At 51.5% G+C, this 140,801-nt stretch overlaps 3 protein-coding genes and 1 long non-coding RNA gene across 7 annotated transcripts in view; 3 read left to right on the forward strand and 1 right to left on the reverse strand.

Moving 5' to 3' along the window:
• Window positions 1-14,316: 14,316 nt before the first annotated feature.
• Window positions 14,317-73,388, forward strand: OLFM2 (olfactomedin 2). Of its 2 annotated transcripts, none has more exons than XM_046638537.1 (6): window positions 14,317-14,474; window positions 68,257-68,406; window positions 70,025-70,171; window positions 70,419-70,638; window positions 70,977-71,083; window positions 72,274-73,388. In XM_046638537.1, the coding sequence occupies exons 1-6, from the start codon at window positions 14,400-14,402 to the stop codon at window positions 72,949-72,951; spliced, it is 1,377 nt and encodes a 458-aa protein (XP_046494493.1). In that variant the 5' UTR covers window positions 14,317-14,399; the 3' UTR covers window positions 72,952-73,388. The 2 variants fall into 2 exon arrangements, with proteins under 2 accessions (XP_046494493.1, XP_046494491.1); XM_046638535.1 differs by lacking the exon at window positions 14,317-14,474 and adding an exon at window positions 30,075-30,209.
• A 3,774-nt stretch (window positions 73,389-77,162) lies between these two features.
• Window positions 77,163-89,819, reverse strand: PIN1 (peptidylprolyl cis/trans isomerase, NIMA-interacting 1). The gene is made up of 4 exons (XM_046638406.1): window positions 89,705-89,819; window positions 86,947-87,162; window positions 78,647-78,757; window positions 77,163-77,754 (listed from the first exon to the last, which is right to left on the reverse strand). Exons 1-4 carry the CDS (start codon window positions 89,760-89,762, stop codon window positions 77,645-77,647), a joined length of 495 nt encoding a protein of 164 aa, XP_046494362.1. The 5' UTR covers window positions 89,763-89,819; the 3' UTR covers window positions 77,163-77,644.
• Window positions 89,820-103,235: 13,416 nt separating this feature from the next.
• FBXL12 (F-box and leucine rich repeat protein 12) lies at window positions 103,236-110,169 on the forward strand. Of its 2 annotated transcripts, XM_046684663.1 has the most exons (3): window positions 103,236-103,534; window positions 103,626-103,698; window positions 108,759-110,169. In XM_046684663.1, the coding sequence occupies exons 1-3, from the start codon at window positions 103,431-103,433 to the stop codon at window positions 109,578-109,580; spliced, it is 999 nt and encodes a 332-aa protein (XP_046540619.1). In that variant the 5' UTR covers window positions 103,236-103,430; the 3' UTR covers window positions 109,581-110,169. The 2 variants fall into 2 exon arrangements, with proteins under 2 accessions (XP_046540619.1, XP_046540620.1); XM_046684664.1 differs by lacking the exon at window positions 103,626-103,698.
• A 14,750-nt stretch (window positions 110,170-124,919) lies between these two features.
• The window catches only part of LOC124252500 (uncharacterized), a 17,779-nt gene continuing 1,897 nt past the window's right edge, over window positions 124,920-140,801 (forward strand). Inside the window, exons 1-4 of one of the 2 annotated variants that reach the window (XR_006891970.1) lie at window positions 124,920-125,123; window positions 137,272-137,353; window positions 140,207-140,298; window positions 140,760-140,801. The exon at window positions 140,760-140,801 is cut by the window's right edge and continues 1,897 nt beyond it. This is a non-coding gene — a long non-coding RNA (uncharacterized LOC124252500). Of the gene's footprint in view, window positions 125,124-125,912; window positions 125,981-137,271; window positions 137,354-140,206; window positions 140,299-140,759 lie in introns of those variants that run through there. The other variant, XR_006891971.1, reaches the window with a different exon arrangement.

Here is a 140,801-nt window from a genome sequence, read left to right on the forward strand (position 1 = left end):
ATTGGCAGTTTGTTAAGTAAGGACACGATCAGTTAAGATGAGAGCTGGGTTTGGACTGACTTGAATTGGGGGTGAGATGTTGGGTTGAGGGTTTTTAAAAACAGATTTATTGAGATAGAACTCACATAGTGTATAATTCACCCACTTAAAGCCTATAATTAAATGGTTTTTAGTATGTTCACAGACTTGTGCAACCATCACCACAATCAATTTTAAAACATTTTCATCACCTCAAAAAGACATCTCATATCCATTAAGAGTCATTCTCCGTTTCCCCCAGACCTCTCCGCGGTAGGCAACTACTAATCTTTCTGTCTCTATGGATTTGCCTATTCTGGACATTTCATGTAAATAGAGTCATACAATAGGTAGCCCTTTGTGTCTGGCTTCTTTCATTTAGCGTAATGGTTTCAAGGATCACGTTGTGGCATGAGTCAGTACTTCCTTCCTTTCTACTGTTGAATTACACCCATTGTATGGATATACCACATTTTGTGTGTCCATTCATCAGTTGATGGACATTACTGAGTTGAGGTAGGAGCGATGGAGAGCTGGTGTGAGTAGAGTTGGGTCAGGTGGGACTGGGTGGGTAGCGGCAACAGGGTGGGGTGAATTGCTTCCCCCAAACCCAGGGCTGACTCCACTACTTCTGCCACCTGAATACTTGCCCTGGATTCCTTCATTCATTCAATAAACATTAGTAAGATTCCTAACTCTGTGAAGGATGTCAGTCCCCAGAGGTCAATTGGTGAGTTCATTCATTCATTCACTTACTCATTTGTTTAGTTCAGTTAAGTGTTTATTCAGTGCCAGGCACTGTTCCAGATACGAAGGACAGAGAAAAGATGTGAATCTTACTCCTAAGGGAAACAAATAATACAAATACAAATCAAAAGCCACATAATGTGATTTCAGGTAGGTGCTATTGTGGTGAAGGAAAACCAGCAAGTTACTTGGATAGAGAGCGATGGCATGGGGAGTTATTTGAAATAGGGTGGTCAGAAGAGGCTTCACCGAGGAGGTGACATTTGAGCAGAGACCTGAAGGATGAGAGGGAAGAGCCATGTGGACTCTTGAGGGAATATCCCACCCACAGTGAAGAACCCAGAAATGCTCAAATACCAATGAGGGCGTTTGAGGGTGTTTCTCTTGGTCTTGTTGCTTTTGCTGATGTCTTCATCCTGTGCTCTCTTTTATCAATCGGAATGTAGACCTGGGGCGGGTCTCCTTTTAGTTCCTCTCCCAAACATGTTTAACTCAAGAATGCATACAGTAACACCAGTGCTATGTGTTATTTTCCTCTTCCTGGGCACTCATAATTGACAACGCATTTCCCAGCTTCCCTTGCAGTTAGGTTGGGCCATGTGACTGGGTCTTGGCCAATGGCGCATGTGTAGCCATGAAACCTCCTTCGTAGTCCTCTGTGCTCTTCCTCCCCATTCCATAGTGACCCTGGAGATCTCGGGTGTAAGATGAAGCCATCTTGTATGGAACTAGAAAGGGTCCTCATTCCCCGAGTTGGAGGCATGCCACCAAGGAGACCTTCATCAAATGTGACCAAGAAATAACTTGATTGTTGTAAGCCCTGGAGACTTTTAAGAATTGCTTGTTATAGCAGCTAATGTTAATTATCCTGACTAACACAGCAATGAATCCAACTTTTACTGAAGGTCAGCACGTAAGCATGCGTGTGAACCAGGATTTCTCATTGAAGGAAAATCAACAAGTTAAAATTTAATGTTGAATGTCTTTGTCCTCAAAAGTCCCCACCACTGTGAATTTGTCACTGGAGGTGTGTGCTCCCCAGGTCCAAATTTCCTACCATTCTGCTCCACCTTCCCCTCCCTGACTTCTCTCCTCGCCTATCCTCTTTACTCCCTTCCTCTAAGGATGTGTCGAGGGAAATAATCCATAATCTATAAATCAAAATTGGGGTGAGTTTATTATGAGCCAGATTTAAGGACAATAGCCTGGGACTTTCCTCCCCCAAGGAAGGAAGGGCACCAAAGAAGTGGGGCGTACAGAGTGGTTATATACCGTCTTGGAACAAAGAGCATACATCACATATGACAGGAATGTCCCTTTTATAATTGTCACGAGATTGCTTTGCTGGCACAGCAGGTGAGCGGTCACAAGGTGAGCACAGAAGATTGGTAATTAATCCTTAGTTTTTAGGAAGAGATGCTTATCCTTAAAGAAATGCCAGGGGCCGGCTCCATGGCTGAGTGGTTAAGTTCGCGTGCTCCGCTGCGGCAGCCCAGGGTTCAGATCCTGGGCATGGACATGGCACTGCTCGTCAGGCCACGTTGAGGTGACGTCCCACATCCCACAACTAGAAGGACCTGCAACTAAGTTATACAACTATGTACCGGGGTTGGGGGGGCGCGTTGGGAAATAAAGCAGAAAAAAAAAATGCCAACATGGGGGAAGATACATCCTCACCTTTAAAGGCATCATTCTTTGGAGCATTGTAACAGTTTAAAGCAGATGTACAATGCATGCTCAACAGGCCATGTCAGCCCTTTTGGAAAAACAAGGTCAGGCCAAATTAGTTTTAAACCAAATGGCTTCCTCAGATACCCCAGTATATCCTATTGTTTGTCATTTATTCAGCAGCTGTTACACGAAATTTATCTCACTTTCTTACCAAGAACCATTTGCTCAACTCTTCTCACAGACCATATCTTTATGCCCATACGAGCCGTGATTAGTTCAACTAGCACCACTACTCATGATAATAATGACCATTGATTGAGCGTCGACGTGCTGGACACTGTTCCTCCAATGTTTTCCCTGGATCGGTTTATTTATTTCTCTTCACAACCTTTGAGGAAGGTTCCGTTACTATCCCCATTTTGCAGATGAGGCTACTGAGGAACACAGGGGCGGAGCAACTTGCCCAGAGGGTAGGGCTAAACAAAGAGCCATCTTCCCCCTTAGGGGAATTTTCTCCCTCGTTTTTAAAAATTACATCCAATACACAGCCCAGAGTTTGAATGCAGATCAGCTGGCATCAGCTTTTGCCACCTCCGATCCCACCCTGGTACAGGTATTTTGGGGAGGAACAATTAATAGCATCCTGAGGGCTCTTTAACGAGCTAAAAGCTCATTAAAGAATTAGAAGCTCAGCCTTACTAAATTAAAGGGTAATTGACAGAGGTACAAGGAGGGAATTCTGGGCCCTGTGCGCTCAGCTCTGTGTATTTACTCAGCATCATTGCCAGCACCCAGGCGGCTGCTGGGAAAGCCCCCAGCTGATTTGCATATTCAACAGCCATAATTAATCACACCGCTTGTGCTTCCTGAGCAATTACACCCACTGTTCTGAGCTGGGGGCAGGGCGGGAGGCCAGTGTGGGGGCTGCCTGTGGCTTTATACGTGGTTGTAGGGGGTGAGTAGAACAGAAGATTGTCCACATACTCACAACACCATTGGAGATACACACAATGACATACACGGACTAAGGGCCCAGGAAATCAGACCCTCATCTTGTCACCTCCTTCCTCCCCGCCACAGCTGCGCATCCCCTCCCAGACCCACAGGCAGACTCAGAGAGGCGGACACACATTATACACGTGCCTACACCCTCAGCCAGATCCGGACACCCAGTTGTGCCTGCACACACACTCAGAGCCCCTCACACGCACACACAATGGTGTTCATTAACCTACACTCAGAGATGCAGTCACACCTGGAGAGAGGCCCCCATTGCCACACACAGGTCTACCACAGGGTGGGAACCTGACACCTGCTAGGCACGTGGAGGGACACATGGCCCCACACAGAGAGCCACCAACACATAAGCTCCATACCCAGGCCCAGGTAAACTGCATCATGGATGTTTCAGAGATCCCTCCCTCTACACCACATGTTCGTTCCTTTGTTCATTCAAGCAGCAAATATTAAATGCCTACTGTGTGCCAGGCACTGTTCTAGCTCTGGGGATCCAGCAGTGAAGACCTCTGCGCTCGTGGAGTGGGGCTGACAGGCAGTAAGCAGATACATCTATGACACGGCAGGTGGTACTATGGAGAAAAAGGCAGGAAGGAGGACAAGAAGGGTGTTCTTTGAGACATGGCGGTTAGAGAAGGCTTCCTGGAGGAGGCATCCTGGAAGCAGAGGCTCATAAAGAGAGAAGAGGGAACCATGTGACATCCCACACAACCAGGCCCAGAGGCACTGACGAAGAGGTACAGATTCACAAGCAGGCACGTGCCATGCAGACCCACACTGCCCCACACCTGGCCACACAAAGAGGCCCCATCCCCACAAGGATAGGTGTGTGGCCTCATGTCCCGAGTGCCCCAGACACCAGAGCTTCCTTTTGAGAGGGTGGCCCTGGACTCTGAAGGTGACAGTGGAGGTACTGGGCAGACAGGGGAAGCTGAGCAGAGGGAAGACCAGAGGGAGACTGAGAGGCTGTCCTGTCCTTCCTTGATGCTGATCTTATCTTTTTTTTTGGTGAGGAAGACTGTCACTGAGCTAACATCTGTTGCCAATCTTCCTCTATTTTGTATGTGAGACACCTCCACAGCATGGCTTGATGAGCGGTGCGTAGGTCTGTGCCTGGGATCCCAACCCTTGAACCCTGGGCCACTGAAGCAGAGCACGCAAACTTAACCACTATGCCACCGGGCCGGCCCCTGCTGATCTCATCTTTATACATGCTCCGCCCCTTGACATATTTCTTATTTTATTTTATTCCTTCATTTTGGGGGTAAAAAAAACACAACATAAAACACCATCTTAACCGTTTTTTAGTGTACAGGTCAGCAGTGTTAAGTGTATTCACATTGTTGTGCAACCGATCTCTAGAACTTTTTCATCTCATAAAACTGAAACTCTGTCCTCATTAGGCAACTCCCCATGCCCCGCCGCCAGCCCCCGGCCCCCTCCGTTCTCCTTTCTGTCTCTATGGATTTGACTTCTCCAAGACCTTCACATCAGCAGAATCGTCAGCATTTGTCATTTAGTGACTGGCTTCTGTCACTCAGCATAACGTCCTCCAGATTCATCCATGCTGTAGCCTGTGTCAGAATTCCCTTCCTTTTCAAGGCTGAATAATATTCCATTGTGAGGACGGACCACTTCTTGTTTATCCAATCGTCCATCAATGGACGCTTGAGTTGCTTCCGACTCTTGGCCATTGTGGATAATGCTGCTGTGAACACGGGCGAGCAGACAGCTCTTCGAGACCCTGCTTTCAATTCTTTTGGATCTATACCCAGAAGGGGGTGGCTGGATTGGGTATATTTCTTTTAAAAAATTCATTTTCATCGAGGCATACATTATATACAATAAAATGCACTGATCTTTTTTTTTTTTTTTTTGAGGAAGATTAGCCCTGAGTTAATATCTGCTGCCAATCCTCCTCATTTTGTTGCTGAGGAAGACTGGCGCTGAGCTGACATCCGTGCCCATCTTCCTCTACTTTATATGTGGGATGCCTGCCACAGCATGGCTTGCCAAGCGGTGCCATGTCCACACCCGGGATCCAAACCAGCAAACCCTGGGCCACCGAAGCTGAACGAAAATGGACTGATCTTAAGTGCTCCGTTTGATGAGTTTTGACAATTGTCTACACACCCCAAACAAGATGTTGACTGTTTCCAGGACCCTAGGAACTTCCTCATGCCCCTCCCGTACCTCCTCCAAGACACGCCCTCTCCTTGGATGCAATCCTAGTGTTACAAGACCGAAGAATGAAATACAGAAGGTGGACGGAGACAGTGAACTGCCGGATCCGGGTTTCAGCTCCTCTGCTCTGACGGGTGGGGATTTCACCCATCTGAGCCTCAGTGTCCACAGAGGTAAAGTGGGGTGAACAATAGCGCCTGTATTGGGTGCAATTCTTTTTTGAGGAAGATTAGCCCTGAGCTAACATCTGCTGCCAATCCTCCTCTTTTTGCTGACGAAGACTGGCCCTGAGCTAACATCTGTGCCCATCTTCCTCTACTTTATATGTGGGAGCGGAATGTGCGCACTTAACCACTGCGCCACCGGGCCGGCCCCACCTAGCCATTTCTAAGAGTCCAGAACGGTGGCATTAAGTACATCCACACTGGGGTGCGGCCATCCCCACCATCCATCGCCAGAACTTCCTCATCTTCCCCAACGGAAATCCGTACCCATTAAACACCAACTCTCTATTTCTTCCCTTCCCTCAAATGAGGGCATTTTTGTCCTCAGCATCCTTCTCCGTGTTTATGGCCTTGGGGCCGTCTCCAGGGACGAGCCACGGCACGACTTGGAAATGACTAACCTCTGCCTGACTGGTACACTCTCGAACATGTTCTTTTGCAACTTGCTTTTTGGCTCCGCCAGAGGCTTCTGCAGCTTCTCCATGTGGACACGAGTCTTTCTAGGCCAGTCTTTTTCATCACTTTTCAAACATTGGCCTCAGCACAGTTCTGTTCTCTTACTCACGAACTTTTAGGTGTTTGCCATTTTGCTCTGTTTCAAACATCCTGGCATGTGTGTCCATGGAGAAGTGTCTCCGGGGTGTACTGGTATGTAAGAGTGGAAATTCTGGCTTATAGGGAACAGGCATCTTCAGCTGTCCTGCATATGATCTTTGACCAAACCTCATTATGTCCCTTTCCTCTCACCATTCTCCTGAGGCACCCTGGTGGCCCTGAGATAAAGTCCCCTACCTGGCAGCTGTGGTTTCACTTGTCTCTAGACTGCACCAGGAGACCTAATCTCCGGCACCTTGTGGCCCCAGGGCCTTTGTGTCTGCTCCGCGCACCACGCCTCGTCAGCTCTTTCTCATCCCTCAGGTGTCAGCTCCAGCGTCACTCCCTGGCCCTGACTGTCCCCCAGGCTAGATCAGAGCTCCCCAAACAGGCTCAGAAAACCCTGCCCATCTGCGCAGACACCACCCTCTTAATTCTCAATTACTTGAGGATGGAGGCTGAATTGTTCATAACCACACCTCCAGTGCAGGCTGGGCCTGGAGCGAGCACCTGGTCTCTACCTGTGAATGAATGGAGGAGTGCCTGCATCTGGGGCTGGGGTGGGGGCTGCACAGAGACCTGGGCTCCCACACCAGCTCTGCCACTTCCTAGCTGTGTGACTTCAGGCAAGCGGCTTCACCTCTCTGAGCCCCTCACTCACCTCTCCTGTGAAACCCTCCCCAGGGCTGTTGCAGGGGTTGAAATGAGCTCCAGCCGGGCCTGGCTCAGGCTGGATCACTCTTGGTAGGAGCTGCTGTGGTTCTGAGCCAAGTTCTGGCCCCGTAACCTTGGATTATGGTCTTGTTCCTTCCTGGCTTGGCAGGGCTGGGAAGCAGTGCTGGGTCTCCTTGTCCCGCCAGCTCTTCCCTCAATTCCCAGGCCGGTAATGGGAACCACATGCGCTGGCCGGCTGCCCGCCCGCCCCGCTTCCCTCCTCCTCCGCGAGAGAGGCTCCCTGAGTCACCCTGTCCACCTCCCCGCTTCTCACAGCTTCATTCCCACGCTGCCCTGCCTGGGGTTCGCATGTCAGAGGGCGTCTGTGTCGTGTCCTGGGTCCCTGCGGCTCTCTGCGTGTGTGAGAACTGTGCGCCTGTGCTGTGTGTCTGTGTGCGTGACCGTGTCTGAACTGTGCGTCTGCGGATGTGTTTTGTACAGACGGTGTGCTTCTGTTGTGCGTCTGCGTATGAGCTGCCTGACTGTTTTGTGGGTCTGTCTTGTGGGTCCGTGCACATGTTAAGCTGTTAAGGACGTGTCTGTTTTATGAATCTCTGTGTACAGGAATTGCACGCTTGTGTTGTGTGTCTTTGTGTGACTATATTGTGGTTTTATGGGTGTGTTGATGTATGAACTCCATGTCTATATGGGGGATCTGCCTGTATAGTGAGTGAATGGTGGGGTTTGTGTATTGTTGTGTTGCGGGTCTGCATGTGTGTTGGGTTGACTGTATTCCCGAGGGCCGGGTCGTGGGTACCTGTGGCTGGTTCTCCTCCGATGTTCCCACATCTGATGGTGGGTGCGTATTTCTGTGGCCCTTGTACCTGGGTTGTGCATCTGGTTGTGTATTGCGTGTGGTTGTGGGTGCTGGTTCTGGGTGACACTGTTCTGTCTGGCGTGACGTCGTACTTGGACCACTTATCCGGGGATGGCGTCCTTGGATGATTGTGTGTTCATGTTGTGCGTTTGTGTGTCCCTTCGCTCAAAGCCAGGGCTGGGCAGCTCAGAGACACACTCGGCGTGTGTGTATGTGTGATGCCTGGAGGGGAAGGAGTCCCTGTGGTGGCAGCAGTTCCACAGTTAGAAATACTCAAGAGAAGGAAAGAACGGGGCTGAAGGGTGGGGACAGTCTGTGGGGAGCCCCAAGGGCCGAGGGCTAGACTCAGGAGCCTCTTGCGGGACCTGGAAGGGGCTGTGCTCCACTCTGTGTGAGCATCGGGAGGGGCGGCACTGGGACCCTCGGTCTGAGGGGCACTGGGATGCTCAGCGTGGAGATGCGGGGCTGCAGAGGGTGATGCTTGGCCCACCTGGGTGGGGCCCGGCCTTCTCGATGCCATGGGAACACCAGAGGACCTGGCCCAGGTGTCCCCTGCACCCACAGCACCAAGAACCTCGTGTCTGCTCTAAACCCTCTCTGTGGCCTTGGTCAAGTGTCTTGAGCTCTCTGAGCTTCAACGCCTCCATGTAAAAAAGGGGACGAAGGTGATGATGTCGGAGCAGCTCTCCCCCCGTGACATATAGGACCTGGAGCATGAACACCCACCTCCCTCACCCTCAGGTGGGAAAACTGGGAGGGGCAGCTTCTAGGCTCTCTCCCAGGGGTCCCCAGCAGGACTGACACTTAGTTGCCTACATGAATTTGATGGGAAAGGAAAGACGAACAACAAATAAGCCAATATAATGCTCCAGAGGTCGACAGGTTGGCTTTGAATCAGATAGAACCGGGTTTGAATACCGGGTCTGACGTTTATAGCTGGGTGGCCTTGGTCAAGTTACTTAACCTCTCTGAGCCTCAGACTTTTTGTTCTTAAATTGAGGATGATATTTCCTACATCACAAGGTTGTTGTATAAGGGGTATAAGGGCTTCGTGAACAGATGAGGCTCTCTCCAGATGGGCAAAGGGAATGAATATGCCAAGCACACGGCAATCAGGGTTTAGCTATTGGGAATAAGGACCCAAACCAGGAAGCTTGGCACTTACAAAACTGTTAGGAGGCAGGAGGATGGCACTCTAGGCAACGCCTACAGGATGGCTTTCTATAGAACCTCACTTCTGAATTGGCCCACCCAGAAGCTTCTGCTTCTATTATTCACAGGAAGGTGGGGAATAACCCACTGGGAACCACTGACTTCAAGAACACATCACCATAATGGATATGCAAAATGTGGTCCATCCATACAATGGAATATTATTCAGCCATAAAAAGGAATGAAGTTCTGATACATGCTACACCATGAGTGAACCTCAAAAACTAAGTGAATTGGGGGCCAGCCCCATGGCCAAGTGGTTAAGTTTGTGTGCTCTGCTTCAGCAGCCCGGGGTTTCACCAGTTCAGATCCTGGGCGCGGACCTACTACCGCTCAGCAAGCCATGCTGAGGTGGCGTCCTACATAGAAGAACTAGAATGACCTACAACTAGAATATACAACTATGTGCTGGGGCTTTGGGGAGGAAAAAAAAAAGAGGAAGATTGGCAACAGATGTTAGCTCAGGGCCAATCTTCCTCACCAAAAAGCACTAAAAACCAAACCAAAACAAAACAAAACTAAGTGAAAGAAGCCAGATACAAAAGGACAAATGTTGTAACATTCCACGCATATAAACTCTCTAGAATAGGCAAATTTACAGAGACAGAAAGCAGATTAGAGGTTCCAGGGGCTGGGGGTGGGCAGAATGGGGAATTATTGCTTAACAGTTACAGAGTTTCTGTTTGGGGAGATGAAAAAGCTCTGGAACAGACCGTGTTGAAGGTTGCACAACACTGCAGAAGTAATCAATGCCACTGAATTGTACACTTGAAACGGTTAAAACTGCAAATGTTATGTTATATATATTTTACTACAACTTAAAAAGTTAATAATGTAATATACCAAAAACCATTGAATTGTACACTTTAAAGGGTGAATTGTATGGTATGTGAATTATACCTCAATAAAACCTTTTTCTTTTTTTTTTTTAAGATTTTATTTTTTCCTTTTTCTCCCCAAAGCCCCCCCCAGTACATAGTTGTATATTTCTCGTTGTGGGTTCTTCTAGTTGTGGTATGTGGGACGCTGCCTCAGCGTGGTCTGACGAGCAGTGCCATGTCCGCGCCTAGGACTCGAACCAATGAAACACTGGGCCGCCTGCAGCGGAGCGCACGAACTTAACCACTCGGCCACGGGGCTAGCCCCTCAATAAAACCTTTTTCTTTTTTAAAGAATATGTCACCATCATTGCAACTTAGAGATTTGGAAGACACCCTCATTGTCACTTGCAACTACATCTCAAAAAAGCCTGATGACACTGGTGACATTGCTGACTGAGACGGTAACATCACTGGAGGAAAGTCCAACGCCTCCACAACTGTGTTTGCCGGAAAGATGACCTCCTCCCACTTCTCCCACCCACGTCTCTTGCTTCCAATTGATAGAGCCTAACTGGATACACAAGTCTAGCTGCAAGGGAGTCTGGAAACCATAGTTTTTGGCTTTGCCGCCTCTGCACTGTAGGAATGCACAGGAGGAGGCTGGGAGGGTGCTGAGACTCAACCCACCATCTTTTGGTTTTGCTTGCACAGCATTCTTTCCCTCTTTAAATGGTGAGATTTCCATATCTGCCGCCTCTGCTTTGTTTTTTATCCAATGTAGGTTAGATGGGGCTAACTCCACTCTGACTCCAGGGGAGTGATCTATGAGTGAGTTCCAGCCATGCCACATAATCACTTCCTCTGAACCCATGGTTGGCTCAGGGATGGGCACATGACTTGGGATGGACCAATGAGAGTCATTATTTTTCAAGCTCTTTCTGCTGAAGTTGCTGAGCTTGGAAGGCAGAGCTTCAGGGAACTATTTTTGTCACCTCTTGGCTAAATGGGAATCCTTTGCAGAGAATAGTGAAGATGAGAAATGGAGAGAGACAGAATCCTCATGATGTAACAAAATCCCCTGGATCCAACCATGCCTGAATTCCATTACGCCTGGATTTTTTTTCTGTTATGTGAACTAATAGATATATTATTTTTTGCTTAAAACACTTCAAGTTGCCTTTCTGCCGCCTGCTACCAAAGGAGCCCTGAATAATATAGAGAGGAATCAGCAAGAGCAAAGGCATGTGTAGACATGCATGGTGTAGATTTGTTCACTCATTACATTCTTCTTGATCATCGTTTTGGTGTTGGGCCCTGTGGAGAGTATGAGTATGGGAAAACAAAGGCCTGGACTGTTTCTTCCTCTCACTGGACACAAGCAGGGGTCACAAAAGAGTAAAGCCAATGGCTGCCCAAGCACCAGTTAGGAAAAGCCAATGGGAGTTGGGAGTGGGTGGGGATCCAGTGCCCCTCCTCCCTGCCTCTGCACATTGTGGAGAGCAGACTTCACTCAGTGGTAGACCCTGAGCCACCCGGCCCATCAGTTTGGCTGCACAAGGTCCTTGAGAAGCTAACTTTCTTCAATGATGGTCCACAATTCTGACCAGTACACTAGCCACAGAGGACAGCAGACGCTGTGCTCATCACTGACCATGCAGCTGTCAACAATATAACTAGGACACTGAGAATGACCCTACCTACGGTATGACCAGCTCATAATTTTGACCATAGTGTGGCCAGGTCACTGTCCAAAGCAAGGGCAGAACAATGGCCACAGCATGACCAGGACAGCAATTGTGACTCTGACCACCACACAACCAGGAATGACCAGTGGAGACCACAATACTGACCACAATGCTGACCCCAGTTCAACCAGGATGCTGATGACAGCACAGATCACAGTTCAGGAGGACACTGACCACAGCACGATCAGGACTGAGATTGCCACTGACCGTGGCTGTGGTCATGACCACAGCAGTGAATGTATTGGCCAGGGTCCAGCACAACAGTTTGCCAGAATTTAATATGGGGATTTAGTCACTCTTAAGCTTTAAGAGTAAATGGAGGGCCAGCCCAGTGGCAAAGTGGTAAAGTTTGCACACTCTGCTTCAGTGGCCCCGGGTTCTCTGGTTTGGATCCTGGGTGCAGACCTCCACACCGCTCATCAAGCCACGCTGTGGCAGCATCCCACAAGGACTTACAACTAGGATATACAACTAAGTACTGGGTTTTTGGGAGGAAAAAAAAAAAGAGTAAGATTGGCAACAGATGTTAGCTCAGGGCCAATCTTCCTCACCAAAAAAAAAAAAAAAAAAAGAGTAAATGGGAGAAGGCGAATTCACTCTAAAGTGGCAAGCCACCATCTCCCCAAAGGCTGAAGCAGCAAAAGAAGGAGGTGGTCACCAGAGTCCAAGGGCCGCAGCCACCTGGCTGGAGCTGAACCATGGCGGAGATTCCCAGTGGGTCTGAGACCACAGAGGAGACACAACAGCCACCCCCAGAGACACCCAAACTGGAGAGAGAGGGAGAAGTACTCTGGCTTCTTCTTTTCTGTCCCCCTCCAATCTCCCTCTAGGCCTCCCATTGGCCAAGCCTAGCCAGATGCAAGGGAGGCTGGGAAATGTAGTTTGTAGAGGGTCAAAGGAGGCTGGGAAATGTAGTTTTCAGGGGCCATCTCCCCTGACACAGAGCAGAGAAGGGGAGGGTGGGGAATGGACCTAAGAGCATGTTGGCCAATGCCAAGCACACATCACAGGCCATAGCTTGACCATGACAATGACCATCACACTGGACAGAGTGCAACGAGAACATTGTTCATAGTCCTGAACACTAGCACTAACAAGGGCACCACTCTGTAGGAAAGGGACAAGCAGTGGCCCCCCGCCCCCACTCCAGTGTTGACCACTCTTGATCAAGAGCTTGCAGGTTCCACCAGCCCACATCCCTCTCATCCCCCGTGCCTGCTGCAGGCTTGGCCTGAGGAGTCTACAAAGGACTGTCTCCTATGTGGGATGAGGAGGCAGAGGGATAGATGAGAGGGGCTTTCTCTGGCTCAGACTGTTTTGTGTCCCAAGTCCCATGGCCAGTGTCCTTGACCCCACGCTTCCTGGTGGTAATGCCCTCTGGGGACTGAGCGCTGGCTGGGTGCTCTATTTACTGGAGAGTCACAGAAGTCTCCCAACAGTTCTGTGAGGAAACAGGTCTCCTAAGAGAAGGAAACTTCTTTGCCCAAAGTCACATGGCCTAGAAGTGACAGAACCAGGGTTGACCCCAGGTGTATTGGACACCAAGCTCTTCTTCATTGCTTTGACAAAAGCATCATGGGGTGTTCTCTGCCTGGCACACAGTAGGGTCAGAAAAATGCCAGGTCTCCCCACCTCCATATCTTATGGCCAATTCCTTTGTAATCTAACTTGCTTGCTGGGGGGGCGGGGGAGGGCGGGTAGACCACTGAGGTGGGGATATGGGGAGAGGACGAGGAGAGACAGAGAAAGGCTGGAGGCCAGACAAGGACGCCCTTCACATGCAAATGCATGCACGTGGAGGTGGCGTTAATATTTTGATTCTCTGGGATCTGGTCTCACCTTGGGCCCTTGCTAGCCTGTTCCAGGTGTGGCCGGGAGGGGAGACTTTGAGCTGGAGGGCCCCTGGGGAACCGGGGGGGGGGGGGGGGGGGGGGGGGGGGACGTGAAAACAGGATGCTCCTTTGGGGGCCAGGCCCACCCAGTTGGCCATTCCCATCGGCCTCCTGTCTATGGGTCCCCTGCCCCCTGTTTTGGTCTCTCATCCCCCCCTCTCCATCTCTGCCCCACCCTCCTTGTCCCGGCAATGACCCCCTTCCCCCAACATCCAATTTCACAGGCTCTGCCTCAGTTTCCCTGTTGATTCTTGAGTTCTTTAAGGAGGGGGCCTCTTAATTTCTCTTCTTTGCTTCCAGGCCTTCCTTCCTCCTGCTCCCCCCGCCCCTTGAGCTTCCTCCTGCTCCCATCTTCAACGAGGGTGCAATTCACAAACACGCGACGGAACCCCCTCCCCCATATCGGTGACCCGCCCCCATCGCCGCCGTGGGGGGGTGGGGCTGCCAAGTCTTGTCCTCAGCTGCCCTCCTCCCCGGTGCCAGCTCCCCCATCCCCGCCCCCAGACCCCCGCTCCGGCGGCGCCCGAAGACGAGCTGGGGGCGGGGCGGGGGCGGAGCCCGCGACAAAGGCTGGGAGCGAGCGCGGGGGGCGGGGTGGGCGGAATCCCGGCCCCGGCGCGGCGGGGAGGCGGCGGCCGAGGGTCGCCCGGGCCGGGCGGGCGGGGTGGCGCATGGTGGCGGGCCCCGCGCCGAGGCGCCGCTAGGGCGGGCGGGGGGACGGGACGCCGGGCCGGGGGCGCGTCATGTGGCCGCTCACGGTCCCGCCGCCGCCGCCGCCGCTGCTGCTGCTGCTGCTGTGCTCAGGCCTCGCCGGACAGGTAGGGGCCTGGCGGGCAGGTGCGGGCGCACAGGGCTCCCGGAGACACGGGGCTTGGGGCTCCACGAGCCATCCCCCCCGGGTTGCAAGGGGCGGGGGTCGCAGCGGGGGAGGGGCTGGGACGTCCACCCGGGCTTGTGGGAGAAGAGGAGGGGGCTTCAAATCCAGCCTCAAGCTGGGATGGTTTGGGGGCCCACCTGACCCCACCTTCGGGGTTCCCAGCCCCTCGATGACCCGGAGCCCACACCCGCCATCTCGCTGGAGCTGAGTGGGGTTGCGGGGGGGGGGGGGCTCGACTTCACGGGGCCTTGGGGTGTCGCTTACCTTTCACTCCCCCATTGTGGCAGGAGGTGCCCGGTTTCTGCAGCCCCCCACTCCTCGCCTGCACCCCCAGTGTGGGGAAGGGGGCGGGACTCACGTGTGAGTGACTGATGGGGACGGGTACGGGGTGCTGGGTAAACGTGTGTGTCTTTGTGTCATGGCTGGGTGTGACTGAGAGTTTGTGAGTGTGTGTGTGGCTGTGCGGGTGTGTCCAACTGTGCATGAGTTGGGGTGTGATCGGCAGAGGGTGTCTCTATGTGAGGGAGAATCTGTGTGACAGTGGGAGGCTGTGCCTGAGGGTTGGTGTGACAGTGTGAGGCTTGTGAGCCCGTGGCCGAGAGTCGTGTGTCTGTGTGTGACTAGCGATGTGACAGCGAGTGAGGACTGTGTTAATCCTGGCAGTCTTTGGGCAGCCCTAGCTGTGTGTAAAGAACTGTGGATGACAGTGTCCCTAGGACTCTGTCCATCTGCCTGGGTGTTGTACAAAATGTGTGTGACCAGGTGTGTGGCTGTGTGAGCGCTTTGGGGCGACCATGTGCCGTTGTGTGCCTTTGAGTAAATCACTCTCAAAAGGGGGTGTGAAGGGCGAGGGCTGGGTGTGCAAACGTGTACACCCATGCATCTGTGTGTGTGTGTGTTGGTGCCACACACACTCCATTCATGCTTTCACAGAAGCAGATCTCTTTCTCCGTGGTACCCTATCTCTTGGGCAGGCTTCGGGGGGCCTTGCAAAATGTGGGGGTCCAAGCTTTCTTCAGCGATTGGCAAACCTCTTTCCTCCTCCATCTTGGGGATGGGAGCGCCCACAAGTTCTCCGACCGCTACAAGCTCAGAGGGAAGCTGAAAGGGGAAAAAATAAAATATGAATGATAATAACAGCTAACGGTTAAGTGCTTCTTCTGCACTGAGCCCTGTTTCAAGCACACAGAATGAATGAAGCATTAGCATTTAGCCCTCGCGGCACCCTTCTAGTGGGTTCCATCGCTACTCTCATTCTACAGATGGAGAAACTGAGGCACAGAAAAGTCACGTCACTCGCTCAAGCTCTGACAGCTCGGGGGTGGCAGAGCTAGGACTGAATCGAGGCAGTCCAGCTCCTGAGCCCACACGTTTACCCGCCTGTTAAATAATCCACTCCATGGGTGTGGACAGTGCCTGTGTAGACACTGGGAGGGGTTTTCAGGTAGAAGCTCAGAGGAAAAACAGTTCTGGCACCTTTTCTTTCCTGGTCAAGAGACGAAAGAATCAGGCCCTTGTACCCAGCCGAGGGGGGTGTTGGGAGAGACGGAGGTCGGCTCTAGATGGAAGTATTTCCAGGTCACAAGGAGAGAGTGGGGGGTCCCTTCCTTTGCTCATGCGTCTCCCCATCCCAGAACCTGCGTCCTGGCTGGTTCATCAGGCTAGCATTAGGCTGCACACAGCAGGTGCTCCATGGATCTGTGAGCCGGAGAGAAGTAGAGAGACACTGAGAGAGACAGAGACCAAAAGAGGCACACACTTGAGAGAGCGGAGTTGAATTTGGCTCCGAGAAGGATCCTTGGAACCCCGACCTGGGGATTTTCCCCGACCCCTGCCAGTCCCTGGGAACTCTAGATTTCCTGTCCTGTCGCCAAGACTGGCTGAGGGCGTGGGAGGGGGATGTGACAGGTGCTGCTGAGGCGCGGGTCCTACAGACTCCAGCGCGGGGAGGGAGTGGCCTGGGGGCGGGGCTAACAGAGGTCTCAGGGGGCGGGGCTAAAAAGCGGGGGCGGAGCTAAGTCATTTGGGGCGGGGCTGGTGGGGTCCTGCCTCGGGCTGCAGCGCCTCCAGGCGGCCACCACGGGCACGACAGCGTCGTAAACCGGTCTCAGCCCCCGGGGTCTTGGGAAGGGAGAGGTCTGGAGAATGGATGCTCTGCCCCTTCTCCGCCCCCGCCATTGCCTCCCAGAGCTGCCTCCTCCGTCCCTGCTGAGTCCGGGGCTCCATCCGGGGTCCTTTCTAGAAATCATTCATTCGTGCAGTCAATCAACAGATACGGTTAAGCACTAGGGATCCAGCCAGGAACTGTCATCAAATCCCTCCTCTCCTGAAGCTGACGTTCTGGGAAGAGAAACAGGCAAGGACCGAATAAATATTTAGTACAGTATCAACAACGAAATAAATGTATACTACAGTGCAAGTGGCATGAAGAATAATAAATAGGATAAAGGGGATTAAAGAGTGATGGTGGTGGGGTGGGGCCTCTTTTAGCAAAGGTGGTCAGGGATGATGTCTCTGGGAGGTGGTGTTTGAGGTGACACGTGAAGGAGGTGAGAGACGGAGCCTTCTGGGTATCCAGGGGAAGAGCATTCAAATCGGGAATAGCAAGTGCAAAGGCCCTGAGGTAGGAGCGAGCTGGGTGTGTTTGAGGAGCAGCAGGGAGACTGGTGTGCTGGAGAGGAGTGAGCCAAGGGGAGGTTGGGGGGAGATGAGACCAGGGAAGCTAGGAGGGGCCAGACCACGTGGGAAATTGTGGGCTGTGGGTAGGAGTTTAGATGTGACCCTGAGAACAGGGGGGAGTAGCACCGGTCAGAGGAGTCATCCATCCATCCAGGGTCTGTCCCAGATGTTCCGAGTCTGGCCCCTGAATCTCCTGGAGCTACTGGAGAGCTTGCCTGGTCCAAGCCCCAGCATCTTCCCTGTGGGAAAGATGCCCCCTTCCTGACTACTGGGAAGTTCTTTCTAAGATCTAGCTTTGTCTTTGGCACTATCTGAGTTTGGAGTCACCTCTTTCTTGGGGTCCGCTCAGGATGGGAGGGGACATGTAGTCCAGTGTGTATTGCCTGCCTCAGGGCCTTTGCACTTGCCATTCCCGCTGCCTGGGACACTGTTCCCCCAGGTAAATACTTGACTCCATCTCTTTCCTTCTTCTTAAATGTCACCTCCTCCATGAGGCCCACCCTAACCAGCCAAGTAAAATAACCTCCCCACTGCCACTCTCTGAGCTCTTATTTTTCTTCATAACCTGTTAACCCATAACAGCTAACCCTAACCCCAACCCTTTTTTTAGCTGTTATTTTTCTTCATAACCATCATCAGTGCATTTCCACGGTTTGTTTATTCATTTGTTGCTGTTCAATAAATCTCTGTTGAATGAATGAACGAATCCCCCTCCTCTTCCCACAGAGTCTTTCTTTCTCAAACTGTGGGACTCTTACGCCAAAGGAGGCTCGAGGGAACAACCTCCCCTTGGTCCCCTCGGACCATCCCACACCCGCTTCAAGTCAACCATGGCTCCCGGGTCTGAGACATCAGCAAAACGTTCTTCTTCGTCTGTGGCTAAAATTCCACCATTATGGGGCACCGATGTTTGGGGTTAAGACGCTGTTCTCCCGGGCTCCTCTAGAAAATGTAAATGTCCCAGGAGGAGGGAAATAAGAGGAAATCTTGAGGCCTCCCAGATGGTAGCGAATTGGACATTTTCTTCCCGAGAAGAGCGGGGCTGGGCCGGGCCCGAGAGGGAGGAGCTGGAGCGACACCTAGTGGTGGGATGGGGTTTGTGCAGAGACTGTGTGCGCGTCAGGGCCCCGCCCCGGGAGAGGCCACGAGGTGCTTGCTTGGGGTGCAAAATTGCAGGGCACGCCAGAAAACCTCAGCAACCAAGATCAATATTATTTTAATGCAACATTTTAAGAAAATCAAAATTAATGCTAAAAATGGATGATAAACAAAATATCAACATTTTAAATAAAGACTGGATCCAAATTTGCTCTTTTGCAACTCACATCCATGAGGTCGCATCCCTCACATTAGGGACCGTGTACCTGGCCTTGGCCAAGCTGGGCACAGGGACATGTGTGTGCCATAGGCACATCTGTGCGTGTGTCCGCACAGTGTCTCTGCCCCTATGGGTCCCACATGTGGGCATGAGCGGGTTTCCTGAGAGCCCAGCAGCTGGTGTGGGCAATGGCTTTGTGTCTCCAGAATTCAGTGTCGGTGCCTGGGAGGCAGTAACCCGCTGTTTTCTGTTACTCACGCGTTCGTGTACAGTCACGCGCCGCATAACAGCGTTTTAGTCAACGACGGACCGCATATATGATGGTTGTCCCAGGAGATTCGCACCATATAACCTCGGTGTGTAGTAGGCTGTACCATCTAAATTCGTGTCAGTACGCACTATGATGTTAGCACAATGATGATGTCGCCTAACGACGCATTTCTCAGATCGCGTCTCCGTCGTTAAGCGATGCGCAACTGTGCTGATTTAGAGAGCAGTCATTGTGGATCTTCGGTGCTTCGAGCCTTATACAGACACCGAAAGCTGGGGGACAGTTTGAGCTCTCCCGGGGTGGGATGGACGATTGAACTTCTCTCAAGTTGAGTCTCGCTGTACTGGGGAGAAGGCGTTGGGACAACAGCGGGAGACTTTGTTCCCATTTTTTGGGGACTCTTGTCCGAGAACATTGACGCGTCCTCACGCCCAGTGGAAGCCTGGTCTGTCCACAGCCGCATCCATCTAGAGTTCAGCTACAAACCAAGAGAAACCGCAAAGAGCAGAGCGGAGGCAGAATAGATCCCAGGAGGTCTGCCTGCAGAAGCCTATTTGTGTTGCTTCTGGACGCCTCAGCAGGCTCCCAGTGCCTGTTCCTTCTTAGGTTACACACAGTTCCAACAATCTGGGCAGCTGGCATCGCAGCCCCACCTGGCAGGTGAGAAGCCAGGGAGTCACAGCGTGACAAGAAAGAAACCCAAAGCACAGTCAGCTGAAGCCATGGAAAGAAGTGGCAAATAGCTCCTCACCTTTTAGGTCCTGAGGGAGTCTTAGTTCTTCCCAAGAAAAACACCTGGAGAGGTGAGACCCAGCCGTCAGGGAGACAGACATAGCAGGCACATAGCGGAATGTCAAGAGTCGGATGGGCTTCCTGGAGGAGGGGGCATTTGAGTTGGGCCTTGAAGGATGAGTGAGTGAAGATTAGAGGGTGGGCATTCCATGCAGAGGAAGGTCGTTGGCCAAGCTGGCAAGACCTGACAGCACACGGTGGGTCCTGGAAACAAGAATCAGGTGGAATGGGGATGGTGCACACGGGGAGGTAAGAAAGGAGGTGAGGGGCCAGCCTGGTGGTGTAGTGGTTAAGGACGTGTGCTCCACTTTGGCGGCCCAGGGTTCGCAGGTTTGGATCCTGGGTGGAGACCTAGCACCACTCATCAAACCATGCCGTGGCAGCGTTCCATATAAAACAGAGGAAGATTGGGGGCCGGCCTGGTGGCGCAGCGGTTAAGTTCACGCACTCCGCTTCGGTGGCCCAGGGTTCGTGGCTCGGATCTTGGGCGCAGACCTATGCACTGCTTATCAAGCCATGCTGTGGCAGGCATCCCATGTACAAGTAGAGAAAGATGGGCAACAGATGTTAGCTTGGGGCCAGTCTTCCTCACAAAAAGAAAAGAAAGAAAGCAAGCAGGTGAGCTTGGAGAGTAGGTTGTGATCTGACTGTGAGGACCTTGAAAGGTGGGTTGAGGATTTTATAATTTATTAAACTGGCAATAGGGAGACACAGAAGGGTGTGTGTGTGTAAATGTGTTTGTGTTTAAATAGAAGGGTTTTAAAATTTTTTTATTTTTAATTGTGGCAAAATACACATAACAAAATTTACCATCTTAACTATTTTTAAGTGTCCCGTTCAGCAGCATTAATACATTCACATGGTTGTGCATCCCCACCATCCATCTCCAGAACTTTCTCATCTTCCCAAACTGAAGCTCTGTCCCCATTAAACACCAATTCCCCCCCCCCCAGCCCCTGGCCCCATCTTCTCCTTCCTGTCTCTGTGGATGTGGCTCCACTGGGGACCTCACATAAGTGGAATCAGACAGCATTTGTCCCTTTGTATCTGGCTTCTTTCACTGAGCATAATGTCCTTAATGTCCATCCATGTTGTAACATGTGTCAGAATTTCATTCCTGTTTAGGGCTGAATAGTATTCCATTGTATAGATATACTATGTTTTGTTTAATCATTCCTCCATCAATAGACACTTGAGTTGCTTCCACCCTTTGACTATTGTGAATATGCTGCTGTGAACATAGGTATGCAAATATCTCTTTGAGACCCTGTTTTCAACTCTTTTGAATATACACCCAGAAGTGGGACTGCTGGATCATACGATAATAATGCGTTTAATTTTTTGAGGACCCGCCATACTGTTTTACCATTTTACATTCCTACCAGCAGGGCTCAAGGGTTCTAATTTCACCACATCCTTGCCAACACTTGTTATTATCTGACTTTTTGATTCCAGCCCATCCTAATGGGTGGGAGGTGATCTCTCTTTGTGGCTTTGATTTGTGTTTCGTTAAGGCTTAGTGATGTTGAGCATCTTTTCACGTGTTTATTGGCCATTTGTATATCTTCTTTGGAGAAATGTCTAGTCAGGTGGTTTGTCCATTTTTAAATTGGGTTGTTTGTTTTGTTGTTGTTTAAACAAGGTTTTCGAGGCAGGAAGGAGACATGGTTGGATGTGTGTGAGGGACAGATCCTCTGGCTGTGACATGGAAGATAGACTGGAGGGGAGAGGATAAAGGTGTGAACACAGAATTATCTCAGAAGCTGACAAGGCCTGAGGCAACTTGGTGGCAGCCAGAGGCACAGCTGGACAAACATTTGGGGGCAGAGGGAGCATCCCTCTCATTGCCCGCTGTCTAAGGTCCTCAACCAGACCTACTGTCTCCTTCCCAGCCTCCTCCTGGAATCCTGAATCAGGTGGGAAAGCAGAGATGATGGGAGAGAGGGCGCCGAGAGACTGCTAGGGAGAAAAGAGGGAGATATGTTTTAACACCGTTTCCAAAAACTTGCTGGAACCAAGCAAAAAACGAAAGGCAGGCCCAGGCTGGAAGGCTAGCACCATCTCTTCTGAGGGATGCAAAGCTGTGTATGTGTATGTGTGAACACGAATTCGTGCCTTTCTCATGTGTGAATGAAATACCATGGGGGCTGAGGTGGCCCAACTGACAGAGGACGCCTGGCTTATTGCAAAAGACTCTTCGGGGCCGGCCCAGTGGTGTAGTAGTTAAGGGCGTGTGCTCTGCTCCAGCAGCCCAGGCTTCGCTGATTCGGATCCCGGGCATGGACCTACACACCGCTCATCAAGCCATGCTGTGGCGGCGTCCCACATAGAAGAACTAGAAGGACTTACGACTAGGATATACAGCTATGTACTGGGGCTTTGGGGAGAAAAAAAAGACTCTGTTTTGCTTGGTTTGTGTTTTCTAGCTTTTCTCTTGGAAAGTTTTATCATTTTTACTGGCTGCGCATCAGAGATGGACTTATGTTTTATCATGGATACCTTAATTTGTATTTTTAAGTAAACTTTCTTCTTGGTGTAAAACATGTCTGCAGAGAAGTGCACCAATCATAAAGGTCCAGCTTGGTAAACTGTCTGAAAGTGACGTGGTGTTACCAGCACCAGGTTGAGAAACAGGACTTTGCAAGAATCCAGAGGTCCCCTCCTGCTCCTTCCAGGTGCCACTCACCCCCAAGAGTAACTGCTAAGCTGATGTCTCTCATTAAGTAGGTTTTGCCTGCCTTTTTTTTTTTTCTTTTTGGTGAGGATGATTGGCCCTGAGCTAACATCTGTGCCAAGGTTCCTCTATTTTGTATGTCGGATGCTGCCACAGCATGGCTTGATGAGCGGTATGTAAGTCTGCACCCAGGATCCGAACCCATGAAACCCAGGCCACTGAGTGGAGCATGCAAACTTAACCACTATGCCACCGGGCCGGTCCCAACCAATCTTCCTCTTTTTGCTTGAGGAAGATGGCCCCTGAGCTAACATCCGTGCTGATCTTTCTCTACTTTGTATATGGGATGCTGCCACAGCGTGGCTTGATGAGCGGGGTATAGGTCTGTGCCTGGGATCTGGACCCGTGAACCCTGGGCTGCCGAAGCGGAGCACGTGAACTTAACCACTACGCCACCAGGCTGGCCCCTTGGCCTGCTTTCTAACTTAATGAAGTCTTTAAGTGCGTAGATTTTGGTACCCGGCTTCTTTTGCTCGATTCAATGTTTGTAAGATTCCTTCATGTTATTGTTTTGTGGTGGCTTGCCTGTTTCCATTGCTTTATGGCATTCCATTGTGTGAATCTGCCATGATACACTCTTTCTGCTGTTTCTGGGCATTTGAGTCGGTGAAGTTTGTGGCTGACGCCAACAGTGCTGATATAAACACTTAGACACGTGTCTTTCGTGAATGCTTGTTCATATTTCTGTTGGGTATATATGTACAGTTAGATTCTCTTTATTCGCAGTAGTTACGTTCTGTAAAGACCCTGCGAACAATGAATTAGCGAATACAGAATCGCTGCATTGAATTATTGCAGGGTCAAATTCCTGCAAACCTCTAGTCACAACATTTTTGTCAACTGAACAACATGCACCCTTGTTTTATGTGTATTTCTGTTTAAAGAGACCTTATATATAGTCAATTCGTTAGTGTCAAACTCACAGCCAAAGGCGCTGTGACTCTCGCCTGAGTGAAGCTTATCGAGGAGCTGTATTTTCTCTGGAAGACACATCACAGCCTTCTTGCTCTTAGAAACGCTAGATAGCACTTCAGCACTATGCGTGGGGGCCACTTAAAGTCGTGAAATCACCAATAAAAAGCACAAAAATGTGAAAAATTTGGTACTAAAGAGACCGTTTAAAAGACACTTGTTTTAGCTACGAGAGCTGAAACAAGAAGGCAGAGCGTGGCTGTGCTGGACCTCAGTGGGAACCTGCACGTGGGTGGCTCAATTTTTGGCCACTCTGCGCTTGTCCGCCAATGACCACAAAAGCCCCCGAGGGTTGATTTGGGGGTTACAAATAAATTGTACCGAGGAGGCGAGTTTGCCAATATGGAACCTGCAAATGATGAGACTCAACTGTAAATACCCAGGAGCAGAATGGCTGGGTCGTAGGGGAGAAATATATTGAGCTTCACTGCCGAACAGCCTTCCAAATGTTCCAAAGGTTCTTCGAAGGGCTTCTCGATTTACCCTTCCCCCTGTAGTGTCTGAGCGTTCCAGTTGCTCCACGTCACCACCAGCACTGGGTGTTCTCTTTCTTTTTCATTTTAGACATTCTGATGGGTGTGCAGTGGTATCAGCTTATGGGTTTAATTTACATTCCCTGATGACTAATAATGTTAAATACCTTTTCACGTGTTTATTGACCACTCGGATATTCGCATTTGTGAAATGGCTGTTCCAGTCTTTTGCCCGTTTCTCTGTTAGGCTGTCTGCCTTTTTCTTATGGATTTGTAGAAATATGTGTGTATATTCAGATTTTATATTTATCTGTTCATATGTGATACAAATATAAAATCAAGATATGAGTTTTTTGTTGGATATAAGGATTGCAAATGTCTTCTCCTACTCTCTGGCTTGTCTTTTCATTCTCTTAATGGTGTATTTTCATCAATAGAGTTTCTTAATCTTTTTGTGTGTGTGTGAGGAAGATTGGCCCTGAGCTAACATCTGTGCCCATCTTCCTCTATTTTGTATGTGGGACACTGCCACAGCATGGCTTGATGAGTGATGTATAGGTCTGTGCCCGGGATCTAAACCTTCGAATGCTTGGCTGCCCAAGCAAAGAGTGTGAACCCAACCACTATGCCACTGGGCCTGCCCCAGAATTTCTTAATCTTAATGTAGTGCAAATAACAATTTTTTTCTTCAAGATTAGGGCTTATTAGTGTCCTGTTTTAGGAATCTTTGCTTACTCTAGAGTAGTGAAAATATCCTTCTATATTTTCTTCTAAAAGCTTTAGGTGTACAATCCATCTGGAATTGATTTTTGTGTGTGATGTGAGGTAGGGATCGACACTCATTCTTTCCCCTATGAACAGGTCCAATGGATGCAGCACCATGTAGATTCTGGTGCCCAAGTGTCCAGGATAGAATCTTGAGGGCCTTTGGGAAGGTTTCTTTGCATGTCTGTGCCTCTGATTCTTCACTTTTTTTTTTTTTTGGTGAGAAAGATTGGTCCTGAGCTACCATCTGTGGCAATATTCCTCTATTTTGTATGTGGGATGCTGCCACAGCATGGCTGATGAGTGGTGCTAGGTCCGCGCCTGGGATCTGAACCTGTGAACAGCAGGCCACTGAAGGGGAGCATATGAACTTAACTACTATGCCACAGGGCGGGCCCCTGTTTCCTTATTTTTTTAATGGCAATTGTAATCCTATCTTCTTCACAATGGTATTCTGAGGGTTAAATGAGTTATGAAGTGTACATCACAGCAAATGGTGCCTAGCATGTGATACATACTCAATAAACCTTAGCAATTATTGTTATTGTTTCTGAAAGTTATGAATTTTTTTCCCGGGAATTTTCAGGGGAAAATACATTTCTCTCAGTGGCTCCCTGTCAGTGTATTCAGGTTGCTTTTACAGAATACCATAGCCCAGGTGGCTTATAAACAACAGAAATTTATTCCCCACAGTTCTGGAAGCTGAGAGGTCCAAGATCAAGAGGCCAGCAGATTTGGTGTCTGGTGAGGACCCACTTCCTGGTTCATAGATGGCTTCTTCTTGCTGTGTCCTCACATGGCGGAAGGGGCAAGGGAGCTCCCTGGGGTCTCTTATGAGGGCACTAATCCCACCCTCATGACCTCATCACCTCCCAAAGGCCTCCCCTCCTCGTACCATCACCCTGGGGGTTAGGTTTCAACACATGATTTTGGAAGGACATGAGCACTCAATCCACAACACTCCTGAACATGATGCTTAGTGTGGTGATGGTGGCGGAGAGGAGGCGACACTTTCTGGAAATATTTCTGCATCAGGATCAGCCGGCATTGGTGCTGGTTTGGATGGAAGAGTAGGGAAGAAGGAAGTAAGTAAAGGGGCACAATCTCTAGGTTCTAACTATGGGTACATCTGGCCAGGAGCAGGCCAAGGGAAGCAAGGGACCCAGGGTGCAAAATTGAAGGAAGAACTCATTTGCATGTCAGTGCAAGCATAGAGCACCTTAGGGGAGGGGCCTTGCAGGAAAGTTTAAGAATGCTCCCCCCAGGGGCTGGCCCAGTGGCGCAGCAGTTAAGTTCACACCTTCTGCTTCGGTGGCCTGGGGTTCGCTGGTTCGAATCCTGGGTATGGACATGGCGCCGCTTGGCAAGCCATGCTGCGGTAGGCGTCCCACATATAAAGTAGAGGAAGATAGGCACGGATGTTAGCTCAGGGCCGGTCTTCCTCAGCAGTAAGAGAAGGATTGGCAGCAGAGGTTAGCTCAGGGCTGGTCTTCCTCAAAAAAAAATAAAGAATGCTGCCCCCTTTTTAACAGTTTTATTGAGGTATAATTTACATACTGTAATATCCACTGTTTAAATGTGCAATTCAACGGCTTTTAGTAAATTTATGGAGTTGTGCAAACATCACCCCAATCCGGTTTTACAATATTTCCATCAACCGGAAAGGTCCCTTGTGCCCATTTGCAATCCATCCCCGCTCCCACAGTCACTCCAGGAAATCACTAATCTACTTTCACTTTGCCTTTTCTGGACATTTTGTGTAAATGGAATCATACAAAACGTGGCCTTTTGTGTCTGGCTTCTTTCACTTAGCAGAACATTTTTGAGGTTCATCCATGTTGTAGTGTGTACCAACAGTTCATCCCTTTTCATGGCTGCATGACATTCTGTTGTATGGATGTACCACAATTTGCTTATCCATTCACCGGTTTATGGGCATTTGGATGGTTTCATTGATTATGAAAAATGCTGCTATAAATGTTCATATATAAGTCTTTCATGGGCATAAGCTTTCGTTTCTCTTGGGTAGAGGAAATTGTTGAGTCTTATGGTAGGTTTCTGTTTAACTTTTTAAGAAACTGCTCAATTATTTCTCCAAGTGGTTGGAACATTTTATAGTCTCAGTAGCTGCTGGTTCTGATTCCTCCACATCATCACCAATACTCGGCACTGCCTGTGTTCTGATTAAGTTTGTGCTGGTGGCTGTCACGTGCTATTAGTCCCGTGAAACACACAGGTGGAGATGTCCAAGATGCAGATGGCCATGGTGGTCTGAGCTCCAGGTGGAATCTGGGCCGTAGAAATAGCTCTGGAAGTCTCAGCTGTAGATTGATTTAGTCAGTCGATTAACAACAATTTCTTGAGCACCTACTGTGTGCCAAGCACTGTTGCAAGCCATGGGGATGCAGCTGTGAAAACACAGATATGTAGGTGCCCTCGTGAAGTTGGAAGTCTAGTGGAGGGGACAGACCATAAACAAATAAAAGTACAATACGATGTCACACGGTGACAAAAACTGTTCAAAAAAGTAGAGCAGAGTAAGGGGCAGAGAGTGGTGGGGGCTGCCATCGTAGATGAGGTGGCCAGGGAGGGTCTTTCTGTGATGGGGAACAAACCATTCCAGGTGTTTCAAAGAGAGGGAATCTAATGCAGGGAGCTGAGGAAGGGGCTCTTGTGTGGGAGCTGGGGCCGTGGGGGGGAGGTGTAGTTACTTTCAGAACACACCTCCACCCCAAGCAAAAATAGGAGAAATACCCTGGCCTCTCCCTTACTCTTCATCCTCCAATCTCCCTCCAGTGCCTCCCATTGGATGAGCCTAACAGGAAGCCCAGGTGCAAGGGAACCTGGGAAATGTAGTTTACTGGAGAAGGGCGGGGCATGGCTCTGACCCGCACAATGCTAGTGCAGAGATATAAATGAAGTAAAGGACCAAACTGTATGCGTATCTGTGGTGATAGTGTTCTTGGTAGAGGGGACAGCAAGTGCAAAGGTCCTGAGGAGGTAGTGTGCCAGATGGAACCAAAACCCTGGGAGTGGGTGTGAGGGACCAGGCACAGTGTACAGAATGAGAGGAGTTGGGACTTAGGACAAAGCCCTGGGAGGTACAAGCATTTAGGGAGAAGGCAGGAGACAGTGATGGTGCAGAGAGGTGGGGGCAGAACTAGGAAATGATGAAAGGTCTCTGAAATCAAGGGACAAATGACTAACCTGTGAGAGTGAGTAAATAAGGGCTGGTGTGAGGCTGTGGGACTGGCCAGTGGAAGACCACTGGCTCCTTGGGCGAGGGGAGTTTTGGAGCGAGGCGGGAGGTGAGGAAATAGAGAGAGCAAGTGCAGGTGGAGGTGTAGACCACATCACGGAGAAGCCTGGCCGGAAGCAGCTGGCGCAGTTTCTTACAGCATCAACCGTGAGGCAGCGAGAACGTATCACTGGGTTCCAAATTTTCTAAGCCAGGAAGCCTTGGAGCCCAGTGGTTTTGGGGTCCAAAGCCAGAGAGATCTAGGTTCGAATCTTGAGCCCCGTTTATGGGCTGGGTCACCTTGAGCTGGTCCCCTCTCCTCTCAGAGCCCAGTTTCTCCATTTGTAAATCGGGAAGTCGCCTACTTCTTATGGGAGGTTGCAGGCGGTACGCAGCAAGCTCATTTGTAAAGTGTTCAGCACTCATAAACACAAGCTGTAGTACAAGGAGGCAAGGACACATCTCATTTTTTAAAGCTCGTTATCAGTTGCAAATAATAACAGTGGCAGCTACTATTTATGAAACACCATGTCCCAGACACCCCGCAAAGTGCTTTACAGGCACCATCGCCCCTGACCCTCCCCCAGCTCACTCTGCTCCAACCGCATCAGCCTCCTTCCTGTTCCTTGAATGCTTCTGCTCCTGCCCCAGGACCTTTGCACTTGCTGTCCTGTTGCCTGGAACGCTTCCGTCAGTTATCCAAATGGCTCCTTCCCTCACCTTCTTCAGGACTCTGTTCAAATGTCATTTCCCCCAACCACCCCGTTTAAAGTTTACTCCACCCCTTAGTCTGCAGCCCCCTTCCTCCCAGTAATGTATTTTCCTTCCTCCCCCCCCCATTTCTTGTCTGTCTCCCCTCATTGAAGCTGCACAAAGGCAGGCGTTTTTGTCTGTTGTTCACAAGGCTTGGGATACCGTAGATGCTCAATAAATCTTTCCCTCGATTCTCAGGACACCCACGCTCTCTACACGTATTAGGTTCACGCACCCTCACAACCACCCTCTTTGCAGATGAGGAAACTGAGGCAGAGGGAAGTCATGGGGGGAGGTCACACAGGGGCAGAACCTGCCTCTGGGTGGCGTCGAGCTCAGGAAAAAGGACCGTCCAAGCCCCCCGAGGCGGCGAGCCCCCGGGCGAGCGGCCACGGCCGGGAAAGGCCTGAGTCATCGCCGCCTCCAGACCGCAGCGGCCGCGGGCTCAGGGCGCCGGCGGCGGCGCGAGGTGACGCGGGGACGCCAGGAGGGGGCGTGAGTGCAGGGAAAACAAGGGAAATTAAAACCCGCCGGGCGCTCCTCGCCGCGCGCGCCGCCGGCTGGTGCGTGGGTGGGAGGTGGGAGGTGGGAGGTGGGGGCGTTGCACTCCCCCCTCCCCGGAGGGGCTGCCCGCGAGCCCGGGGCCTGGAGGCAGGTGCGAAGCGTCCGCTCCCCGCCCCCACCCCGAGTTTGAGTTGCGAGCGCAGACCCGCCTGGGACTTGCCGGCCAGAGGCCGTGCCCTCAGTCTCCGCCGGTCATGCTGCCCCGCCCGGTGTCCTGGGGACCGCCCCCCACGCCGGAGCGACCCCCCGTTACCGCGCCTCCCTCCAAGCGATCGCGTCTCCTCTGGGCTTCCCTCGTCCCGACGCGAGCGAGGGGTCCCCAGAGTGGCCCTGCTACCTGGGAAGCCCCTTCCCCCAGGAAAAGGAGACCCCTGGCTGCCCGACTCAGGGGAGCGCGCCAGACTCTCGCCCCCACGCCCCCACCCTGCGCCCCCGGGTTTAGAGCGCCGGGGCCGGTGTCCTAACCCGAGGTGGGTGGGGACTTGCCACTCCGGACCCCCGCGCGCTTTGGGTGGTCGCGGGGGGGGGCGGTTGCCCATTGTCCGCGCGGGGCGGGGGTGGGAACCCCGCTGGGGGGCGGGGCTAGGGATGCCGCGGCGGTGGGGGTCGGGTGGGGGGGTCCCGCCTGCGGGGCCCCCGGGGGCCGGTCCCGGGCACCGGGCAGTGAGGCTGGGGTGGGTTGGGGGGCAGCCGGGCGCCCCCCGCCCCCCGCGGGCTCCGGGCCGGAGCCGTGACGTCACGGCGGCTGGAAGTGCCCGGCGCGGAGGCGCGGGGGGGCGGGGGGGCCGAGCCGGCGCCTTATAAGCGGAGCCCGCCCGGCGCGCGAGCCGCAGCCCGCGTCCCCGACCCCCGGCCGGCCCCGGCCCCGGCCCCCAGCTCGCGCTCGCGCCCCGGGGCGGCGGGGCGGCGAGGGACGGCTCGCAGGCGGCCGGCCGAGCAGGGAGGCGCGGCGGGCGGCCGCGGGGCATGAGGCGGGGGCGCGATGTCGGTGCCGCTGCTCAAGATCGGGGCCGTGCTGAGCACCATGGCCATGGTCACCAACTGGATGTCGCAGACGCTGCCCTCGCTCGTGGGGCTCAACGGCACCGTGTCCCGCGCCGGCGCCTCCGAGAAAATCGTGAGTGGCCGCCGCGCGGGGGGCGCTCCCGGGGGGCGTGGTGCCCGCCGCCGCCGCAGCCCCCGGGGGCCCGGGCCTCGGCTTCCCCGCGCGCCCGGCCGGGGGCGCCCTCCCCGGGCTGGGGCTGGACGCGGAGGCGAGGAGCCCCGGGACCCCCAGGCCCCTGCGCGCCGTTCCTTCTGTTCCTGCTATTCTGCCGATTTCTCACTATGAGCGAGCAGGGTCCGAGCGGCAACAATGTACTCGGCTCTGCGCCCCGGGAGGAGGTGGCAGGGGCTGCGGAATTGAGCCGGTCCGGGGAGAGTGGGGCGGAGGGGAGGGCAGATTAGGGGGCTGGGAGGGACCCCGCCTCTGCACGGGAGAGTCTCGAGGTCTCTGAGCGTCTCCACCTTCAGCATCTCTGCCTGTTTGCGTCTCGGTGTCTCTCCTTCTCTCTCTGTCTCGCTGTCTCTCTCTCTCTCTCTCTCTCTCTCTCTCTCGGGTCTTTTTTCTCTGGGTTGCTTCTCTCTTTCTGTCTCTCCCTGTTTCTGTCTGTATGTCTGTTGCACTGTCTCTGACTTTGTATCTCTTTTTGTCTCTCTTTTTCTCTCTCATGCGCACACCTCCTCCCCCGCCCCATCTCCCTCCTCAGTACCTGCCTCTCATGTGCTGCATATTTATTGCCCTAACTCGCCCCTCCGAGGAGGCAGGCGGGTCTCAGACAGGGGCAGGAGCTGACGCTGCCCCCAGAAGCTCCAGGATTACCGCCGGCCATCCTATCCTCCTCTATCACCTTCCTCTTCCAGTTTCCCTCACCACAGAGCTGAGGGCGGGGGCGGTGCCGGGGGACTCAATCGGGGTTAATAAAGGTAGTCCTGGTGTCCTGGGGAGAGGGGAGGAAACTTCACTCAGCCTCCTCCAGATATGCATTCCCCACCCCTTCTTTTCTTCAGTCTGTTGGCGGAACTCCTCCCAATATTTGGAACTGGGATGCGTGGGGCTCCCTCTCCTGCTCGATATTTCCCCAACTTCGCCAGCGCCCCTGTTTAGCCCCCAGTGGCCATCACAGCGCCTCTTCCCTCCCCTCACTGAAAGGAAAGAGGTCTTTGCTCCCAAGGGTTGCAGGCGAGGGGAGAGGCGGGTGCCATGCACTGTGCCCGGACTTCGTGCAGCCCCCCGGGAAGATGGCCTTGCACTTGGCACCGGTGAGGGCTGTCAGTCCAAATTCTCAGACTGGAAGCCAACATGTGAAGCAGTGTCTTTCTGTGTGTCTCTCACATCGAGTGATATTATTTGCCTGTGTCCTGGTGTGTCTGTCCCTGCGTGAGTTTTTGTGTGTGTATGGGGGGGCGGTGTGAGTGTGTGTGTGTGGGGAGTTTTTGTGCGTTGCCAGCATGAGAGTCCAAGTGTGTCTTCCTGTGTGTAAGGGTGGGTCCCAGAATGAGCGTGGGCGTGTCCCTGAGTGCATGTGTCTGGGCTGTGTCTAAGTGTGTATCTGCAGTTGTATGTCCCTGACTGTGGGTCTGTGTGTGTTATGTGGTTGTGTGTGTGCATATGAGTTTGTATACAGGAATCTGAGGCAGCCTCGTAGCTGTTGCCTTCTGAGGGGGGAGAGAGATGATGGCTCAGTGGAATCGAAGCCAGATTCCTCTCCGCCACCATGTAAAGAGTGTGAATCTGTGTAAATGTGTGCGTGTATTATGTGCAGCATAGGGTGTGTAAATGTGAGCATATGGTGTGTCTGGGGAATGTGTACCTAAGTGTGTAAGCATGTCTCTGGGTTATGATTTTGTGTGTGCATGTGTCTGTGCAAATAAATACATATGTGTACAAGTGTGCTGTGTGCGTTTGTGTGAACATATATAAGTGTGTTTGTATATGTGCAAGTGGGTATCTATGAATGTGTGTGCCTGCCTTGTATGCATGTGGGTAGGTTCCTGTGTGTACCATGTGTTTTCTGTGTGTGTTTGTGTAGGTGTGTGTTGCACAAACAGACCTGGTCTCCACTCTAGCCCATCTGTATAGCTAACAGCACCTTGACCCAATGCTTCCATGAAATCACTTGCTAAAAGCTAATGGTTCTCCCATCCCCCTGATCCCCACCCCATCCCTCAGTTTCACGAAGCCTTACCAGGAAGGGCTCTGTGGAGTGAGATGCCAGGGGACTCAGGGTAGGACCTGAGAGGGGACTGTGACATGAGGGTGCTCTAGAAAGTGTCTTGGGAGTCTGATAGACCTGGATCAGAATCCAGACTTTCCCCCAACTTGCTCTATGACTCGCTCTTGACTCTGGACCAGTGGCTTCATCACACGGACTTCACCTCATCTATAAAATGGGAATAATTCCTACCTTACAGAACTATTGTGGGTAACAGAGCTCCCCATCCATCCATCCTTCCCTTTATCCCTCCATCTATCCATATCCATTTTTCCCCCATCCTTTCATCCATCCATCCATCCATCCACTCACCCATTTATCCACCCATCTCTTTATCCTTCCATTTGTCTCTCCATCCATCTATCTTTCCATCCATCCATTATCCATCATTTGTCTCTCCATCTCTTTCCATGCATCCTTCCTTCCATCTGTCCATCTCTCTATCCATGCATCCACCCATCCCTCCATGTGTCCATTATCCATCATCCAACTATCTCTTCATCTATCTTCTATATATCCATCCTTCTATCTATCCATCTCTCTATCCTTCCATCCTTCCCTCCATTTTGTTTGTTCAACTAAACTATTGGGTGCCTCCTCTATGTCAAGCATGTATATGTTTGAAGGCTTCAGCTCAGTGCCTGACATGGTAGATGCTCAGTTAGTGACAGGACTCTGAGTTAATCATATCTGGGTTTGAATTCTGGTCCTGCAACTTACTAGTGGCATGACCCTGGGAAAATTATTTCCTCTCTCTAAGCTCCAATATCCTCATTAGTCCAGGAGAGTTCAGAGTCCCCATGAGACCATAGGATCCATGAGGATGTCAGTGTTTTGCTCACTACTGAACCCTAAGGCCTGATGCATAGTAAGCCTTCAATAAATATTTGTCAAGTGTCTGAATCAGTATCTTCATAAGAATTCACGAATTTCACCTTCAAATGGAAATAAATGGCTGAGTGCATAGTAAGTGTTCAGTAAGGAGTTCTTTGTTCCCCATTGTAGCCAAGCACATAGTAGGCATGGAATAAATATTTGTCAAGTGTCTACATCATTAATCCACCTTCCCATGGATTGGGGAGAACAAATGGAAGTGACTGGGCACAGAGTAGGTGCTTAGTAAGGAGGAGTTGTAAGAAGGTATAGAGACCCAACATGGGTAAGCTGAAGGGTTCAGGAACCCAGGTAGGGAGAATTCCCAGTCATGAGGCAGAAGGTTGGATGCTGGTGTTTGACTTAATAAAAGACCTTAGTGGTGAGGAGGGGGTGGGCCCAGACCCTCTGGCTGTTCTTGTCTCTGGCTTCCCCTCCCCAAACAGATCAGAAGAAGCAGCTTAGCATTCTAAGGGATTCTAAGAGATGGTGTTACAGACCATCTCTGGAAAGGGGTGGGGAGGAAGCTGCCTCTGCTACTACCTTTGGCCAACTCCCAGTCATAAACCATCCTGTGGGTTGGGAGCCTTCCGCGGAACGGCTCCTCACCTGGGGGTCATAAATCAGAACCAGACTAAGAGCTGTCAGCCCCACTGCCAGCGACTGCCGTCATTATAGAGCCTGAAGTGAGTTACCTGCATCTTATATGCTATGCTCTTGCCTGTCCCCTCCTTCTTAAGGGCTGGAGGGAAGGAAGGGGAGATGGCGGAGGGGTATTCTGTTTGGGGAGGACCCTTTTCCTCGAGGGAGGAGTGGGGAGGGTCTGAGCAGCACCAACAAAAGGCTGTTTGAAGACTTCCCTGTGAAGAACCAAAGCTCAGAATCCATGCCTTTTCTTGACAGTTTTCTGGGGGAAAAGGCCCCAGATACTCTATATCAGTCGAGAGAGGCTGAGTTACGCTGTGGGAACAAGCAGCCTCACATCTCCACAGTTTAACATAGCGCAGGATTATTTCTCCCATGTGTTGTGTATCCATTGGTGACTGGAGAGCTCTGTCCATGGTAACCACCCAGGGACCTGGGATGATGGAGGCTCTATGGTGATATGATCGTTGAGGCGGGAAAAGGAGCTCACAGCAAACCCCCCACTGTGGGGGGGGGGGTCACATGTGACATTTCATTGGTCAATGCAAGTCATGTGGCATGCCTAACCTCAAATAGCACCTACCGTCACCTGGACAGAGAGGAGTGGCCAAATATTTGTGCCTCACTCTGCTGATCCCTCCTCCTCTTATCCTAAGTGACAAGATTCTCTTAGAGAGTGTCTCCATTCATTCATTCACTCTTCTCTTCAACACATATTTATTGAGCACCTACTATGTGCCAGACACTATTCTAGGTGCCATGGATAAAAGAGTGAACAAAACAGGCAGATATCCTTGTCCTCATGGAACTGGCATTCTAGGCAGGGGTGGGGAGAAATAAATAAGTATAAAGATAAGTCTGTAATATTCCAGGTGGTGGTACAGGTGCCGTAAAGAAACATAGAGCAGAATAAGGGGGGTGGAGAGTGATGGGGGGACTATTTTAGATTGAGTGGCCTCTCTGAAGAGGTGACATTTGAGTAGAGATCTGAAGGAAGTGAGAGAAGGCTCATATCAAAAGGAAGAGAGTTACAGGTAGAGGGAACAGCAAGTGCAAAGGCCCTGAGGTGGGAACATGCCTGAAATGTTGGAGAAACAGTGAGGAAACCAGTGTGGCTGAAGGAGAGTGAGTGAGGAGGGAAAGAGAGGTGACAAGGGCAGGGAGGTGGTAGGAGGTACATCATGCTGGGGGAGAGAGCATTGTAGGAATTTCAGATTTAACTCGTGACTCCTCGTGTGCTCCCTATCCTCCTTTCATACTTTTCTTTTCTTTTTGCATTTTTAACCTTGTAATATACTCTGTGTGACTTATTTATCTTGTTGCCTGATTCCCTCACTATCATGTCAGCTCCACAAGGGTGGGATTTTTTAAAAATCATTTTTTGTCAACTCTTGTAGCTTCAGGGCCCAGCGCAGGGCCTAGCACACAGTGGGTGTTCAGTAAATACTTGTTAAGTGAATAAATGGGATGCTGGGGAGGGTTCTGAGCAGAGGAGGGGTGGACTCTACTTAACTCTACTTAACTCGGGTGTTCACAGTTTCCTTCCGGCCCCTGTGGGGAGGGCAGACTGTGGGAGGTGAGGGTGGGAGCTGGGAGACCAGGGAGGAGGCCACTGCCCTGGTTCAGGTGAGTGACGATGGGGACTGGACCAGGGTAGGGGCCAAGGAGGTGGAGAAAAGAAGGCCCATTGTGGATTTGACCCGCATCTGCTGTATTCACCTGCTCCCAATTGTGGACTCCAGTTTTTGCTCAAAATGCAAGGAAATATTTAATGAGCATCTACTTTGTACTGGGAATGGTCCTGGGCTATGGACTATAAAGATGAATAACGCCCCCGACTTCCATCAGATCGCAGGCTCATCGACAGTACTTGTGTCACGACATGGTATATGTGGTGATGGGGATGTTTCGGGAGTGTTATGGGGGCACAGAGGAGTGATGCTGAAACCAGCAAAGATGCGATGGAGTTTTCCTGGAGGTGGTGATGCCCAGGGTGGTGTGTCCTAAAGTCAAGAAGAAATTGGCCAGGTGAAGACAGAGCAGGGGCATTCCAGACAGAAGGAACAGCCTCAACGAAGGCTCAGAGTAAGGAGCATGCTGGTAACCACAGAGAGTCTGAAAGCATCTCAGAGTCGCTGGAGACTTATGTGCCAGGTTTGGAGGAGTGTGGAAGTGGCCTGAGTGGTCAGGAGGGTCCATTATCACAAAGGGATTTGGCCTGAGGTGCCAGTACATCATTCTGAGTGTCAAAGGATGAGAAACTTGGAGGCATTTGGAGCAGGAAGGACATGTGAGGCTGCTGTTATAATTTTCAAGTGGCCTAATTGTTAGAAAATCCTTCTAGATTGTGCGTGTGAAATTTGCCTCCTTTTAACTTTTGCCCACCTCACTTGCACCAAATCTTAACTCCTTACCCTGGCCCAACTCATTGGGCCTCAGTTTCTTCATCTAAAATGGGGATCATAGTAGAATGTACCTTGATAGCATTGTGCTTAGCAGTGTGCCCGACACATGGAAGGTGCTTTAAAGGTTAACTATTGTATTATTACAAGACTCTACCTGCCTGAGTGTCGGATCTTGGACCAGTCTTCCGTCCCTGTCCACTCTTCTTTCTCCCGCCTCTGGAATTTTGCACTTGCTGTTCCATCCTCTGGGAACACCCTTTTTCTAGCCCTTCCCCTAGTCAGCTCCTTCTTACTGCTCTGGTCCCAGCTCAAATGTCACCTCCTCCAAGAGACCTCTCCTGACCACCCCAGCGAAAATGTCCCCATGCTATTATTTGAACCTGTTCTATTTTCTGCCTAGTACTCATGATTATATGAAATTATCTGGGTAATTGTTTGTTTACCACCACTAGAATGGAAGTGCCATGCGAGCAAAAACGTTGTCCCTCTTGCTTATTACTGGGAGCTTCTCATTTGTGGCAGTAGATATTTCCTGAATGGTCTCAGTTCTGTCCCTTCTTTCCCCTAATGACACCTGTGAGCCTTGACAAGTATTTCTGTGACCCCCCAAATCTTCTCCCATGGCTTGGAAGCATCTGTTTCCTAAAGCTTTTTTTCTTGTGTCCTTGTTTCTCAACCCTTCTGTCTTTGAATGGATGTCCAACAAACGTGCACATTGCCAATTTCACATCCGGTTATGGAGTGGTCTTGCCCCCAGAGAGCAGAGCAGAGTCATCCCCAACTAGCAATCATTGAGCCTGTCTATGTGCCAGTCCTGTGCTGGGGGCTGGGGATACAGCGTGAACAAGTGGGACTCTGTCCTTCCCTCACAAAGCTTCATAGGGAGACATAGTGAACATAAAATTATGCAAATCGCTATATAATTACAGTTTGGTAAGGGCCACAAAGGAGAAGATGTGGAACCATAAAGCTGTGCAATGGGAGGGGGTGGCCAGGGAAGGCTTCCCTTGAGGAGGTGACATTTGCCCAGAGACATGAAGGTTGAGTGAGAGTTGAGCAAAGACAGAACTGGGAAGGTAGAGGGAGAGAAGCTGAGAAAAGGGGGTGTGTGAAGGTGTTGGGGTGGGATGGCAGGTGGCATTTGAGGATCTGGTGATGTGGGCAGGGGCCTAAACCCATCACAGGTTGCTGACCACCGCCCTCGGCCAGCCCAGCCCAAGTTTGACACCAACATATAGAAATGGTGCGAGGTGCTGCCTGAGCCCATCCCGTCAGCACCATGGACAGCCACCAAGGGAGGGTGGTCTGGGCCTTGGGGCCGCTGGAGGGAAGCACTGATTTTTGCCTCTTCGTGTCTTTCGTACCCCCCAGCATCCTTCTCACCTCCGGCCTTGGGCAGCTGGTGCCTCTTTGTGAAGCTCCAGCGGGGAGCAGCCGCGAAGCTGGGCAAGGAAGAAAAGCAACTGTCTGGGGGAGGTCCAGGCTCTTTGAAAGAGTTTGATGTGGGGTTGGGTGTGTTTGTGTGTGGGAGTGAAGAGGCTGCCACTGGAAGACCTAGGGGGCCAGGCTGGTTCCCAGTCCTTGTCTCTCTCTGTCTCAGCCTTCATGCTTCTCTATTTTTAAACTCTTGTCTTTTGCGTCTCACTCTCTGTCTTTCTCTTTCCCTTTCTCCCTCTGGTATCTTTATTTCATGAACTATCTTTATTCTTCTCTCTCTGTCTTAACTGTGTCCACAACACATAGTGGACATTCAGTAAATGTTTGTTGAGTGAATATTGATGGTTATCTGTGTCTGCCTGTGTCTCCATGTCTGCCTTTCTCTCTGTCATACTCTCTGTCTTCTCTCTATCTGTGTCTCTGAGTCTGTTTCATCCTGTCTGTCTGTCTGTGTGTCTCCTTCTGGAATTCTGTTTCCATATCACCATAGTTGCTGTGTCACAGTCCAAGACCCTGACAAGGCGTAGGGGAGAGACTAGAATTCTCAGATCTGAGAGGCCTCTTGAGACAGGATGGAACAAGAACCTGTGTTGGGTATTGGTCAGGAATCTGTGAGTGGGACAGGATGAGCCAGACTAGCACAAACCCCCAGAGGCCCTGAAGGGGACCCGGGGTGTGTGGACCCCTGGGGATTCTGGGGGTGGGGGCTAAGCTTTGATTGGAGCCTGGGGGGGGGGGCTGGTGCTCAAGCTCCCAGTGACCCCTGTCCTCCACTCCCCATCCCCACTCCCCCTGCTGCCCAGGATGGCATCTCTCTAGGACCCAGCCACCAGCCCCAGTGCTGGCTCCAAGATGGAACAGCTGTCTGGGCTGCAGCTGCAGAAGCTCATTTTGAACAAGGGAGATGATTGCAGGAGTGACTGGGGGAGGGCGGGGGGAGGGGAGGGTAGCTAAGGGCCAAAGGAATCAGGCTCCATTGTTGCTGCTGCCGCAGCGGGTGCTTTGCCCAGGAGATGGGGAGACCGGGAGAGGCAGGAAAAGGCAGAGGGAAGTCTCTCGGCCCAGCCGCGGGTCCATCTGTCCCCACTTCTGGTCCTCCCTGCCGTGAAGTGTCTCCGCCTGTCTCTGGCTGTCTCTCCCTCTTCCTGTGTGTCAGCGCCTGCCTCTCCGATTCTGCCTGTGTCGCTCGGTCTCCTTCTAGGCTGTTGGCCCGTCTCCTGCCCTGAATTTCACTTTCCTCATCTCTCTCTGTGTGTATCTCTCTGTCTCTCTGCCTTTCCTCCACCTGGGTCTCTGCATATCTCTGAGCCTCCCCGCCTGTCCCTCGGTGCTGCCGTCATTATCAGAAGCACAGCGCTTTGCGATGCCCTTTCCTTTCTTGTCATTTCTGTGATACTCAGGGGCTGGAGACAAATAGAGACAGCAAATTCCCAGGAAGCGATGGGATCGTGTCCTTCAATAAAGGGATATTTACAAAGATATCTCAATTAGGACTAATTAATTAGGCGAACCGCTTCCCCTGCCCTCTCCCCCCGCTGTGGTCCCACAGCCTCCTGGGAGAGAACCAGCCAATGAGGGAATGGCAGAGTCTGGTGCTCAGACGGCGTCTCAATGTTTAATTTATAGCAGCCTTCTCCCCACTGCCTCATCAATTCATCCAGAAAGCCAAGGTGGCCACAGGCGTGTAGACTCGGGTGGAGGCCAGGGACCTGCCGGGCCCCCAGAGTGTGCTGGGGTGTGTGCATGTGTGTTGGAGCCTGCCCTGCATGTCAGGGCGTGTTGTAGCCTGTGAACATGTCAGGCACGTCTTCATGGCAGGCCTGCCCGTTGTGTAAGGAGAATCCGGTGGCCAGTGGGCGTGTCTGAGCTCAGGGGACATGTTGGAGCAGGTCAGAGCATGTCTCTCATGTGGGGAATGAGTGTCAGGGAGCATCTCTCCTCAGGGGCGTGATGAGGTATGTCTTGCAAGCCCCTTGGCAGAGATAATGGATGCATGACAATATCTACGGCTTCCAGGAGGAACTGGTCAGGCCCCGCCGCAGCTTCACACTCTGAGTGTCCCCAGCCCTTTCAGCACTGCTGGCTCAGGAGGGTTGAATTCCAACTCCTGATGCGCTATTTGCTCCTCTGTCCTCTGTAGCTTCCCTCCACTAGTGCATAGCTGTAGGGCCCCCAGTTTCTCCATCGCTATAGGTCCCTTAGGATTACTTCTCAACCTCACCCCTGCCTGCGCCTTCCCGCCCCACACAGTCTGGTGATGCAGCCTTCAGTGTAGTGCCCGTCAGAGTGATGCAGCCTTCAGTATAGTGACAGGTCTGGTGATGCAGCCTTCAGTGTAGTGACTCTCAGAGTGATGCAGCCTTCAGTTTAATGACAAGTCTGGTGATGCAGCCCTCAGTGTAGCACCCATCAGAGTAATGCAACCTTGGTGTAATGACAAATCTGGCAACACAGCCCTCCGTGTAATGCCAGGGTAGTGTTTGGGCCATAAACATACCTCAAAATGTGACTTTGGTTCTGCAGACAGGCGCTGGCTGGGACATTCGGTGCAGAGAGAAGGAACGGGAATTTGCTCATTCCAGTGAGTGCATTCTCTGGCTATTCCAGGAGGCCAGGATTCCCCAACCCTGCTGGCCGAGGCTGGCTCCATTAGCTCTTGTAAGTGCCATATGACCTCAGCAAGACACTAGGCTTATTAGCAAAGCATAAATTCTGCGGGAATATTTCAGGACTGACTGAAAGGCTAATGAGTCAGTCGGGGAGACCTAAGAGGGCAGCTGACAGAATAGACACAGATGTCAGTTCCTACGGAGGAGTGTAGGGATGTTCGCAGATACAGGCAGGTGGCCACAAATGGACATGGAGAATTATGCATGGAAGGGCATGGACGTTCTTGAACGGACTCAGATATGTAACATGTTTGTGGCTTCTGGGTAGACGTATGTGTGTATGTGGCTGTCCAGAATAGCACACAGAGGGCCATGGGTATTTATAGGGAGGCATCCACCTGTGTGATGGGCACACTGGAGCAGAGCTGTTTGTGGGTCTAGGCAATGTGCATTTTACACATGTGGCTATAGAGGAGCGTGTGGAGATGGATGCTCATGGAGAGAGGCAAATAGACACGAATATATCTGGTGTACACATACAGTCATTCCTCAGATTGACTTGTGGGCTCATGCATTGTGCACAGAGTGTATGGGAATAGAATATTTGTGGATGGGTCTGAACGAGGAAAGTGATCGTGGCTGTGGGCAACAGTGCAAGATGTACATAGTCTTGCACTTGCCCACTGATGCACACCAGCATTCGCCTAGATTTACACGAATGTGCACCCGTGTACCTAGCTAGTAGCAGATATGTCCAGATGTTCCATGTGTGTCCAGAACATAGATGCTCACAGGTGCCTATGGATAAACATGGATGTCCACAGACAGTCACAGGACTCCTGTGACCCAAATACCCACATGCCACTATTTTGGGACGTGAATGACCAAATCCCCCGGACTCTTGGTGAAGTGAGATCTCAAAGCCAACAAGAGTGGCCTCAGAACTGCCCCCGTGCCCTTTTTGGAGGACTAAGGAGGTCCAGAGTCACATGGGTGCCTGGGTGACTGGGCAACACCATCCAAGAATACAGAGCCCCGAGCTCTGCCTCGACCCCAGGCTGTCTTAGCTGAGATTCTCCCATTTGACACCCGCCTCCCATCAGAGCTAATTATGGCAAGCAATGCTCAGGAATGGCTCAGAGCGGTGCCCTGCTCAAGAGCCAGTGCATGTTGGGAACAACCATTATCGCTGAGTGGATTGTTACTACCATTACGAATATTCTCCTTGAGATGCAGAGAGATCCTGGTTCTTGGTGTCTAGTTTTCCAGCCTTTTCTCTCATCCCCCTACCTGTCCTGGCATCTGCCCTAGCATCCTGCCAGCTTCCCAGCTTCCTCTGTTTCTCTCCCGCTCTCGCTCGAGAGAGTCATTCCTTTAAAGCGATGGTTTGCTCTCTCACTGTTGGTCGCTTCCCTGACATCTCTCTTCATCCTCATTTGCCTCCAAGCCTCACAGTCCCGGTCTGTCTCCCTGGGGGTGGGTGGGAATCAGAGAGTCTGTTTGGAATAGACTAACAGCCCCCTAAAATGAAAGAGGAGCTTTGGATAAAGAATGCGGGGAATCTCCCAAAACCAATAGCTGGAGTTCCAGGGACTTGAAAGGCCACCATTCATTCACTCAGTTATCAATTCAGTTAGCAAATATTTATTACACACCTACTGTGTGCCAGGTAGACAAGATAGACAAGGTGCTTGCTCTCGTGGAGCCAACATTTTAGTGGGAAGAGATCAGTAACAAACCAACCAACCAGAAATTATCATCTATTAAAAGCGTCAAGTTAAACCAGGGTGAGGGATGCTGGTGGAGGCGGGGCTACCTTGGATTCAGGAGCAAATCTCCACTTTCTTGTCCCCTCCTCCACTCTGGGGGCCCTTCGCTACTGCTCCCCTCACTCCAGTCTGCCCATGGCTCTGGGTCTCTGTAGCCCTCGATTTCCCAAGCATCTTCAGCTCCACAGCCCCACACCTTTTAATTGCTTCAGCCTCCATGTCCCAATTCCATCTCCCTGGATGGAGAATTTACCTCTTTCAATTGTATCAGGAATATACTTGTCCAATTCTCCGAGACTGGACACCTTGGGCATGTGGGGACACATGGTTATGGAGGTCTCCCACTCAGTAAGGATTTGTGGGTAGGGGCATGCTCTTGGAAGGGGCACTGGGAGGGGAGGCAATGATAGACATCATCACTCATTGATTAATTCATTCATTCATTCGACAAACAGTGATTGAGTGCCTGGAGTCTCAGGCACTGTTGTAGGTGCTGAGACAAAGGTGTGACTTCGATGGGTCTACCTCAGTCTCGTGGTGTGTTTATTACATTGGAGAGACAATAAACATGTAAGCAAATAAATAAACAAGTTCACTTTGGATAGATGAGTGCTGTAAAGAAACTAACAAGGAGATGTGAAAGAAAGTAACTGGGGAGCCCCATGTTGTTGGCACATCAGGGTAGGCTGTCTGGGGAGGTGACTTTTTTCCAGCTTTATTGAGATGTCATTGACATATCACATTGTGTAAGTTTAAGGTGAAATGATTTGACACATGTATATATTGTGAAATGGTGACCAGATTAGGGTTAATTAACACCTCCATCACTCACATAGTTACCTTTTTGTGTATGTGTGGTGAGCACATTTAACATCTACTCTCTAAGCAACTTGCAAGGATTGTTGACTACAGTCGCCCTGCTGTACATCAGATCCTCAGAACTTATTCATCCTACAATTGAAAGTTTCGGGAGGTGGTATTTGAGCAGAGACCTGACAGATGAGAAGGCGTGGGCCATGGAAAGAACAGGAGAAGAACATTCTGGAAGAGGGAACTACAAGTGCCAATCCCCCTGACATGGGAATGAGCTTGTGGTGCCTTCTGGAAAGAGAGGGCTGGGGTGGCTTGAGAGGAGGAGGGGATGAGGTTGTACAGGTCAGCAGGGGATACTGCATGCATGACCTCACAGCCCGAAGTTAATTGCTGGTTTTTATTCTAAATGCAACAAGAAGCCGCTGGACAAGTTGCAGTGGGGAGGGGCCCCATGATCAGCTTTCCCTTGTTTAAAGATCCCTCTAACCTCTGTGTTGGGGATTCCAGGGAGAGAGGGTGGAAGCTGGGAGGCCGGGGAAGAGCTGACTGCAATAGTCCAAGCAAAAGCCAATGGTGACTGGGCCAGAATAGAAGCATCCAGAATGGTGAGCAGTGGACAGATTTGACATGTGTCTTAGAATTAGAGCCATCAGGACTTGCTGATGGATCAGATGTGAGAGGTGAGTGAAAGAAAGGAACAGAGAAACAGGGTGATAGTTGGAGAGAGGCATGAGGCTGAGGGAGAATTTCTAAAAGATGGAGGGACCAGAGCAGATCGGATGGTAGCTGGGTCACCTGGCAGGAAGAGACAACGGCCTGAACCCCCTTCTACACTCTATGGAAGGCCAGTGTCTCCCCGAGATTTCTTCCTCCCTGGGGGGCTTATATTCTCTTGGCCCTTCCTGCTTCCCACTTCCTGCTTCTGCTGAATTATTATTCTCCACTTGGCATCTTGTGCCCTTTGGTCTCTGCTCTGACCTTTCCCTGGACTGAGAGCTCAGTCCTCAAGGTGGTGGAGCAGCTCAAATGCCAGGGCAAGTCACTTGATCCTGATCCTGAAAGCAGTGGGGCCATTTGCCCATCCATGTATTTATTCAGCAAGTACTTCTGAGGACCTACTATGTGCCCGTCATGGAAGATAAGATGGTGAGCCAAGCAGACCTGGGTGCATAGAGCTTCCATCAAAACTGAGAAGACAGGTAGTGATCAAATGTTCACAAATAAATATAAATGGCACCTGTGGTAACAGCTTTGAAGATAAGGTCCTTGGTGTTACTGGAACTTGTAATAAGGGGATTTGATCCACTTTGGAAGGTCAGAGAAAGCAAGAGCTGAGATCTGAAGCAGAGAGTAAAGGGTGCTCTGGGTAGAGGGGACTGCTTATGCAAAGGCCCTGGGGTGAGAGAAAGTGTGGATAATATGACAGACTAAAGAAGGCCTTGGAGGGGAAGGAGAGTGTGGGATGAAAGCAGAGAGGTAAGGAAAGGATAGACCCACAGGGCCTTGTGGCAGGGTTAAGGAGCTTTATTTGTATCCTAAGAATTAAAGGAATCTACCAGTAGGGTTTGGTTGGGAGGATGATATGATCAGATGTGCATTCTGAAGGTTCCCTGAGGCTCTCATGTGTAAAGTGGGCTGGTAAGAGAAAGGGTAGATTGAGGTAGACCAGATAGACTTTCTGAATTGTGAGGGTGGCTTGGACCGTTGAGTGGAGACAGACATGGAGAACCATGCATGACTTCTGGAAACATCTAGGAATTAAAGTCAACCAGTCTTGGTGAGGGAGTGGAAATGAGGGTGAGGATAATGCCTGGCTATCTGAAAGACTGACCTGGGAGGGTGGAGATGGTGACGTAGAAAGTATTGGATGAGAACTGGGTTTTGGAGAGAAGATCTTGCATTCCGTTTTCAGCGTGTTGAGACTGAGATGCTTTGGAGACATCCAAGGGTGAGGGGTCAAGGAGTCAGATGCATATATGGATTCGGAGTTCTGAGGACATGTATGCACGCAGGTGGTCATGGGAGATTTGGCAAGAATAAGAAGACTTAGAGAAAGATCAAGGTAAAGAGAGAGACTAAGGCTGAGTCTAGAGCAGTGGTTCTCAACTTGGGGGTGATTTTGCAGCCAGGGGACATTTTGCAATGTCTGGAGACTGTTGTCACAACTGGGAGAGGGTGCTAATGACGTCTAGTGGGTAGAAGCCAGGAATGCTGCTGAACATCCTACAGCGCACAGAATTGTTATCCAGCCAAAATATCAATAGTGCTGAGGTTGAGGAACCCTGGCCTAGAGGAACATTTAATGGCCAGGTGGAGGAAGATGAATCTGAAAAGGAGATGCATTGAGGCTGGAGGGAACCACGCAGGCATGTGTCATGGCAGCCAAGGGAAGGAAATGTATCAAGAAAGAGAGGAGTCAACGGAGTCGAATCCTGCTGAGAGGTCAAGGAAGATGGTGGACTGAAAAGCGTCCATTGGATTTTGAAACATGGAGGCCATTGGTGGACTTTGCAGGAACTGTGTTGGTGATACGATGTGGTCAGAAACTAGATAGGCGTGGTGGAGGAGCGAGTTCAGGAAGTGAGGAAATGGAGGTGGTTAGTGTAGGCAGCTAAGAAGAGGAGGAGAGAAGCAGCAGACATATGGAGGGAGGAGTCAAGTAAGTTGTCTTATTTTTTAATAGGAGAGACTTGAGTTTATTTAAAAACCAATGAGAAAGCTCTGCTTGAGAGAGAGAGGTTGCGTATGCAAGATAAAAACAGAGCACTGATTGCATAAGATTCCCAAGAAGGCAGAAGAGGACCAAAGCAAGAATAGCCACATGAACATTAAGATGAAGAGAAGCTCCTCCACTGCAAAAGGAGGGAGGGGTCTGGATGGGGCGTAAGTTCGTAAATTATGACAGGGGAGAAGAGAGATTCTATTTTATGGTTCTTATCTTTTCTGGAGCATCAGGGAAGGTTACAAGAGAATGGAGAATGTTTCGAGTCTTCCTGTTTAGCTCAAATTGGCCAGTGACAATGTGCTGGCCTTCCCCGTGGTGCACGCTCATGAAGAAAGCCTTCTTCAAGGCCCCTTCCTGAACTCCTGGCCTGAGGTTTGGCATCTGAGCTTAGAGAGCACTTGGCTGAGGGGATGTCCAACTCCAGTATTTATGAGGTAAGACCCATGATGGGTTCTCATTAAATCTCCAGCTCTTGGAGATTAATGCCGTTTGTAATAGCCCATCAAGAAAGCCTTATAATAATCCTAGGAAAAAAACCATAAAACCTGCTTTAATGAATTTTAGATGATGACTTTGGAAAAATAAAATCCCCCCTGCCCTCATTAATCCTGGGACACACCAATCATTTGCAGTGGACATTCCTCCAGAGGCCTGAGCGCCTGTGGGGAAGTGCTCCAAGCATGGGGAGATGCTCATGCATGAAGAGGAAACTTCGGCTATGGATTTCTCACCTGACTGTGAAAGTTGGGCAAGGGCAAGGTGGACTCAGATACTGAGATAGACCTGGGCAAAACTGGGTTCTGAGATACACCAGGCTCAGCTCAGGCCCCGAAACTGGGGATTATTCAAGTTCTGGGACAGAATAGGAATAAACACCCGAGGTCTCAAGATGCTTAAGATGGTTGACTCTGAGACAGACGAAGGTCAAGCTCAAGCCCTGGATAGACAAAGGGTGAGCTTGGGTTTAGGGATAGACTGAAGATAAACCTGGTTCTAGGAGACCAGGAATGAAAACAAGTCCTGGGTGAATCAGGGCTACAATATGAGCTTGAGATAGACAAGGCCAAACCCAGGTTCTGAGATAGACCAGAGGTGAACCTGAGTCCTGAGATGGACCAGTGCTGAACCCACATCCTGAGATAGACCAGAGGAGAGCTCAGGAAGATAGAAACTAAAATGGGCTTATCTTGGAGAAGTTGGGGGAGAGCGATTTGCCCTGTGGGGATCTCCCTACTTGTTGAGCCACTTTGCTCAAACTGTTGAGTACCTCTGTGATTAATGTCTGTTGCAAATGAGGTGGCATGTCATAGGACTAATTATGGGAAGTGAATTTTGTTTTCCAATGCCAGGTCACCCTAGGACCCAGCTTCAAGCCAGCTCAAGCCCATGCTCCTGGAAACATCTCAGCAGAGCTGACAGCTTGAGAATGCTCAGGGTGGCTTCCGCTCCCTCCATGTTGACCACAACCACTCTGATGCAGACTGGAATGATGCCCACACTCCACACAGGCTCATCACACACAGGGGCTCATACATTCATACTGCAGCAGATACACACACAGAGCACCCAAATTTGTGCCTCAAACACACAGCAACATGCTTTGCATAGACATGCACGCTGACACACAGCCACACACAAATCCTCAGACACACATGCATAGACCACATCACGGTCTCACAAGTACACTGCCAGCCAGCCAAGGCAGTGCATTCAGACTCCTACACTGTGACACTTTTGTATTTACAACAGTGGCACCACCCTAGTGGACATGGTGTTCTCTGAGAACAGTGCCCCCTGCAGTTGTGCAGAGCAATGCCTCACTTTTCACATTCACATGTACAGTCTTGTACATGCTTACTCAGTCCCTATTTTATACACTCATATGTGTGGTTTCATGCACTTGCTGATGCTTGCCCACTTGGGCCTATAAATGGCTACACACCTGTGTGTTCTTGGCCACATGGACACAGACGTGCCACACATCCATCTCATACACTCACAGGCTCTGTGCTGGTCAGCGTGGGTGAGGCTGAGCTGCGTAACACACAGTCCCCACGTCTCAGCAGGTTAGTACAACCGAATGAGGTATTGCTCGTGCTACAAGAGGGTTGGCAGAGGTCTCTGCCTAGTGCGGCCACTTGGGGACCCCAGTTGATGGAGGTCTGCACTTCCACACGCACTTCTGCAATTGCTAGGGCAAGAACATGGCGAATCACACACTGACTCTTAAAGCCCTCGCCCGGAAGTCACTTCTGCTCACATGGCATTGGCGAAAGGAAGCTGCAGGGCCCTGCTGGGGAAGTGCAGTCCTATCACGGGCCCAAGAGAGAAGAGCTGGAAGATTTGTGAACAGTTCTCTTGACTGCCACAGTCTCTTACGCATTCAAAGAGTTACACACTTACATATGCAGGTCCACACATGCGCACTTTATTTCCTCCCGTATGGGCCAGTCTTTGTGACATGTGCCTCTCCGTGAGATGAAGCAGGAGGCCATACATGCCCTCCCCATGGCTTGCCTCCTGAGCTCTTTTGCCTTGTGGCACATCTGCGGGGTGTGCTCCTCCCTCCTGTGCTGGGGGTCCCAGAGTAATGGGTTTCCAAGCCAGAGCTGGAGTCGGAGCTGAGAAAACCATGCAAACGCCTTCTCTGCCCCTGGAGTGGGCAGTATTTTTCCATGGACACTGGGGAGGAATAATGATAGGCATTGGGAGATCTCCGTATTGGCCAAGAACCTTCCCCATCTTGCCAGCTGCAGCTTGGGAGGGGAGCCTGGAGGAGAGCCCGGAGGGGAAATGGCAAATCCAGAGAGACCCCCAACCTCCCCATGCCCACGACCTCCCAATGCCTCTGGGGACCCTCTCCTTCCTCTCACATGGCCCACCCCACTCCTCCTTCCGACTACTTAAATATTCCAAGGCAGGAAACTCATGAATATTTATAGGGCCTGGCAGTGAGGGAGATAAAAAAAAAAAAAAAAACAACATTTGGAATTTATGAACCAGGATCCGTCTATAAATAACAGGCCTGTGGCTGATGGGGCTCTTCCCTCACCCACCACATTCCAACTTCAGCTCCAGCCCCAGAGCTACTCTTCCACACACACACGCACATATACATGCATCCACACAGCTTGGCTGTGGACACACAAATCCTCATCTTTCGGTGCCCTGTCACACATGCACACATCTGAACACAGCTGGGCCCACAGACAGGTGTTCGCACCTGCCTGGGGTCTGACCCACTGCCTCCCTTCCACACACTGACACTGACATGCAAAATCTGCCTGCACATGTCCGGGCGGCCTCCTGTGTCCACATTCAGGCAGATACAGACCCTCAGGCTCAGACCAGCACACACAACACACAGTTGCACACAATCACACACACATGGCCCCAGCTCATGACACCCCCCTCCCTGCCCCATGACCCCTCCTTGGGACCTCGGTTTCCTCATCTGCATAAGGGCGATGCTGAGAGCTGTTACCTCATAGCGTTGTGCGGATTTTTAAAAATAACAAATGGATACCAAACGCCTGTTGTGTGCAAGGTACTATTCTAGGTGCTGGCGACACAGCAGTAAACAAAAACAGGTAAAAAAAAAAAAATCCCTGCCTGACATTCTGCAGGAGGAGAAAGATAACACGCAAAATTAATGCATCAGTGATGTAGTGTAGGAAGCTGATAAAGTGGGGGAGGGGTGGGTAGAGCCAGTTGTAGTTCTGACTCTTGCGGGGGCGGGGGGGGGGGGGGGTCCGGGAAGCCCTCTTGCAACAATGACATTTAAATAAAGGTTTGAAGGAGGTGGAAGGACTTCCAGGCAGAGAGAAGAGCCAGTACAGACACTCGATAGAGAAGAAGCATGCTGGGGTGTGGCAGGGACGGCAAGGAGGCCTGTGTGGCTGGAGCAGAGTGAGCGAGGAGGAGCGTGGAGGAGGGGAGGGCAGGGAGGGCAGGGAGGGCAGGGGCAGATCCTGCGGCACCTTGTGGTCCAGGAGGACGACTTTGGTTATTAGGCCTGCCCGAGTGAGGTGGGAGCCATGGAGGGTTCTGAGCAGAGGAGGGATGGGACCTGGCTCAGGTGCTCACAGGTGCTGCTGTGTGGGGAACAGACTGCAGGCGGGTGAGGATGGGAGCCAGGCACCAGGGCGGAGGCGACTGCACTGGGGAGATGGCTATGGAGAGGGAGAGAAGTGAGTAGATGCTGATTGCAAAGCTGTGAGAGAAAGAGACAATTAAGTTTCTCTAAATGAATGCGTTTCAAGGATTCACTCTTTAATTCCAGAAATCTTTACTGAGCACCTACTGGGTGCCAGACGCTGTTCTGGTTTCAGGACACAGCCATAAACAAAGCAGGAAACATCCCTGCCCTTGGGCAGCTGACAGCCTCATGGAGGAGACAGACAAGAAACCAGATAAATTTTAATGTGGGGTCAAGGGGTAGTGCGTTTTACGCAGAGAAATACAGCAGAGCGAACGTTTGACAGTGATGGGGGATGCATGCGGAGATGGGAGGACTGGGCAGAATTGGGGATGCATTTTGAAACAAGAGCTTCTCTTGGGATTGGCTGACAGATTGCCATAGGTATGTGGAAATGGCAGAACTGGGTGGCTGGGTGTGAATATGAGCTTTGAAGGGACACCCACATGAATACCTTCTTACATTGAATGTTCATTGTTTCCGCCCAGCTTAGGTTGGGCTCCCCAGAAGCAGAGCCTGAGATGGGGGTTTGGAGCACATAGTTAATTGCAAATTAATTGCAAGTAAGAAAGAAGGATTGGGGAGAGAGATGGGTTGACCAGGGATGACGTCTCAGGTGAATTCCAGACTTGGCCTGATCCAGTGGGTGGGGGCCCACTGGAATGTAAATTGCACTGCATTGTACATTGTACTCTGGGCTCTTGGGCCCCCACATCAATCAATCATTGGGGTGGGGGACGCCTCCCCGGCATCTCCACAGTTTGCTGGCTCCCAAAGGCAGATCTCCAGAAGGTCACGGGTGCTAGCTATGAGCCTCGGCTCTGGGCAACTGTCGGGTGGGTACGCCCAGTCAGTGGAGAGATCTGGGCAGAGCCCCAAGAGTATTTCCTGTACCCCCAGGCCCCAACAAAGAGGGTCATAGGAGCACTGGGCATTTATGCCAATCATAGCATGGATGCCTGGCACCAGAACCTGTTCTCGGCTCTCTCGAGGTGAGAATCAGGCCAACCTGGCACCGGGGCTCCCCTGACACAGCTGAGATCCTTTCTGGATTCATTAACGGCCGGAGCCTCAGCCCTCTGCTTCCCAGGCTTGTCTGGGAATTGCAGGGTGGAGCCGAGAGGAAGAGACCCTGCCCGAAGCAGGTCAGAATAGCTCATTTAATCCTCCCGTGGCCCTCTAGGAAGGCACTGATATCATCCCCATTTTGCGGATGTGGAAACGGAGGCACAGAGACGTTAAGTCACTTGCTTGAAGTCACACAGCTAGAAGGGGGAGGAGCCAGGATTTGAACTCAGGTTGTTAGGCTCTGGAGTCTATGTACTTCAGAGCTACCGTCAACTGACTTAGACCCCACAACCCCTTCAAAACCCAGAGCCGCTGTATCCAGCCTGGGAGGGGAGGGGAAGAAGGGAGAGGAGCTGAGAGAACAGAACAGAGGATGTGTGGAGAGCAGGGGAGAAAGAGGTCGCCTGGAGGACTTGGAGTGTGCAGGAGGCATTCATTCATTCATTCATTCATTCCCTGATGATGCCTGCCTACTCTGTCCAGCATGTGCTGGTGTTGAGGCCACGGTAGGAAAGAAGAAAGATGCAGCCCTGCCCCTTTGGAGCTCACAACCTAGCAGGGCACGCAACATTCACCCAGGCAAGGAAAAGAATGAACTGTCAGAACTTTGTGAGAAGGAAGGGGTAGGGAAGTGTGGAGACACACACAGAAGGGGACCCTGAGCTGTCTGCAGGGATGGGGAAGGCTTCCTGGAGGTGGTGATGTTTCCTCTGAGGCCTGAAGGATGCACAGAGTTTGGAGAGTCCTGGGGTAGCTGGCAGGAGGGTGGCAGAGTAGAAAACCAGCGTCTGTACAGCTCCACAGACCTGGGTTCATAATTCCAGCTCTACCACTTAATATACAGAGCAAGCAGCATTACCTCAAAGTTTGAAAAAATTGTACAAATATTTATTAAGCACCTACTGTGTGCCAAGCGCTGTTCTAGGCATTGGGAACATGATAGCGACCAAGACATGAGGAGTTTGCACTTGTACATTTCCCTCCTGATGGGAAGGAGCCACATCAGCCAATAAATATGTAGGGTATGGTTTCTGTCATGACAAATGCCAGGCAGGGAGAAGGGAACTGAGAAGGGTTTCTTTAAGGGGGTAGTCAGGGAAGGCTTCCCTGAGGAGGTGACTTTTAAACTTCGCTCTTCACTATGGACAAGAAGGATCCAGCATTATCACCCTTCCTTCAAAAGCCTATGGCAGGGGGTGGGGAATGAAATGGGACAGTTGACTCCAGCAAATGCTCCCTAAATGTGTGGCTTGGTGGTTAAGACAATTTTAGAGAGAGGCAGCCTGGGCCCTGAGTCCCATGTGCTGGTCATTTACCTGGTGACCCTCAGATCCATTCCTTGCCTTTCTCTTGTTCTCTGTATCATGAGGAATTGACCCCTGAAAACTACATTTCCCAGGTTCCCTTGCTCACTGGCTTCCTGTTAGGTTCAGCCAATGGGAGGCCGTGGTGGGAGTTTGGAGGTGGGAGGAAGAGAGAAGCCAGGGGATTTCTCCCCCTGTTTCTTTGCTGCAGGCAGTGGCCTGGTCTCCTCCCTGGGCTCAGTTCCCAGCTGCCATCCACTCAGGCAGCCATGATTCCTGCTTGGTGGCCCCAGCTCCTGGGCTCCCGTAACAGCCCTCCTGCCTTTCTCTGAAAATCTTGCAGCTTCTTTCGGTTGCTCTTCTTTTGATCATTTCCCTTCCCCCATTCCCTCTTTGAGCCCTTGTGGCTCCTTGACACCACACCCCCCATATCGAATTCCCTCCATGGAGCATGGCCTCTGTTCCCTTAACAGACTGATGGCAGGTCAGGCGCTGCCACTTGACTTTTCCTCCCTGACTTCCAGTTTATAAGCCCCCCAACATCACACAGCTGTTGAGAGGTGGATGGAAACAGTACCCTCAGTAGCTGACCTTACACGGTTTTTGCTACGTACAGTCTGAAGCTCTGTGCACACAGGCACTCATTTACCTCCACCACAATCCTAAGAAGTGGGTGCTGCTGTTAGCTCTGTTTTGCAGATGGGGAAACTGAGGCACAGTGAGGTTCAAGTCACTTGCCCAAGGTCACAAAGCTGGGAGGTGGCCCCAGGAGGCACTCCCTGGCCCATGGGCCGTGTTGGCAAGTTGGTGACAGTGCTAATCATTACATGTGGAGCTGGTCCCTGGCAAGTGTGAGGGTGGAGGTGATGCTGAATGGACAGATGGACATAGGTGCTGGCGACCACAATGCACGCTGATTGAAGGCCCTTCCGGGACCCGCTGCTTGGTGGAACAATCTTCAGACTCCTGCTGGCTCCTGTCCCAGCCCTGGAGGAGAGGGGGCAAAGGGCTTCTCTCTGGCAGCTTTGCTTGGAGCAGCTGCTCAACGCTTAGCCGGGATCGATTTCCCGTCCATTCTCCCTAACAAAAGGGCTCTGGTGACCCAGGTGGCTGTCACTGCCCCCTCCCCTCTGAGCGGAGGATGTGCCTCACGGCCAGAGCTGTTTTCTGCCTTTGAGATTCATTTCTTTGAAAGCTCTGGAAAACTCCAAAGGATGGGCTGAGTCAGCCCTCAGCGTGCTGGCCTGGAGCTCGCCGATGGATTTCTCTGCCTCTCTGTCTTGCCCTGGCCAGTCCACCCTCCATAAGCTTCCTGACCAGATCCTTCCACCCCCACACACGGTTATGGGCTGAACTGTGTCCCCAAAATCGTATGTGGAACTCCTCACCCCTAGGGCCTCAGAATGTGGCTGTATTTGGAGACAAGGTCTTTAAAGAGGTAATTAAGGTAAAAGAGGTCACTAGGGTGGGCTCTAATCCAATAGGGCTGGAGTCCATATGAGAGGCGGTTAGGACACAGACACACAGAGGGACGACCCCGTGAGGACACAGGGAGAAGACAGCTGCCCATAAGCCAAGGAGAGAGGCCTCAGGGGAAACCATCCCTCCCCACACCTTGATCTTGGACTTCCAGCCTCCAGAATGGTGAGGCAGTAAACTCCTGTTGTTTAAGCCCCCAGTCTGGGGTTCTTCGTTATGGCAACCCCAGCAAATGCCTACACAAACCCTTCGTGGCTTCCCACCCCATCAGGGTGAACTTGAGTCCATCACTGAAGACTCTTCCTGATGAGGGTTGTGGCCAGAATCATGGTTCTCTCAAAAGAGATGAGTGGAGAGAACTCAACAAAATGATGATTTTCAGAGGGGTGGGCCTGTTCTCTGCTGAAGATCCCTGAGGTCAGCAACTGAGAGGAGCTATTGCCACCCCCGGGCCTCAGAGAAGGGCCTGTAGCTGTAGGAGGGGGCACTGGTTTGCTGTGGCTGCCATAACAAAATTCCACAGACCAGGCAGCTTTAAACAACTGACGTTTAACTTCTCACCGTTCTGGAGGCTGGAAGTCCAAGATCAAGGTGTCAGCAGGGTTGGTTCCTTCTGAGGCCTCTCTCCTTGGCTCATGGGCAGCCATCTTCTCCCTGTGTCTTCACGTGGTCTTCCCTCTGTATGTGTCTGTGTCCTGATCTCTTTATAAGGGCACCAATCCTATTGGTTTAGTGCCTACCTGAATGACCTCATTTAATCACCTCTTCATTTCTTTTTTTATTTTTTTGGTGAGGAAGATTGGCCCTGAACTAATATCTGTTGCCAATCTTCCTCTTTTTTGCTTGAGGAAGATTGTCGCTGAGCTATTATCTGTGCCAGTCTTCCTCTACTTTGTATACAGGACACTGCCACAGCATGGCTTGGTGAGCGGTGCTAGGCCCGGGATCTTAACTGGTGAACCCACGGGCCACTGAAGCAGAGTGTGTGAACCCAACCATTACCCCACCGGGCTGGCCCCCTAATTACCACTTTAAAGACTGTGTCTCCGAATACAGTTACGTTCTGAGGTCGGGTGGGGACACAACTTAGCCCATGACAGGGGAGATACCCAAAGGAGCCACCGGCTTCAGGAGAACAGCCACAGTGGAACGAACGACTGCTTGGCAGGAAGGGAACGAGAGGAGTAAATACCCCCCACTCTCTCTCCTCTGCCCCCCTGTCTCCTGGGACGGCTCTCATTGGCCGGACTCCATTGGAAGCTGGAAGGCAGGGGATTCTGGGAGGTGTGGGCTGCGAGGATGGCCTCCCGGAGTGCAGAGTGGATGGAGAAGTGGAGAGAAGAGATCGGGAGAGGCAGACAGAATATTCCGGCTCACCTTCCAGCTCCCCGATTTGAGCTTCAACTCCTCATTGTACCATTTTTAGGGGCGCCGTACCTCTTTCTTCCAGAGTGGAGCCCGCATGAGGGCAGGGGTCTCTGCCCGACTCGTGTGCTGCTCTGTCCTCCAGCCCAGAACATAGTAGGTACTCAGTAAATATCTGAGGAGTGTACAGATGCTCTCTCCCCTTCAGGCCTTTGGAACCTTCTCCTCTTCACCCTACTGACTCCTGCGCATCCATCTCTCTGTTTAGCTATTGCTTCTTCCAGAAGGCTGTCCTTGCACCCTCAAAACCAGGTTCCGTAGCCGGCCTCTGCTCTCTGGCGCCCCGCGCTGCCCCTATCACACTTGTCACACCGCTTATAATCGTCTCCTCCTTTCTCTTTCAAAATCAGCTCACTTAACCCTCAAAACACCAATATGGTCATCACCCTCCTCCCCTTTGAGAGACGAGGAGACTGAGGCACAGAGAGAACGAATAACTTGCTCAACGTAACGCAGAGCCAGGATTTAAATGCAGACCGTCTGGTCCCCAGATATCAGGCTGCCTTTTTGTGTTCGCTGTCGGCACTCACTAGCTTATTTTTATTCCATCGTCAATTTTATTGCTCTCACTTGTATATTACATTGCCTGTGTTAAGCCACTTGAATATATTAACAACAACCTCAGTGACATCAGTACTATGCTTAGCCCCAAACTACAACTGGGGAGACGGAGGCCCAGGGTGGTTAAGTCACCCGCCCAAGGTCACACAGCAGAGCTGGAATTTGAACTCAGGCGACCTGGTTCCAGAGTGGGTGCCCATCAACGATCATGTTGGGTTGCCTCGCCTCGGCTGGGGGAATTGAATGACTTAGAGACTCATTTCTTTGAAACCCTGGGATGTGTGGCAAAGATGCTGCCAGATGATGAAAGGTTTGGACTCCAGATTAACTTTCCACCCCCAAGGGCACACACGGAGCCCATAGAAGTGGGTTTTCAGGCAGTGCTGGCACCTGGCTGTCCCTGTGACTTATTAGCTGGTGGGTTAGTCCCCTGTCACCGTCTGGCCATGCTGTCCAGCCTTCGAGGCCTCCCTCCCTCCCTCCAGCCCCCTCCTGGGACCCTCACAGCAAACACCCCCATTTTGTGCAGGGGCGTCCATGGCCATTGGCGTGAAATGCCTCAGCCAGCCACGGAAGATAAATTTCCCCCATGACGACCTTTTCCACACGCCGACGGATTGATTTCAGAAATCCATCTCCAGCCACTACGCCCAGCCCCGGCCCCCACCGCGGGCGCTGATGGCTGCAAATTTATGCCCAGGCCAGAAATTGAATTCCTGTAAGTTGAGGGGACTGTCGGAAAAGCTCACCCAGGCTCATTTTTACTTCTGACAAACTTCAGGCAAGAGATGAAACCTGGGCCAGTGTCTTCCAGCAACAGCGACCGTGGTGGCAGGGAAATGACCTCACTGTGGGCATTTTTCTTACATCCTCTGACTTCACCTCGGCCTCCCAGGGCCGAGAGATCAAAAGCAGCGAGACCCACAGGGCTGCGTGGTTAAAGGGGATTCCCATTTCTGACCAGCTGATGTCAGAAGAGGGGCATGCTCTGTGTACCTAAAGGCAAGCCTTTTGGTCCCCCCGACAAATATTGATCCATTCAGAGGGAAGAGAAGTAAAGCTTCTAATTCACCTCCATCACCAGCCAGGCCCCTGCACCAGCTCGGTCTCGGCAACTTTGTGAGGTTCTAATTAAGCTTCCTTGCATTGGGCATCAAAGTGTGGATAATTTCAGAACCCCTCGGCCCCACTCCACCCCCTGCCAGAGGCCCGGAGGCCAGGGAGGGAGAAGCAGAGATATCAAGTGATAGCTCTGGGAAGGAAGAAACCCCATCTTGCTAGAAAGATCTCTCTTGCTTGCCTTGAAAAATGACACATCTGATGCAAATGTAGCTGCTTCTCTTTGGTTCAAAAGCTCCTAAATATTAAAGAAATGAATCCTTGATGTCTACAAAGGAAGGATCAAAAACGAACCTTTCTGAAAAGAGAAGAGCTTTTATTTCACTGTGAGGTTTTCTAGATCTAGCCTCTGGCAGCGATGCCGCCAGAACACGCAGTGCGGGAGGGTGAAGAAATAAATGCCTGCCATTCATGTATTCACTCATTCAGGAAGTGTCTGTGAGGCAGCTCCCGCATACCAGGCATCGGGCTGTGAGCCAGGGAAGCTGCAGGGAGAAATCAGGACCCTGCCCGCACAAGGCGGTGGAGCACTAGTCCCTGGCCACTAGTCCTTAAAACTGGCAAGGTCATCAGAACCAAAGAAAGACTGAGAAGGTGTCACAGACCAGGAGAGATTAAGGAGATGTGACGACTAAATGCAATGTTGGGTCCTGGATGGGATTCTGGACCAGAAAAAGGACACGAGTGGAAAAATGAGGGAAATCCTGTAAAATCTGGAGTTTAATAATAGTGATGCCCCAATGTTGGTTTCTTAGTTGTGACAGAGGTACCAGGGGGAGTGTAAGATGTTAACAACAGGAGAAATTGGGTTTGTGGCATATGGGAGCTCTTTATCCTGTTGTCAAAACTTCTCTGTAAATCTAAAATTATTCCAGAATAAAAAGCGTACTTTCAAAAAAGTCCACAGGGGACGTGGAACAATTCCAGAACAGTGCCGGTTCTGTGAGTTGATCTAAAAGCTCCCGGTGTCTGGGAACTCACTGTGTCATTGACTCTTGACATGTCTCATCATCCTGAACAACGACCTTGTGAAGCCTGGACATTATGATCCCAACTTTTAGATGAGGAAGCAGAGAGGTTAAGAAAGGCACAGAGGGGTTAAGCTACTTGCCCAATATCACACAGGGAGGAGAAGATCAGAATTTGGACCCAAGCAACCCAGGCTGTTAAAATCTACAACAATTGAGGCTGGCCCAATGGCGCAGCAGTTAAGTGCACACATTCCGCTTTGGTGGCCCGGAGTTGGCTGGTTCAGATCCCAGGTGCTGACATGGCACTGCTTGGCAAGCCATGCTGTGGCAGGCGTCCCACATACAAAGTAGAGGAAGATGGGCATGGATGTTGGCTCAGGGCCAGTCTTCTTCAGCAAAAAGAGGAGGATTGGCAGCAGATGTTAGCTCAGGGCTAATCTTCCTCAAAAAAAAAAAAATCTACAACAACCTGTTCGTGCACAGGTATTTATTGAGAAGCTACTATACCTTTTAGGGGCTGACTAGAGAAACTGAACTCTTCTAGGCCTTTCAGGGATTTTAATCCAGGGAAGCGGTTACAAAGATGATGGAAGAGATGAGAAACTAAACAGAGGATGGAGATGAACCTCAGAGATTAGCAACAGCAGAGAGCCTCTATCCCCTGAGGACCAGGGTCAGATAGGAGAGGTGGTATAAATGGGGCCCAGGAGCAGTGGGAGCTGAAGCCACAGAGGTGATGGAGCCACTGCCAGAGCACAGGAGGCAGAGAAAGGGGGGAAATACCCCTGCTTCTCCCTTTCTACCGCCCTCAGATCGTCCATGAACACTTCCCATTGGCTGAACCTTCCTGGAAGCCAGAGGGCAAAGGAGTGTGGGAAATGTAGTTCCCAACCTTAGAGAGCAGGGCATGGAGGGAAAGGGAATGGAAAATTCAGCAGGCTAGCAGCTTACACTTCAGTGTGTGTGTGTGCACGCATGGCAGGGGGTCGGGGCAGGGGATGGATTCAATCCCCATTTTACAAACAACAGAGGCAAAGCGATCTGCTTAGGAACTCAGAAAAAGGAAGCAGCAGGTCCAGGATGTGAACATTTATTGTGGTTCAATCTTGTCCGGTTCTGAGGACCAGTGAGAAATGAGCTGCAAGCACTTAGAATAGGGCCTGGCTCACAGGATGTGCTCCCTGCGTGTTAGCTCTCATTGATGACGGTGATAGTAATTGTTGTCATTGCTGCGATGCTAAAGGACCTCCCTGGGCATAGAGCTGCCACATCGCACTGTCACAGGACTCTGTGTCTGTGGGGGTGGGGTATTAAAATGCCAGAGGGGCATTTAAGCGGGGCGCAGCGGTGGACAACCTGGAACCAGAGCACCCCACTCTGCTGAGGCCCGAGTAGTTTTCCCCATGTGGACGGGGAGGGGGAGAGCAAAGAACACAGCATGGACAAAGGTCCAGAGTCAGGAAAAGGGGAACTGAAATAACCATGTGGGTGGAGATAGGAGAGCAGTGAGGCGAGCATTCAGCCAGACCCAACTAGGCAGGACTGGTCATTGTGGCCAGGTGACCTTGAGCTTTGTACTGAGGGCCCTGGGAGCCACGAAGGGTCTGCTGTGGGAGCGACACATCTGGCTTCTCTGGGGGGAGTGGATCAGAGGGCAGAAGGCTTGGGGCCAGGCTTCTCCGGAGGGAAGCACTCTTCTCCCCGACCCTGGGCACAGTGGCTAAGAGCGAGGACTTGAGAGCATGATGGCCCGGGGTCCAAATCCCGGCTCAGACACTTACCAGCTCTGCAAGTTTGGGCAACTGACGTTCCTCTCTGTGCCTCTCAGTTTTTCCATCTGTAAAACGGAGCTGGCGTTGGTACCTGCCTCCCTGGGAGAGGGCAGACGACAAGGGCTTAGTGTTTGTAAAGCAGCTCAGAAGAGTGTCTTTGTCCTCTGTGGCTGCGGTAACAAAAATGCCACAGGCTGGATGGTTCAGGCAACAGACTGATTTCTCACAGTGCTGGAGGCTGGAAATCCAGGTCAAGGCAGACTCGGCGTCTGGGGAGAACCAGATTCCTGGGTCATAGACAACATCTTCTCGCTGTGTCCTCACAGGGCAGAAGGGTTCAGGCAGGCAGCTTTCTGGGGTCACTTATAAGGACACTAATCCCACTCTCAAAGGCCCCACCTCCAAATACCACTGCATCGAGGGGTAGGTTTCAACATATGGATTTTGGTGGAGGCAGAAAGATTCAGCCTATAGCAAAGAGCGAGCTCTGTAAGTGTTAAATCCAATATGAAAACTCGGTGGGAGGTGCTGGGGCCTGGCGCTCTCCTCCATCGGTTTCCGTGACTTTTAAGCCCTTCTCTCTGCTGACAGCACCCAAATGCGTTTCTCTAGCCACGCCCTCTCTGCTCCTCTCCCCTGCCTCCGACGTAACATTTCCACCTGGATATGGTCAGAAGCATCATGAAATGAATGTGCCTTCAGGCTGGACTCAATTTCCGTCTCCTCCCAGATCTGCTCCTCCCCCACTCCCCGTGGGCTCCTGCCTTCTTCATCTCAGTAAATGGAGTCATCCTCAAGTCCCTTCTTTCCCATCCGCCCCACATCTGGTCCCTCAAATCCTGTGGGCTCTGCCTGTAAAACATAGGACTCCACCCATTTGTTTGTCCCCGTTACAGCTACCCTGGTACAAGCCCTCATCAGGACTCAGCTGGGTGACTGTGGGGATGGGCAGCACATTCAAAGGCCCTGGGGTGGCTCAGGGATGATTGAGGATCTGAAAGGAGACCCGTGAGACTCAGGAGGTTCAAGTGGGAGTTTGTTTCCTCCAAGAAGGCTCTCCTCAAAGGAGGTGTTCTTGAGCATGGGGGCCTGGGGGACGTGCACTTTCTCAAAGCAAGCTTGTCTGATGACTGGCGCAGCCCTTGCATGAGAATTTGTAGCCTCGATGCGGATCCCTGTCCATGAACCCCACTCTTAGGGCTGTCTACACGGATCCCTGGTGGTTCCAGCACAGTCTGGCCACCCTCAGAGGGAATTAACTGTAAATTCTCGCATGAGGCAAGCCTTCAGCACACCTTCCCTGGACTCTGGGGAGGGAAGTCAGCCAAACTCGGAGACCTGTGTCTCTCCCCACCTTTCCCAAGAAAGTCTGTTTCACTGATTATTGGTCCACAATGGCCCTGGGACGGCAGAGTCTAAGATATCCTGGAACATAAGTACGGCCTGGACTGGGGCTCACGGGGCGCTGGGGGCCTTCTGTTGAGGCTTGAGGGCCTTCAGAGGGTGAGAGGATGGGGCTGGCCTGGTGGCGCAGCAGTTAAGTTCACACGTTCTTCTGTGGCAGCCCGGGGTTCACTGGTTCGGATCCCGAGTGCAGACATGGCACCGCTTGGAACGCCATGCTGTTGTAGGTGTCCCACGTATAAAGTAGAGGAAGATGGGCACAGATGTTAGCTCAGGGCCAGTCTTCCTCAGCAAAAAGAGGAGGATTGGCAGCAGATGTTAGCTCAGGGCTAATTTTCCTCAAAAAACAAAAAACAGAGGGTGAGAGGTTGTGCTGTGCTGGGGAGCCTTTCAAGGCAAGATGGGTTAACTGTGTTGGGAGGGGATGAATGAATGAATGAATGAATGGACTTGCATTGCCCCTCCGTTCCGGCCCCTCTCCTGGCCATGGGCTCTCACGGGCAAAGCCCCCGTGGCTCAGGCTGAGGGAGGCCCCCGTTCCCCATCTTGGCGCGGGGAAGCTGACATCTTCTTTAAGGTCTGTCAAGCTTATCACTCAGGGATTTGCCTAGTGCCTTGAGGTCTGACAGGGCAGCCTGCTATTATCTCAAGCCCTCCAGAGGGACGCAGCCTCCGTCACGGCTCAGACGTGGCAGACAAGCATGTCCCTGATCATTCATCACAGCCCTTGTGCCTTCCCGGCACTCAGAGAGAAGCCACGGCCGCCTCGGAGCCTGCCGGGCGCCCATCTGCAGCCAATCTGAGAGTATTTCTCCCTGGGAGAGACGGAGGCCGGTCGGGTGGCAGAAGGGGAAACGTACAGTGGATCCGTGAAGATGTTTGCTCTCTCTCCCCCCGGCCGATGAGCGAACAGTCATTCAGCAAACATTCACGGGCCAGGCCTGGGGGATTCAGCGATGAGCAAACTCCCCACCCCCATACTGTCTCCTGTGCGGGGGGCGGAGGCAGGCTTTGAGCCAGTGGCCACACCTGTGAGGTCCTCTGGCCATTCTGATCAGGGCTCGAAAGAGGACACAGGAGATGCGGCATGGTGGTGTAGACTATGGAGCCAGATGGCCCGTGTTCGAATCCCGGCTCCACCACTTACAGCTGGGATGTTCTGAGCAAAAGAAGTGATCCCTTCCCCCGCCGTGGAGTTTCTTCACCTATCAAAGGCGGATAGTGACCGAGCCTTCCTCCTAGCATTGTGGTGACAGGTAAATTGGTAAAAACATGAACAGTGCTTAGAACTAGGCTCAACATATAGCAAGAAATAGAAGTATTAGGAAAAAAAGCACAAGATGCCTTGCGAAGATGGGGGGTCCCATAGGGCAGGAACAGGGGACTGCTTTTAGAAGAGACATTTAGAGACCTTTAGGCTTGAGCCCCGGGGATGAGGAAGCGTTAGCCCAGCCGTGAGACAGGGCGAGAGTGTTGACCGCAGAGGGTCCAGCTGGTGCGAAGGCGCGGAGGTGGGGAAAGCACGGTGTCCAGGAAGAGTGAGGCGGACTGGAGGATGCCAGAGAGAACATGGCAGCGGGAGCCTTGTTGATTGCCTGGCAAATGAAACGGGACTCCCCCCACCAAATTCTGTCAACGACAGGAAGCTGGCTGAGCCACCCGGACACGGGGAGGGAGCAGGCATCTCTGTCCCTCTTCTGTGGGGCTCGGCTCCCTCATTCCCTTCTCTCCGATGTTGGACTTTCTGTGACGCTTCCTCATCCTGCAGCCTCAGCCCCAACTCCACAGGACTTCCATCGATCCTTCCAGATCGTCTCAATTCAGCGCCTGCACCGACCTCTAGCCATTTTGACTTCAGGAGGTTACTAAACTGACTTCCAACTGTTAGTAATAGTAACAGTAATAGCAAACGCTTATAAAGTGCTTGCTACACGCTGATGACTGTCCTAATTGCTCCCGCGTGTATTATTAACTCATTCAAGCTTCTCAGCATAGCTGTGAGGTTGGTACAGCTTTTGTGTCCATTTTACAGATGAAGAAATGGAGGCACAGAGAGGTCAAACGACCTGCCCGGGTCACACAGCAAGTGGGCGGCTGAGCCAGGATATAAACTCAGGCAGCCTGACCCCAGGACACTGCCCTGAACCGTCTAGCTCTACTCTACCATCTGAGTCGGAATAAGAAACATCCAGAGGAAACGAGTCATTTCTATCGTAAGGACATTGTCTGGAAAGATTCGGTGACATCACACGGACTCCTTTTTGGGAGGACCGTGGGAGAGATCCTTGCCTGTTTTGGTACCAAAAATAGCGAGCTTTCTCCTGAGCATCTGGCGTGCTTTTGTTTCGGGACACCGAGAACCGCAGAAATGACCAGCTTTGCCTTTTTTGAGTTGGCTGCTCAGAAGCCTGGAGCCAAATATATGGCCCAACCATATGCTGGTCGTTTGAGTTTTTAAGAGATGAGTTTTTCTTAGCCTCATTTCTGGCTCTATGTCCTCCCTTTTCTCCCTTGCAAAAAACAAAAAAAAATTAAGGGATCGAAAAAAATCTTTTCAAGACCACTATGTGTTCGTTGTGGAAAACTCAGAAAGTACGATAAGTGTGAAGACAGTGACAAAAATCCCGACTAAGCCCCAATTTTAATGGCTGCGTAGTATTCCCTCCTGTGGGCGCATCTTAGGTTTTGAAGTCAATCTCCTGGGGTCAGATAACTGGAGGGAAAAAATTCCAGCCGTGCAGTTTTAAACAGCGCTTTAATGAGCATCGTTCTGGCCATCGGGTGCTGGGCCACGCGACTTCCCAGGGCCGGATTCTGAGACTCGGATGGGCTGAGCTCGATGCAAATGCAGGAACCTTCAGGCTCCGGCTCTGGTTTGGCAGACTGCCCTCCAGGAACATGTAATTCCCACTCTTGTTTAAGTCGAGCTGTCTGTGGTCTTTTACATATCCTTGTAACACTCTTCAGCAAATCCTCGCTGCAACCAGGCAGGGCACAAATAAATATATAAGCCTCAAGCCACTTCTGCTTCCTGATTAAATTATCCAGCCTCAAACGCAATAATATCCTTGTCTTATTAAGAGGCAGCCGCGGGCGCTCTTTCTGTCGGCTAATCCCCATGGCCCTTGCTGGCTGGCTGGCTGGCTGGCTGCCCCCGGCTCCTGGATCCCTCGGCCCCACCGGGAATTGTTTCTGAACCAAGATGTGGGTGGCTGAGCTGGAGGCTGAGAAGGCTGCTGGGTGTGACAGCAAGAGCAACTTTGCCTGCGTCTCCCTGTCGGTCAATCCTGGACCTGTTGCGGAGTGACAGCTTCATTGGGGCGACAGCCACAGCCCGAGGATCTGGAAAACCCCAGCCAGGAAAGACAATTGGAGGCCCAGCTCCCTGGGCACAGAGATTCCCCTCTTAGAGCCCGTTAGTGGGAGGATTCAACCCACCACTGGCGGCTCAGCCGAGTGTCCAGCTTCTCCATCGCGTCTGCCACGTCCCAGGGGAGACAGGCCACCCAGTTGGGGGTGTCTGTACCTGGAACGCTCACCTGGGCTCTCACACCTGCCATTTCCTTTTGTATAGACCCTTCTCTAGCCATCGGACTGTGACACCCCCGGCCCCCCAAGAGTGTATGACTTTGGTCCCATCTAAACCCCCTCTGGGAGAGCTGGCATTTGGATTTTCAAACAGTGAGCCTTCCAGAACATTCCACCGGTCCCCGGGGGCATGAACTCGCCTGCGTGTTTGAACTTGAACCCCGACAGGCAACACTCCGGGTCTCCACCATGCCCGAGATTTGGCAGCCAAACCCCAGGCATTTAATTACACGGCCGCAGAGAACACTCGAGCGAGGTGCGCGCGACGCAATTATTTCAGGAAAGCCGTGGAGGCCTCCTCTCCTCGCCACTTAAATCTCGCTTCTCTTTTACAATTCAATATTTCAATTGTTGAGAAAATGGCTTGTTTGCTTCAAAGGACACGCTAGGCAGTGTCGGAAGGAGATGTTAATTATGTTGGACCTGCTTTGTCTCTGCGCCACTGAGGCTCCCCGGGGCTTCTGTCCAAATTGCCAGGGGAGCACCGCGAGGGGAGCACGGATGGGCTGCTCCATCTTCCATGCGCTGTGTTTTGCTTTTGTTTTGAAAGAACTGGATGTGTTGTGAAAGGCGACAAAGCTGGTTCTGCATTGTCCCAGACCCAAGCGGGGAGGCTGTCTCGGGTCCCCCTTCCTGTCTTGGGTCGGGCTCCCTCAGAAGCAGAGCTGGGGGAGAGGAGTTGAGTGGAAATATCCACCGGGGAGGTGAGTCCCCGAGGAGCCAGTGGGGGAAGTAAGACAGGAAGCGAAGGAAACGCACGCAGGACGAGCTAACGAGCAGGCGGCGTGGCGGGCACAGGGCCCAGTGGGCTCCCCGGGGAAATTGCAGGCAACGCGCAGCTCCGGGTTCTCCCACCCGAGAGGCAAGGGCCACCTGGACCACCCCCTGCGAGCGAGGAAGGCAGGGAAGGTGCGCGACTCCCTTCCTCCATGGAGAGATGCAGACCCGTAAAGAGGGGGTTCCCCCAACCTCGGAAGGGTGTGCCTGCGACAGTTTCGGACGGCGTTTATGAATGGTTTGTTTTTCTTATAAATTAGCGGGGGCGTCGGGCTCTTCTGTGTAATGCTATCACTCGCCCCCGTTCCCACAAGCCTGGAAAGGAGGATGTACTGAGTGGGAGCGGAGAAGGCGGGCTGACGGCTGGCGTCTCCGGGGTGGCTCCTCTCTGCGCAGCTCGTGGGACCCGCCTCTGCTGGGCGATCGGGAGCGGCTGCACAAAGGATCCATTATCGGGGGGCTTTGTTTTGCTATAAAACGCTGGGGTTTTATCAGAATTTATTCCGGGCCCAAAGGAATGCATCCTGGAAAGGACCAGAATCTTCCACTTGCCCCCTCTACGGCCACCGCCGGTCAGTGCTCGCAGGGACTCTGCCCCCGTCTCCCGCCTCGGCCCCCCACCGTCTATTCCCCCCACAGCCGCCAGAGGGCGCCTGTGAACCCTTGAGTCAGGTCCTATCCTTCCTCTGTTCAGAACCCTCCATGGTTCCCATCTCACTCAGAGCAAAAACCAAAGTCCTCCCCACAGCCTACAGGCCCTGAACGCACTGCCCTGTCCCTGCCCTGTCCTCCTCTCCCCCCGCACTTACCCCCTTGCTTACTCCGCTCCAGCCACACCAGCCTCCTCCATGTTTCCCAAACACACCAGGCACAGCCCAGCCTCAGGGCCTTTGCACATACTGTTTTCTTTGCCTTGAACATCCTCATATCTGCATGGCTCCCCCCATCACCTCCTTCGGGTCTTGATTCAAATGAATCCTTCTCTTGGAGGCCTTCCCAGGCCACCCTAAAATGGCAACCGCTTACCACTGCCAACCCCAGTGTCCTCCATCATTTCTTCCTTGCATTATTCTCTCTGTGGCACCCATCACTCTTCAAATATTTGATATTTCCTTGTTTATTTTCGTGTCTCTCTAACGTACGCTCCTGGAAGAGCTTTTGTTTGTTTCATCCACTGCAGCGTTTTCAACACCCAGAATAGAGCCTGACATGCAGTAGGCGCTTAATAAATACTTGTTGAACAAATCAGACCATCAAGCCCTGATACAAACAGAAAGATTGGGACTGTGACTAACTCCAGTATGTTCTGGGGAAGCTGGAGGGCCCGTTCAGGGAGGAGTCAATGCTTCTCGAACAACGTTTCTCAAATTCCTCCAGATACTGATTCACATTTGTGGGGCCAAAAGGGTCCCCTCCTTTCTCCCCTTCTCCTGGCTCATTCAGCCCTCAAGTTGAGCTCACGTCGTGCGGCGCCTCCTCTGAGACCCCCAGTTCCCCCTGAACTTTCTTGGAGGCCTTCACCGCAGCGTATCATTCTAGAAGTACCAGCAGGATTATGCGTTTGATATCTATCTGCTCCACATCCACGGGCAGCGACCGGATATGGTTTCCTCACCCCTCTCTTCCCAGCCCCTACCCTAGACTCCATGCCTGGCATAGAATAGGCGAGCACTAGATATTTTCTGATTTTCATATTTGGAAAATTATGGCCCTCTTGAGTTTCCTGATGCACACTAGCATTTCGAAGGCTCTGATAAGTCCTTCATTAAAGAAACTTGTTTCACCCAGCAATGCATAAACTCATTTGACCACAGCACCCGTTTTCCAGCGTGTCTGGTGACTTGTCACTGTTCCAAGGAGCATGACATGGGAAACACAGCCATAATTGATCCCTGAATTATCTGAGTGGCATAAACTGACTTGAAGTTTAATTTAGGAGGGATCTGAAAATGACACCTTCTGTTCAAGGGCCTGGAAGTCTCTTGAGGATTCTGTCACTCATTGGCCATGACTTTGCCTGGGTTCTCAGGACCAGCGGTTGAGGGGGGATGACCACAGTAAGATTGTACTTAGTGCCTCCTGAGATATGTCCAGAGTCACGGTGGGCTGGGGTAGCAGAGAGGAAGGTCCAGGTTTAGGGGTCAGTATGAGTGGGTCTATTTCTTTCTTTTTCTTTTTTCTTTTTTTTTGGTGAGGAAGATTGGCCCTGAGCTAACATCTGTGCCAATCTTCCTCTATTTTCTATGTGGGACGCCACCACAGTGTAGCTTGATGAGCAGTATGTAGGTCCACACCAGGGATTTGAACCTGCGAACCCCAGGCTGCTGAAGCAGAGTGCACACACTTAACTGCTGTGCCACTGGATGGGCCCCAAGTGGGTCTATTTCTTTTTTGAAGAAGAAGAAGAAGATTAGCCCTGAGCTAACATCTGCCACCAATCCTCCTCTTTTTGCTGAGGAAGACTGGCCCTGACCTAACATCCGTACCCATCTTCCTCTACTTTATACGTGGGACACCTGCCACAGCATGGCTTTTGCCAAGTGGTGCCATGTCCGCACCGGGGATCTGAACCGGCGAACCCTGGGCCGCCAAAGTGGAACGTGTGCACTTAACCGCTGCACCCCCGGGCCAGCCCCAAAGTGGGTTATTTCTAATGGTGCATAGGGAGGCAGCGTTGTGTATGTGTGAACATGTGCAACAGAGTGAATTCCCGTCTCGTGGAAGGGCTCGAATCCCACCATTCCTTGCCATGTTTCTTAACCCCTTGTCCCCTAGTCTTGTCATCTGTAAGATGGGGCTCCCTGAGGAGGGACTGAGATCCGTGCATCGGGCACCCAGCACACAGTCCGGCACTTTCCAGGGGCCCGGCGAAAGGCATCTGTCCTTCCCTGGGCCTCCCATCTCCCCCAGCGGGGGCGGGGCGAATCCCCCACTGGGTTCCTGCCCTCTGACCCCTGACCTCCTGCAGACCCTCTTCCAAAGCCCAGAGGAAGGCTGGCAGCTGTACACCTCGGCCCAGGCGCCCGACGGGAAATGCATCTGCACGGCCGTGATCCCTGCTCAGAGCACCTGCTCCCGCGATGGCCGGAGTCGCGAGCTGCGACAGCTGATGGAGAAGGTACGGACCTTCCGGGTTCCCCGGGGAGGCTGGGAAAATCTCCCCTCCCACCCTGCCCTCTGCCCCCGTCCAGGCCGGCTGGGGCCAGGTGGAGCTGTGCAGGTTATTCAGAGCTGGCAGACACCCCGGCTCCCCTCCAGGAGATACTTTAGTCAACATCTGTTTGGGCCTTCTTCCGAGGGGGAGCAGAGCGCTGTGTGGGGACCCAGAGGAAGGAGGACCCCAGGGGAGCATCTTGGTGTCCTGTGCGTGAGCTCTGTCCCCTGTCGTGCACGCCCCACTCAGCCCTTCAGTTCCCCAGAGTCACCTGCTAGATGTGTGGCCCTTGGGGCGGGGTCTCACCCTCCATCCCACGAGACTTACAGAAAGCTTCTCCCCTTCTCATGTCGGTCAATATCAAACGCTCCCCATTCAGTACATCCCCAGTGATGTCTCAGTGCCCTTTATAGATGGACTGCTGTCCCCTGACACCGCCCGGCTGAAGTCCCCCTTAGTCAGCCCTGAGTCGATGTTGAGAGGGACCAGCAACCTCCCACCATCGTCCTATAGAGAGGGGAGCTGAGGCTCGGCAGAAGAGACCCTTGTCGGCGCTGGAGTCTCGCGCCCGTTAACTCTGCCCACGACCCCAGAACTGCTTCCCCCAACGGTTTGGGCCATCCACGCGGTGTCCTCTGATTGTGGACAAAGGCTGTAAAGATGTGCTGTGGTGTCCAGGATGGGTATCAGGCCGTTGGTTTCTGAGAAGGTCCAAGTGTCACGTGAACGGTGGTTCAGGCAGTTGTAGATCTCAGCAAGCGTTCCGTGCTGTCTCTGGGTTCACCTTGGCCAGGTGGAGCCCACCTCAGCCGGGTGGAGGTGGGAGCCAAGGGGGCCTCCGTCTGCGTTAGGAGAGGCCGGGGCGAGGGAATTCAGTTCGCTCAAGTAGCCAACACGCATTTATTGGGCACTGGGGATGGCGCTGTGGACAAGCCAGACGCCGGGTCTGCCTCCGAGGACCCCACCTGAAGGAGGGAGATGAATAAGAACATTCCACATTGTAGTCACAGCTGGGAAGAAAATAACCACGTAAAGGGAGAGAGGGTGAGCCGCTGCTTGAGGCGGGTGGTCAGAGAAGGCCAATCTGAGGAGGTGACACTGGAGCTGAGACCTGAAGAATGAGAAGGGAAGACGAGAGGAACAGCACTCCAGGCAGAGGGACCAGCAACTGCAAAGTCCCTGAGGCGGCAAGGAGCTTAGAGTCTGAGAGACACAGGCGGCTGGTGGGTGGAGGGGGTGAACGTGGAGAGGTGGCAAGCGCGGGGGCAGGACCAGCCCGCGGGGTGTGCAGGAGACAGCGGTGATCCAGTCTTCCTTTTGAAAAGCTCCCTCTGGCTGCTGTGTGGAGAACGGAGTGCTGGGGACAAGGTGGGAGATGAGGTTAGGAGGTGAGAGGTGAGAGGTGACAGTGGCCAGACCAGGCGGGAGCCGACAGATAGATTGGGCATGCCATTGGCAGCTTGCTGGTGAGCCCAGGGGAGAAAGTTGGGGGTGTTTGTCTGGCCTCTGGCCCCGCCCCGGCTCGTCTGTGGCATCCCGGGGGCGGGCGGAGCCTGGCTGTCCCTCACCCTCCCGTTCCTAGGTCCAGAATGTCTCCCAGTCCATGGAGGTCCTCGAGTTGCGGACATACCGTGACCTCCAGTACGTGCGCGGCATGGAGACCCTCATGCGGAGCCTGGACGCACGGCTCCGGGCGGCCGATGGATCCCTGTCGGCCAAGAGCTTCCAGGTGGGTCCTTCTGGGTTGAGGTCAAAGGTCAAGAGAAGAATTGGGATGGGTGCCCATGAGTTCTGAGAGTGGGGTCACATCTGGGAAGGGCTGACGGTTGGCTGGAATCCAGGGTCCAGGATGGACCAACTGTCAAGGGCCAGGTGTGCATCAAAGATAATGGGTGAGGTCATGGGTCAGGGTTTGGGGTCAGGTCTGGGTCAAAGATCAGGGGTCGGGGTCAGCGAGCGTTCCACCTTGGTGGCAGGAGCTGAAGGACAGGATGGCGGAGCTGCTGCCCCTGAGCTCGGTCCTGGAGCAGTACAAGGCGGACACGCGGACCATCGTGCGCCTGCGGGAGGAGGTGAGGAATCTCTCCGGCAGCCTGGCGGCCATCCAGGAGGAGATGGGCGCCTACGGGTACGAGGACCTGCAGCAGCGCGTGATGGCTCTGGAGGCCCGGCTCCATGCCTGCGCTCAGAAGCTGGGTATGCCTTGACCGTTGACCTTGACCCCTGACCTCCACACTCAGCCCTCATACCACCTTTGTGCCCAGAACTGGACACAGTTTTGACCTGTAACTTCTAAACTAGGACCCTTGACCTCCCTCCCCAAGGTGAAAAATAGACCCAGAAGCTGGAAATGGCCTTGACTCTTAACTTCGAGTCCCTCATCCCCAACGTAACTATCTTGGGACCAGATTTCTGGATCCTCCCTCACCCCTGGCCCCAGCTCTTCCCAGTTTGATCGCACCACCTCACCCTTGCCTGCCTCCCTCGGGCTCTTTCCATCCCCCACCCTCATCCCGCCCTCTTCCTGCCTCCAGGCTGTGGGAAGCTGACAGGGGTCAGTAACCCCATCACTATTCGGGCCATGGGGTCCCGCTTCGGCTCCTGGATGACCGACACGATGGCACCCAGTGCAGATAGCCGGGTAAGTAACTGCCTGCCCCAGTGATCAGAGCCTCAGGGAGACAGCCTGTGGCTGCCCATAGGTGCCCAGCGATGTCACATCAACGATTCTCCTGTAGGGTGAAGTGTCCTAGGATCTCCAGGGCCCTGGGATCTCCCCTTGACTATCTAGTGACAACCAAGTGACTAAGGACATTTCAGCCCTGTGATTCCCCAAGTCTATTGACCGCCAATGACTATACAGAGACTAATGGTTCCTAATGCTACTGACCAGCTCCCCGTGACCAATGACCTCTAAGTAATTACCAATGACCAGTACCTTCCCAAAGGCTAGAACTTACTAGCACTGCTCAGTGACCTTTGGACCTCTAGTGGCCTCCAATGTTCATGGTGGCCCATCACTTTTGACCCACAGGAATCCTCCGCTAACTGCCCAGTGACTATCCTAGTGACTGACATGGATTACCAGGTGGCCACTGAGTACCATAGATTAGAGATTCGTAACTAGCCACCTCCTCACCATGATCTCTGGCCTCCCAGGGATTATCGTGGTTTAACCAAGTGGTTAAGAGCTTGGGTTTGGCAATCAGCCTTGGGTTTGCATCCCGCCTCCCCCAATCCTTAGCCAGGGAACCTCGGGCAGGTTCCTTAAAGGCCCTGAGGCTCAGTTTCCTTCTCTTCAAGGTGGTTGTGATAATGTTGGCATTAAAGCTTTTCAGATGCTTAGCCCATAACCAGCACTAGTAAAGGCACTCACAAATGCTAGTTAACATGGAGACAGTGAGCAATGATGACAAAGAAGATGCTGATGACAGGCCTGGTCACCTTGTGGTTGCAGGGGTAACCTGTGGGCAATGAATTCAAGTGACTTCTTATCACTCAAGGGCTGCCCAATGACAACTAAGCATCCAAGATCCAGGGGCCAGTGAATTCTGAGGCCCAGTGAGTCACAGGCACGGTGGTGTCCCCTGATGCTTAGGCATCAAGCACTGTCCACTTAGTGTCTGCCTTAAGACCAATGGCACTCCTGGACCCAGTAGTCCCAGTGGCTGGGACTCTGATTGGTCATGAATGGCCACTGGCTGCTCCATGACGGAGTAACGGCCACTTAGTGACTGTTGATCCCTAACGACCATGGGCGATTCCTGAGTGGTCACTGGGTTCTTTGGGTCACCGGCAGTGGTCCCGCAGTGACCAGCGCCTCTCCCGTAGGTCTGGTACATGGACGGCTATTACAAGGGCCGGCGAGTCCTGGAGTTCCGCACCCTGGGGGATTTCATCAAAGGCCAGAACTTTATCCAGCACCTGCTGCCGCAGCCGTGGGCAGGCACGGGCCACGTGGTGTACAACGGCTCCCTGTTCTACAACAAGTACCAGAGCAACGTGGTGGTCAAGTACCACTTCCGCTCGCGCTCTGTGCTGGTGCAAAGGAACCTCCCGGGGGCCGGCTACAACAACACCTTCCCCTACTCGTGGGGCGGCTTCTCCGACATGGACTTCATGGTGGATGAGAGCGGGCTCTGGGCCGTGTACACCACCAACCAGAACGCGGGCAACATTGTGGTCAGCCGGCTGGACCCGCACACCCTCGAGGTCGTGCGGTCCTGGGACACTGGCTACCCCAAGCGCAGTGCGGGCGAGGCCTTCATGATCTGTGGCGTGCTCTATGTGACCAACTCCCACCTGGCCGGGGCCAAGGTCTACTTTGCCTATTTCACCAACACGTCCAGTTACGAGTACACGGACGTGCCCTTCCACAATCAATACTCCCACATCTCCATGCTGGATTACAACCCCCGGGAGCGGGCGCTGTACACCTGGAACAACGGGCACCAGGTGCTCTATAATGTCACGCTCTTCCACGTCATCAGCACCGCTGGGGACCCCTAGGGCTGCCGTGGCTCAGGCCGCCACCCCAGGGCCTCCTTTCGGAGCCTGTGCCCCTTCAAGCTTATCTTCGTCTGCGTCCTGCCCTCTCTCCCCTTCCGCCTTGCCCAGCTCTCATTCCCTGCCTATTTCTATGGGTGTGTTTTCTCAACGTTGTCTCTTCTCCTTTATCGACCTCTGATTTTAATACGCCACTTCTTTCTTGTTCTGCCTTTTTGTGGCTGGCCCTCTGTCTCTTTTTATTGATCTGACTCTCCAGCTCCCTTTCCCTGTCTCTGCCTGTCTGTCTGTCTCTCTCTTCTCACCCATTCCCCTCTCCCTCTGTCCGCACCCTCTGCCCCGCTCCCCCTCCAAGGAGTTGAGTGCATGGATCTGCCTTTTTTTTTTAATTTACATCTTTTCTTTCCGGGTTGCTGGAATAAACGGGACCTCGGACATTTGATGCTTGGTGGCTGTGTGTGTCCCGAAGGGGCAGAGGCGGCGGTGGCAGAAGGCAATCACAGCCTGGGACCCATCTCAGTGGGGCCCCCCTGTCCCATGCCACAGGCTTTGTGAATGGGGGTGCAAGCCCAGCCTGGGGGGGCGGGCGGGGGGCATGGCGGGGCGAGCCCTTTGGGAAGCCAGGCGAGGAGACCCAGTCCAAAGTCATTTCGGTTGAAAACAATTCGTTGAAAAGCAATTTGACCCAAACAACTGAGAATTCTATCACAACGATGAAAATTGGCCTCAAATGAATATTCTCCGTCATTGGTTTTTCTACTCATTGATCACTCTGGCGTGTCGCTGAGCCGTCTGGCAACTTTTTAAATAGGTTTTTAACAATTTGGCTGCTTTCAAGAATTTGGGTAGGAGAGGGTAGGACACAGTAGAATTTTTCCTTGTTCCCTTTTTGCTTTGTAATTTCAAAATCACTTTAAATGAGTCACAGCTGTTCGGAGTTAATAACAGAAAGCTAGGAACAGCCTGAAGGTGGGCTGGGTGCCTGCTGTTGAACACACCCACACTCTGTGCCTGGGGCTCATTAGCTGCACGGCGCTGGGGCAGGGGTGGGCCCCGAACCGGGGACCCTGGGGACTGGAGCTCCTGGAAGGGAAGGATGGCCGGGCTGGGAAGAATCGGAGGTAGGAAGAGGAGTGAGAGGGAGTCGGGAAGACACTGAACAAGTAAACAGAGGCCACATCCTGGGGTTCCTGGTGCTGCAACTAAGGGAGGGGGGTCTGGCAGTTACAGAAGGAGAAGAAAATGAGGACTTTACTTTAGCCGGGTCCCTGGTGGCCACAGTGGGAGGAGGCACCTGGTGGTTGGGAACAAACGTAGTGCTGACCAGCACCCCCATATTCACCCCAACTCACAGCCCTGTGAGAAGGAACATTGTGCCAAGAGCCCCACCGGCCTAGATGCCACCCGGCTGTGGCCACAGAGGAGGGAGACCTGCCCCTCTGGGAGGACACCCCCCCCCGCCCCGATCTCCCCATCTCTAATTAATGGCCTCTCTGATTAAATCATCTCTGCCCCGTGCTGGCATCTCCGGGAACTGGGGACACCGGGGCCATCTTGCGAACGAAATCAATGAATAATAAATGTGACTGGCTAATGCACTCATTTAAAACCAATTTTTAAAGAAATCTTCGAGAAAAGCAATGAATGTTGATTTAAATTAACGAGTTTGACATTGAAAAAATCGATTCCTGGATAAGCACGTTGACAGGTGTTTGCCTTAAAAAAAGGCACAGGGCTGGGACACCAGGACATCTGCATCCCCCCCACCCTGCTGTGTGTATTTATTTGGAGACAAATCTCCGAGGTGAGCATAGTGATGGGGAGGGGGTTGTTCATGGGTCCTTGATGTCAAAATCCCCTCAAAGCAAGGTCGGGACTTCCGGCTGCTGAATCTTTGTCCAAAAGACACACAGACCCGGAGACCCACATTCCCAAACGGAGAACAGGGCTGGGTGTGGGCACAGCTGTCACATCTGCAGCCCATCCTCAAACAGATGCCACAGGCGCTTGGCATCACAACCACTCGCTCACTCGCTCTCTCACACACACACGCAGGCCCAGCGCTCCTCATGCTTTTGTTTGTGGCTTTTGTTCCAACTAAGGATGGGCAGGAGGAATAACTCCCCTGCCGCTCACCAGGCCAGGATCATGTCATCCTCATGTGTGTGCACACGCGTGTGTGTGTGTGTCTTAGGCTGCCTGCTGCTAACTCAGACTTCCCCTCTCATGGATGCGTCCCTGGCTACCCTGGGGAAGCTTTGTGGCCCATCCTGTGGCAGGACCTGCGTCCCCCCCCCGAGTTGAGGTGACCCACATTAGCCCTGCCCCGTGGCCACAGATGCCTGAGCTGGTGCCAGCTGCAGAAGAGTGGAAAGCAGCCCCCTGGGGTGGAGTTTTGGCTGGAAGGTGCCAGACCAAAGGGAGGGGAGGAAAACCACTGTCACCATCCTGAAGGCCTGGGATTTACAGCCCCCTTTCCGGGCAGGAGGTGGCGACGGGGGGGGTGGCAGGGGGTGGCGGTTGAGCAGGTGAGGGAAGCCGCAGCTACCTGCTCGTGAATTCACCCCAGTGCTGAGTGGCCTCCAGAGCACGTTTATCGAACAGCAACGTTCTCTCGTATTTGGGTTTCGGCTGCTACACAGCTGGACAAAGGGGGAGGTCCGCAGAGGTCACACCCAGAGGGGGGCACTCCCAGGGTCGCACAGAATGCACACCGAGGGACAACTAGAGTCACAGAGCCACACGCATGCTCAGGCAGACGCACACACACAGACGCCCAAAGCGACAGGGAGTGCCATGAAGCCCATTTCCCTGCCAGCAAAGGAAAATAGGACCCCTCCCTGGCAGCATGTCAGAGAGCCTTCCCCGGGCCTTCGGTGCTGAGATGGGCATAGGCCCGTCCTCTGGTGGCCCCTCCGCCTTGGAGCAGAACTCTGCAAACCCTTCTGCCCCCAAAGCACTCATTTCTGATCCTTCCTGAGGCCCCATGGGGCCAGGAGGGAGGCAATCGCTTCCCCAATCCCACAGAACTGTGGGTGCCAATAGCTGGGCTGCTGCCTGCCCCGTGGCCCCCACAGGTGGCGGGAGAAGGTTCTGCGTGGAGGTGCAGCCAGCCCCCGGCTCTCGCCAGCCCACTGGAGCTGAGAGGAGGTTCATTTCACCTTCCTAATGACAGGCGCTCCGACAAGGAGACGGAGCGACTGCGCCAGGAACCGGCCAGATGGGAGTGGGCCCGGGTGACTGTGACTGGGGCCTTCATTAGACTTGGCCCTTGCGGGGACGCCCTTGGGGTCGATCGAGCTGGGCAGGGCTTTCTTTTGCCCAGGTCCCCAAGCCCTGCCAGCCTGCCACCCTCCTTGATCCGGGCTGGTCCCTATAAGTGAGGGAGGCAGAGAGGGCGTAACCCCCTAAGAGACAAATGCCGGCACTGAACTGTGACCCGCCCCCGCCAGCCCAGGCCCAGGCCCTGGCACAGGAGCAGCTGTGGGAGGTGACGGAGAGCAGGTGGGCCACACCTGCCATCCCGGCAGGCGCCCCCACCCATAAGAGGAGGGAGAGCCCACACCTTCCCCCCCTGCCACGGGGATCCCTGCTGCTCCATGACAGCCCCCTCCCCATGTTCGAGGACAGGCTCCCCCCACCCAGGGGGCTACGCAGGGTCCCTGCTCTCAGAGGTGCCTGGCAGTAGCCCCTCCCCCTCAGGCTGGCCCCCCATTGCCATGGTGACAGCATGGCAGAGGGTGCCAGCTCTGGCAGCAGGACCCAGGCACGATCTGCCAGCAGTGCTGTGGTGACAGGGAAGCGGCTGTCTGGGTGCCATCAGGGCACTGGGCTTAATTCCTTCTAACTGGAGAGCAGCCTGTGTGTGGACAGGGTGGGTGGGGGGTGTGTAGCGAGCACCTCAGGCAGAGGGGCTTCAACCTGGCTCTCCCAGGACCCAATGCACACCCCCCAGCTCCACCCCGACCTGCTGAAGCCAGAGCTGTGGCGTGGAGCAAGGCCCCCGGATTCTAGAACATTCTTGAACACGCTGGCAGTGAATGGCGCCACACCTCCCTGGGCGTCTGGCTGCTGGGAGACGTCCTGCTGGCAATTCCCTCTTTCTCAGGGAAGAAACACAAGTTGGACGCTTGGACACTAGGAATGGCGGGAGGTAATGGCTTCCCCGGCAGCATCCCTCTGGCCCCAGCCGCGAGGAAATGAGACACAGGACAGCAGAGCAGTGGTTCCAGGTTTAATCAGGGTCGGGGTGCTGCACTGCCATGGAGAGGGCCCCCAGCCCCCTGGGCCCCACACACAGCATCTGCTTTTTGCAACTGAACAGAGGAACATGGCAAAAGTGGAAACAACTAAAGGCCCCTAGCCCCCGCCCTGGACCCAGGGGGACCCAGGGGACAGCTCAGCTGACTAGGCCTTCTCTTTGGGACAGGGCACCCCCAGCCCCTGGGTCTCCCCACCCCAGCTGCCCTTCTGAAGTCAATTCCTAAAGGGGAGGAGAGTCTGGCAGGGGCAGCCCCAAGTGGGGGCAGACAGGGAACTCCCAGTGGTGAGGAGCTTCCCCCCCAGCCATTCTGGGGACAATAAATACTGCGTGACGGTAGCAGGGAGGGGGCCCATCGGCCGGCGGGCTGCGGGCAGTGGAGTCTGCAGGCCCAGCCCCCTGCCCGCCCCCCAGGCCAGGCCCGGCCGCCCACCCTCACTCGGTGCGCAGGATGATGTGGATGCCGGAATCCGTGAACACGGGCCCGCTCATCTCCCCTGTCCGCAGCGCGAAGGAGGCATCTTCAAATGGCTTCTGCATCTGACCTGGGGACACGGAAGGGGTGGGGCGTGGGGGTCAAGGCCCGGGCCACGGGCCAGGCCGAGGCCGGCCAGGCAGATGTGGCCCCCGCCTGCGCTGAGCCCTGCACGCCTTCCGCTCATCTGTCACGCATTTATGGCGCTGTCACGATGCAGGCTGGGCCCAGCTGGGGGCGGCAGGGCCATTAAGGAGGCCCCGGGAAGCCTGGGGACAGCATGAGGGATGGCAGGCAGGGCTGCTGTCGCGCGTGCAGACGCATTTTGGTGATGAACTTGTCTTCCCGGGCCTGATTCCCAGCTCCTGCCACATCATTTGTCCCCCTGCCTTCTGGGGTGGGAGGCAGGCGGCTGACAGCCCCTTGCTGGCTCCTCACACCCCTCGCCCCATCCCGGGTCCCTCCTTGATGCTCTGTAGACCCCAGGGATGGAGGAGACAGGGGAGGAGGAGAAGGAGGTGGCTGGTCCCCTCGGCTCCTCTTTCTACCGCCCCTGCCAGACAGGCCTAAACTCAGGGCGGCTGACGTGACCCCTCCTCCCCTCACCCCTGGTGGGTGACATGCCCTGGGGCTTTCGGGGCCCTGTGCCTTATGTTCCCAGCAGGAGGAGAGGCAAATGGCAGGAAGTACCTGCCCTGGTGGGCCCATGATGGGGACAACTGTGCAGACAGAGTCACACACCGACCCCGCACCCCAGGAGGGAAGGTCCCGGGGAGAAAGCTCCGCAGCGCCCACCTCACCCACATCCCAGCAGCCTCTGCAGCCTGAGGGACTGTGCTGCCACCTGGTGGACCCCGCAGGCCTATGCAGCTGGGACACCCCTCCCACCTTTCCGGGGCTGGGGGCCCCCCTGCTGGCCCGAGGGTCCCCCCAGGGCTTGGTGGCGCCCGCTCCTCGCGCACCTCTGCTGAAGGCACCGAGGTCTCCCCTGGCCTTGGCCGAGCTGCAGTCGCTGAACTGCGAGGCCAGAGATTCGAAGTCCTCTTCCCCCGATTTGATCTTCTGGATGTAGCCTGCAGACATGACACAGGACACACAGGGAGACCTCCGCGTCAGAGCAGGGCCCGGGGCCCCAGGGGCAGAGCAGCGCCTCCCGCGGAAAGGAGTGTGCAAGCCCTCCCCTAGCTGTGGCACACACATGCACACACACACACGTCACACTCGTGCACACGCAAACACATCCTTGAATGTCTTCTCTCTGCACGAGCACGCGGTCACACCTGGAGTCACGCGTCCGTGAGGGGTGCCCTCGTCCTGCACACTGTGACCCTAGGGTGACCGCGAGAGCCAGGCCGTCTCACACTCCGTTCCCACACCCTCGTTGCCTGTGTCACTCTCTCTCTTCCACACATACACACACGCGCGCGCATGAACATACACCCCTGACACACACTTCGAGAGAAAATCGACCTGCAGGCCCCATCGGGGAGGACAGCAGGAGACAGGCAGAGGTTGAAGAGGGACCCTGGGAGCCAGGGTCCCCCTAAACCCCCAGGGCAGTGGTGGGAATGCTTTCTAGAAGCTTCTAGGAGACAGGCAGGAGGCCAGGGCGCAAGCCCAGCTCTGCCTTGAGAGCCAGCTGAGTCTTCAGCCGTGGGCCTCAGTTGCCCCATCTGTGAAAGCAGGTGGAAGGCTGGGGCTGCTCCCTGGGGCGCTGTGGAGACCCCCTGAAGTGTGGGCCTGGGGAAGTCACTCCCTTGGGCTATGGCCCCCAAGGCAGCTACGTGTTCTCCCAGCTGCCCCCCAGGGTATACCGGCAATGCACCAACTGACCCTCTGTGTGACCTAGACTGTCCCCACCGGGTGCCGATTCTCCCTGGGGAGAGGGAGGCCGAGGCTGACGGGCGGGGAGGAAAGGATGACGGGGGAACGTGCTCCCCGCAGAGGGGCTCATGGTGGCAGCGCCAGCAGCTGCATGACTCACATTTGGGGAGCGGGTAGCAGGAGGACACGTGCAGGTGGGGAGGAGTCGCCGGCAGCTCCCCTGAGTCCAGGCAGGAGCCCTTGGAGCCCAGCGTCCTTTCCTCCCACACGCCTCCGACCTGCCCTGACAGCTGCCCAGGCACACCAGAGGGTGTCCCCGCCAGCCTCCTCCCTGCGCCCAGGGGCACAGCCATGGGCAGGGTCCCAGGACATTTGGTCCCAGCCGGCGGGGACAGGCCCTCACCTCGAGCTGGGCCTGCCTGGCTTTCCTGACAGCCACTCTCTCGGGGGCGTTCTCCCTGAGGACCCTGGGGACACCGGGGGCCACGTACCGGCCTGGCTTAGCAATGGGGCACCAGCTCACGTTAGATGGGAGGGTCATCCTGTCACACCCGCTGGGTTTCTGAGCACCACCACGACACTTCCACCCGTTGCTCCTGTCACCTAAACGAGGCTGTGACACGCCTGTCTGGTCCCTGTCTGAGCAGCACAGGGACAGTGCTGATTAATCGACCTGGTGCTCAGACACCCACCCAGCTTGGGACTGCAGTCAACATGGCACGGCCGTGACAGCAGCCGACCATCCTGACTCGCCACAGATCAAGGCAGCAACCAGTGTCCTGTTATCAGATCTGCCCGGCCACCCCTGTGGCTGTCCCCATCCCCCGCCTGCCCCGTGTCCCTGTCCCTCTTGTCCTGTCCTGACCATCCTGTTGCCTGAGCCCAAACTGTTGGTCATTGGCCAGCAGGCCACAGTGACACGCAGCATAGTGCCCAGCACAGGGAGACCCTGACAAATGTCACTTGCTGTCACCACTCTCCCTTCTGTGTGGGCTGTGTGTCCCAGTGATGAAGCTGCCCCTGCTGTCTCTGATCTGCCCATCCCTAGTCTCCCTCGCCTGCCCGTCTCAGTCCAAGCTGGCTGTCACCGAGACATGCTGCCTGGTCAGAGTGGCTCGCCAATGGCACACACCCCAGCCTCTGTGGACTGCTCACTGCAGTGGCTTCTGCCTGTAATGCCCTGGCATGGCTGGAACAGCCCCATGGGGCTGCTAGGTGGTCCCCCGTGCCAGATGCATCCATTGGTGACTCCGACCTGAACCGGACATCACCGGGATACTCTGGATTTCTGGTTATCTCCTTGCCCTCACCTGTGCCACACCAGATTCCTCCTCCTCCTCGCTTCTTCTTTGTTTTTTTGGTGAGGAAGATGGGCCCTGAGCTAACATCTGTGCCAGCCTTCCTATATTTTGTATGTGGGATGCCACCACAGTGTGGCTTGATGAGCGGCGTAGGTCCACACCCAGGATCCAAATCCACAAACCCTGGGCTGCCAAAGTGGAGCATGCGAACTTAACCACTACACTACTGGGCTGGCCCCCTCCTCTCTCTTCTGTCTGGACCTCAATACACCGGCCAGGGAATCCTGAGCACACGACGCCCCTGGTGTCCTGCCCGCCTCTAGCAAGCACAACTGTCCACGTGCCCCGCCCTTGCAGAGTCAGGCCCCGCCCTGAGCCAGCACAAGCCCCACCTTGCCACATCCTCCAGCAGCTGGAACCCTGCAACTAGACGGCCTGGGCCACGGGCAGCCCCAGGGTGGGCGCACCAAGCACTATCAGCCTAAAACTCAAACAGAGGTCCAGCTCCCCGCCCCCACATAGTTCACAGCACCCAAATCTTCCTCTGACCAGCCAGCTCCCTCAGCAAACATTCTGCTTGGCTACAAACTTGAAATTATTTTAAAATCTACGCTTCCTTCCTGCGTTCCCCTTCCAAGAGTCTGGTCACATGCCAAGAGGCACGGGAACACTCAGACCCCCAGGGTCCCCTCAGCTAAGTCTTACAGCCCCCATCCCAGGCCTGCCCTGCTCTCTGCTCCCCGCCGCCCCCACCCCCTCCAGGTCTTTATTTAGGCGTCCCTTCCTAAGACGCCTGAAGCTCGCCTGCGTCCCCTGGGCTCACCCGGGTGTCTTGCCTAAGCCCTCGCCACACGCGGTGTCCCCTGGGCCCTGCATTTACCCGTCTTGTTTGTGCGTCTTGCCCCCTCATCCCGTGAGGACAAGGGTGGGTCGGCCTTGCTCACTGTGGTGTTCCCAGCAGCCCGTGCTGTGCAGAGAACAGGTGTTCCCGCAGGTGGAAGGAATTCATGAATAAATGAGACGGGAAAACGCTGTGGGGAAGGAGGGGGAGGGATCCGCCACCGGGCTCTTTAGGCAGACATTCTGAAATCTCTGGAAAATTGTGCAATTTTGGTGAACTTGGGAGGAGAGAAAGGAAGTGCATCCGAGACCCCCCGGCCTTTTTTGGGCAACGCCCAGCAGCGCCTGGCTGCACTGGCACCCCTCACCTAGACAGCACCAGCCACCGGGGCTCTGTCTGGGGCTCCGGTTGCGAGCGAGGCAGCCCCGGGGCAGCCTCTCAGGGAGGGCCCAGTCTGGGCCTCCCAGCAGCTTCGGGGAGGCCAGGAGCCCCTGCAACTGGATGCACACCAGAACAGCGTTTGTCTCCGTTGACTGGTCACAGGCCGGCCTGCTGAGTGTAGCCCTGAGGCCGAGGAGGGTGACCTCTGGACCCAACAGCTCGTTCAGATCCCAGCTCTACCATCCTGAGCTCTGCGACCCCGGGGGGAGTGTGCCTCTTGGAGCCTCACTCGCCTCGTCTGTAAAATGGGCTTGGAGAGCTGCTGCGAGGAGGAAGGGAAAAGTGCCTGGGGCAGAGCAAGCCCCACAGTTACCACTCCATCTAATACAGACAGACTGTGTCCCCCCAAGTCCCTATGACGAAGCCCTAAGCCCCAATGGGACCGTATTTGGAGACGGGGTCTTCATGGAAGGAATGAGCTCTCAAGGGTGGGGACTTGACCCAATAGGATAAGTGTCCTTATAAGAAGAGACACCTGGGGCCAGCCCCGTGGCCAAGTGGTTAGGTTCGCACATTCCACTTCGGCAGCCCAGGGTTTGTGGATTCTGATCCTGGGCACGGACATGGCACCGCTCATCAAACCATGCTGAGGTGGCATGCCACATGGCACAATCAGAAGAACCTACAACTAGAATATACAACTATGTACTGGGGGGGATTTGGGGAGAAGAAGCTTGGCAATAGATGTTAGCTCAGGTGCCAATCTTTAAAAAAAAAAAGAAAAAAAGAAGAGACACCTGAGGGATCACTTTCTCCCCACGCGCACGCACGGAGGAGCGCACAGCGTGAAGGCAGCCGCCTCCAAGCAAGGGAGCGAGCCCTCACCAGAGACCGAATTGGGCAGAACCCTGCCCTCGGACTTCCGGCCTCCAGAACTGCGAGAAATAACTGTTGTCCGAGCCGCCCTGTCTGTGGCATTCTCTTAGGGCTGCCTGAGCTAAGGCACCAGAATTTCAGAGACAAACCATGGAGGGGGCCTGGACAGGGAAAAAGGTGACAGGATGAGGTGTGCTGTCCCAGAAGACCCAAGCTCCAGCAGGAGAGGCCCAGAGAGACCAGAGACCTGGCCTGAAGCCAGCAGGCTGGAAGGGAGTCACCAACCTTGGGTGGACACACTGGGCCAAAGGTGCTCACTGACCCTCCTACACTGGGCACGGGCATGAGGGGGGAGGGGCTGCTCACACGGGGGCCTCCCTGGGGCGGAGGGATGGGGAGAAGGCAGGGAGGGCTTCTCCATGGCCTGGCCTCCTTAGACAAGGACACCGGCAATGACAGCCCCTGGCCGCAGCCCAGCAGCCGCAGAGGAGCAGCCGCCGGGAAACAGAGCCTCAGCAGAAAATGTGGACGCGCTGGTTTCTGCTGCAGGCAGCCCGTCCCCTCGGGTCAACAGGGCAGCCCCGGGTCCAAATGGGTCCTGATGAGACTTGGGCCCAGGCTGTGGGCTGTGGCGTGTGCTGCCAAATCCTGATCACCTGGAACAATGACGAGGCAACATCCACTTTCACCGAAGAGACAATGAGGCCAAAAGCTCGCTGACATGGCACTCTGGCCTGCATCTCACTGCAACCTCCTAATGACCCCCCAGGGGACCTGCGCCAGCTCCGTCTGTGTCTGCAGACACCGAGACCAAGACGGAGGTCATGGCTCAAGGTCATCACAGGGTCTGCACGTGGAGAGCCCCAGGCCCCCTGCACCTCGCCCAGAGCTTTCCACGGGCCGCAGGGAAGCTGCAGGGACTGCCGGTGAGCAGAGGCCTTATCCTGACCTTGGCCTCCCACGACACACACCTGAACGACCGGGGACAAGGCTCCGCCATGGAGACAGCGAGCACCAGACACGGAGCCCATCACTCTGTTGAGCATTCAGCTCCAGGCCGGGCCCTGGATCCCCACGGCCACCTCGTCCCCGTTCTGCAGAAGAGTCAACTGACAATAACCAGGAACTGTGGCAATGAAGCCACTTGCTCGAGGGCACACAGCTGGCACCAGGATCCATTTCTGTGCGACTGCAGGGCAGGCCACACTGGTTCTGACCTTACCCCACCCCGACCCATCTAACCCATCACCCAGTCCGCCTGATTGTGCGCCCTAAATGTCTCTAGAATCTGCTCCCCACTGCTACCCACGCCCAAGTTCCAATCACCCTGCCTCTGGCTACAGTGCCTCCCACAGCTTCCACGGAGCCCTCAGGCACAGGCAGGCGTGGCTGAGCCCTGCCAACACTCCCGAGTCTGCGTCCACTTAAGGTTAGGCCCGAGGGCCCCAGACACCCCTCGCCAACACCCGAGCAGCACCCCCAGGCCCCCACCGCAGCGTCAGCCCCTGCAGACACACAGCTGTCCATCCCAGCGATGGGGGAGGCCCCCTCCCCACTCCCAGGCAGTCCCCACGGCCCGACAGCTTTCATCCAAGGCACGCTCAGACCGCACCGTGCCCACTGCCTCGGCCTCCCGCCACCCCTTGCCAGGAAGAGCCCACGGGGCTCCGGCCCGGCTGCCCTGCTGAATTCAGCCCCTCCTAGTCACCTCCCCCGCATCTCCTCCTCGGGCCCCTCCAGAATTAGTGAGTCCCGCCCCAGACTGCACCCCTTCCTGAGTGCCCCCCACCAGCGACGGCACCTCCCAAGGCACATGACCCCTTGCTCACTCTCGGGTGGTCTGGAAGCCTCAGAACAGACCACTGGAGCCGGGAGGGCCCGAGGGGTCATCTGTGACTCTCTCGGGGATCTCCCCCACTTCCTCCTCTCCCCTGGGGCAGATGCTCACGGCTGGTCGCAGCCAGCCTGGGCTCGGGGCCTCTGCCTTCCCCGGCCTCACGCTCCAGCCATGCGACTTTTTCCTGAAGGCACAGCACCGAGGCCCCGCTCCCTGTCACCTGAGGCCACGTTTCCTGCTGCCTCCGGGAAAGGCCCCAAACTCGCCTCACTCTGGGCCCTCAACCTGGCTGGGACATTGACCTGGAAGGGTCTCATCCCTCCTGAGGGCCCTGCATGGCCTTCCCCTGAGTCCTAGGCCTCGATTTCTGCCAATTCCTCAACAGGAACTCTTCTCGCTTCCTGCTGGCTCATGAACCGATGCTGCGGCGCTAACGCGGGCCAGGCTTGGGGCCTGGCAGTGGGAAAACAGCGGAGAGAGAGAGAGAGAGCCAGTCCCTGTCCTCAGGGAGCTCAGAGGTGAGCTCTTTAATCCGCCTGCAAGATTGTGTGCAAGAACTCGGCTCCTGTCTCTGATGTGATGAAGTAGGAGGCTAACAGGTGCCATTTACACGCCTGACACCAAGTGGGCCATGTGGGTGTGTGTAACGTCCTACAGGCCGAGTACTGGACCAAGTGATGTGACAGTAAAACAGCCAATACCAACCAAGTAGGCTTTTTTTTGGTGAGGAAGATTGGCCCTGAGCTAACATCTCTTGCCAATCTTCCTCTCTTTTTTAGCTTGAGGAAGATTAGCCCTGAGCTAACATTTGTGCCGATCTGCCTCTATTTTTTGTATGTGGGACGTCTCCAAAGCACAGCTGATGAGTGGAGCAGGTCCACACCCGGGATCTGAACCCACGAACCTGGGCCACCAAAGCGGAGCGCACCGAACTTTAACCATTCAACCACGGGGCCAACTACCCTCTCCCCACCCCTCCCGAGTCTGCACTGTTTGCCAGGCCTGTGCTAATAAGCACAACAATCATAACGACTGCTGGCAACTACACAACATTCCAGATGCCAGGGTTGTTATCCATGCTTTACTGCATCATGTTGGAGCCCCCAAAACTACCCTACGAGGTGAGTCCTATTATCCTAATACTAATTTTACAAGTGAAAAGATTTGAGGCTCAGAGATGTTAAGTTACTGGCTCAAGGTCTCACAGCCAGGACCTGGCAGAGCCGGATGTGAACTCAGGCTGTTATGTGGGGAAGGAGAGCCTGAGTGGGGCCCGGGGTCTCTGGGGAGAGAGGCTGAGTGGATAATGAAGCCACATGTGAGAGCCAGAGCTGCAGTGTCCAAGAGAACTTTCTGGAAGGATGGATATGTTTTATCCCCGTGCTGCCCAAGACGGTAGCCACTAGCCACATGAACAAAGTGTGGCCAGCACAACTGAGAAACCAATCCATAGTATTACTTAATTTTGATCACCTTAAATAGAAACAGCCACATGGAGATGGTGGCGGCCATACTGGACAGCTCTGGACCAGGGCTCTGCAAACGATGGCCCGAGGGCCAAAACCTGCTGTTTCTGTAAATAAAGTTTTATCAGCACATGGCCACATCCATTTGCTTCTATGTTATCTACAGCTGCTATCGAGTTACAAGGCAGAGCTGACAGAGACGAATGGCCTGTCAAACCTAGAATAGTTACCCCCGGTCTTTTCAGAAAAAGTTTGGAGGCCGGCCCCGTGGCCCAGTGGTTAAGCTCATGCTCTCCGCTTTGGCAGCCCAGAGTTCCTGGGCTCAGATCCCAGGCGTGGACCTAGACACTGCTCATCAGCCATGCTGTGGCGGCGTCCCACACACAAAAGAGAAGAAGATGGGCACAGATGTTAGCTCAGCAACAATCTTCCTCAAGCAAAAAGAATCAGGGCCAATCTTCCTCAGCAAAAAAATAAAAAGAGAGAAGCTCACAGGGGCATAGCTACCGTCTGAATCCAGGTCTGCCAGCCACCAAGGCTGGGTCCTCCCCACCTATCCCGGCTCACCCTCAAATAGCAGATGGAAAGGAAAAGGAAAGGTGGCCGCGTGGGCCAGGCTCATGTCAAGTTCAGGCACCAAGGCAACCCCTGATGGCTGAGCGAGCTGGGGCAGGTCTGATGTGGTTTCTACAAGGCTGGCTCTGGCTCCTGGGGAGAGGCCCCCTGCCCCGCTCACCGTTGATCAGCTCCAGGGCCTCCTCCTTGGTCCGGGTAATCTTCTCCTGCCGCCAGGACGAGGGCCGCCGGGACTGGCTGTGCTTGACCAGCAGGTGTGAGCAGCGGACCCTGGTGGGCTCCCCCTGTCCATTTTTGCCGCCGCCGCTGCTGCTGTTGCCGCTTGGCCGCTCCCACTGGCTGGCGTTGGTGATGTGATTGAAATAGTACACCCGGCCTGGGGGGGGAGGCGGGAGGTCAGCTGGGACACCCCCGAGGCCAGCAGAAGGGACTGGCTGCTGAGACGCCTTCAGTCAGCCAATCTGCTGTGTCCACCCCATGCCACGGGCCCCGAGGAGGCCAACAATCTAGGGGGACACAGACAGGTACCCGACAGGCAAATAAGACAACGTGACAACGTCACTCATAACTTCACTGAGGAAAATATCCCAGAGTGATGAAGAGAGGAAGCCTCGGGGACAGAGACGAGTTCAAAGCAGCGGGCAGCCAGACCCCCGTCCACACCTGGCTCTGCCACTTCCTCACTACCTTCCCAGCCTCGGGCTTTCTCACCTGCAAGATGGAGATGACAACAGTATCTGCCTGCAAAGCCTGAACAAGTTCACATTTGGAACTGATGCTTAGGATAACTCATGCTCAGAATAGCACCTGGCACACATTAAGACTGTGACAGCTGTCATTTTCTTTTCCTTTTTTTTTTTTTTTGTGAAGAAGATTGGCCCTGAGCTAACATCTGTTGCCCATCTTCCACTTTTTGCTTGAGGAAGATTGTTGCTGAGCTAACATCTGTGCCAACCCTCCTCTATTTTGTATGTGGGATGCCACCACAGCATAGTTTGATGAACAGTGTGTAGCTCCACGCCCAGGATCTGAACCTGCGAACCCTGGGCCGCCAAAGCAGAGCATGAGAACTTAACCACCACACTGCCGGGCTGGCCCCTATTTCCTCCATTTTAGAGACAACAAAACCGAGGCCTCACCTTCCGCATCATTGGTAAGGTTCCCTGAGCGTTTACTCTGCTCCAGGCACAAATTGGGGGAGGCAGGAACTGCACCGGGGTGGGTCAGACACAAAAGCTCTGCTCTTGTCCCCTACCCGGTGTGCAGTGCTGCAGAACTAGGGGCCAGCATTACTGAGAGCCAGATGTTACCCAGGGACTGAGGAGGATGAAGGAGTAAAGGCTGAGAATAAGAAGCTCGAAGTGGGGTCCAGCCCAGTGGCACAGTGGTTAAGTTTGTGTGCTCTGCTTTGGCAGCCCAGGGTTCACAGGTTTGGATCCCGAGTGCAGACCTACACACAACTCATCAAGCCACGCTCTGGTGGTCTCCCACATAAAACAGAGAAAGATTGGCACAGACGTTAGCTCAGGAACTATCTTTCTCAAGCAAAAAGAAGATTGGCGACAGAGGTTAGCTCAGGGCCAATCTTCCTTACCAAAAAAAAAAAAAAGAAGAAGAAGAAGAAGAAGAACAAGAAGAAAAAACTCAAAGTAGGACTCAGTAGAGATGGGGTGTCATTCCAGGGGCCCAGAGTTGCCCTGGGTGCCTTGGAGGACTTGTGTCCAGCACCACGAAGGGCTGATGTCACCCCTAAGAAAGACTGTCAGGGGTGAGCCAGGCAGAAATGGCAGGAGTGGGGGCCCAGAATTGGGCAGAGCATCAAGTTTACACCGCAGGGCACAGGTACAGGCCAGGCCCCCGGGCCGGGTGGGCGGGAGCTGAGCCAGCATCTGCCTCTAAAACCTCCGCATTGGGCTCCATCCCTCTGAACCTCAGTTTTCTCATCTGAAAAGTGGGAGTGAGGTGAGAGAATAAGGACATCAGCCTTCACGGGGTTAACGTGGAGTCAATGACGATGCATGCAAAGCGCTCAGCTCACCGGAGCGCCTGGTGGTCAACAAACGGGAATTATTACTGCCACTGTGGCGACGATGGGCTACGGAGCCAGGGCAGTGACATGCTGGGCGGGGGTTCTAGCTCAGCCCCCACCCCCTGAAATAACGACCCTGGGCGAGTTCCTTAAATTTTCTGGCCTCAGTTTCCAGACCTGCAAAATGGGAGCAATAACGACCTACCCCCCCCCCCCCCCCCCCCCAAAATGGTGGCGGTGCAGAGAGCGCACACGCTTAAAACGCTTGGCACAATGCTTGGCGCCGAGACCAACGGGCCCCGCGAGTGACATGCACACTAAGGATGAGCCTTAACCCGGGCCCCGCTCCCAGGGCCGTCCTCCGGGAGACCCGCACCCCCCGGGTGGATGTCGCAGACTCAGCATTAGGGGTGCGCGGAGGCGTGGGAGTAGAAGAGGGCTGCGGGTTCGGGGCCGGGCAACACCCTGGGGCCACGCCCTGCGCATGGGGGTGGGGTGTCCTCCCCCAGGGATGCCCGGGCCCCGGGGCGGGAGGGGGGGGGGGGCAGAGACGTTCCCCCGGGACGGCAGGGGCATTCGGCCGAAAGGGGTCGCCCGCATCAGCAGGGCCAGGGCCCGAGGGGATGGGTGGGTGCAGCGGCATCACCGGCCCCTCGCCCCCCGCTAGCGCGCTGGGCCGCTCCGGCCCCGCCCCTTGCCTCAGTTTCCCCGGCTTCCCCGCCACTCCGGCTCGCAGCCCTACAGGGCGGGCCGGGGCCGTTACCCGGGGCCGCCGCGGAGCAGCCGAGACCCCACGGCAGTCGGGTGGCGGCGCCGCGCCCGAGGGGAGAGCTCGAGCCTTCCTCCCGCGGCCCGCGCGGCCCCGCCCCAGCCCCGACCCCCGCGGCACCTGAGCTTCGGCTCATGCGCTTCTCCCAGCCGGGCGGCAGCTTCTCCTCGTCCGCCATCTTCCCTCCTGCCGCAGCGCCCGCTCCGCCTCCGCCGCGCCGCCTCTACCGCCCGCGCCCGCCCGCCGCCGCTTCCGATTGGCTCGGTGCGCCGCGCTCCGGAGCCTGGCCACGACGCTCATTGGACAACTTAACTGTCCGGACTCACTCCCTGGCTCTCTATTGGGCAGAAGCGAGAGTGGGCGGCTCCTCCCCCGGTTTCCCTGGGCCCCGCCCCCGGCCGGCCTCACCCCTGCCCCGCCCCCTTCCTCTCCTCGGCCCCTAAGTGGCGGGGAAGGGACGCGAGCCCGCCTTCTCAACGCCCTTTGGCGAGCTTCGAAGAAGTCCCGGCCCCTCCTTTGCGTCCTTCTCCGCAGGGCTCACCCGATTGGCTGCTGCAGCCGCAATGCCCGCCTTCCTCAGCCGTTCCCCGAGGCCCGCAGGCCCCCGATGCGGAAGTGTCTGGCTGGTGCGGCGACAACGGCGGCCGACGAGGTCCTTGTAAGTGGCGGTGCTGCCTTTGCTGTTGCCACAGCAACGGGGTTGCCTTGGTGATGAGCAGCTAAGAACCTAGAAACCTAAATTTGGCTCCTCCAGCCTCCCTCTTCCCACCTGTTTTCTCCAGATGTCCAAAGCTAACCCACCCCCTCTCATTTTTTTTTGCAAGGCTAACGCTTTCCCTATGCCACTGACCCAAACACCTTCCATTTCCTTTGGAACCTTCTTCATTTCACTTATTCCCTCTCAATCTGGCTTCTGCCTCCATCCTGGATGACTGGTGGGTGTTGGCATTGCCACTCAGATGGGGACACGGGAGGAGGCACGGGTGGGAAGATGATGAGCTCGGATGAATCAATTGAAAATTGAGTCTGCGGCTCCCGTGGGACACTGAAGGGGTGATTGGGGACCCGGGGCTGGAGCTAGCCACGGAAGTCAAAAACACCAACACACGGAAGAGTTCAATGACGGTTCATCTATAGCATAGACCCCTATGTGACCATTAAAAAGAATGAGGCGTAGTGACGTGAAACACAGGGAAACATGGCCACAACAACTTATAGAGGCAGGCTGCGGTGGGAGGTGAAGGGCACTCAGGAGCCAGCGTTCAGATTGCCTGGGTTCAAAACCTGGATCTACCATTTGCTATGACCTTGAACTAATTACTTAACCTCTGCACTTCAGCTTTCCCATCGGCAAAATGAGGACAAGAAAGAATACACATCGCATACATACCCTTGATGTAAAGATTCAATGAATATAAAGCATGTAGAACAGTGCCTGGTCCATAGCAAAGATAATGTGTTTGCTGGGTGAAAAAAACAAGTCATAGTCCAGCGTAGCAATTATAGTATTCATGAAAGCATAACATACCCAAAAATCAACAAATAAGATTAATTCCAAATAAGGCCATCACTTATAGAAAGATAGCATAAAAAAGGCATTAAAAAGCAGGCTGCTGTATGAGCAGTATGAACAGGATGAGTATTAACAGTATGTATAGTAATTATCTCAACTGTGTAAAAACCATAGGTTAATATTACAGAAAATTTCTGGATACATTCAAATGTTAATGACTACCATTGGTGACGCAGGTGAAGATATGAGGATCTTAAATGCTAATATAATAGCTTTATTTTTTTACAAGCATGTATTAGCATAATAATAATCTCTTTATAAAGATAATTTTAGACTTAGAGCAGAGTTGCGAAAGTAGTAGAGAGTTTTCATATACCCTTCAGCCAGCCTTCCCTTCTATTAGCATCTTACATAATAGAACAGCGGTGATTTGGTTCCCCAGGGGATGTTTGGAAATGTCTTAAGACATTTGTGGTTGTCACAAATGGAGGGAGATGCTAATGGCACTTGGTGAGGAGAGGCCAAGGATGCTGCACAGTCTCCATGACAAAGAATTATCCAGCCCTAGATGTCAACAGTGCCAAGCTGAGAAACCCTGCCATAGAATAATTGTCAACACTAAGAAATCAGGGGCCGCCTGGTGGCTGAGTGGTTAAGTTCGTGTGTTCCGCTTCGGTGGCCCAGGGTTTTGCCAGTTAGGATCCTGGGCATGGCCATGGCACCGCTCACCACTGGGGGGCTTTGGGGAGAAGACGATGAAGAAGAAAGAAGATTGGCAACAGATGTTAGCTCAGATGCCACTCTTTAAAAAAAAAAACACTAAGAAATCAACATTGGTACACTACTATGTGTTAACTAGACTAGACTTAAAAAAAGTTTTCCATTAACATTCTTTTTATGTTCTGGAATCCACACTGTCATGTCTGCCTAGTCTCCTCCAACATGTGATAATTTCTAGGTCTTTCCCTGTCTTTCATGACCTTGATACTTTTAAAGAGTAGAATGTCCCTCATTGTGATGTTTTGTCATGATGGGGTTTGTCGGCTATTTTCTCATGATTAGGGTGAGGTTTTCCATTAGTGGGAAGAAGACCCCAGGGACCATGCGCCTTCTCAGTGCCCATCCCACCAGGTATTACTGTTGTATTGCTGGTTGTATTAGGGTATCTACTGCCACACAACAAATTACCCCACAACTTAGTGGACTACCATTTATGATCTCAGCTTCCGTGGGTCAGGAATCCAGGCACGGTTTAGCAGCAGGGGCGGCCGTGGTCTCATCTGAAGGTTCGACTGGGGCAGGATCTGCTTCCAGGCTCACTCACGTGGCTGCTGGCAGGATTCAGTTGCTAACGGGACGTTGGACTGAGGACCACAGTTCTTTATTGGCTGGGGGCCTCTCCAGCTTACATATGGCAGCCGGCTTTCATCAATGAGCAAGTGAGAAAGCAAGAGAGCAAGCAAGACAGACCCAGTTTCTTTGCAACCTAATCTCAGAACTGCCATCCTATCACTTTTGCCATGTTCTATTTGTTATAAGCAAGGTCCAGCCTATGCCAAAGGGGAAGGGATTACACAAGGGTGGGAATACTTGGAGGAGGGGATCTTTACCGGCCATCTTAGAGGCTACCTACCACGCTTGTGATATTAACTTTGATCACTTGGTTACGGCAGTATCTACACTTCCTATTTTCCCCTTTGTAATGAATGAATACATTTTTTTAAAGTCTTTTTTTTTTAAAGATTTTATTTTTCCTTTTTCTCCCCAAAGCCCCCAGTACATAGTTGTGTATTTTTAGTTGTGTCTCCTTCTAGTTGTGGCATGTGGGACGCCGCCTCAGCATGGCTTGACGAGCGGTGCCATGTCTGTGCCCAGGATTCGAACTGGTGAATCCCTGGGCCGCCACAGCAGAGTCTGAGAACCTAACCACTCAGCCACGGGGCTGGCCCCTGAATAAATTACTTTTGATGAGATACTTTGAGACCGTGCAAATATCCTACTTCTGCTTAAACTTTCGCCCACCAATTTTAGCATCTATCAATGCATCTTGCCTACAGCAATTTACCACGATGGTGATACAATGGTGGGTGATTTATTTCCTTCTTCCCTTCTACATTTATTAATTGGAATCCTTTTGTAATGAACAGTTGCTCCTTTTCCCCCATTTATGTATTCAGTTATTGATATGAGCATGGGCTCAGGGATATTTATTTTATTCTTTGGGTTATAGTCCAATACTATCCCTATTTTGTTGCTCAAGTTGTCGCAAATTTGGCTACTGGGAACTCTTTCACAGGTTGGCTTCTATGCCCTTTCCACATGCTTCCATCCTCTTCCTTTGAGCACTTCTTACTTCCTGACACAAGATGCTCCAGGCTCAGCTTGCACTTTTCCTGCCCTAGCTCTGGAACCAATCCCTTCCCCAAGGAGCCCTAGTTTCTTTTTTTTTTTTGGTTTGTTTGTTTTTGAGGAAGATTAGCCCTCAGCTAACTACTGCCAGTCCTACTCTTTTTGCTGAGGAAGCCTGGCTCTGAGCTAACATCCGTGCCCACCTTCCTCTACTTTTATACGTGGGACGCCTACCACAGCATGGCTGCCAGGCGGTGCCATGTCAGCACCCGAGATCCGAACCAGCGAACCCCGGGCCGCCAAGAATCGGAACGTGCAAACTTAATCGCTGTGCCACCGGGCCGGCCCCCCTTGTTTCTTTTCTTGGAGAATGTTATTTAGAAACCAAGATCTGGGTGCTGGGTATGCTCATTACTACTGGGGTGTCGCTGCTTCTGGTCCCTCTAAGCAGATAATGCACGGAAATATATGTACGTATACAGACATATTTGTATTTCTGTGTGTGTCTATGTACATATACATGAGTTCATACCAATGCTGCCAACTCTAATCCACTTCATTCTAACCACACCCTTCCACCCATCCCCACCTCCGATTTATTTGTAACTTCTTTCTCCAGCAGTGAGAAACCTGGCTCTCATTATCTACTATGTATTTATCCATTTGTTCAACCCTGTGTGTGTATACATGTACAAAACTAGTTTCAAGGGGCCAGCCTGGTGGCGTAGTGGTTAAGTTCACATGCTCTGCGTTGGTGACCCGGGGTTCGCAGGTTCAGATCCTGGGCACGGACCCACACACTGCTCATTAAGCCATGCGGTGGCAGCGTCTCACATACAAAATAGAGGAACATTGGCACGGATGTTAGCTCAGTGACAATCTTCCTCAAGCAGAAAGAGGAAAATCGGCAACAGATGTTAGCTCAGGGCCAATCTTCCCCACCAAGAAAAAAACAAACTAGTTTCAGAATTTCTAAATCATACCACTGTGAGGAACATATATACACCAACCAGAGCAGTGTTTTTATATAATCCTTTTTGTTTTTAGCCTTTCAGTATCCAGCCAAAATACTTCCAAAGTTACTTTTTTCCAAAGCTCCTTTCTTCCCCACCCCCTTCAGTGTGGTCATGTGCTTCGTCTATAATATGGGCAGATTCATTCAACAGCCTGCATTCCATTTTCCTTCCCATATCCTCGTGGACAAATGCAGTCCTGCATCCACTACCACAGTTCCAGACAGGGCAGTTCCATCACCCCAAAATCCCTCCATACCACCCTTTATTTTGTGTGAGGAAGACTAGCCCTGAGCTAACATCTGCCGCCAATCCTTTTTGCTGAAGACTGGCCCTGAGCTAACATCCGTGCCCATCTTCCTCTGCTTTATATGTGGGACCCCTGCCACAGACACCAGGGCTTCATAAGCAGTGTGGAGGTTCACACCTCGATCTGAACTGGTGAACCCTGGGTCACCAAAGCGGAGCATGTGAACTTAACTGCGGCACCACCAGGCCAGCCCTGAGAAACTTAATTTTTAACAAAACATTTGGATTTTTTTACAAGCAGACATTAGCAGAGTCATCTTTTATTTATTTTTTGAGGAAGATTAGCACTGAGCTAACATCTGCCACCAATCCTCTTTTTGCTGAGGAAGACTGGCCCTGAGCCAACATCCCTGCCCATCCTCCTCCACTCTACATGTGGGACGCCTGCCACAGCACGGCCTGCCAAGCAGTGCCATGTCCACACCCGGGATCCGCACCTGGCCATCCAAACCGGCAAACCCCGGGCCGCCGAAGCAAATGTGCGCACCCAACCGCTGCGCCATTGGGCCGGTCCCAGCAGAGTCATCTTTTAAAAATAAAATTGAAGTTTATGTAAACGCAGTGAAAAAAGCCTGACCTCGGGAGAGAAGGGGGTGAGAAGGGCTTTACTTTTGGTCTGTACTTTTCTGTAATGATTTGAAATTAACAAGGAATCACCTTGCCAAGGCTGTCATGTAGTTAAAAAATTTTTGTTGGTTTTTTTTTTTTTAAAGATTTTATTTTTTCTCCCCAAAGCCCCCCGGCACATAGTTGCATACTCTTCGCTGTGGGTCCCTCTAGTTGTGGCACGTGGGACGCCACCCCAGTGCAGCTTAGATGAGCAGCGCCATGTCCGCGCCCAGGACCCGAACCAACGAAACACTGGGCCGCCTGCAGCGGAGCGCGTGAACCCAACCACTCGGCCACGGGGCCAGCCCCTGTTGGGTTTGTTTTAAAACAGACGGGTAAAGGGGAGACTGAGCTCTAAGTGCAGGAGTAAGGGTACCAGGAAGCGGGCCTTTTTTGACATGTCAGGAGGAAGCAAAGCCTAGGGACAGGAAGGGAGCCAAGAGGCTGGGTAGGGAGATGACTAATGGAGACCAAGGAGAGACCATCCCCAGTGAACTACAGGCCAGCAGCATCCCAAGAAGCTTGGTGGCGGAAGGAAGGCAGAAGGCTGGGTAGAGCTTGGGGGGAGGGGCGGAGCAGTGGGCTAGCCTTGGATGTGGTTATGTACTGAAGAGGATGGCCAGGTCAATACAAAAGAGGATAGAAGGGATGGGGCAAGGTTCTAGGCGAAGTTTCCAAGGACTCCAGAGTGGAGGGCTCTGGGAAAGGACAGGGCCAAGGTCAACCTCAGGATGTGGGGCCAAGGGAACAGAGATGGGGTTTCTGGTGTCCTGTCTACCCACACCTGAAGGAAGAAGGCTGGAAACAGCTAATGGCACTATGTGCCAGGCATCCCGCCGCTTTCACGGCATCACCTCATCGAGATGCGGGGGCCATCAAGGTCGCCCTTTTTAGAGGAGGAAACTCAGGCTGACTCCCCCAAATTCCACTGCTAAAGATCAGTTAAGGGGCCGGCGCAGCGGTTAAGTGCACACGTTCCACTTCGGCGGCCCTGGGTGCTAGTTCGGATCCCGGGTATGGACATAGCACCGCTTGGCAAGCCATGCTGTGGTAGGCATCCCACATATAAAGTAGAGGAAGATGAGCACGGATGTTAGCTCAGGGCCAGTCTTCCTCAGCAAAAAGAGGAGGATTGGTGGCAGATGTTAGCTCAGGGCTGATCTTCCTCAAAAAAAAGAGGTGAGTTAAAATTCAGCCTATGGCATGCTGTCTCACTCTGTCCACTAGGATTTCCCAAGTGCCAGGGACTGTGGATGCTTACCCACGCTTTATCTCATCTACACTTCACAACACGACAGTGCAGTAAACACCTTCAGTCCCAGTCTGGATAAGGAAATGAAGGCGTAGGGTGGTTAAGTAACTGGGCCAGTGTCACCGCTGGTGGCAGAGCTGGGATTCCAGCCATAGTCTGTCTGAATCCAGAACCTGTATTCCAAATGACTACAGACTGTCCTTACTCACAGGCTCCTTCGTCTATTAGGATGACGATAATCCCAGGCTCTCTTGACCTTCATGGCATGCCCCAGCCCTCTGGGCTTCCACTCAGGCTCCCAGTGTGCTGGCTTACTCTTCCCTCACTGATCCAGTCGATCCTGACCTCTTATTGAGCAGCTGGGTACTGAGACAGTGACAACCAGATACCAACCCTCCCCTCATTAGATAGCCATCACTCAAAGATGACAACAACGAAGCAGCTTCTCGGTTTTTATTAACATCAGTCTTTAAAAACAAGCATCTATACCAGTGTGGGGGGTGAGGGTGGGAGGGAAGAAGAGAAGAGAACAGAAGAGAACAGAAGAGAAGCGGGCAGAGCAGGGGGAAGAAATTCTGCTCTACTGGTAATAAAGCTCCAGGTTCATGCCATCGTGGATTTCATCTGAAGTAAAGGGTTAAGGAGTCCTCACTGGGGGCTCCATTCCCACCCCTCCCACCTCTCACACCTGGGTCTAGGGACCTGAGGACTCAGCCCAGGACCAAGGAAGCCATTATGGTCTGGGTGCTGCTGATTGGGAGATAATCCAAACAATAAAAATAATCGTGCACGGGTCTCACTCCACCTTGACCAGTCTACACTCAGGTGGAGCTCAGTAATAAATATCTTGACCTTCAAGGGCCTTCTAAGCCGAGTCAAAATATCTCACCAACCTCCCCCAACAAAACGACACGGCTCTCATTTTCTAAATGCCTACCATGTGCCACATACTAACAAACACATTATGTACATAACCTCATACGGACTCCAGTACTGAACAAAGAAAACTTAGTCTGGGTATGTAGACCCTTCCTCAAGAAGTCACACAAAGGATACAGTCCCCCAGGGACACGTGGTCCTTAAAAATCGTGTACCTATGGGATGCAAAGCTTTCAGACAGACGCCCAAGGCGGCTCTTTATCCTGCATAAGCAAAGGGCTGCCGGCAGCGCTCCCCCAACCACAACCTTCTGGCCTAGTCCTGCCCAGCCCCCAGCTCTGCCACCGCACTCACCACTTCTTAAGGACGATCTTGTTCCAACGGGTGCCCGTTTGGGCTGCGATCAGCTTCTTAAGGTCCCCGATGGTGTCATCCGTGCTGGGCGCAGAGGAGTTAAGGAAAATGCAAGGCGAGGAGGTAGAATGCGGAAGCGGACCTTCCGGGACTGAATGCACCCTGCCAGGACCCCATCCGCCCCCCTCTCCCGGGTTTAACTAAAATCACCCTACAACGCAGAGGGAGTTGCCCACGTCATGCCCAGCACCCCCAGGGACCACTGCCTCTCGGCTGCCGGTGGATACTTGCACTTAACGCGGACCTTCTTGCCCAGACGGTCGTTGCAAACAACCTCGATCATCCTGTCTGGAGCTACACAGGGCGGGGGACGGGAGGCAGCAGAGTCAGGACTTCGGGGGTCTCCGAGGCCCCAAGATCCCCGGTTACAGAGCCTTACGTTCACCCTCCCAAGCCCCAGACTCGAGTCCTCCCGGGCCCCAGGTGCCGTATCCTGGGACCGCGGCCCCCAGGCAGCCGGGCCCCCACCCCTCGCCGCCATTCAGGCCGCCCCCAGGCCCGGCCTCGCCTCTAGCCGGCGCGCAGACCCGCGATCGCGGGGCCCCATCAGCTCTCCCCGACCCGGGACCGCTCTCCCTGGCCCCCGCACCTCCAATCGCCTGGAAGCAGCCGACGCCAGAACCTCGTCGCTCGAGGGCAGAGCTGGGGCCGCAGTCGACGCTGAGAACCGGAAGCGGAAGTGCGCCGCCGGAAGCGCCCGCTTCTGCTGCTCCCGGTGCCCGTCAACAGCCGGCCGGGTTCTTCCCGACCCGAGGCCCGGCTTTGGGGTCCTGAGCCTGGGCTGGGGGACATGTGCGGTCGGTATGCGGGGCAGAGTGGGGGTCCCGGCCCACACAGGGGTGGGGAGGGTCGCGGAGGGAGAGTCGGGGGTCAGGGGCCGGCGCTTAGCCGGGTGGAAGCCGTTAATTGAGGCCCCTTCGCTATGGGGAGACACCGACTGTGTGGCATCTGGTGGGGACGCCAGGGAGGCCCGGGGGCCATCCCAGGAGGTGGGGTGACCTCTCGTTCCTGAGCCTGCCGACTCCTCTTCCTGCGGCTTCGGAGAGCCTGGGTCGAGTCCTGCCGTCGGCCCGGCCGGCCCCCGCCTTCATTCAAGACTGGGCCTCGGAAGCATTGGCTCCTTGCTCCCCTCTGGCTGTGGCGCCCCCGCCCTGGGACACCGGGACACCGCGGGTGCAGACTACGGTCGATCAGCGAAGGAGCCGCCGCATCCTGGCCTGGAAACCAGCGCTTATTAGACTGGACGTTGCACACCAGCCTACAACACCCGGAGGCCCCTGGAAACAAAGCCTCCCAGGTCTGTTCTTGGAGGAAGGTCGCTCCCGCCCTGCAGGGGGCACTTTGTACCCAGATCTCAGCCTTACCTTTCAGCCCCCCTAGTCTGGTTCCCCAGGACTGGTGGGACAGGGGACACTTTTCTCTAAGTTCAACCAAAACAGCTGCTAATGGAACTGTTCGACTGTTCCTTCTCAGCCGACGGGATTCACTCTGAGAAGGGGCCACCACGTCCGATTCGCCCGATCCGCCTTCTCAAACTCGCATGGGAGATTAGGCGGAAGACATAAGAGGCCGTCCTGGGGAAAGGGCGGATGCTCTGGACCCTGTGGGGACTGGTCTGCCTTAGGGAGCTGGCTCAAGAGGCCGTCCCACAAGCTCGAGGCTCAAGGGCCTTCCTGCCACAGAACTTTGACCCGTCCTTCTCCAACGTCAGGGTCCCTCAGAGAGGGCTCGAGAGGGCAGGGAGTCTGAATGGAAAGCTTATTCAGATTGGAGGCACAGGCCTTGGATCCAGACAGATGAGTCAAAACCCCAGCCTCATCCCTTCATGTTAAGCGGGATGGCCACAAGACGCTTCCCCTCTCTGATTCTCGTTTTTGTCATCTGTGGAAAGCAGGTAGCAAGTCCCACCCTAAGATTGTGGTAAGGATTGGTCTTGCACCAGCCCCTGACAATTCTCTAAGAGTTGGCAGAACAGATGGGGCAAGAGGGGAGATCAGAAGGTCCAGGGTGAGCTGAGGGGACGGATACTCCCAAGGAAGTTTGGAAGGAGCACATCTTTGCATTCACATAGAAATTCTGGGTCCGCTAAGGTGTTGATGCAGTTACCACTAGTCAGTAGAATTGCTGAGGCTCATTTTCCTCTTTGATGCTTTTTATTTCCCCAGATTGTCTACAATGAACGTGTGACTTTGGTAATCGGGGGAAAAAAGTAAATGTTAGTTTTTTTAAAAAAAGCTTTGGGGGGCCAGCCCAGTGGCACAGCAGTTAAGTTCGCACGTTCTGCTCTGGCCTCCCGGGGTTCTCCAGTTCGGATCCTGGGTGCGGACATAGCACCACTTGGCAAGCCATGCTGTGGTAGGCGCCCCATGTATAAAGTAGAGGAAGATGGGCACGGATGTTAGCTCAGGGCCAGTCTTCCTCAACAAGAACAACAAAAAGCTCTAATTTCATAAAGGCTGGGATTGTTGGGGGCTTGAGCTCCAAGGGGAGTGGGGGGGATCTCCTGGGAGGCTGCCAGCCCCAGCTGGGCTACGCCATCGTGAGGAGAGAGTAGGGGATGGGCAGCGGGAAGGCTCAGGACTATGCTGTACTCACTCTCTCTCCTGGACCCGGGAGGGCAGAGGAGGGGCCTCAGGAGACAGGGCACCTCACACCCTCCCGGCACCCTGGTAGTTATAATTCTGGGCTTCCCATGAAGGGACTCAGTGACTGCCCTTTGACGGGCCAGGGCAGCCGCATGCCTCTGTCTGGGCGGCAAACAGATCTGCTATCAGAGCTGCTCCTTTTAGGAGGAGGTAGGTGCTTCTTAGAAGGGAAGAGTTCTGGGGCAAGACCCGGGGAGCCAGCTGGCAGGCCCCTTTGTCCTCTTGTTTCCTGGGATTCCGACCCAGAGGCAGGAGCTTGTATGTGGAGGTCTCTTCCCTTCACCCTGTGTGCTGGTGGGGCAGGAGATGGTTCTTAGGAACCCCCTGTAACTGAGCTGGGGGCAGGAACACCTGGCTTCTGCTGAACGTAAAGGCAGCATCACCCACGGTTCACCAGAGGGGAAATAGTCCTGCAGTACAGTGTGTCACGTGCCGTGAGGAGGGAGCCCAAGGCGCTGGGAGCAGAGGAGACATTGCCCCCGCACGATGGCCGGGGCTTTCCAGGAGGAATCGTGACCATAGGGCACTGTGGGAGAGGCCCAGGCTCTGGCATCGGAAAGATCTGGGCTTGTGGCCCTGGCAAGTGACTTGACCTCCCCCATGTGATTCTTTTGGTCTTTCCTTCCACAGTCCCAAGATGGCTGCCAAAGCATGAAGCACTTTTTCTGTGCTCTTGATGGAGGACAAATATCAAGGGGTTTAATTTATTAAGAAAACATTAGGAACTTTTTTTTTTAAGGTACTGCTTGCACATGATAGAAATTCAAGCAGCACAAAAGTGTATACACAGCAGCATAAAGTCTCCCTAACCATGCAGACCCAGCCTCTCCCCAGGGGCAGCCGCCAGTAAGTTTCCATTTCTGAGCCAGCCCTGATGGCCTAGTGGTTAAGTGCTCTGCTTCAGCAGCCTGGGCCCTGTTCCCAGGCGTGGAACCACGCCACTTGTCTGTCAGTAGCCATGCTGTGCCTGTGGCTCACACCAGAACTTACAACTATACACAACTATGTACTGGGGTTCTGGGGGGACAAAGGAGGAAAAAAGGAAGATTGGCAATGGATGTCAGCTTAGGGCGAGCCTTCCCCTGCAAAAAATAAAGTTTCCATTTCTGAAAGTCTGCATCTTCAAACATGTGCTACGGAGCCTCCTAAGACAATAATAAAACTTTTCAGATGTTAATAACATGTTCCAATAGAGACAGGGACTTTATATTTTCAAGTACATGCAATGTGTTAAGTTATGTCAATGGGCAGAAACAAAACAATTTAGTTTTCATACAGGCCTTTGTGTATAAAGCGGAACACATAAGAAATTGTGTATGTGTTTTATTGGAGATATATATGGATATGGGTATATATGTATATGGATAGATATACACATATCTGTCCAATGAGATCAAACTATATACACTGTTCTCTACACTTTTTGTTTTTTAAAGAAAATGACATCCTGGAGATTATTCCAAACAGCACAGAAAGATCTACCTCATTCTTTTTGACATCTTGAAATCCTAAAAGTGGGATTGTGGGATCCAATGGGGCTGCAATCTGATATTGCCAAGCAGCCTTCGAAGAGTCTGCGTCAGTTCGGCCCCATCTGCAGTAGTGGAGAGGGGCTGTTTCCTCACACCAAGGCAGTGTGGGTACTTTCCAGCTTCTCATCTTTCTTAATCTGATAGGTGAGAAACCAGAGTGTTTTTATTTATGAATAAGTGTGAGCATACAGATGTATATTTTTAGCTTTATTGAGGTATAATTGATATAACAAAAATTGCATACATTTAGTGTATACATCTTAATGACTTTTGCTTTTGTTTTAAAAATTGTTTTCAGCTTTAAAATAGTCTCCAATTCCTGCTTTTGTGTGTATTAAAAACATTTATTGCCATTATAGACTCTTGGAGCAGTGATTTAGTATAATTAAACTCACATGTCCCTTGACCCATCAAAATGACTCCTGATTATCCTGTAGAAATAAAAATATAGGATGCGCACCCATACGTATATATGGACATACATACATATATAATGAAGAGCCCTTAGCTGCATTAGTTTGTGGTAACAAGAAGTCTGGAAGCAACTTGAATGCTCATCACTACGGGAATGTTTAAACTACTGTTTTAAAAACGAGCGATCTACATTTGGTGGGAGTGTCGGCTCAAGACTGCCTCTGAACAGTTTGACAGTATCGGTCAAAACGACAGGCCCTTTAAAAAGCTATCTCACTTGTGCAAATTTATCCTGGCGTACATGCATCAAAAAGCATTATTAAGTAAACAGTAAAGACCACGCCCTGCACTCGAAGTCTAGTCTCGCCACCCCACCCTCCCCGCCCGTCACCGCCCCAGCCATGCCTTCCTGGCTTGATCCTCGTCCCGCCCTTAACCCCGCCCTTGATCGGCCTTACCTCCGTTAGCCACGCCGCCGTCTTCGTCACCGCCATGGCCACGCCCACGAGCCTCGTCCCCCACCTCCAGCCACGCCTTCCGGGACTGGTCCTCGCCCCAAGCCCCGCCCCCCGAGCCTCGTCTCCGCCCATAACCCCGCCTTCAGCCTCCAGCCACGCCTTCCGGGATTGGTCCTCGTCCCAAGCCCCGCCCTCGGAGCCTCGTCCCCGCCCTAAGCCCCGCCTCCAGCCTTCGTCCCCGCCCAGCCACGCCTTCCGGGCTTAGTCCCCGCCCGCGGCCCCGTCCTCAACGCAGTGTTCCAGTCCCGGGACACAGCCGTCTCTGCAGCCGGGGTACAGCAACGTCCCCGTGAGAGGAAAGCAAGACAGCCTCCGCCGGCTCCCGCGCTGCCGAGCCCCACTTCCCCACTTCCCGGGAGCCCCAGGTCGATCCCCGCGTCCCCTTCGCCGGAAACGGAAATGCGTGTCGGTGGGATCATGGCGACGTTTGCCGACCTGCCGGACTCGGTCCTGCTGGAGATCTTCTCTTACCTCCCGGTCCGGGACCGGATCCGCGTCTCCAGGTGGGGAAGGGCCGGGCGGGGGGCGCAGCCGGAGCTGCGGACCTGGTCCCCGCGGGGCCGGGGTCGTTCTAACCGCGGTCCCCTCCCCCAGGGTCTGTCACCGCTGGAAGAGGCTGGTGGACGACCGGTGGCTGTGGCGACACGTCGACCTGACCCTGTACACGGTACGTGGGGCCGGCCTGGGCCGCGGCCGGGTGGCCCTAAATCGAGGACCACCCCTCTCACGCTGGACTTGGAGCCGGCAGTCCCGGGTGCGTCCCGGCCGCGTCGCTTACCTGCTCCTCCGCCACCTCCCGGCCTCAGTTTCCCCGTCTTCGAAATGGGGCAACCGAGATTCTGCAGGGAGTGGGCGTTGGTAGTGTCTGGCCTGTAGTCAGCATAGACGAATGCTGGTTTATGATTACATTACCACATATTATTATTATTGGTGAATTTTCGTGCAGAAATCATTTTCCATAGTCAATTTATTTCCAGAATGAATTTCCTGAGTAGTGCAACCGAGCCATTTCTCCTTTCTCCCGGTCGCATTTTATTGTTCTTGTTTTTATTCTTAACTATTTCAAATATATAGAAATGTATAGAGGATAACGTGGTTTCAGATAACAACGGTGTCCTCACCACCTTGATTAACCTATTTTAACCTTTGCCCTTATTTGCTGCAGATCGTGTGAAACACACATGCAAATGTTATGTATACATATATGCGTATGCAATTTGTAGATATCTTTGTTGCACTTTTTGAAACCCTCCTCAGAGGCAACCACTATTAGAAAGTGGGTTTGTGTCCTTTCTTTTACATTTTTATTTCCTTCCTATGTGAGTGCCCTATATAAGCAATATACGGTATTGTTAACGTGTTTCTAAAGTTTAGATAATGCTTTTCTATTTATTTATTTAATTTTTTTTAAAGATTTTATTTTTTCCTTTTTCTCCCCAAAGGCCCCTCCACCCCCGTACATAGTTGTATATTCTTCGTTGTGGGTCCTTCTAGTTGTGGCATGTGGGACGCTGCCTCAACGTGGTTTGATGAGCAGTGCTATGTCTGCGCCCAGGATTCGAACCAGCGAAACACTGGGCCGCCTGCCGCGGAGCGCGCGAACTTAACCACTCGGCCACGGGGCCAGCCCTGCTTTTCTACTATTTAGATAATTAAATGCTATTTTACTTACAGATCTATCTACAACCAGCTTCCTTCCCACAACGTCGCTTTTGAGGTTTATTCTAATTGGCGCTTGTAAATCTAGGTCTGTCTTTCTAACTGCTGTTAAATTAATGTGCCACCATGTGTTTCTCTGTTTTCCTGACAGACATTTAGGTTATTTCCAACTTTTTACGATTACAGTGTTATGAGGGAGTGTCGCAAACTTTACTGTGCATATGAATGTGTGGGGATCTTGTTAAAATGCACGTTCTGATTCAGCAGCCTCGAGTGGGGCCCCGGACTCTGGATTCTAACCTCCCAGGTGTCACGCACGCTGCTGGTTCTTGTTCCATGAGAATATGCTGTGTGTGTCTTGTGTCCGAGTACGAGTTACTTGGAAGCCTAGAAGTGTGATTTCTGAGGGTAGAGTCATTTATACTTTATCATCTTCCGTTCCTTATCTGCCATTCCAAAATCAAAAAGCCTGCAAAGTGAGTGTTTTTTTGGTAAGCTTGGCACAGATTCACTTGGTGGCAAAACCTGACCTGAGCTCATGTGAGGCTGTCAATGTCCTTTTCCTTATCCGACTTAGAATAAATCGTCTTATGTTAGACTGAAAAATATTAGTCCAATAATGAGGTGCTGCCCTAGACCCCACTGATGGTATTATGTGTGGTGTCTGCACCATATGAATTCTGAATTCTGAACGCCCTCTGTCCCAAAGATTTTGGATAAGGAATTGCAGCCATGTATAGAAATGATTTTTATTGAGATTCACTTTTAAAGAATGATTTTTTCCTGTATTAGTTGTTTTTTCCCACCATTTTATTATGAAAAATTCCAAACATACACAAAAGTTGAAAGGATAGAACAGAGAACACCAAGACACCTACCATAACTACATTTGTCTTCTGTCCTGTTGATCCATCCCGCCATCCCTCTTTCCATCCATCAATCCATCTAATTAAATTAGTTAATTTTTTTTTTGCTGAGGAAGATTTGCCCTAAGCCAACATCAGTTGCCAGTCTTCCCCTTTTTTAAATTTTTATGTGAGCTGCGACCACAGCATGGCCTCTGACAGAGGAGTGGTATGGGTCCACCCCAGGAACTGAACCTGGGCCCAAGAAGCAGAACGCAGTAAAATTAACCACCAGGCCACCAGGGCCAGCCCGATCCATTTTATTTTATTTTTATTTATTTGTTTTTTTCCTAAGCTTGGCACCTGAGCTAACATCTGTTGCCAATCTTTTCTTTCTTCTTCTTCTCTCCAAAGCCCCCCGGTACATAGTTGTGTATTTTTAGTTACGGGTCCTTCTAGTTGTGGCATGTGGGACGCCGCCTCAGTGTGGCCTGATGAGCAGTGCCAGGTCCGTGCCCAGGATCCAAGCTGGCGAAACTCTGGCCCACAGAAGCAAAGTGCATGAACTTAACCACTCGGCCAGGGGGCTGGCCCCTTCCATTTTATTTTTTAAGTGCACTTCCAAATAAGTTGCAGACATGAATCCACTTCATCCGTAAACCCTTTAGCAGACGTGATAGGGATTAACTGGAACATTTGTTTTACAGTTCTCTTTTTGAGATAAAATTTACATACTAGTGAAAGTTAATTTTAAAAAATCACACGAATCACGAATAATTCTCCTTGTAAAAACGTTGAAATATTGCCACAGATGAAGCTAAGAGCCTTTGACAGCCGTCCTCTGGTGTCCGCATCCTTTCCCCTGAGGAGCCACTCTGAGTGGAATGTTTCCTTCCATCTGTCTTATCTGCGTTGACGCCCTTGCGTCTGTGTAGGGAAGAAACACCAGTGGTGACAGGGCAGGATTCGGCTTTGGAGTCAGGCTGTGTGGACACTTACCTCGTCCTCTTGCAGCAAGATTCTGGCCAAGATGTGTTCCCTGGGGTGGCTGCCGCACGACCAGGCAGTTCCGTGCTCAGTGCCGAGCACTGTACGTACCAAACAGCGGATACTCAATGAGTGTTGACCATTATGATGGGAATATTGTACCCACATAAAATAAATGGTGTTGGGGCCAGCCTGGTGGCATAGTGGTTAAGTTCGTGTGTTCCACTTCGACCGCCTGGGGTTCATGGGTTCAGATCCGGGGCACAGACTTACGTACCGCTCATCAAGCCATGCCTTGGCGGCGTCCTACATACAAAGTAGAGGAAGACTGGCAACTGAGGCTAGCTCAGGGCCAATCTTCCTTACCAAAAAAAAAAATATATATATAGTTTTTTTCTTTTATCTATAAAGCATCATTTTGCCACTCTTTCCCACAGGTCTTGAGGAATTACCCATGTTCGTATCTCTACATCTGCTTTGTTCTTAAATCCTACATAGGTAGCTATTATGTTACCAATGGACGTTTTAGTTTTTCCTAGATTTTGCTGTTAAAACAGTGCTGTCAGAAACCAGTGTTTCTCTAGGGTGAATTCCAAAAAAGAGGTATTACTAGGTTGGGCAGTGTGTGCATTCAAACAAACTAAAGAATTAGTTTTTAAAAATAATAATAGATACACAGGATTCAAAATATGCAATATCGTAAAATGTGAAAAAAAGGTCTCCCCCTAATTCTGTCACCCAAGTCACCCCATTCTTTCCCCCAGAGGCAGCAAATGCTCCCATTTTCCTTTGAGTCCTTCTAGAGATACTCTCTGCATGCAAAAACACAAACATCTCTATTCTTCAGAAACAAAGCAGGTGGTAGTGGTGTCCGCATTTTACGCTTCCGTAGAAATCACCAGATTGTGTCTGAGGTAGCCAGACCAATTCCCACCAGCAGGGCTGGAGATCTGCTTCTCCAAATCTTGGCCAACATTTGATATTACAAAACTTCAAGAGTTTTCTCATTTGTTGTTTGCAAGTAAAAGTTGGTTTACCCATTGGCTTTGTGCCCATTTAATTTTATTATTTTTTTGGTGAGGAAGATTGGCCCTGAGCTAACATCTATCCAGTCTTCCTCCGGTTTTTGTATGTGGGACACCACCACAGCGTGGCCTGATGAGTGGTGTGTAGGTCTGCCCTCGGTATCCAAACCCATGAACCCCAGGCCGCCAAAGCAGAGTGCATGAACTCAACCACTGTGCCACCGGGCCAGCCCCTGTGTCCATTTTAAATTTAGCCTCCGTGGCTTCTAGCCTTGTGAATTACCTTTTAGTGGCCAATATTTCTAGTAAGTTCCTTTCCCTGGCCCCAAACTTGCAGATCTAAATTTGGGCAGGAAGATTTGATTATTCTGTCAAAAGCAGTCCACAAATTTCATGCTATGCAGTTCCTTTTTAATTTCTTTTTCCTTCCTTCTTTTCTTTTTTGCTTAAGGAAGATCAGCTCTGAGCTAACACCTGTGCCAGTTTCCCTCTGTTATGTATGTGGGTCACTGCCACAATGTGGCTTGACGTGTGTAGGTCCACACCCGGGCTCCAAACCCGTGAACCTGGGCTCCCAAAGCACAGTGTGCTGGACTTAACCACTATGCCACATGGCTGGCCCCATTCTTTCTTTTTTCTTAAAGGTAAAATAGACATATAGTGAAACATACAGTGCTATCAGCTAGTTAACTGTATTTTGTTTGTTTGTTTTCCAGCAAGTCAAACTTCCAGGGTTAATTTTTTTCAGCTTTTTGCTATTACCAGGCTGTGATTTTTTTCTTTTGTTTTCAACCTGGATCTGATTTGCCCTGGACCAACGGCAGCTTTAGCCTTTGTCATTTTCCTTTTGTGTTACTGCCGCCACTGGTGGTGATTAAGAAAGTGATACAAATACCAGTGGGTCGCTTTACTTTCTTCTTATTCCAGAAGATAATGAGAATCCACTCTGTGGCTAAGACAGCTCTGTTATGATCTTCTCTTTCCCCCATTGTTTTTGTTCAAAGCTAGAAATCAAAGTGACGGGGTTAAAACGTCTTGTTGCTCCTGGCCAGGTGTCTGGCCTGGCGAGGCTGGCAGTGGACAGAAGGGCAGAATTTCAAGGCAGTGCCAGACCCCCAGCTGGAGTTTATCGTGTCCAGGCAGGCAGGGACCCTGAAAGATGGCCCTGTATCTGCACCTCACACCCCGTCACCCATCTCTGCCTCTTACAGATGCGGCCTAAAGTCATGTGGCACCTCCTTCGCCGGTACATGGCGTCCCGGCTCCATTCCCTGCGGATGGGCGGCTACCTGTTCTCCGGCTCCCAGGCCCCGCAGCTGTCCCCCGCTCTGATGAGGGCCCTGGGCCAGAAGTGCCCCAACCTCAGGCGCCTCTGCCTGCATGTGGCCAACCTGAGCATGGTGCCCATCACCAGCCTGCCCTGCACCCTGAGGACCCTGGAGCTGCACAGCTGTGAGATCTCCATGGCCTGGCTCCTCAAGGAGCAGGACCCCACGGTGCTGCCCCTGCTTGAGTGCATCGTGCTGGACCGCGTACCCGCCTTCCGCGACGAGCACCTGCAGGGCCTCACGCGCTTCCGTGCCCTGCGCTCACTCGTGCTGGGCGGCACCTACCGGGTGACCGAGACGGGGCTGGATGCCGGCCTGCAGGAGCTGAGCTACCTGCAGAGGCTGGAGGTGCTGGGTTGCACGCTCTCGGCGGACAGCACCCTCCTGGCCATCAGCCGCCACCTCCGCGACGTGCGCAAGATCCGGCTGACAGTCAGGGGCCTCTCTGCCCCCGGCCTGTCCGTCCTGGAGGGCATGCCGGCCCTGGAGAGTTTGTGCCTGCTGGGCCCTCTCGTCACCCCGGAAATGCCCTCCCCTGCCGAAATCCTCTCCTCCTGCCTCGCCATGCCCAAGCTCAGGGTGCTCGAGCTGCAGGGCCTCGGCTGGGAGGGTCAGGAGGCCGAGAGGATCCTGTGTAAGGGGCTGCCCCACTGTATGGTCATTGTCAGGGCATGCCCCAAAGAGTCCATGGACTGGTGGATGTGACCTCACCTCCCGTCCCTGGGACCATCAGCTTTCATGAATGAGCCCCAGCCCCTCTGCGCAGGCCTTGTCGAGGGCGCGTAACCAAGCTGGGGAGGCCTGAAGGCCACTGGGAGGGAGAACCGAGGCCTTGGGGCCTCCAGACCAGTGGTATTATTGTTTGCAGGCTGTGTGACCTCTGTGACATCAGCCAGCCCCTTGGAAGCCCGGGCCCCGCATCTAGAAGTGGGGAAGACCATAGCTACCTCATGGTTATGCTGCAAAGCCTTACTCTCTTCCAGCCCCGGGCCCCAAAAATCCTCAATGAAGGGTCATTCTCAGGGTCATTCACAGGGGCAGGATGGATGCAGAAAGGTGGAGTAAGGAGTTCGAGGGACCTGAGGTGCCAGGCCCCTCGGGAATCCTGGAAGGAGTGTCTATGCCTATGCACCCACACAGCCACACACCCCTGACATACCTATGTGCACCTGGGAGACACGAAGAGAAAGGACAGATGTGACTCACGCTTTGATGATCAAAACTTTAATAAAGGTTCTAAATTATATGTTCTGTATTTTGTATTCTGTATTTTCCAAGTTTTCTACCATATATATTATTTTGCTATTAAATGATTTCTTTTCAACAAAGTGCTTTCATTTATTCATTCAACAAACCTTTCTTTCTTTTTCTTTTCTTCTCAAAGTCTGCCAGTACATAGTTGGATATTCTAGTTGTAGGTCCGTCCGGTTGTGCTATGTGGGATGCCACCTCAGCGTGGCTTGAGCAATGCTATGTCCACACCCAGGATCCAAACCAGTGAAACCCTGGGCCACCAAAGTGGAGCGTGTGAACTTAACCACTTGGCCACCAGGCTGGCCCCCTTGACAAACATTTCTTAAGCGCCCACTATTTTGCAGGCACTCTTCTGGGCACTGGGCCAGAACAGTGAAAAAACAGAAGAGATCTGAGAGGAAGGCAGGTGAGCACACCCATGGATAGCTGTGGGGACTCAGGCAATGAACCAGGGTCACGTGATGGAGGTGTGGACATCTGGAGGGGTGGGCAGGGAGGGCTCTCTGACCCGAGACCTGAGAGGTGATGAGGAACCAGCCCTGGGAAGCGCTGGGGAAAATAGAAAAGGCAAAGACTGAGATGGGAATAAGCTTGGCATTTTCCAGGAATGGGAAGAATAGTCCATGTGGCCGAGGAAACAAAGGATGAGCAATAGAAAGTGAAGTTAGACGATGGGGCAAGGTTGGATGGGGCCTCACGGGTGGCTCAGGTTTTAGGGGTTCAGTAGGAAGCAAATCCTCTTCCTGTCTTTTGAGTCTGAACCACTTGAAAGATGCAGGTGGCAGACTGATAGTGATCATGGGCGCCCACCCGTGAGATGAGCGTTACTTCTGAGCCGGGCTGGGTAGGAGGGTGGGTGTGGCTCACCACCCGCCCGCCAGCCCAGGGCGCCTGCTCTGTGGTGGGCAGAGTGGGGGGAGAGAAAAGGGGCTGAGAACAGCATCCTTGGTTCCTTATTCCAAGCTCACCCATCAGAGAGGACCAGATGTTTCTCCCATGCTTTTCCCGCTGCACCGTGGAGTGGAAATTCCTTCCCCACCTGGCTACATGAGGACTGGGGTATGAGTCCCTGCTCCCACCCCCTGATGTGGCTGTGGTTAGGGTCTACTTGCCCCACGCTGTGACCAAAACTGGCAGCTCCAGCCCTGGACACCTGGGGAACTGGGTCGATCCAGGCTGGAGCGTGGGGACTGGAGTAGTCTCAGGAAGGGACATGAGATCTGTTTTGCTAGTGGAGGGTGTCTGGAGATGTGTGGTCTGTTGTAGGGAGTATGATGGAGGGGTCAACAGCAGCCCTGTGCTGGGCCCTGCAGGTGGGCTGCTGATGCCCCACCTGGAGCAGTTCCCCAGGGGACAAATCTTCCTTCCTTTCTCCTCTCTGCCTTTCCAGGAGGAACGGAGCAGCAGACATGAAGCTAGGGGCAGTGGTAAATGTGGTTAACGTAACTGTTAACAGCCGGCTCCAGCAGGTGGAGGGGAAGACCTAATTTGTATTGTTCGCAGCATTTGCCAATTTCTGTGGTTTAAATTCTCTCACCGTGGCTGGTTTCAAGCTACTGACCGTTTAACAACTCTTTCACAAAATTCCCAAAAGTTTTGTGATCGGCTCTCCCGAGCTGGCACGAGCTGGCTGCAGCACGCCACCGGCGGGAGGTGCCTTTCTCCCAGGTGCACCCAGTGGAGGGCTCACTCTGACTTAGTGATTCCTTCCCTGGGTTTAGCTCTGAGGGGTGTTGGGGTTATAGGACCCCAGACACAGCTGCCATCAGACACAGGGGCATCTTGGGATCTCCCCGCCCCTGACCATTGCCTTCTCCCAGATAAGGGGCTGGAGGCTTAAGGCTGCCCTCTGTTTTAAAATGTACCTGGGATTTGTTTTTAATCAGGTATGGAAAGGCGACAGACATGGAGACAACTGTCTTTGAAAGAAGAGTTTACTGCTTAAAATTCCCAAGAAGAGGGGGCATGCCATACCACACAGGGCCACACGGGGGAGCATCAGGACTGATCAGAAGGAGTGAGGGGAACTCATGGGCTAGAGTCTTTATTAGGGTTTTTGGGAAGGAATGGACCAGACAGGGTAGACAAGCTGAGGAAGCTTAGGATTGCATAGTTTGAATAATTTTAGTGGGCTCTAGGCTATAGTGGTGGTCCCTAGCTGTCTGTTACCTGGTCCTGGTGATTTAGGGCAGAGGGAATATTGGTTTAGTGTGGGAGAGTAAGATAAGGGAGGGGGTTGAATTGGTTGGTTTGCATTTGAAAGGCATGCTTAAAGCAAGTGTTTCCTATCTCTAGGAATTACCTAACCCTCAGAGGGGCGGTCCTTCCCCAGGTTTGCAAGGCCCTAAGATGTCAGAGCATCATAAAATACAGAAAATAAAAAACACGAACCATACACCCTCCAATGAAGGTGAAATCACAATAGGTGACATCTATTGAGTATTTATTACATGTCAGGTGCTTTGCTCAGACCTTCAAGCATGAACTCCTACCAGCAGCCCAATGAGGAAGGTACAGAGGAGGAAACTGAGGCACAGAGAAGTGAAATTGCCCAAAGTCATGCAACCAGAAAAGTAGCAGAAACTGAGTAATCTTATTCCACAACCTTCACCATCATGGGAAGCTGCCTTGCTGACATGTGACAATAGCTGAAAGGATGGCCTGATAATTGTGTTCCATCAGGGGACAAAGACCAGATATATAAAATTTTTATAGCTTTATTGAGGTATTACTGACATAAATAAATGGCACATATTTAAGTGCAGGATTTCATGAGTTTTGACATATGTGTACACTTGTAAAACTGTTATTGAACCTCTTAATTCTCAAGTTCATGTGCCTGATGATCAGTAAGCCAAACACTGAGATGTCGGTTCTTGGAGATGAATGAAGCTTTATTCAAATTGGCCAAAATGAGAAGGTGGGAGCATAGGTTCTTTCAAATCCGCCTTAACAAAAGAAGAAGCCAGGGGTTTTAGAGAGCTAATGGGTGTGGCAGGAGGAGTTTCAGAGAAACAAAGGGGTAATGGTATTTCTTTCACTCCCAATAAGCCCCTGGGCAATCTGACTTCTGGGCATCGACAGCAGCTGGGGGCTGGTTATCTGGTGATCCCTGAAGGCGTTCTCTTTATTCTGTCAAACAAGCTCATCAATCCTGTGACCCTTGAGTCACCCCTCAGGTTAAACAGGAAAATGGAAAATTGACTGCATTAACTTCTTTACGTAACAAGGTCAAAGGTAATCATATTGAATATTTACAGTAACCTTTAGGTACTAGACTTCAAAACCATCACCACAATCAAGATAACAAACCTTTCCATCACCCCCAAACGTTTCCTCATGGCCCCTTGTAGCCCTCCCTGCCTCCTCCCATCCCTGGGCAAACACTGATCTGCCTTCTGTCACTATAGATTATTTTTCTTTCCCTAGAATTTTAGGTAAATGGAATCAGATAGTATGTACTTTGTGTTTCGAGGGGAGAGGGGTCTTGTTTCTCTCACTGAGCATAATGATTTTAAGATTCATCCTGGTCACTTTAGGAATTAACAGTTTGTCTCGAGTATTATTCCATCATATGGCTGTAGCACAACTTGTTATCCATATATCAGTTGATGGATATTTGTGTTTAAACATATGTCTGTTAAAAATAATTTTTCCTGATGTCGAAAATAATACACACTTGTAAAGAATTTTAACATTACAGAAAGTGAATCTCTTTCTAATCTCAGGCCCCAGAGGGAATCATTGTGAAAAGTTCGGTGTATAATCTTCTAGAACTTTCCTTGTCTACAACTGGGACTTCAGAGAAATATCAATTGATGACATCTCTTAATTTCCTTCCTGAGTTTGAGACCAGTCACAGGAATCAGAGATGAGAACATCAGCTTCATGATTGATGAAAGCAGGGTTGGAGCCTACGTCTTCACTCTGCAGCCCTGGTGGGCTTTCTGATATTTCACCCCCAAGTCTGCCAAACCTACTCGGGCATGGCACAGCTGGTCAACCACAAGTTTCCCCTGGATGCATGGCCCCAGCCTGATCCAAATACCCGTTCTCTGGGGTCCAGCCAACTCCCAAAAGGAGAGAGAAGGGTGTGAGCCGAAGAAGCCCTGTTTCTTCTTCTAAACCCACTAGTCAGATAAAGCGTGTGGGTGTGTATGTGCAGATTGAGGTCAGGACTGTCACTTCAGCTGAAATTCCCCCTACTTGGACACAGGGAGCTGGAGGAATGGAATTCCCTCCCTAACCCAGACTAAAATAGATGCATACCTGTTTTGTGTCAGTCTCGGCCCACAGATAGCGATGCTATTGGCTAGGAATGCCTGAGGCACTCATCTGGGCCCCTACTATTCATGGCGAGTCCTCACAGACATTTCCCCAACCAGAGCCAATGTTGTGGCTGGACTGGTTCTTGTGATTCTTATTATGACTGCAAGACGCACCTCAGCAACAACCACCAGGGAACTCTGAAGAGACAAGGTTTATTACTCACAAGTCCTGGAGGGTACAGAGCATGCCCAAGAGCCACACAGCAAGGTCACACACAGGTAGAGACAGAGAGAGTGAGAGAGCATGGACCTGGGGCTCTGCCTTTACTGGGGTCAAGGGTGAGGTGCTTAGGGTTTTGTGGGTTCACTCTGTATTGGTGAATTTAAAACACGAGCAGGAATTAGGGCGCAAGAAGAAAAAAGCAGGCTGACTCAAGCAGTCAGTTATCTAGGTTTCTGTGGGAATTAATAAAAGAAACCTTTATTAAGTTGGAGTTGGGAAGGCCTCGTGCTGTATCAAACATCATCAATGACACCAGACAAGAAGTAAAACTCCTTTACTACGGAAGGAAGATGTCTCTCCCCACCTAGCAACAGCCCAGCCAATAAGAAGCCCCACAGCTCAGCCAATGAGAAACACCGCAGCCCAGCCAATGAGAAACACTGCAGCCCAGCCAATAAGAAGCCCCACAGCTCAGCCAATGAGAAATGCCACAGCTCAGCCAATGAGAAGCCATTTCCGCCCTGAGCTGTTACTCTCCTCCAATGGACTTTCCTTTAGAATAGCTCCTCCCTACTCCTCCTTTTTCTCTGTAAAAGCAGCTTCCCTCCTTTGTTTTCTGGATTTGCCTATGGTTTCCCATAGCATGCACATTCTGAATTGCAATTCTTTTGGCTCTTCCTGAATAAACTCATTTTGAGGATAAAATAGACAAATTTGCTTTTTAACTTGACAAGTGTTAAGGGTAAAGCTCAATCAATACATTTGGGGGATCTTTTGTTTATGGAAATCCCACTTAAGAAGAGAATACAAAAGGAAAAGATTTGACTACATCGAAATTAAATAAAAAGTTGGAAGATAGGAAAAAACCCAGGAGAAAGTATATGTGATATAAAAAAGATAAAGGAATAAATCCAGGATATATACGTACATAACTTACTCGTATGTATCAATGTCAAAAAAGCAAGCAATTCAATAGAAAATCAGCATAGAAGTAGGCAATTTATAGGAAATATAGGAACTGGGAAAATTAATAAAAGGAAACCTCATTGCAAATAGATTCAGGAGGCCAGAAGGGGGAGCTCCCATGTAGTACTACTCAAGGTCAATTACTGGAAAGATGGTCAATCACAGACCCCAACAGAAAGAAGGCATCAACAGGAAGATATTCAATCACAGACCCCAACAGAAAGTCCCCAACAGTAAACAATCATCAATTACAGGAAGAAATGTACAGCATCCCAAACAGAAATCGACTACTCTAGCAACTCAGCCAATGAGAAGCCATCACCACCCTGAACTCTTGCTTTTCTCCAATGGACTTTTGCTCAAAACAACTCCTCCCAATCTCCCCCTTTTTCTCTATAAAATAAAATTCCTCTCTCTTATTTGCCTACAGTCTGCCACAGCATGCACGTCCCAGATTGCAATTCTTTGGCTATTCCTACACAAACCCGTTTTGCTGGTAAAATAACTGGCTGTTTTATTTTTAAGGTTGACAAACATAACATTAAAGATTGACCAGTTGAACTACACTAAAGAACTCTATCAAAAAGACGCCATTAAGAAAGGGAAAGTAAATTATAGTAAGGGGTAAGACATTTGACTACTGTCTAGAATAAAATAACTTCAGCAAATCATAAGAAAAAGACAAAATATCCAGAAGAAAAATGAGCAAGAAGCTTGAGTAGACAGTTCACGAGAGATTTCCAACAATCAATAAAGATATGAAAAGATGCCCAGTTGTGGTGATCAATGAAATGGCAATAAAACCACCCTGAGATGCTAGTACACACTCAAGAGAGTGTTGGAAATTAAAGGCTAACGATACCAAGCATGGGTAGGGATGCAGAAGAACAGGAAAGCTCGTGCACCGTGTGGGAGTGTAAAGTTGTACAATCATATTCCTTCTGACCAATAAAGTATGACAGAGGTCATGGGATGCAGCTCCTGTAATTATGTTGCATAACCTAAAACTGCTAGCCAACTTTTTCTAGAGTCTTCCTGTCTTTGTTGCTGGTGTTTAGGAAGCAAGCTCTCCTAAATAGTACAGCCAAAAAGAAACTAATTCTGCCCACGATCTGACGGAGTTTGGAAGTAGACCCTTCCCCATCTGGGTCTCATCAGACCTGAGTTCTAGCCTTGTAAAACCCTAAAGCAGAGAACCTAGCTAAACCACAGAAATTGAGAGAACGTGTGTTGTTGTGAGCCACCAAGTTTACGGTAATTTGTTACACACCATAGAAAACTAATACAATCAACTTGGAAAAGAGACTTATTATGGTGGGAGATATGGATACCCAAGGACCCAGTAATTCTATTCTTTGGACTGTGTAGAACAGGGATGCTTACACATGGGCTCCAAGAGATATGTACAAGTACAGGAATTTTTTATTTTATTTTATTTTAAGGAAGATCAGCCCTGAGCTAACATCTGCTGCCAATCCTCCTCTTTTTTTTTTTTTTGCTGAGGAAGACTGGCCCTGAGCTAACATCCGTGCCCATCTTCCTCTACTAGAACAGGAATGTTTATACAAGTGTTATTTGAAATTGCCCCAAACTGGAAACAATTTGAAGTCCATCATCATTAAAATGGGTAAATAAATTGTGGTGTAGTCATACAATGGAATACAATACATAATTATCATGAATGAACACAAGTATACACAATATGCATGAATCTCATAAACAATGTTAAGTGAAGAAACCCCTAAATTAAAAAAAGACCCTGTATGATTCCATTTCTCTAAAACTCAAAGATAGGCAAAATTAAACTGTAGTATTAGGAATAAATACTTAGGTGGTAAAAAAAAAAAATAAAGAAACGCAAGGAAGTGATTACCATAAAGGCCAATATATTGCTCCCTTTTAGGTGGGAAGGCCGGGGTTTGTGAATGAGAAGGGACACACGAGATTTTGAAGGTTGTGGGGGTTTTCCTTTTAAAAGTATTCACCACCGTATAAATTTGTTTTGTCCTTTTTGTGTGTTGTATTTATTTATTTATTTATTTATTTATTTTTTTATTAATGTTATGATGGATTACAAGCTTGTGAAATTTCAGTTGTACATTTTTGTTAGTCATGTTGTGGGTACACCACTTCCCCCTCCGTACCCTCCCCCCACCCCCCCTTTTCCCTGGTAACCACCGATCAGATCTCCTTCTCAATGTACTAATTTCCACCTATGAGTGGAGTCATATAGAGTTCGTCTTTCTCTGACTGACTTATTTCGCTTAACATAATGCCCTCGAGGTCCATCCACATTGTTGTGAATGGGCCAATTTCGTCTTTTTTTATGGCTGAGTAGTATTCCATTGTGTATATATACCACATCTTCTTTATCCAATCATCAGTTTCTGGGCATGTAGGCTGGTTCCACGTCTTGGCTATTGTAAATAATGCTGCGATGAACATAGGGGTGCAACGGACTCTTGAGATATCTAATATCAGGTTCTTAGGATAGATACCCAGTAATGGGATGGCTGGGTCATAGGGTATTTCTATTTTTAACTTTTTGAGAAATCTCCATACTGTTTTCCATAGTGGCTGTACCAGTTTGCATTCCCACCAACAGTGTATGAGGGTTCCTCTTTCTCCACAACCTCTCCAACATTTGTCGTTCTTGGTTTTGGATGTTTTTGCCAATCTAACGGGGGTAAGGTGATATCTTAGTGTAGTTTTGATTTGCATTTCCCTGATGATTAGCGATGATGAACATCTTTTCATGTGTCTATTGGCCATATTCATATCTTCTTTTGAGAAATGTCTGTTCATGTCCTCTGCCCATTTTTTGATCGGGTTGTTTGTTTTTTTGTTGTTAAGCAGTGTGAGTTCTTTGTATATTATGGAGATTAACCCTTTGTCGGATAAGTGGTTTGTAAATATTTTTTCCCAATTAGTGAGCTGTTTTTTTGTTTCAATTCTGTTTTCCCTTGCCTTGAAGAAGCTCTTTAGTCTGATGAAGTCCCATTTGTTTATTCTTTCTATTGTTTCCCTCAACTGAGGAGTTACAGTGTCCGAAAAGATTCTTTTGAAACTGATGTCAAAGAGTGTACTGCCTATATTCTCTTCCAAAAGACTTATTGTCTCAGGCCTAATCTTTAGGTCTTTGATCCATTTTGAGTTTATTTTGGTGTGTGGTGAAAAAGAATGGTCGATTTTCAGTCTTTTGCATGTGGCTGTCCAGTTTTCCCAGCACCATTTGTTGAAGAGACTTTCTTTTCTCCATTGTAGGCCCTCTGCTCCTTTGTCGAAGATTAGCTGTCCATAGATGTGTGGTTTTATCTCTGGGCTTTCAATTCTGTTCCATTGATCTGTGGACCTGTTTTTGTACCAGTACCATGCTGTTTTGATCACTGTAGCTTTGTAGTATGTTTTGAAATCGGGGATTGTGATTCCGCCGGCTTTGTTTTTCTTGCTCAAGATTGCTTTAGCAATTCGTGGTCTTTTGTTCCCCCATATGAATTTTAGGATTGTTTGTTCAATTTCTGTGAAGAATGTTCTGGGGATTCTGATTGGGATAGCATTGAATCTGTATATTGCTTTAGGTAGTATGGACATTTTAACTATGTTTATTCTTCCAATCCATGTGCAAGGAATGTCTTTCCATCTCTTTATGTCATCGTCAATTTCTTTCAAGAAAGTCTTGTAGTTTTCATTGTATAGATCCTTCACTTCCTTGGTTAAGTTTATCCCAAGGTATTTTATTCTTTTCGTTGCGATTGTGAATGGGATAGAGTTCTTGAGTTCTTTTTCTGTTAGTTTATTGTTAGTGTATAGAAACGCTACTGATTTATGCACGTTAATTTTATACCCTGCTACTTTGCTGTAGTTGTTGATTATTTCTAATAGTTTTTCTGTGGATTCTTTGGGGTTTTCTATGTATAAGATCATGTCGTCTGCAAACAACGCGAGTTTTACTCCTTCGTTACCTATTTGGATTCCTTTTATTTTTTTTCCTGCCGAATTGCTCTGGCCAGCACCTCCAGTACTATGTTGAATAGGAGTGGTGAAAGTGGGCACCCTTGTCTTGTTCCTGTCCTCAGAGGGATGGCTTTCAGCTTTTGTCCATTGAGTATGATGTTGGCTGTGGGTCTATCATATATGGCCTTTATTATGTTGAGGTACTTTCCTTCTATACCCATTTTACTGAGGGTTTTTATCATAAATGGGTGTTGTATCTTGTCGAATGCTTTCTCTGCGTCTATTGAGATGATCATGTGGTTTTTGTTTTTCATTTTGTTGATGTAGTGTATCACGTTGATTGACTTGCGGATGTTGAACCATCCCTGTGTCCCTGGTATAAATCCCACTTGATCATGGTGTATAATCTTTTTGATGTATTGCTGTAATCGGTTTGCCAAAATTTTGTTGAGGATTTTTGCATCTATGTTCATCAGTGATATCGGCCTGTAGTTCTCCTTCTTTGTGTTGTCCTTGTCAGGTTTGGGGATCAGAGTGATGTTGGCTTCATAGAATGTGTTAGGGAGTTCTCCATCTTTCTCAATTTTCTGGAACAGTTTGAGGAGAATAGGTATTAAGTCTTCTTTGAATGTTTGGTAGAATTCTCCAGAGAAGCCGTCTGGTCCTGGACTCTTGTTTTTGGGGAGGTTTTTGATTACCGTTTCTATTTCCTTACTTGTGATTGGTCTATTCAGATTCTCCATTTCTTCCTGATTCAGTTTGGGGAGATTGTAGGAGTCTAGGAATTTGTCCATTTCTTCCAAGTTGTTCAATTTGTTGGCATATAGTTTTTCATAGTATTCTCTTATGATCTCTTGTATTTCATTGGTATCTGTTGTGATTTCTCCTCTGTCATTCCTGATTTTGTTAATTTGCGCTTTCTCTCTTCTTTTCTTGGTGAGTCTGGCTAGGGGTTTGTCAATTTTGTTAATTCTTTCGAAGAACCAACTCTTTGTTTCATTGATCCTTTCTATTGTCTTTTTTGTTTCAATATCGTTTATTTCTGCTCTTATTTTTATTATTTCCCTCCTTCTACTGACTCTGGGCTTTGTTTGCTCTTCTTTTTCTAGTTCTGTTAGGTGTCGTTTGAGGTTGCTTACGTGAGCTTTTTCTTGTTTAGTGAGGTGAGCCTGTATTGCGATGAATTTCCCTCTTAGGACTGCTTTTGCTGCATCCCAAATGATTTGGTATGTCGTATTCTCATTTTCATTTGTCTCCAGATAATATTTGATTTCTTCTTTAATTTCTTCAATGATCCATTGTTTGTTGAGAAGCGTGTTGTTTAGTCTCCACATTTTTGCACCTTTCTCTGCTTTTTTCTTGTAGTTGATTTCTAGTTTAATAGCGTTATGATCAGAAAAGATGCTTGATATTATTTCAACTCTCTTGTATTTATTGATGTTTGCTTTGGTTCCCAAAATATGGTCAATCCTTGAGAATGTTCCATGTGCACTTGAGAAGAATGTGTAACCTGCTGTTTTTGGATGAAGTGTTCTATATATATCTATTAAGTCCATCTGGTCTAATTTTTCATTTAATTCTATTATTTCCTTGTTGATTTTCTGTCTGGATGTTCTGTCCATTGGTGTTAATGGTGTGTTGAGGTCCCCTACTATTATTGTATTGTCGTTGATGTCTTCTTTCAGTTCTATTAGGAGTTGCTTTACAAATTTTGGTGCTCCTGTGTTGGGTGCGTATATATTTATAAGTGTTATGTCTTCTTGGTGGAGAGTCCCTTTTATCATTATATACTGTCCCTCTTTATCTTTCTTTATCTGTTTTGCTTTGAAATCTACCTTGTCTGATATTAGTATAGCGACACCTGCTTTCTTTTGTTCATTATTAGCTTGGAGTATTGTTCTCCATCCCTTCACTCTGAGTCTGTGTTTGTCTTTGGGGCTGAGGTGTGTTTCCTGGAGGCAGCATATTGTTGGATCTTGTTCTTTGATCCATCCTGCCACTCTGTGTCTTTTGATTGGGGAGTTCAATCCATTTACATTTAGAGTGATTATTGAGACGTGGGGGCCTACCACTCCCATTTTGTGTCTTGTTTTCCAGTTTTTTTCAGTTTCCTTTGTTTCTCGTCCCATGGTTTAATCTGTTCTGATGAAGAGCTGCTACTCTCTGTTGTTGTCCTTCTACTTATCTCCTCTGCTCTTGGTTTTGTAGCCCCTTTCCTTTTTTGGATTTTTCAGGAATGAGGGTTTTCCTGAGGATTTCCTGAAGAGGAGGTTTTGTGGCAATGAACTCCCTTAATTTTTGTTTATCTGGGAAAGTTTTTATTTCTCCATCGTATTTGAAGGATATTTTCGCTGGGTAGAGAATTCTCGGCTGTAGATTTTTGTCCTTCAGATTTTTGAATATATCATTCCACTCTCTTCTAGCCTGTAAAGTTTCTGCTGAGAAATCTGCTGATAGCCTGATGGGGGTTCCTTTGTAGGTTAGTTTCTTTTGCCTGGCTGTCCTTAATATTTTCTCCTTGTCGTTGACTTTTGCTAGCTTCACTACTATATGCCGTGGAGTTGGTCTTCTTGCATTGATAAAGTTTGGAGATCTATTGGCTTCTGTCACCTGAAGATCCATCTCCCTCACCAGATTTGGGAAGTTCTCAGCCATTATTTCTTTGAATAGGTTTTCTGCCCCTTTCTCCTTCTCTTCTCCCTCTGGTATACCTATAATCCTTACGTTGCATCTCCTAATTGTGTCTGATAATTCTCGGAGAGTTTCTTCATTTCTTTTAAGTCTTGCTTCTCTCTCCTCCTCTGCCTGCAACAATTCTATATTGCCATCTTCCAAATTGCTAATTCTTTCCTCCATATTATCGGCCCTACTGTTCAGAGCATCTAGATTTTTCTTAATCTCCTCTATTGTGTTCTTCATTTCCAATATTTCTGTTTGGTTCTTCTTTATCGTATCAAACTCTTTTGTGACATAGCTCCTGAACTCGTTGAGTTGTCGGTCAGAATTCTCTCTTAACTCATTGAGAATCTTAATGATGGCTGTTTTGAAGTCATCGTCATTTAGGTTATACATCTCATTTTCTTTGGGATTGTTTTCTGTATATTTGTTGCTTTCTTTCTGTTCTGGAGATTTAATGTATTTTTTCATATTGCTTGATGTTGTTGATTTGTGCCTCCGCATGGAAATAGAGTTTAGTTGCTCCTTTCACTTGTTTCAGCTGCTGCGGTGGGAGGAGCAGCTGTTTATATTTCACCAACCAGGAATCCTGTCCGTAGTTGCTAACTGGGCCTGGGCCCCTCTTCGTAGCCACAGTGGCCCTTTGGATTCCCTCCTCTGCCGTGGGGGCCGTCACAGGGGGGCTTCAGGCTGCAGGTGCCTACTGTTGCAGCCCACCTAGATGTGCTCTCTCCTTGGGGTCTGCAACGGTGTTATGGGCTTTTCCAGCAGCCGGGTGGGATCACTTATATTTGTCGCTCCGTTGCTGTCGGCACCCACCAAATCTCACTTGTCCTCTATAGGTCGCAGGAGAGCTATTGGCATCTTCTACAGTCTGTGGTTAGTACACCTAGCTATGCTGCTTTTGCCCTGGGGTCTTCCAGCCTTGTGGCTGGTGGCTGGGTGCCTTCTACTGGTGCTGTGCAGAGGCTTTCCCTAAGGCTGCTGTGAGCCTGTAGGGTTTCCCCCTAGGCTGCTAAGCTGGGTCTCTGGAACTCTCTCCAGCCCCAGTCCTCTCTGAGATCTCCAGCAATCCCTAGCCTCACGGGGTGGGCAATGGCAGCTGGGGGTCGCCCCGCCCTCAGGGATTCTCTCCGGGCCTCTCCCGGAGCCGTGAATGCTCAGCGTGGCCCCTCTGCTAACGGCAGACAGAGAGTTTTGTCTGCTGCCCGGGCGGAGCCCCGGCGCTTCCCCTCCGGGTCGCAGGACCGGCCTTTTGAAAGTTCCCCCCGCCCCGGTCCTCTCCGAGATCTCCGGCAATCCCTAGCCCCACGGGGTGGGCAACGGCAGCTGGGGGTCGCCCCGCTCTCAGGGCTTCTCTCCTGGCCTCTGCCGGAGCCGTGAATGCTGGGCGTGGCCCCTCTGCCAATGGCAGACAGGGAGTTTTGTCTGCTGCCCGGGTGGAGCTCCGGCGCTTCCCCTCCGGGTCGCAGAACCGGCCTTTGAAACTTCCCCCGGCCCCGGTCCTCTCCGAGATCTCTGGCAATCCCTAGCCTCACAGGGTGGGCAACGGCAGCTGGGAGATCTCCGTGCCCTCCGTGTCTCTCTCTGGGACCCTCCCGGTGCCCCGAGCACCAGGCTGGATCCCCCCGCCAATGGCGGGGAGAGACTCTCCCCGCGGGCTCAGGTGTGCAACTCCAAAGTTTCCCTCTGCGTTTAGGAGTAATTGCAGGGGGTTTAGGTAGGGTTCTGGTCACCTGTTTCCACCGTCGCTCCTCTGTTGTGTTCTCGCTCCTGCCCTAGACGTGCGTGGATCCTCTGGGGGCGTCCGTTGGAAGAAAGCCGCTTGCGGGTACCAGGCTGCCCGTCGGGGTCGGAGAGCCCTCACCTATTTCCACATCCTCCCGGAGGAAAGTCCATCCGCCTTCCGATGTATAGTCGCGTGGGTGTCTCAGACGTCCTGAGATGCTGTCTGGATATCCTTTGTCAAGCGATAAGTGTCCAAATAATTGTAGACTCGAAGGGCGAGAGACAAAGAGGACTACTCACGGCGCCATCTTGGCCTAGTCTTCTAAGTCCTTGTATTTATTTTTAAAAGTTAAAAAAAATGAATTTCCACCAAATCCAATTTGGAAATGTACTAGAAATATTCCGACGTGGCACTGAGATGACAGGTTTTCTTGTGTATTTGTTCCACCATCGTAGTGTCCAACTGAAATAAAAGTTCTGTGAAGGCACGGCTCAGTATTCATTAAATGAATAAATGAAAGGAAAAGCATTATTAAGGGAAATGACGGTAACCACATAAAAGTAAAAGTAAAAAATAATAAATATAGAAAAGATCTAAACATGTATGTACCTATAGAAAGTCTAAAAGTCCTTTACAATTAATCGTATAAAAACGGAAAGATTTAAATAAAATCAACAGTCCCAAGATTAACACAGAAGTTTAAGACAAGTTCAAAGATAATACTGAAAGACTTCTGAAAACGGCCAAGAAAGGTTCGCAGTGAAGACTGGTGAAGAGGGATGTGCCCGTTGTCCACCGCAGCGAGGAAGGCCACGTCCTTGCACACGGCTGCGACAGCCCGGAGAGAAGCATCTTCCAGCCTCCGGCGGCAGGGCAGTCCGGAGCCGGCGCGAGGCCCCGCCCACGGGCCCCGCCCCGTCCTGGCCCCGCCCCCCGTCCTCCGCCCGGTGCCGCCCCCGAGGTCCCTGGCGGAGCCTGCGGGCGGGGGCCCCAGCGCGTCCCCGCAGGAGGACACGAGGACTTCGCCCGAGACTAGAGGACGCGGCCGCGCCCGAGCCGTCGGCGCGTCCACGCCTCGGGCCACGGGGGAGCGCGCGTCCCCAGGCGGCGGCCCCCGCCCCTGTAACGGCGCCCGGCTTTTCTCGGCGTCGGCCTCGGCCACCGCCCAGCGGCTCCAGGTGCGGCCCCGCCACTCGGGAGGCGGGAGACGGGCCGTGGGAGGAGGGCGGGTGCCAGCGGGGGCGAGGGGACGGGCCGTGGGGGGCGCATCTCGGCGGGAGCTGGGGCGGTGGGGCGGTGGGGGCTGGTCCCGGCGGGGGCGAAGGGATGGGCCGTTGGGGGCGCAACCCGGCGGGGGCGTGGGAGGGCAGGGAGACGCGGCGGTGGGGGCGGGTCCCGGCGGGAGCGGGAGATGGGGCGGTGGGGGCGCGGGAGATGGGGCGGTGGGGGGCGGGAAACGGGCCGTTGGGGGCACAACCCGGCGGGGGCGTGGGGGAGGCGGGTCCCCGCGGGGGCGGGAGATGGGGGGGCGGGTCCCGGCGGGGTCGGGAGACGGGCGTTGGGGGCGGTGTCAGCGCGGGGCTGGAGGCGCGCTGGCGTTGCGCGGCGCTCGGTCCTCCCGTCCTCGTGAGCTGGGGATGTGGTCGGCGTTTGGGGTGAGACGCGCCGGCGAAGTTTCTATCAAGGGGGTCCCTTTCTGTTATGCAACAGAACTTCACCCGTGACTTTGGCTTCTGTGAACATCCTTGAGGTGAGGATATCATAAAACTTTTAAAAAGTTTTTATTTTTGATAAATTCATTTGGGAAAATTCTTAAGATTCCAGGGTAACGGTAAATAAGTGTAATAAAGAAAATAAAAGGAAATAGACTAAGTGCGAGTGTAAGTAACAAGCCTTACAATTGAAGTGAGGTTGTTCGCCTCTGTACTTCCCAGGTCAGCTCCCCTCTCCAGAGGCTGTGATCGCCGCAGGGATCGCCTAATGATATCATTCAAACGGCGTTTGGAGGCGTATACTTGTAGCTAAAGCATAAATTGTGAGTGAAATACATGAAACTGTATGTATTAAAAACATACGGATCTCCAGGAGGTAAAGGAGGAAGCAGCGCCTTCCTGATGTTAGTAGCAGAAAGTCGAATTTACTAACGTTCAAAGAGCTGTGTTTTGATCGTGTGGGGTTTTTTTTCAGTGAGGTTAAAAACTCAGGAATGAGAAATTGGAGGAAAAGTAATTCTGGAGGAAATTCAGCAACGCTGCCTCCTTGTTTCAAAAATAATATTTCGCACACCTTGCGTTTTTCATAAGAATTTTTCTTAAAAGTTTCGGGAATAATACTGGTGGTTTATATTGTGGACAGTGTCAACTAACAAAAATAGAAGCCGGTTTAAGGGCTGGCTGGTGGCGCAGCGGTTAAGTTTGCATGTCCTGCTTGGGCAGCCCGGGTTTGCCGATTTGAATCCTGGTGTGGACCTACCCATGGCTCATCAAACCATGCTGTGGCAGGCGTCCCACCTAGGAAGTGGAGGAGCATGGGCACAGATGTTAGCTCAGGGCCAGTCTTCCTCAGCAAAAAGAGGAGGATTGGTGGTAGATGTTAGCTCAGGGCCAATCTTCCTCAAGAAATAAATAAATAAATGAAAAATTTAAAAAGAAGCAGCCAGTTTAAGAGGCAATGAGTTTCTCTGGGATCAAAGAATTGCGATTTGGGGAGCATAGATTGAGGCAGAAACCGAAATAGTGTCGTGATTACAGGAGAGGGGCTCAGGGTTGTTTATGGGAAAAGGAAAGATGAGGTGAATTGTCTTGAAGAGTTCATTGGTGCTAGATGAGGTAAGACTGGGTTTGTAGTTCATACATGGGCTTGAGATTGGATCCTCAGGCCAGAGGCTAGACTTGTACCTCATTGATTGGTTAGTGATCTGGTCATTAACAAAGTCCAGTTCCATCAGTCCTTACAGACTACTCGATTGAGAATGGATTTGGTTCCTGGATCGAGAATGGACTTCAGGAAGCATAGAGAAGGCATGGCATCAGGAGAATAAGTCTAGGAACAGCGTAACGTAGGCTAGATTTAGGATGTGGAATGGGAAAGAAGTAAAAGGATTTGAAAGAGGCATAGGAAGTGGCGAGGAGAGGATTGGGTTGCTCCCTCACTTACTCAGTCCTTTATTTACTAAAAGATAAGGAGCACTTACTGTGTGCCTGTGCTAGGGTTGTGTATGCAGTCCAAGTGATAAATACATAAATAAAATATACAGTACTGTTCTCATAGTTACGAAAATGACAAAGTCTCCTCAGTTCAAGGGAGATGAGAAAAATGAGTGGGGTTATTAGAGGGACTGGCTATAAGCGGGTGGGGAGAGTTCTGAGGGAGTGACATTTGAATCTGTGACCGTGAGGGGGAAGCTGAGGGAACAGAGTAGGTGGGGATGTGCTCAGGGGTCCTGACCTTCAGTGTCCTCGGCAGAATTCTTTGATGAGATCTGTGAGGAGTAGGCTGTGTCAAGGGCGGGTTTCCATCCCAAGCCGCCGGTTATTGAGATGGGGCCAAATGGTGTTGGAGGAATGAAGCATTCACAGGAAAAGGAATTGATATTCATGAATTGATGTAGACAAAGTCAAAATGGGCAAGGAGGGGGGCGATGAAAGTTTATGACTGTTGTAATTGCATTGTATAGAAAACTAGTGGAGGAATTAAAGAGATTTGATGGCCAAGCTGTGAAAAGTAAGTTCCCCATGAAAATTCCTCCGCGGAAATTTATCAGTGTTGTCTCCAGTGTATGTCTGTAAACAAAGGATCCGAAGCTCTATGCGTCATCTTGCAGCCGCCCCAGGGTCTCTCCTGAGCACCCAGCCGGTGCCTCCACCCCAACCCAGTGCATCAGAGGAGGTCCTGTCCAAATGGACCGGTGCTGGGAGATTCTCCTGGGACTGCCAGAGTCCCTGCTCTCTTGTCTCTGGGCTCCAGCCTTCCTCCACCTCTCCCCAGGGGCTGGGCTGTACCTAGTGATGCAAATTGGGTTTCCCACAGAGAGAAAAGAGAAAATCTGGGGATAGAGAAGGTCAGGCAGCTCAGAGACAGTTGTGTAACCTGGGAGGGCCCAGGACACCTGGGCATGGAGGGGAGGGGAATGGAGGGGGAGGGGAAGGTGCCACCTCCATTTCTTGCTGGGAAAGCCTAGGACAAGTTCTGCCTGAAAGGCAGATAGTTTTGGGTGGTCTCCTAGGGTGGGGAAGATGCGAGAGGGCCTGGGAGCCAGAAACCAGACCCTCGCCTCCCTGCTTAGTACTAGCTCCTTCCGCTGAATCCTTCTTCCCTTGGGGAATCAAGAACCAGGAATTAGGGATGGTTTAAGGCCTGAGGGTCTGGAAGGGCCCCCCTCTCCCACCCCTAGTCCCTCAGGCAACGTCCATGTTAATTACTGCTGTTAGGCTGTTGGGTTGCTCAGCCTGGCTGCCTCCACCTCTGCTTCTACATTAACCGGCCTCTGGCTGCGAGGAGGGCGTGGCCTTGAGTAGCTGGCCCACGGGTGACTGCATATGAGGTGGCCGAAGCCAGGGAGCCAGGATGTCCAGAGATCAAGGAGGGGATGCCGTTGCAGTCAGGCTGCTTGGGCTCGGCTGCCTGGTTGGGTCCCATTTTGCCCACTGAGGAGGAAAACGGGAGTTTAAAGGGAAAAGAGCCAGCTATGCTCTCTCCGCACAGAGTTGTTACCGAACCAGGTTCGGTTTTGCCCGTTGCCTGGAAAGCCAAACACTGAGATGACATTGCAGCAGAGAGCGGGTTTAATCATAAGGCAGCCACATGAGGAAGCGAGAGCATGAGCCTCAAATCCGCTTCCCCGAAAATAGGGACTCAGGGATGGGGGCAAGGTGGTCTGAAATGTGGGGAGAGGTGATGGGAGGGGAGGAGAGGTGAGGGAATTGATCTGCGCATGCGTAGTCAGACTCGGTGCCTCTTCGTAGGATGCATGCTCCCATAATGGCGGTGTGAGCATGAGCTGAGGGTGGAGTTTTTGGCCTCTTGACATCAAAAGGTCACTTATCAGACATCTGTGCGGGCCCAGTTGATGAGTTGGTGGCCCAGTTGATGAGTTGGTGGTCTCAACTGGCCTCGAGTGGACAAGTGCTTCTAATTCCTGAAAAACAGCTCACACACCCGTTACCATGGTGACCCAGGCTCCAGGGAGATGTTATCTATGGGAGCCTAGTGGAGTCAGATAGCCTATTGCCTAAGCAGCACAGTTAACAATGGGTGGGTTAAACAGCTAAAAGCTATAACCAGTAATTGCCAAAAAAGAAAAAAAACCCTTTAGTTCCTAGCTGCCTAATCTCAATGGGAACTACTGGTTTCACTGTGTTCATGCCAGAAGCTTCGGATGGTGCAGGTTTGACTTCCGCCCCTCCTGAGCCGATCCTAATGAGGATCCTGGGCCAGCGGCTGGGCCTCCTGCCCCTCGCAGCAGTTCATGGGAACCCTGAAGCCTGAGCCCATCTCTTAGCTGGGGAGGCTGGTCAGAGTCCCAGGGGAGAGAATCTGAGTGTGGTATCAGCGACCTGGGTTGGGGAGGCCACTCTGTTTTCCCTGTCCCGCCCTGCTACCTATGATGGGGACCCCGAGTCTTCACACTGTGGGGAACGTGGACCCCAGATCCAGCCGTTTGCTCTTCTCGCCAAGCATGGCACTGACCTGCTCTGAAATCCCTCCCACCCCCCTCCCCCAGTCCCACGACCCCCACATTCTCCTCCTGCCATCACAATGTCACAAGTCTGATATTGGGAGCAGCCGCTCCTCCCGATGCCACGTTTGAACGTGGAGTTGCATCATCATCATCGTTATTGTTGCACGGAGCAACTAGTGGTTTAAAACATATTTATAGCTGTGCCTCTGTGTGTTACATGTGTATAATAGATCCAGGTAGAGTTTGTGTGTTTGTGTCTGTGAGAGTGTTGAGTGTTCATCGTATAGAAATTGAACGGAGAGTATTAATTACCACCCGTACCACACAAGTTCCCCTTCACTGTCCCCATGGGGTGAGGGTCTAATGAATTGGGAGCATGGGGCCCATCCCCTCCCTGTGAGTGGAGATGGCTGGGCTGGGGGACTCCAGAGGTAGCTGCTTGTCCCTGTGGCTAGGACACCCCCACAGACCTGCTGACTCTGTCTGGTTCCACTGGGGGCACGTGGGCTTCCTTTGCTGGCACCACTTTATTCACTGGAACAACAAAACTATGTCACTTGCTTACTCTGAACTTGGCACAGGGCCTGCTTCAGGGACAAGAAAGACATGACACCATGGGAATGGCACTGAAATATTTATATGTGTGTCACGTAGAACATTAAAGTTGGCTTTTCTGTATATTTTGTATCCTGTAAAAAATTTTTAAATTAAAATTGCTATTTGAGGGGCTGGCCCTTTGGCCAAGTGGTTGAGTTCTCATGCTCTGCTTCAGTGGCCCAGGATTTCACCAGTTCCAATCCTGGGCACAGACACGGCACCGCTCATCAGGCCATGCTGAGGCGGTGTCCCACACACAAAAAATGGAGGAAGATTGGCACAGATGGCTCAGTGGCATTCTTCCTCAAGCAGAAACAGGAAGACTGGCAACAGCTGTTAGCTCAGGGCCAATCTTCACCAAAAAAAAAAAAGAAAGGGGCATGGGGGGGAGGGACAGGTTGTTCTAAAGCAAAAATCCATTGGGGAAAGATAACAGTTCAGAGCTACAAGGGCTTTTCATTACCTGGGCTGTGGCCTTTCTCATTGGCTGGGCAGTTGCTGGGTGGGGAGAGAAATCTTCCATCAGTAGCGACGTAGTTTTACTCCTGTCTCAGATGCAAGCTTCCCTCTCTTCCCGTTGGGTGTAATTGATGACGTGTGATAGGTTGTGAGAACTTCCCTTACAGGCCTTCCCAACTCCACCTTAGTTAAGTTTTCCTTTTTAACTTCCACAATCATGATTTTTCTCCTTCAGTTTATTAATGTTGTAAATTCCATTAATTGGAATTACTAGTTGGTTTTTCAAAAAGCACTAAACCTGACTTGGATCCGTGCATGGTTGTGATAGATTATCTTTTCTCTTCATTAGTACATTCCCTGTGCTCATACCTTCTTTCTGCTGTTTGCATTTATGTTGATGAATGAACGGGCTCCCTTTTATTATCTAGTGCCTCCTTGACTTACGTTGCTTTTCTACGTCAGCTGTGGGCTCCTGGGAACCCCCATGGGTGGGAATCTTCTGTGGCCTGGTGGGAGCTGAGTTTTTGCAGAGGTGATGTGCGTGTGCTCATGTCAGCTCCCTGCATGAGGTGGTGTGAATTTGGACCATGGGAGGGTGGACTTGTGTTTGCAAATTCTCGGGAGGGAATTTTGCCCCACAACCCAGCACTGAGACCAGAAGGACCTTGGTCTGCCTCCTGGAATCCTTCAGCAAGCATTCCTGCCAGGGGAGAGTGGAGGTGTGGGAAAGGCTACCTGGAGCCAGACGTTGGAGGGTCCCCCCTGTTGAGTTTGGAATTTGGACTTTGTGCTGTTTCCAGTAGGAGGCATTCTAGAAGTTCCTAAGCAGGGAAGAGGCATAATCAGATCTGAACGCTTTTTTCCTCCTTGAGAGAATTCTGTTAACCTCATAGAGCCTTATTAACCAGAAGGCATAGAGACACAAGGGGTCAAAGGAACCAGCCTGGAAAACATTGGAATCTTCTCGGTGGGGGGTGGTGAGAGCCACATCTTCGGCATATTATATGCAACTTATAATAACATTGCCTTCGTAATGCACAACAATTTTTGCTTCAGGCTATTCCTAAAGATAAGATAATGTATATGGATGCATTCATAAGACCGTAGATGTTTGATTTAAAGAAGCTCTTTCTCGGGCCAGCCCTGTAGCTGAGTGATTAAGTTCATGTTCTCTGCTTTGGCGGCCCAGCGTTCACAGGTTCAGATCCTGGGCGCGGACCTACACATCGCTCATCAAGCCATGCTGTGGCGGCATCCTACATACAAGGCAGAGGAAGATGGGCACAGATGTTGGCTGAGCGACAGTCTTCCTCACCAAAACGAAAACAATGATAATAATTAAAAAAGCTCTTGCTTTGGTTGGAAAGAAAGATGGGAAGTAGATGAAATGTGAGTCAGCGGTTAGTAACGAGTGGATGTAGAGGATGTCGTTGCCAGGGCTCCTGGTGGTGGGCGCTTGGTGTGTGTGGGTGGGTGAGATGGCGGAAGTCACTTTGAGCAGTGAGATTAGCTGTGTGCAGGGGTGAGGCTTCGGCCACAGACATTATTTTTGTTTGTACTTGACTGTGTAATTTTTCTCAGTGACACAAGGAATACATGGATGTGTTGTTTTTGATGTTTAACATTCAGAAAACCATAGGGTCAAAAGGTCAACCTTTCCCTTTACATTCCCCCTGCCAAGTGCACATAAAACAGTGTCACCCTCTTCTCCAGAGACCCCCACCCAGTATTACGAATAGCACTGTGGCCTTGCAGACTTTTTTTGTTGTAGTAAAATATACTTTATGTAAAATTTACCTTTTAACCTTTTTTGAGGGTACTTTTCTGCTGGTATTAAGCACATTCACAGTGTTGTGCAACCATCCCCACCATCCGTCTCCAGAACTTTCTCATCTTCCCAAACGGAAACTCTGTCCCCATGAAACACTAACTCTCCATCCACCACCCCCAGCCCCTACCCCCACCATTCTACTTTCTGTCTCTGTGGATGTGACTCCTCTAGGAACCTCCTATGAGTGGAATCAGGCAGCATTTATCCTTTTGTGTCTAGGTTATTTCACCGAGCATAATGTTTTCAAAGTTTCTCCTTGTCGTAGCATGTGTCAGAATTTCCTTCCTTTTTAAGGCTGAGTAATACTCCATTGTAACTATATGCATTGTGTTTATCCGTTCATCTGTTGATGGACATTTGGGCTGTTTCTACCTTTTGTCTGGTGTGAATAATGCTGCTGTGAATATTAGTGTACAAATATCTGTTCGAACCTTTGCTTTCAATTCTTTTGGGTATATACCCAGAAAGAGAACTGCTGGATCATACGGTACTTCTATGTTAAGCTTTTTGACGAACTGCCATATTGTTTTTTTTTTTTAAAGATTTTATTTTTTCCTTTTTCTCCCCAAAGCCCCCCGGTACATAGTTGTATATTCTTCGTTGTGGGTCCTTCCAGTTGTGCCATGTGGGATGCCACCTCAGCATGGTTTGATGAGCAGTGCCATGTCCGCGCCCAGGATTCGAAACAATGAAACACTGGGCCACCTGCAGCGGAGCGTGCGAACCCAACTACTCGGCCACGGGGCCAGCCCCTGCCATATTGTTTTTTACAGTGGCTGCACCATTTCACATTCCCACCAGCAATGCATGAGGGTTCCAGTTTCTCCATATCCTTGCCAGCACTTGTTATTTCTTCTTTTTTCTTTGGGTAATAGTCATCCTAATGGGTATGAAGTAGCATCTCATTATGGTTCTGATTTGCATTTTCTTAATGATTAGTGATGTTGAGCATCTTTTCTGTGTTTATTGGCCATTGGTGTGTCTTCTTTGGAGAAATGTCTGTTCAAGTTCTTTGCCTCCCCATCAGTTTTTCCCCCCTTTCTCCCCAAAGCCCCAGTACATAGTTGTATGTCCTAGTCGCAGGTCATTCTAGTTCTGTGTGGTACACCACCACAGCACAGCTTGATGAGCAGTGTGTAGGTCCACACCCAGGATCGAAACTGGTGAACCCCGGGCCACTGAAGTAGAGTGTGTGAACTTACCCACTCGGCCATGGGGCCGGCGCGCTCCCAGTCATTTTGAATGCATGTACATACCTCTCTGCACATAGATATTTTATAAATTATGTAAGTATGTTTATACTTTACCTATAGATCTATGTCAGCTTTTTATTTTAAATACCATAATTGTCCCTCGTAGGTAATTCTTTAACTTCTTGGTGCGCTGTAGGGTTAGTTTAGTTGGTTCCAGTTTTTACCCATTGTGAACACTTTATAGTGGACAAACTTAAAAACACACACACACAGACACACACCTGTCTATTTATCTCTGTATCTGCACAGGTGCCAGGGTTTCTCTTAGTTAAAATACTAAGAGTTGCTGGTTGAAGGCACAGGAATATTTAAATTTTTATAGACATAAATTCCAATTTTTTTGCCCCAGCACAGTCCCAGCTGTCACTGGCCTTTGGTCATCCTTTGTCATCTGTGGCTAAGATGGTTTGCCTACCAGGGCTGAGGGACATGTGGCTGCCTGAACCTGGAGCCCAGATGAGACGTCCGTAGAGGCCTTCCCTCGGCCTGCTGGCCTACCACATTTTGAAATTATTCCCCCAACTCCTGTCATTTCCATGAGGCTAAAAAGAGCCCTTGCTATGCCTCTCACGAAAAAACCCTCTGCCCTATCATACCCCTTTTAACTTGATGGGAAAATATGCTATATGTAAAATATGCTATATATATATGTGAAGGATATTGACTATGATACATACATATTAATTATCACATATTATAGTATATGTATATATGTATTTTTTTGTCCCTGCACAACCTCACCGTGAAGGAATTTGCCCCTCCTTAATCTTCCCCTCTCAAGGGAGGACACCACCAGCTACTGGTTATTAGTGTTGTAAGAAGACTATTGCTGTAGGCAGAGCAGTCCCACCGTAGGGTCAGGCCCTGAAGAGCTTTTCTTTGATAGGAAAGAGTCAGCAAGGCTGGGAAGTGGGACATGGGTGGGTGGGGTGATAGTCATTAGGGAGTCAGCTGATTGGCAGTGAGGGGCTGGTAAAGGGTGTTCTGTGTCCCAACACCGAAGGAGGGGCCAAAGTTCAGGGGCCCTGGAGGAGAGAAGCCACACTGAAGTTTGGTGAAGGCATTTGCTCCAGGCTGTTCAGAGGGGTGAGCAGTTCAGCTACTCATCCATGAGACAAAGACTGGGAGTTTGGACAGTCTGTGCCTGGCCTTGTCACGGAGGGGTCATCCTGAGACTTATCTAAGTCATGGGGGAAGGGTGTTTCATTGTGATACTGAATGTCTTAATCTCAAGTTCATGAGCCTGACTGCAGTAAGCCAATCACTGAGACATTGGTGGTTGAAGATGGAGAAAGGTTTATTCAAATTGGCTAAAATGAGAAGGTGGGAGGATAGGTTCTCTCAAATCTGCCTTCAGAAAAGAAGAAAGCAGGGGCTTTATAGAGCTAAGGGGCTTGGCAGGAGGAGTTTTGGAGAAACAAAGAGGCAATTGTGTTTCTTTCACTCCTGATAAGCCCCTGGGCAACCTGACTTCTGGAGTCGCGGCAGAGGGGAGGGGGCTGGTTATCTGGTGATCACAAAGTCCCTGAAGGCATTCTTTTGTAAAACAAGCTCATAAATCCTTGAGTCACCCCTCAGGTCAAACAAGAAAACAGCGAGTTGACAAGAACTTCTTTTCGTCTATGTCTGTGTTGGGAACAATGTCAAAGCTCTTGTTGAATATTTACAGTAACCCTCAGGTACCCGGCTTCAATGGCAGACAGCCGTTTCCTGGAGCACAAAAGGGTTGGGGGGATTTCTTACCATCTTAGTTTTCTAGGAGCACAGGGCTCCTTTGCCGGCTGTGAAGTTCAACATTGTCTGTATAAAAACCAGATCCCTCCTTGATTTCTCTAACTTCTCTCACTGGCTGCGTGTCTTTCCCTCTCCCCTCTTCCATCCCAGTCTAAGTCCCTAGCAAATCCTTTGACGTTTCCTCCAAACTGTGTGCCATATTGACAGGAGATTTTCACGTATTGAGGTATATGAGCTAGCTACTTGGATTCTGAACTGATTCAGCTTGAACTAAAGAAGGCTCACTTATGGCCTGTCAAACATACATTAAACATCTGCTTTAACCATTAAAGTAAAGAGTGCATTCTTGGGGCCAGCCTGGTGACATTGTGGTTAAGTTCACGCTCTCTGCTTTGGTGGCCCAGGATTTGCAGGTTTCGATCCTGGTGGTGGACCTAGCACCACTTGTCAAGCCATGCTGTGCTGGCATCCCACGTAAAAAGATGGGCACAGATATTAGCTCAGTGACAATCTTCCTCACACACACATACAAGAATGTATTCTTTTAAGGTAAGAGCCCGTACTTCCCCATCTATGCCCCATTTTTTTTCCCTTCTTCTCCCCAAAGTCCCCTGGTACACAGTGAGTGTACCAGAGAGCTGTACCAGTGAGCTGTGAGTGCCTCTGGTTGTGCCTATGCCCCATCTTAATGCCCTCAGTAATGCCCGTATTAATCCCTTTCCTGGCATCATGGTCATGTTGACCTGCTAATTTACACCTGAATCCCTCTCTGAAACTTTGATGAATGTGTATCCTAGGCGTGTTTAATGTATGTTCTTTGTTCTAAAAAGACGTAATACTGTACTGAAAATCATGCTTCTCTGGAAAACTTTCTTCCTTTGTGGAAACTGCCTTCGTGGGTTGTAACCCTCACCCTGGCTCCAGTAAAACTCGCCTCTCTCTTATCCATAGAATGGTTATTGGTTATTTTGCATTGACAATGTTAGCCATTTGCAATTGTCTCTGCTGCTCCTCCCATCTCCCAAGGCTTCCCCATCCCCATTCTCACCTGGACCCTGGAGCCACCCCTCACCTGCCCCCCTGCTTCTCTTCTTACCCTCCCCAGTTCTGGCCTGTGAACAGCTGCCAGTGTGATCTTAAAAAATATAAACAGGAACAGAAAGCTTTTCTTACAAAGCGATCCCACTAAGCTGCCAGTCACAAGGTGTGAATCCAGATAGGATCCAGGCTGGCTGCCCTGGTCTTGACCCAGTTCCTGGTCCCTCTGCCACCCTCTCTCAGCACTTTCCTACCCAGACGCCCCAGTTGCCAAGCTCCAGCCGCACCCACAAGGGTTTCTTGGAGCTAGATCATAGCCTGGCCATTTTCATTTCCCCAAGACTCTCTTCTTCCAGGGCTCCCGAAGGCCAAGACTAGGTGGGAGTGGAGCCCAGGAGCCCCCGGGTCTGCGCATGTCAGTGTTGGTGCCTTTTAGAGTTTGATGTGTTTGGGGGCTAGTACTGCGGTATTCCTTGTACTTGTTTTATACTCTTGGTCATTGACTTGCTGGACCTCTCTGAACGTGAGTGCCCTCAGCAGTCACAGGAGTTTCTAGGCTTCCTCGTGGGCAGCAAGCCCCAGGCCTCTCATGGGAGAGACAGGACTGACGTGGCCTTTTAGGAGACCTGTGTGCAGGCAGATGTGTGCTTTGCTTGTGTGCGGGCTAGCTGTGTGAGTGTGCAGGCTAGAATCTAGGGCATGACCTGTCTCATGACCCCTCTCGTGTCCTCTAGCTGTGCCTGCTCATGACTCTGTCTGCTGGAGGGGAATGTGAAGGAGGAAGCAATGGCTCCAGGGTTGCTGACCTGGTCACAGGTAATCAGAAATCCTCCTCTTTCCAACATGGCGTCTCCCTTCCCTGTGGGTGGGTCTGTCTCCTTCCAGTGGTCTGGAGCCTCAGACCCATCCAGGACTTCTCCCCACAGTTCCTCAGGACTCTTAGTCTCTAATGGTGGCCAAGGGACTTCCCAGAGAATGCTCTCATTGCCTCAGTATTTATGAATTTTTTTCAGTGCCTTGTCCTTATTAGCTCAGTACTTACTTCAGGGCTGTGACAGAAAACCAAGAAAGGCAATGAGATGACTTTGTCTCAGGAATTCCTGGGGACATCCCTCGTTCATTTACTAAGTATTCCTCTCAGGCTGCCATGAGCTCAGGGTGGTGTGGTGCCTGACTGAGGGCACCCAGGCTGTATGTGTTCATAGACTGGTTGTGGAGAGAAAAGTTCAATCGTGTTGAAGAGTTAATGAATCGACGAGGCTGGTCGAGATTGCTGAGGGCATGCAAGTGGAGAGAGCTGAGGGCAGGGTCCCTCACTTGAACTTACTGCTCCTTGATCCTCGGATGCCTTCGGCCTCATCCCCCACCCTCCTGGGACACTGATGGAGATGGGTCTTGGCTAAGCCCTCGTGTGTATGCTGCTTTAGAACTTGGTGACCTTTGAGGAAGTGGCGGTGGACTTCTCCCAGGAGGAGTGGGCACTGCTGGCCCCTGCTCAGAAAATCCCGTACAGAGACTTGATGCTGGAGAACTTTGGGAAGCTGGTCTCAGTCAGTGAGGCCGACCTCACCTCTTCATCATAGGATTCTGCTGCAGATACTTCTTAGCACTTGTTCAATTCTGGGAGCTGTTGTTGGTCTTGGGAAGAGCGATGAAAGAGATGTGGTCCACCCTTAAGAAGCAAAAATGCAGAGTGGGAGTGGGCACACTTTTCCTTAAAGGGCCAGAGAGGAAGTATTTTCAGCTTAGTGGGCCACAGAGTCTGTGTTACAACTACTCAGTGCTTCCAACGTAGTGCAAAAGCAGCCACGGATGGTACAGAAATGAACAGGCAGGGCTGTGAGCCAATAAAACTTTATTTACAAAAGCAAGTGGCTAACCCCTGGGCTGTAGTCACCAGCCCCTAGTCTAGAGTCTTCCCCTTGAGAATGAAGATTCATCCATTATGGTGACTTTATTTTCTTCATGAGTATAAGCTTTGGTGCTCCTGAAGTGTGTCTCTGAGCTTGGCTCTGAGGACCCCCGGTCCCTGCAGGGCCTGATGTGAGGGAGTTTGAGTTTTGGGTCCTGGGTACCAGTGTGTCACTGTTAGTGTGGTCACACGTGCCCATCCTCTGAAAGTGTTAGCCACATCTAGACAGGAAGTTTCCTTTCTGTCCCTGCACATCCTGCCACCTTGTGTGTCTCTCTGTGTTCAGAGTATCACCTCCGTCAGCCCAACCTGCTCACCCAGGTGGAGCAGGAGGTGCTGAGGACCATGGAGAGGAGAATTCTGCAAGACACTTGTGCAGGTGAGCCCTGGGCAAGAAGATCCCCTTCAGGGAATTTCTAAAATACCATTTTGTCTGAGAAATCATCTCAGGCCACTTGCGGTGAGTTTACTATCAAAGCTTCAGCTTTCGGGCCAGCCCAGTGGTGCAGTGGTTAAGTGTGCATGTTCTGCTTCTCGGCAGCCCAGGGTTCGCTGGTTCGGATCCTGGGTGTGGACATGGCACCGCTTGGCAAGCCATGCTGTGGCAGGCGTCCCACATATAAAGTAGAGGAAGATGGGCACGGATGTTAGCTCAGGGCCAGTCTTCCTCAGCAAAAAGAGGAGGATCGGCAGTAGTTAACTCGGGGTTAATCTTCCTCAAAACAAAACAAAAAAAAGCTTCAGCTTCCCTTCCTCTCCTTCTCTCTTTTCTTTCCTGCTTTCTTTTGCTCCCAGAGAAAGCTCTGTCCTGCTTCCTCTTTCCAGAACATTTCCTCTTTTGTAAATAAAGTTTTATTGGAATGTGGCCCTGCTATTCATCTGTCCACTTTCCCATTGTTCCCAAACTGTGCTTTCCTGATAGTTCCCTCTTTCAGATTATTAGCAGCCATCTCATTTTTTTCATGGTTTATTGTATATTGTACTCTATAAAATTCTACCACTAAATACTCAAGTACATGCTGGCCTTATGACCAGATTTTTGAAATGTGAAGATAAGAATGTGCTATTTTATACATTGTAGAATACATTAAACAATTATAGAATCTAAGGGTGGTAAAACTGTACATTTACATTTAGTGGCACAAGTAAATGCTGTAGGGACAGTAAGACATGTAAAACTTGGGGTTATAGTTGGAGGAAAAATCTATTCAGGACTGAACTGAGGTCCTTGGTTGCTCATCAGTCTCCCCTAGATTGGACAAAATCCTGGTGAGTCAGGAGAAACAGGAGCACCAGGATAGATTAAGAGATGGGCTCATCGTCAGTTCAGATGGTGGGGGCTAGCTGAAGGCTTGAAGTCCAGTTGGATGTTGCCCCTGAAGTCCGGGATCTATAGATTTAAAAAATTGGGAACAGTGGAGGCAGAATGTTAGTGTACTTCTCAAAAATCCTACTTTTCCAAACAAGCTCCTAGGATGCTTTCCTTAAAGGGGAGCCATCTCATTTTTGATGAAATCATTTCTTAGCAAGTCATCTGTCATTTCCACCCCGTTCCCATCATTGTCCAATTCTTCACATTGCTGAAATCCTTGAAGTCTGTCTTTAACTGCTGGCGCATTCTTCCCTGTCACATTGACTTCTTATGTTTTGGCTTAGTATATGAAAAAAATTGACATGGGCCTGGATTTTAAAAAAATCATCTTTGTTTCATCATTTATTTCTCTAAGAGCTTAAATATTTGTTTTCTCTCCCTCCAGTCATTTCAGACCGGAATTCTTGTCTTGAAACCAAAGAGACTACTGCAAAGCAGAATAAAGTTCGGGAATAACCATCTACTGGTAGGAAAAGGGTAAGGCTCATGAGGGCTTATTGCTGGTTCTCTGCAGTAGAAGTCTGGGATTTCCCTGAGAAAGAAAAAAGCCCCACAACCACTAGGGGGCACACTTGAGGCAGTGGCCATCACCCAAAAGTTGTGTCTCAGGAGATAGTATCTTAGTATCATGAATTTGGGGAACATCCTAAACCAATTTCAAAATTTATTCACAGAGTTCTCACAAATAAGCATATTCATAAATATGACTCACATAGTGATTATTGACACACAATTCAGTTTTTGTTTAAAAAATTATCAGGAAAAAAATCCATACATAAGAAGCCTCATGAATGTCGTGGCTATGATGGAAGCTTGGAGTGGAGCATTTTCCTCACTCAGCTGGGAAGAGCTCAGACAGGGCAGAGTCAGTACCCAGGCCAGAAAATGGTAGCAACTTCTAATGTAGGAATTTGCTTTTGCTTTTTTTTTTTTTGCAGTGCAGACCTTCTGTGAGGGAGTATCCCCAGAGTGCAATGAAA

Source organism: Equus quagga, chromosome 14 (genome assembly GCF_021613505.1).
Source record: "Equus quagga isolate Etosha38 chromosome 14, UCLA_HA_Equagga_1.0, whole genome shotgun sequence".
NCBI lineage: Eukaryota > Metazoa > Chordata > Mammalia > Perissodactyla > Equidae > Equus > Equus quagga.

What these genes read in the sequence shown, in the direction of transcription:
- OLFM2 (XM_046638535.1), top strand. Translation starts at nt 30,075, where the DNA reads ATGTCGGTGCCGCTGCTCAAGATCGGGGCCGTGCTGAGCACCATGGCC. An exon ending in CCGGCGCCTCCGAGAAAATC is followed by an intron (nt 30,210 to 68,256) that starts GTGAGTGGCCGC and finishes GACCTCCTGCAG; the next exon opens with ACCCTCTTCCAAAGCCCAGA. An exon ending in CACCCAGTGCAGATAGCCGG is followed by an intron (nt 71,084 to 72,273) that starts GTAAGTAACTGC and finishes CCTCTCCCGTAG; the next exon opens with GTCTGGTACATGGACGGCTA.
- PIN1 (XM_046638406.1), bottom strand. Translation starts at nt 89,762, where the DNA reads ATGGCGGACGAGGAGAAGCTGCCGCCCGGCTGGGAGAAGCGCATGAGC. An exon ending in GCGCATGAGCCGAAGCTCAG is followed by an intron (nt 87,163 to 89,704) that starts GTGCCGCGGGGG and finishes CTCCCCCCCCAG; the next exon opens with GCCGGGTGTACTATTTCAAT. An exon ending in CCTCGGTGCCTTCAGCAGAG is followed by an intron (nt 77,755 to 78,646) that starts GTGCGCGAGGAG and finishes CCGTGTCCCCAG; the next exon opens with GTCAGATGCAGAAGCCATTT.
- FBXL12 (XM_046684663.1), top strand. Translation starts at nt 103,431, where the DNA reads ATGCGTGTCGGTGGGATCATGGCGACGTTTGCCGACCTGCCGGACTCG. An exon ending in GACCGGATCCGCGTCTCCAG is followed by an intron (nt 103,535 to 103,625) that starts GTGGGGAAGGGC and finishes CCCCTCCCCCAG; the next exon opens with GGTCTGTCACCGCTGGAAGA. An exon ending in TCGACCTGACCCTGTACACG is followed by an intron (nt 103,699 to 108,758) that starts GTACGTGGGGCC and finishes TGCCTCTTACAG; the next exon opens with ATGCGGCCTAAAGTCATGTG.